The 144,179-nt window shown below is 45.1% G+C and overlaps 1 protein-coding gene and 1 long non-coding RNA gene across 2 annotated transcripts; one reads left to right on the top strand and one right to left on the bottom strand.

The window, feature by feature from the left end:
* Nucleotides 4,661-51,060, bottom strand: PSMF1 (proteasome inhibitor subunit 1). The gene is given in 7 exon segments (NM_001243340.1): nucleotides 4,661-5,002; nucleotides 5,531-5,689; nucleotides 6,755-6,808; nucleotides 32,417-32,599; nucleotides 43,032-43,114; nucleotides 44,822-44,974; nucleotides 50,780-51,060. Coding segments are annotated over 7 exon segments (813 nt in total). The 5' UTR covers nucleotides 50,909-51,060; the 3' UTR covers nucleotides 4,661-4,950.
* LOC102164496 lies at nucleotides 51,138-91,655 on the top strand. The gene is made up of 3 exons (XR_001302079.2): nucleotides 51,138-51,313; nucleotides 72,755-72,930; nucleotides 89,438-91,655. It is a non-coding gene; the product is annotated as an uncharacterized LOC102164496 (long non-coding RNA).

Genomic DNA, 144,179 nt, shown 5'->3' on the forward strand with positions numbered 1-144,179 from the left:
GAAGGAAAAATATATAAAGTTTGTACACCAGAGAGTTTCAAACTGAAAAGTGCACATCAATCACCTGGGCAACTTGTTACAATGAAGAATCTCACTTAATAAGCCTGGCTGGGGCCTGAGATTATGCATTTCTAACAAGTTTCCAGGTGATGCTCCTGGTGCTGCTGGTTTGAGTAGCAAAGATGAACTCTTGCCTTCCCTTCTCAGGAATTCTCAGATTGGCCTGGTCACATGAATCAACTGATGAACTTGTAAAAAATGGACTTTAAGGCCCTTCCCTAGTGATTTCAATTTAGGTCTGGGTTGGAATCCAGGATCTACTATGTACTTTGAGCAAGCATCTCAGGAGATGGCAGGTCTGGGCAAGCTGGAGAAGCATGGCTGTGGTACGCATCTACATCACAGCCCATGCAGTAGACAGACACACGGGACCTCTGTCCCAAATGTGCCTTCCTGAAGGGAGAGGCAGGAAAAGGGAACAAGAACATTTTCCCAGGCTCCCTTGCAGCATTAGTTTGAGAGGTGATATGGATTCCAACTCTCAGATGCATGCAAGTCAGGCTTGCACTTGAACTGAGCTGAGTGGGGGTCAGGGTGGCAGTATGAGGGGCACTGACTTCCTGCTGCAGATCTAGGTGGTTGCTGTGTGGCTCTGGAATTTCTGACCTCCAGATCAAGGCAATGACGATGTGATCTTGCTGATGTCTATATCCAAACCTTGTTTCAAAAAGCTGAAGAAGTTTGTTTGCTCTCTTCTCTCTCAGAACTCCTGTCACACTCACAACACTTACTTACTTACCTTCTGTGGCTCGAATGGAACATGGCCTGTCCCATGGTCACCTAGTCTCCTCTATTAGACAGCACTATCAGCCTAGGCAGAGACTGGGCCTTCCACTTTGCACCTCCCACCAGGCCCTGCCACTAATGAGGTGTTCAAACCTCATGTCACTGCAGCTGTCTGCATTCTAGGGTCTATCCTTGGTCACCCTGCTATTGCCACTCTTCTGCCTGCTATCCTCACTGCCTGCCACTCCTTCTTGTGATCCACTCTCTGGGTCAGATTCAGGGACCAGCACAGCTGGAGTAAATGAGGGTGTGCCTTGTGGTATCCCAAGGACAAACAAGGGCTGGGGACTTGGATGCCTGCCTTTGAATCTTTTGGTGCAAAAAAGTCAACAGTGGCTCACAAGCATGTTAAGTTTCATAATAGAGAAAGAAGAGAATGTGCATGTGTGGGGTCTTTCCTCTCCTTGGTGGTGGGATCTGTCTCACTGGGACTGTACCAATGTAGACAAGATTAGGTGACAGATACGAACTGCTCCACAGATTCTGTTTTTTATTTTCTATGAGGAGGCATGGATCACCAACAGAACAGAATGTCATTAATGAGAATAGAAAGGGAGGTCATGAAAGAGGCTCGGGTCCAAAGGATGAGGTTGCTATGGGGATTGCACCTGTTTTCTAACTATATGTCATCAGGTACTGGCCTGGAAGTTGCAGAAGCGCATGACTGCGTAGATAAATGCAATGCAATGAGAAATGTAGCCAGCTCTAAGAACTGGGAATGAGGCAAGGCAAGGAAGAGAAGGTGGGGTGTGGGGACTGTCAGAGACCTGCATGTGGTCTATGGCAACTCACCAAGAGACAAAGATGTAGAACCAGACCTTTACTTTACTTGTAAGCCACTGGATCAACAAGAAATTTCAAACCAATGAAGTGATGTCATGAATCTCGCTAGACCTGGAAAGGTCATGGCAACTTCCCTACAGACAGGACTTGTCCTGTGTCACATCTAGCCCTGAACCATCCCCCAAAGTCAAACCCAACTCCTCTGTGGCTCACTAGCCATGGTCATCCCACGGTGGCTATTCCTGAAGCCACAGTCTGCTCCACAAGGGTGACTGTCTCTGGTCTCCGCCTTGCTTGGCCTGGATCAAAAATTTTTTTCTTAAAATAGAGGACAAAACCACAGTGAGTTACCACTTCACACTCACTAGGATGGCTATACACAAGAGGACTAGCAAGTATTGGTGAAAATGTGGCATAACTGGAACCCTCACATCCTGCTGGTGGGAATGTAAAAAAATGGTACTGCCACTTTGGGAAACAGTCTGGCAGCAACTCAGAAAGTTAAATATAGTTACCATAGGATCTGGCAATTCCACTCCCAAGAGAAGTGAAAACACATGACCACACAAAAACTTGTACATAAATGTTCATAACAGCCTTATTCATAATAGCCAAAAAGTGGACACAACTGTCCCTCAACTGACAAATGGATAAAGGAATAGTATTCCGCCAGAAAAAGGAATGGATTTACTGATGCATGCTACAGTAAAATGTCAAGTGAAAGAAGCCAGACATGAAAGACCACATATTGTGTGTTTCCACAGATGAGAACTGTCCCGAATAGGCAAATCTTTAGCGACAGAAAACGAACTAGTGATTACCCGGGGCTGGGAGGAGGGAATGGGGACCGGCTGTTAATGGGTATGGGGTTTCTTTTTGAGGTGATGAAAATGTTCAGCAATCAAATATGGTGATGGATGCACAACACTGTGAATATTCTAAAAACCACGGAACTGCACACATTAAAATACACGAACTTTATGGTGATGTGAATTATATCTCAATAAAGCTGTTATTTTTTAATAAAGAGGAACAGGTTATTAAGTGCTGATATTTATTGTTAAGGCTCCAATATATACCTGAATCATTCCCTTTGGCTGCTTGGTGATGATCGTGGCAAGGAGGGAAGTGGCGCAGGCATACACTGTGTGCTGACGGCTTTACCTGCAAGTTCCTAAAGACCCCATTCACCGCCCCCACCTGGCATAACTAAGACATTGTCTGTATTCCTCAGTGTCCTTGATGCAAGGAGACCCACTCAGAAAATGGCTGATTCTTGGGAGTTCCCTTGCGGTGCAAGGGTTAAGCAGCCGGGCTGCTGCTGCGGCTTGGGTTCAATCCCTAGCCCAGGAACTTCCTTTGCTGTGGGCACAGCCAAAAAAAACAAACAAAACTGATTCTGCATGTGAATCATTAAAATTTCTGTTTTTAGAAAACAGAATTATGTACAACTATCCTATCAACCTTTGCTACTTAGAAAATCTAAGTGGCAAATTTATTGTTTCAATCTTGTCTTTTCCTTGAATCGGGGTCCTCAAAAGTTACCTACCTACCTTGCTTGCCTGATGGTCTCTGATCTGATGTTCCTTTAAATGCTTTTTATAATAAAAAATGCTTTTATGAACAAACTGCCCCAAGACCTTTTGGTAGAAGGTATGATCCAATCTCAAAACAAAAACATGCCACCCATTTGCCTGCTCTTGAGGAGGGTTACTGATGACTGCATCTGTAGCTCTGCTGGACCTCTGGGTCTTTCTCCAGAGCAGAGCTGTTCTAAAAACTTCAGGGTGGTCTTTTACGAAACCAGTGCCAGAAATGCCAAGGGAGCCCGCTCATGCTAGCCTCCCCACCCAGGCCCAGCCTCCCTCTTGGAATGACCCTGGGCACATACGCCTGTTTAGTTTACCACTAACCCACTCTTGGGCAGAGCAGAGAGGCCGAGGCTACAGCATGTTGGCAGATACTACAGGAAGGCTCTGGTAGCCCTGTGCCCATGAAAGAATAATAATACATCCTAATTAAGGGGAAGGACTCCAGGGAGCCAAGAAGCCAAAGGATCCACTCACGGCCGAACTGCTAGTTGTGGGGTGAAAGTGACTAGTGCTTCGCTCTCTGGCCTCTGAGCCTGGTGTTCCATGGTGCCCTTTCCACTCTGGCACAGGAGTTCATCACTGACCACATCTGCCAGGCCTCCGGCTGAAAAGGATCCGGAGAGCACCAAAGGCCAGTTGGGCCAGAGGCTGGGGCTCCCTGGGGGCAAAATGCCTTCCCGGGTTGTTTTCTGCAGCACTAGCTCTTCCATCCGCCCTCTGCCTTGCTGGGCTCCCCACCTGCCCCAAAGTTCAGCACTATTCTGTTATGCTTGTGTCTGGGCCCCACGGGTACCACACAAAGCCCTGAACCTTCCTTCTTCTCCTTCTGCCCCAGTTCCTAGGGGTCACCATACACAGAAGCAGACATTAGACCACTTAAGAGCAGAAAGGCTCACCTCAGATTACACAGGTGGGCATCATGGCTCTGGGAAGGGAAGGGACTTGCTTAGGGTCACTCAGTAAGTTAGTGGCAAAAAAGAGATTAGCCTTCAGGTCTGTTCTCTTTATTCCTCTGTTCATAGGCTGTCACTGCTCAGGCACAGATGGACCCAGAGGACTGGCTCAGACAAGTGGAACTGGAGGATTTTGCCCTTTTCAGAATGATGCAGTCTTTCTGCAATGTGCCTGTCCTTGTAAAAGTCATCCTTGTGGCCTATGGGATTTCCAGTCACTCCTTTTCATCCATGCAGCCAGACTGGGACCCATCTCACTGGTGTCAGGAGCAAAGCAATTTATGAAGGAAGGTGCGTGAGAAGCAAGAACAGGTCCTGGGTAGAAAGAGTCACTCAGACCCTCAAAGATTCAAACTCTCGAGTCTCATAAATGGAAAGAGCCATGCAGTAAAGAAGAGTGGGAAACCGGCAACATGATTTTTGTATTGACATTTGGTTCTTAATAATAACATCCAAAATGCGTTCTGTTCTTATAGCGCTGCAACTGGGACTGCATTGGGTCGAGGGTATATGTTGCCGGAGTCTCCCCTGGGAAGTGGGGAGGAGCTGGTGGTGAGACACACTGCTTTCTCTTTGGGACCTAGATGCAGCCAGGTGAAGAGCTGCAGCATGTGCCTTGGCTCTGGTAGGGGGTGGGGAGGCAATCCCAGCAGGCCTGCAAACACATGGGCAGAGTTCCTTGCCGCCAACCCACAAGAAAAGGGTTGCTGATGGGGCCAGCAGTGGCAGCTCCAGGAGAGTGGAGGGAAGGCTGGGATGTTACATTCTTGAGGCCTTCACAGGTACATGTCATCGTAGCCCGGCGGGGGGAGATGGTCTGGGTTAGGTCTGGAATGGAAAGAGGGGCTGGTGAGTTGGGATGATGGACAGCGAGGGGCACACAGGCAGACAGGGCCCTAAATGGAGGGAGCTTGCCTCTGGAATGCTGTGGTGCTACACTGAAGAGCACGTGCTCTAGAGCCCAACAGGCTGGGTCTCAATTCTGATTCTCCCATCTTGGATAAGTTACTTCATCTTTCAGGGCCTCAATTTCTGTATCTGTGAAGTGTGGACAGCAGTATCTACCCACAAGGGCTAACATGTGGATCTAATGAGTTCCTGACACATAGACAATCTCCAGTAAGTGGAGCAACAACCCCTCCTCTGAGTCCTCCCTGAGGGGAGCTGGGGACGGGAGGCACTGAGGGATGGGGGGCTCCTGAAAGGCTCCGGGGAGGCATCAGGCAAAAGCCTCCTGGCAGAGGGGGATGGAGTTAGGGGCAACCCTCTGCGGGCTGTCAGACACCTTCATTCCTGCAATGCTGAGCTGAGTTGCCGTCAGGTCCTACTTCTCAGCATACCTGAGTGAATACCTACCCAGACGGGCTGGTCCCAATGGGTCCAAAGGGATCAAAGCGTGCTCCTGGGGGCACAGCGCCTGGAGGAAGACGGTTTGGGAGGCCTGATGATGGGTCAATAAGTGCTCTTGGAAAGCCAGATCTCAGGGGATCCACAATCATGCCACCTCTCCGACACCTGAGGCAAGAAGGAATGATGGGTAAGCAGGTGTGGCAAGCAGCTGTTGGAGAAGAAGTGAAGGTGGTGAGATGGACTAAAACGACTGCGACACCTACTCTGGATGGTTCAAGCAGAGGTATGGCTGGCTTCTAGCATGAAGCAGGCAAGAGCAAGAACCTAGAGAGCATACTCTTTCTGCAATCACGGGCTGCACTTTCAGTTGTATGGGCTCCCTGAACCCACAAAATTGAGATCCTTGCCGTGTCTTGTACTCAAGAGGACACTCCGATCAAGAACATGTGCCAGAACTTGCCAAGGGCGATGCAGAACCATCACAAGGCTCTACGGGTACTACTTCAGGTCTAAGGACTAATGGATTGAGATAATCTGTGACCGTGGGTTGCCCAAGTCTAGCTCCCGACAGCTTCTGTTCCTCATGCAGTTCCATGGACCCACCGACCTCATGACTCAAACTTGGATGAATGAGCTGATGTTCCCCAAACTTTGAGGTCACTGTTCAAGCTTCACTGCAGACTTACATGGTTTCCCCACTGTCCAAACGTGTCTGAAAATGTTCAAGTTGGGGACACTTTGCAGCAGAGGTTAAAATCTAGAAGCACTCAGGGAAGACGGTGCATAGCTCAGGCTGTAATAACTTTGTTGGGAACTTGACAAGAATGATACCAGAGTAATGGGGATCAGAACCTCCCCTTATCAAGTGAGGTAAACTCTGAAGAGCCCTGAATGCCCTGAGGCCTTGTAGCCCACTGTGTGCTCTTCCGCCTGTGCTGGATAAGCCCTGGGTGTTCTTCCATCCAAGGGACAGCTGCTGTCTTCCAAAAGGAAAAGTGGGGCCAGAGAACAACAAAGGAGCTGCTCACTGGGCTTCCTCAGCTCCTCCCCAACACTCAGAGCCCTCCTGCACTGCTCTGACCATGGCAGAGCAGAACGTGGCAGCGATTTCTCAGCCACCCGGCAACAACCCAAAGGGAGACTGATGAAAAGCTCTAAAATTAGAAGATGAGCTGAGGCTGGAAAGCCACGAGAGCAGGTTGTGTAGCTGCCACCTCCCAGCATACTCACCCAAAGGGGTCTAGGTCCTCTCCCCCGACAGCAAACGGGCCCAGGGGATCGCTCCTGAAACAAACAAGGGACAATTACTGAAAGTCCCAGAGCAGCCGGGTACCTGGGCTCCCAGAGGCCCGGACCTGATGCCTGTGGGGACACAAATGTATTCCCAGGCATGGGGGACAGAGAAAGCCCCTGCATGAGACCACATCATGCATGACCATCTCAAAATAGTCCTTGGCACGGACCAACACTGAAAATACTACAATGGTGATTACGTGAGAAGAGCTGGACACAAAGGGGAAACATGGAGCATCCTAATAATGCGGAAAGATAAAAATATGAACGACGGTAATGAGATAAATTTTATTTTATTCATACCTCTCTCAGATTCCTAAACTTTGGATAAAGAACCAAGAACATTTAGATCAGAAAAATAATACTCTAAAACCCTAAACCAAAAAGCTCAGATTTAAAAGTGTCCAAGGGTATGGAGCTCACATACAGCTCAAACTGTGCTTCTCAACTTTTGCTCATTATGGCTCCTTGATGAAATCGTCATACCACAGATCCTGCAACCCTGTTTATGCACTGCAGCCCATTAGATGGCCGCAAACCACTGTGATGTCTAAGATTTTTTTTCACTCTCCACTCAGAACCATTTTTTGCCCATATTGAGACTGAAGGAGCCAGGAACATAAATGAGCGTATGCTTTGTGAAGATCAAGTCTATGCTTTTATATATACACCTAAATATATATCTTTCAAAAGCCTTTTTATCTTTACATTCTTTGATCTGATAATTTTATGCCTAGATAGCCATCTTAAAGAATATATAATTCGAATTAAAATATCATCATAAAAACTTTAACCAAGGGAACTGGACCGGCCCTAACCTGGGTCCAGTTAGGCAGATGATGGTATTGCAACCATGGAAACAATGTTCTAAGAATGTTTTGAAATGATGTGCAAAGACACTTATGCTCTAGCATTAATTATGGAAGAAAGGGGGATTATCAATAGCCTAGGAAATTAAGTGTGAAAAATGTGTGTGTGGATAAATAAAACTAGAAAGAAGCATATCTAAAATATAAACAGTGACAGTAAACACATGGGTGCAGTTTCTTCTTTATACTTTCCTGATTTTTTTTTATAAAGGATATGGCTATGGATATAATAAAACGAAAAAGATGTGGATATAATAAAACAAAAAAGATTTGAAAAAAGGCTGTTTGGAATCTGCTTGGAGCCCTGGTGAGCAATGCAAACCTGATAGTTCTGGGGTGCAGCGGGTTCCTGTCAGACCTCAAGAAAGTGTGGTAAATGGCAGCTAATCTAAGCTTATGGGTAAGATGCTATTCATGAAGAACTTGGGGAAAAAAAAAATCCAAAAGTAGGTGCTTCTCCAGTTAGTGATACCTAGTGGGCTGGAAAGGATATTGTGATTGAGGTGGACATGGCTTTCAAGGGAAGTAATTTTTCCTGACCTAGGTTATCACTGTTCCTGAGCCATGGGAACTGGAGCTGACAATCAAACTTTCTGGTGGCCTCCAACAACCTGCCTCACTCCACAGGTCAGGTGGTGCCAGAGGGCAGCGAGCACTTTTACCCATCTCCATATACTGCCCCTATGTAGCAGCAGGCAGAAGGAGCTTCTAGAGGCTATGCAAATGCCGTGAAGAATAGAGTCTTGATGGCTCCTGAAACATGGAGCCATCTCTTTTTCCCTCTCCTGGGCCAGAGTGTGGGAGGGGAGAAGGAAAAGAGAACAATGGAGGGTCAAAGGCAGCTGCCAGGCCCACCCCAATAATCTGTGTACTGGAAACTGTCACGGCATATCCTTTAGGCTCACACTCAACACCGTGTCACTACAACACATGCACACCTCTGTGAACTCATTATGTGCCCAGAAGCTATTATAAAATAATCTCAGTCCTGGATATACTGAATGAGGCTCGAGAGATTAAAAAAAAAAAAAAAAAAAAGCTAATTTTTGTCCATGGTCTCTAAAATCAAGCCCCTAAAACTCCATGCGGGAGAGTGTTGTACACTAAACACTGTAGGCACAAGTGCCTAGTTGGGCCCAGTGGACAGGATGGCCCATCTGCAGAGGGGCCCTCTAAGGGATCTGGGGGTGACCCTGACCACACCAGTTTCTTCTCCATGTACTCTCCTCTCCTCTCAGGTAAAAATAACATGCCTCTCTTGGACACACAAATGCAGCTGATGTCCTCCAGTGGCTGAGCTGGTCTGGTGAACAGGAAAGGCCTTAGGACTGGGAGTCAGAGACTGGCTCTGGTCTGGGTAGGAGACTATCTAGCTGGTTGGCAGGGGTCTATCACAAAAGCTTTGCACCATGGTCTTTTAAGATGTAAAATCTAAGTAGTAACAGTCACAGGGTCTGCTGTTACGGTGAAATGTACTACTGGACATGAACAGATTTGTTGACAGGAAAGACCTGGAAGAATGGAATAACAGCAGCTGCCCATATTTACTGACAGCTTGCTTTGTGTAAGACACCATGCTAAATTTAGTTTAAAATTTTTTTAAATTTAATTTTCTGAATAGGTAAGCCCTTCATCGGTTTCAAATTTCAAAAGAATACAGAGATTGAAGAATACAGATTGCATTCGAAATTCAAAGGATACATAGATCCATAATCTTGCTGGATGTGTTTTGGAATTCAGAACTTTTCATATTTTAGAAAGGTCAGAGAAGTGTGCCTAACATATATTGTGTACCATGCTGTAACCCTAACATTTCTGCCAGATGAGTAAGAATTCAATGAATATCTAAGGAGCTTTATGACACTTCAGGTCAGGTTTTGATCCCAAAGGTTTGGCACGAATCTTATGAAAGAGCAAAACAAAACAAACAGAAAAAATGAATGCCACTTGGTTTTCAGAGTTGTAGACAAGAGACTGTTGACCTACAGAATAAAAACTCTCCCTCTCAGCCCTGTCCTCCAGCCTGACAGGTCTTCCCACAGACAACTAATGACCTTGCTTTCCTGTATGTCCTTCCAAAGATACTTTGCCAATGTGAACACACACGAATCTCCCCTACTTTTAATTTTCTTTATTTATTTATTGAGGCTGCACTCGTGTCGTGGAAGTTCCCAGGCCAGGGATCAAACATACGCCATGGCAGTGACCCAAGCCACAGCAGTGACAATGCTGGATCCTTAATTGCTAGGCCACCAGGGAACTCTCTCTCCAACCTATTTTTCAAACTGATGGATGTACTGAGCTCCTTATATACATTATTTTATTTTATCTTCGCAGGAGCCCTCTGAGTACATATGATTTTTATTCCTATTTTACAAAGGAGGAAACTGAGGCTCAGAGAAGCAAGTGTTCTTACCCAAAACCAGATAAGTAGTAAGTGGCCAAGAGTGAATTCATACTAGGTTCGCCCAACTTCAAAACCCATGCTCTTTTTTCACTTTTTATTTAAAATTTTTTTAATAAAGTGCGGTTGATTTACAATGTTCCTTCAATTTCTGCTGTAGAGCAAAGTGACCCAGCTATACATACACATATTCTTTTTTTTTTTTTTTTTTTTTGCTTTTTATGGCCGCACCTGCAGCATATGGAAGTTCCCAGGCTAGGGGTCCAATCGGAGATGCAGCTGCTGGCCTACGCCATACCCACAGCCACACCAGATCCATTTTTTCATCTGTATGTCTTCTTGGAAGAAATGTCTACTTAGGTCTTCTGTCCGTATTTCCATTGGGTTGGGTTTTGTTGTTGTTGTTGAGTTTATGAGTTGTTTGTATATTTTGGAGATTAAGCCCTTGTTGGTTGCATCGTTTGCAAAGATTTTCTCCTATTCCGTGAAAACCCATGCTCTTTTAACTGACTGATGTGTTGAGATTATTTTACATTTAATGTGATGTGTTTAGATTTAGATTTACCATTTTAGTATTACCTTTCCAATAATTTTCCAACTTCCTTTTTCTTTCCTGTTTTCTTTTTTAAATTCAACTTTAAATAAGTGTTTTGTTTTGTTTTCTTTCTTTCTTTTTTTTTTTTAACTATATCTCTTTGTATATTTTCCGTGGTTGCCTGAGGGATTACAATAAACATACATAACTTTTCACAGTCTACTGAGAAATAATATTTGACCATTTCAAGTAGGAGATAAAAACCTTACCAGCAGACATTGATTTCTTTCATTCACCTCCTTTTACGATAAAATTGTCATATTATATTACAGCTAACATACAATGAAATGTTCTAATTTTTGCTTTCAGTTTTAAAACATATTTTAAAGATTTCAAGAGAACAGTCTACTATATTTATCTAGATGTTTACCATTTTTATTGCTTTTCTTTTATTCCTGGTGTTCTAAATTTCTATCTGGTATCATTTCCCTTCTGTCTGAAGAACTTCCATTAGCAATTCCTTCTGAGAAGATCTGTTAACTATGAATTCTCTTAGTGTCCTTTCACTAAGAATATCTTAATATCCTTCAGAAATAAAGATGATGTAGTTGCTAGATATAGAATTATGGGTCTGACAATTCTTTTTTTCTCCATATTTTAAGAATGGTGGGCTGCTTGTTTCTTGTTTTCATGGATTCTGACGAGAAATTCACCATAATTCAAATTCTTATTCCTCTACAGGCAATGCATGTTTTTCTCTAGTTGCTTTCATGTCTCCCCCACTCCCCCCGCCCTGCTTTTTAGCAGTTTCATTATATCTGAGCATGGACTTCTTTGCATATATCCTACTTAGGGTTTGAACAGCTTTTTGAATCTGTAAGTTTATGCCTTTTGCCAAATCTGAGGAATTTTCAGCCATTATTTTCTTCAATAATTTTTTTGTATTACACTCTTTCTCCTCTCCTTCTTATGGCCCTATGTTAGACCTTTTGTAATTGTCCAAAATTGTTTACTTTTAAATTGTTTATTTTTAAAGATTTTTTTTGGTCTCTGTTGTTCAGATAGGCTAATTTCTATTGATGTATTTCAAGTACTTAATATTTCCTCTATTATCTCTATTCTGATACTGATTCTTCCAGTAGTTACTTTGACTATTGTATTTTTCAGTTTTAAAATTCCCATTTGGTTCTTGTTTTTATCTTGCTTCTTTGCTGAATTTTCTATTGTTCCGTTTGTTTCTAGACTGTTTGCTTTCACTTCTCAGAGCATTTTTAAAATAGCTGCCTAAATTGTCTGACAGTCTTTATCAGATAATTATTCCAACATTTGTATCACCTGGGAATATGGGCATCTATTGTCTTTTTGTGAGCTGGACTTCTGATGTTTTGTGTGCCTGGTAATTTTAAACATTTTATTATGAAGTTTTGGGACAATCCTGATAATTCTGTCTTAGCAGGCAATCCACCCGGGGGTTGTGGGATTCATGTTCAGGTTTCAATGTCAGTTCTGTTTTCAAAACCCTTGCAGTGCTTTTCATTCTGCCCCATATATATGGTATGTGGGCTATCCTGTAGTAGTTCTGTTCTCAAAATCTTTGGTGTGCTATTTAGAATCAGATTCATTTACGTATAGTTTTTGGATAAGGCCCAGAGTCCATAATTTTATGAGGCTGCTTTCTGAACTCCTTCCTGTTTGTGATCTATCTCCTTGGTACCTTCCAGTTCCCCTGGGCTCCCCTTTTGGCCTTCTGGCTAGAAAGCTGAGGCATTCCTTACCTTGCTCTGCCCTGTACTTCCCCTGTCAGTGCCTGTGTCATACCCGTACCAAGTGGAAAAAGGATAAAGGGAAGAAAAAAAGCGAGAGTGGTTCAGCCCCATACTCTTGAGATGAGTTTTATTGGAAAGGAAGGGTCTTCTCCCTCAGTTTCAGGTGTTTGTGGATTGCCACAGGATGGGGTGTAAAAAAAAAAAAAAAAAAAATTGGAGAAAAGGAAGAAAAAACTTGAGACTTCCCCATTCTCTCTGAGCACTAGACCTCATTCCTACTTCTTTAACCAGACTGAAGGGCTCTTGGAGTGCTCTCTGTTCACACTAAATCCAATTCCTTGTTTTGGGTTTCTTTGAGTTCAAACTGGAAGACAATGGTGAACTCACTGCCAGGGTGGTATTTAAACCTATGGTCTTTTTTGCCAATCTACCAGCTACCACTTTTCAGCATCCTCGAGTAATCCATGCATTCTGTATAGCTGCAGTCAGTGGGAAAGTCAGGATGAAGTGCGTTTATTCCAGAACCAGAATCTTCCAAACCCAGGCTCTCAACAGAACAGAACACCAATATGGCTGTTTACAACAGAGCTGCTGGTCTGCACCCTCCGGTGATCATTAGGAGTGAACACGAAGCTCTTCATCTGCATGTCAGTCTTCTCTAGGCATGCTGGTTCACAGAGCAGCCAGTAGCAATAATCTGAAAATTTCCAGACCCTGATCCCTGAGTTGGTTTTCATAGCATTTCTTGAACCACCTAGGTAAGTTCTGTTCAGACTATAATGTGCCCATCAATCAGTGGGGGGAATCTTGCTCAAAGGCAGGATTTAATTCAGAAGATCAAGGATGGGACTTGAGATCCTACATTTTCTACAAGCTCCCTGATGCTCTGACATTGTTGGTCTGTGGACCACAAATGGCAAGGCTGCTTCCCAGTGAGGGTACAAGTTCAAATTTTGGTGGTCTGGTTTATTTACCTTGTTCTGCCAAGTGTGGAAAATTAGAAGCAGGGAAGTGGGGATACAGGCAAGAATGTGTGTAGATTAACAAGCGGAGTACAGGTTATGGTGCTCTGAGCGAGCAGGGCACTACACTTAACTTTTCTCCACCCCTAGGATGTCCTATAAGTTCAAAGGTGACTTGGGGATTGAGAATGGTTGGGAAATACTCCATTTAGGCTAAGTGAACAAAGATTTTCAAAATAAAAAAAAAAAAAGAGAAGATACATACTAAAAAATTATAAAACGTCACCCATTATCTGACTCTGACACAATGACTGGTTTTGTTATTCTTTTCTAGTCTTTTTTCATAAGCATGCTTTTATACAATTATATTATCAATATAATTTCAGATCTCACTCTCCTCTTCCACTTATGTCCTACATTTCTCAAGTTGTTTTTGTTATTAACATGTTTAATGGCCAAATGATATTCACTTAAGTGAAGTAAATTTTTAAAATTTACTTAATTTCCTACTGTGTTGGTACTGCTTCTGGTATAACTGTAAATAATGCTGTAATGAACAACTTTCATGGTCATATTTCTTCCATGTTAGAAATCAATAATTGTTATCCTCTGCTCATCTGACGACTGTATCATGGAACAGGAAACTTGTTTCTGATCAAGAGATAAAAAAGGAGTTCCCGTCGTGGCGCAGTGGTTAACGAATCCGACTAGGAACCATGAGGTTGCGGGTTCGGTCCCTGCCCTTGCTCAGTGGGTTAACGATCTGGCGTTGCCGTGAGCTGTGGTGTAGGTTGCAGACGCGGCTCGGATGACACGTTGCTGTGGCTCTGGCATAGGCCGGTGGCTACAGCTCCGATTCAACCCCTAGCCTGGGAACCTCCATATGCCGCGGGAGCGGCCCAAGAAATAGCAACAACAACAACAACAAAAAAGACAAAAAGACAAAAAAAAAAAAAAAAAAAAAGAGAGAGATAAAAAGGAGCTGTACTCTGGAGCCTCAACTGTACCTGATTTATTTATTTTTTGCTTTTTAGGGCCACACCTGCGACATATGGAGGTTCCCAGGCTAGGGGTCTAATCGTAGCTGTAGCCGCCGGCCTACACCACAGCCACAGCAATGCAGGATCTGAGCCACGTCTGCGACCTACACCACAGTTCACGGCAATGCTGGATCCTTAACCCAATGAGAGAGGCCAGGGGTTGAACCTGCAACCTCATGGTTACTAGTCAGATTCGTTTCCACTTTACCACAACAGGAACTCCCAACTGCACCTGATTTAGATGATTTAGAAGGTGAGATTTGCATCCTATAAGCTGACAAGATTTAGAAAAGATTTAGGCTGAGCTGACACAGTAATGGCATAGACTATTGGGAACCCTAGGGGAGAGGAAATGTATTTTGCAGTTGGTAGATACAGCCTGCTCACTAGATTCCAGAGCCCCTAATCCCCAGAACCTGTGAGTGTGATGAGAAATCACTTCTGCAATTGTTTTATATTTTATGGCACAGCAGACCTCAAAAGGGGGGTGGGGTATCTGTGTGGCCTAGTTTAATCACATGGACCTTTAAAAGCAGAGAACTTTCTCTGGCTGATGGCAGAAGAGATGGCGCATCTGAAGCATGAGAAGAACTTGACACACCACTGTTGATTTTAAATATGGAGGTGGCCATGTAAGAAGAAATGCAAAAGGTCTTAAGGAGCTGAGAGAGAGGCCCCCACCAGGAGCCAGCAAGGAACAGGGTACCAACAAACTGAGATTGGGTTCAGTTAACTTACATACATTTTGGGGATGATGTTTTTCTAAATAATTTAAAAGAAAAAGGACTAACCCTACCAGTGAAAAGGATGGAGAAATGACATCAAAATATAGTTGGAATGCTAATTAAAACAACTGTTTAGGAGGCAACTGGGCAATATATATATCAACATCTTTAAAGAGAGGCTTAGTCTTTAATGTAGTTAATTCCACTGTCAGGAATGTATGCTAAGGAAACATTCAGATTTGTGCTCTAAGCTGCATGAAAAATATGTTCACTGAAGTGTTAGCTATGGTAGCCCAAAATTAGAAATGACTTAAGCTAAAAAAAAAAAAAAAAAACCCTTTTCACCATTCTTGATTTTTCTTCCCATCACTAAGCCAAACCATAAGCAAGCCCTATCAGGTATACTTCCTAGTATATCCCAGATCATCTACGTATCTGCCACAATGATGATTTCCTGCCTGGGTGCCTGTGTCAGCCCCTTACCTGGTCTTGCTGTTTCTACTACTGTCCTTCTATAATTCATTCTCTACATAGGAGCCCGAGAAATTTAAAAGAGAGAGAGAGAGAGAAAGAAAGAAAAAAAAGAGTCAACAATATGAAATCCCTCATTTGCTAAACACACCCACCCAGTGGTTTCCCACTGTACCTGACCTTGACCTCAAGGCTCTATACAAACTGGCCTGTGCCTACCCCTACAGAGTCATCTCCCATCTTTCTACCCCACCGTGCTCCAACCATACTAGCTTTCTCTTTGTTCTTGGAATAATCCGAGCCAAGATAGTTTCTTTTGAAGCAACTGCTGTTACAGGTGTGAAACGGAGGAGATACTAAGGGATGAATCCCATATCAATGCTTATGAGCTGTGTTTCTTTGGGCAAGCTGATTAAACTCTCTGTGCCTCAGTTTTCTTTTCTATAAAATGAGGATAACATAGCACCTACCTCTCATTCTCTTGTTAATGAAGATTAAAAGAAATTATATTTGATACTTAATGTAACAGCCTGGCACTCAGTAAAGGCTCAATTTAATATTAACCATGTTAGTTGTCAGAATCTAACTGGGATATTTTGAGGAAAAAAAAAGTATATGGCTAAGTATATGGGTCCCAAATAGATCACTTTCTATCCAAAATATTTTGATGGCTCCCATTATCCCAGGATCAAACCCAGCTCCTTAGCACATAAGGTCCCTTGTGATGCGGCCCTCATTTTCACCTATTCTCCCTTCACATGCCAGAAGTGGTAATATATAACCCCCCGATCCCTCCTCTGCCTAAACACACACACACACACACACACACACACACACACACACACACACACACGGGATGATAAGATGATTTCATAGCCCCATTTGTACCCACTGTTCCCTTAGCCGCAAATGCCAATTACTCCCAATACTAGAGAATTATTATTTGTCCTTTAAATTTTAGCTCCTCAGGCATTATCTCTGTGAAGCCTTTCCTTCTATACTGTCCTAACTCAATCCTTCAGGATCATGACCCCTCTCTGAGCTTCAGCAGACCTGAGACACACTTTCACTTTTAAAAAGACTTAGGGTCTGGAATAAAAAGGGTAGTCAGCCCTAAACGACTGTGAGCTCCTTGAAGGTTGGATCGATACCTCATCACATACTTCCAATGCCTAGTACTGTATTTGACACATAAGTGACAGACCCACTTGGGGCTAAGAAATTGTACAGAAGACAAAAGCAAAGGTGCTAGAGTTAGATCCAAGTTCAGATTCTGGCTTCACCACTTAAGAGCTGTATGACCTAGGGCAAACCATGAAATCTCTAAGCCCTAGCTTTCTCCCCTTTAAAATACAGACGATAGTACCTATTTCTGGGGTTACTATAAGGATTAAATGAGAATGTTTACGAAAGCTTAACACCTGGTACATAATCAAGAGTTCAATAAACAGCATCCAATATTCTATTATTATAACACAACTTCTGCTCCTTACTGGTTGGAGTCAAGTTATTTGCTATCCATGAACTTCAGTTCATGTAAACTGTAAAATGGGGATAGCCCTTACTGATCCCATGGGGTTGAGAGGATTTAATAAAAACATGTGGGTGAAATGCTTAGCATGTGATCTGGAAGAGCTGGCACAAAACAGCCACATAAATATTACTGAACTAACTTTGCCATCCATGGGGAAAAAAATCAAAGGGATCAAGACTATCTGGCTCTAAGGAAAAGAATGAGGGCAATTATTAATGTTTCACAAGTAATGAAAAATGAAAATTATCAAGGTGGCATAGGTAGAGGATAATTCTTTTCAAAATACAGTGCTAAATCAACTAGATATCAATATAATAAAATATGCATCTATCTCACTACACAAAAATTTATTTCAAATGGATTATCCTAATATGAAAGGTAAAACAAAGCTTCTAGAAGAAAATATATGAGTAATTCTACATGACTTTGGGGTGGGACAAAAGTTTCTGAAACAGATAAAGCATCACACATAAAGAAAAAGCACTGATAAGCCAAAGTATAAAAAACATTAAGAATATTTTAATTAAAAACATCATTATTAGAGTACACCTCTTTTTAATATTATGTAATGAAATGGAATATATGCATAAAGTACTCCTGTTGCATGTAGAAATACAATGGTTGTCTCAAAGAGAAGTCCTTGTGCTGAAGCAGCCATTTTTTCATGGAAAAACATTTTTACTCAGAATGACTGATAGACAAACAAATCATGGTTACTCAAACTTGGCTACACAGTAAATACTTTCTTAAAAGCCATATGAACCTGTTACTTCAAGGAAAATAACCACCAGTATAAGTTGCCAATGATAAAATTCAAACTTAGATGTGAAAATTAGCAATTTGGAAATTCATATTCACCATTAGCTTGATGCCTTCCCCATACTGATGCTGATTGTATCGGTAATATTGATGAACGTGATTTTTAAAAATATTGTATAATAAAATGTATAATAATAAATATATAATCCCTGGGCCAGGGATTGAACCTGAGCTACAGTAGTGACACCACCAAATCCTCAATCACTAGGCCACCAGGGAACTCCTATTATTGTTATTTTTAAATAAATAAATAAATGTATATTTAAATTAAAAATTGTTTTTTGTTTTATTTTGCTTTTTAGGGCCACATCTGGAAGTTCTCAGACTAGGGGTCTAGGCGGAGCTACAGCGGCCAGCCACAGCCACAGTCACAGCAACGTGGTATCCTAGCCATGTCTGCAACGTACACCATAGCTCATGGTGATGCTGGATCCTTAACCCACTGGGCAAGGCCAGGGATCGAACTCGCATCCTCCTGGATACTAGTTGGATTCGTTTCTGCTGCACCACAATGGGAACTCCTAGAATTTACTTTTTAATTTAAAAATTTCAGCTGTAATTTATAACATGGTAAATATTAATAGATATAACTTAAACATGAGCCCTTTGAGGTCCTCAATAATTTGGGGAAGTGCGAAAGAGTTCCTGAGACAAAAACGTTTGAGATCTGCCAGCACAGGAAATACAACTCCAGGAAAGAAAAGAAAAAAGGTATATATATATAGATGCTCATAGTGTACTATTTAAAATGAAACACTGTACATGCTTGAAATACTCCATGGAGGTTAGGCAAACTACAGCATATACCGTAGAATAAAATATCAGATACGACCTACTGTAGAGCACAGGGAACTCTACCCAATATTCTGTGATAATCTATACGGGAAAAGAATCTGAACAAGAATGGATGTGTATATATGTATAACTGAATCACTTTGTTACACAACAGAAATAAACACAATGCTATAAATCAACCGTACTTCAATAAAACTTTAAAAAAATGCAAAAAAATCAGACATTAAAAAGGGTATGTTTAGCACTTTAATAAATGAATAAAAAAATTTTAAAAAGAAAATGCAGACTACAAATACTGGGAACATTTAAAAATATGTAAAGATGCAAACTGATTAGGATTAAAAATGAATTTTGAATGACATAAATAAGAGCTTTATATCTAAGGACTGATTTTTAGAAAAGTTGGTTAAGCACAGAAAAAACTGATTATTTCAAAACAGAGAACAAGATTTGGGGCATACGGTCTCTTTACTGAGGACAGATGGAGCAAAGGGAAATGGGTTAGAATTATAATGACAACAAAAAAGTTAGGTTTAGATGAAAAAACTTCCCTTACAGATGGGTTGTTTTCTGTAATTCTTCTGGAAAGAGTAGAACAGACCTACTTTTCACCCTCAATTCTCCATTGCAATGGAGTGTCCTCTCTGTCTACACCAGCATCAAACCAGCAGACCCAGTCTCCTTTGACAAGCTCTGGACGCACACGCCACCACACACTTAGTAAAGCGAGACATCCCGACTTCTCTCTGCATTTGGAAGTTTCCAGGTGTGGGATAGGCAAGGTGGTGTGGAAAGTGAGGAGTGAGACACAGAGCTGTATCCTGTGGGAAGGGACAGAGACTGCTGTTTTCTACTCAGAACAGAAGTCCAGGCTGTTCAGTGACAGGGTGATTAACATCCCACAGCAGCCAGATGGGCCCTCTGCTGTCCTGCTCCTTCTCTTCTTTCTATCCTAAGGCCCCACCCTCAAATCTGGCATTTGAAGCAAAAACAAAAAGTTGAAAAAAAAAAAAAAAAAAGAAAAGAAAGAAAAACAAAAAAGGGAGTTCTCTGTGGCACAGTGGTAGTGGGTTACAGATCCAGGGTTGTCACTGCAGTGGCTCAGGTCACTGCTGTGGTGCAGGTTCAGTTGCTGGCCCAGGAACTTCCATGTGCCATGGGCACAGTCTCCCCCCAACCCCCCCCCCAAAGGTGAACGTGTGAGTGCCTGGTTGCCCAGCAACACACTGGTGATGGGGCTCTCACAGAGAAATCGATGTCATGATAGGCATCTGTGCTGACAGAGGAAGGGGGCTGGCAATGGGTGGGGGTGGAGGGAGAAGGGGACTCCAGGGGGAAGACCTGCCAACTCACTACCGGCTGACAGAAAGCCTCCTCAGCATTCTGCCTCCTCCCCCAGCACGGTGTCCCAGTCCTGGGAGATAAGCTGGCTCGAGAAAGCCTCACCGAGGGAGGAAAGGGGTAGATTTTTCTCCGCAGCCAGTGTGCCCTCACTACCCTGAACGTGTACACAAACCGATTATGTGATCCTATGAAGGGGCAGACCCCAGTTTTCACTCTCCCAGTTAGTTAATTCTGGGAAGTTGTGCCACCTCACTTGTCCACTGTCTCACCCGGGAAAAGTAGGGATGCCACTGACTCAGATTCCTGTCTGGAATATGAGCAAATGTAAATTAAAACACCCGGTGCAGCGGTCGGCACATGGTGGACGGCCAAGAAATAGTTCCTCCTCAATAAGGGGCAGCCAGTGTGATGATAAAGGACACAGTGTCCATAAAGGTCCTGAGCCCAAATGCAGTTGCTCAGCACACCATCTGGGTTCATACTCTCATACCTAAATGGCTCCTTTACCAGGAGGAGTAGGCTAAGTATTTAAACAAATAAAAGGGTCTCTCTTCGGGGGGACCCTCCAGTCACTATAGCTTCAGTCTTGTTTTTCATGTCTGTCTGCTACCTGAAAGGAATCCATGAAGTATTTCTACTGTATTCTGAGCAATGAGCTCAACACGTGGCACCTACTGCCATATTCCGTGCTGAAAAACCTCTGACATGGGTACAATTATTCTCAAAGTACAGAGGAGAAAGCCAAGGCTAACTGTGTTCACTGAGAAGCAAGCAAAGCTACAAGGTCAGGGTTTGAACCTACCTAATCGACCTCCAAAGCCTGAGCCCCTAATGGCCATGTAATACTCCCTCCTTGACATGGAGATGGGCGAGGTGGCAGAAAGAAGGGGAACAAGTCCCATCCGCTAAGAGTGGTATGCAGAAATGACGAGGCTAGGCCTTCTGCCTGACCCCCTCCCACCCGGATCCTCATCAGAATCCTTCAATGGCTCTCAGCTGCCCATGGGGGAGATTCACATACTTGGGCCTCGCAAAATCCAGTCCACCTTTCAGAGCTGTTACATCATAGGGTTCTGAAATGAATTCTTTCTTGAGCCAAAATTCAGGGACAGTCCCTTGCTTTCAGACCTTGGTGCTCTGGCCTGCTGGTCCCACAACCTGAAACAAGCTTCCCTGGAAGGAATCTTAGGAAATAATTCAAACTCATGAACAGGAAAAAAAAGGAGTTTAGGAATACTTCTGTTCTTCCCTAAGAAGACACAGCTCAGGCAGCACCCCCCACCCCCACCCCGAGGAAGCCTGTCCCAGGCCACCTCTGAAGGGTCTCTGCACTAACCTCTGTAATGGCAGTTGTCACTCTTACTTATTCACCTGTCTCCCATGCTAAAGGGACAGCACGGGCCTTAAGAGTAGGGGCCCAGTCCCAGGGATCCCTAAACCCAGAGGGAAACATTTGCTGAATAAAGAACATATCAAAAATGTGCAAGGCATAGATCCAGGTGATGGAGATACAAAGAGGTGAAAAAGTAGGGCAAATTGCTCCACTTGAAAAAAAGCCATTAATCTTGGGATTAGACAAAAATAGCAAGTAGTAATGTCAAGGATGGGGTGAATCCCAGGGCTAGGGGGCCAAGAGTTTTAGCCAACAAAAGAATACGCAGGGTGGGATGGGCCAGGGCTGGCTGCGCCCTTGATTGACCCCAATCCCCAGCCTCTATCCCCATCTTCTGGGCCTAGGACAATGCCCACATATTCCCCACAGCTTCTCTCAGCCCAAAGATGTATAGCCTTCACAAATAAAGGTCTCCTGAACTGAGGCCCCAAACCACTCAGTGGGACGCCTGCCCTGGCCTCAGCAATCCACTCACCACCACCATGCCCCCACGGCCCCTGGCTCTAACCACACTGCCTGTCCTCCCAGGGCTTTGCAGAGGACAGACCCTCAGGCTGCAGCACCCACTCTACCCTACTCTCTGCCTGCCCTGGAGGTCAGTCCCTTCTTAGGGAAGCCTACCCTGAACACCAAGTGTGGCGTTCCCAAGTCCCCTGTTCATCCCCATGACAGGAGGTAAGAGGAGGAGCAGAGACAGTGTCGCTGGCCTTTGTGAAGCACCTGGTGCTAATAATCTGGTGCCCTACGTATAGTGAGCTCAATAAATACAGTGGGCTTAAGACCCTAAGGGACCCTTTAGCTTCTTCATTTTAAAATACTTTTTATTTTGAAATAAAGATTTGCAGGAAGGTGGAAATAGTGCAGAGAAATCCTGTGTACCCCCACCCAGTTTCCTCCAATAGTTACTCCACCACAAAGATTGCCCTCATGCTACCCCGTTTTATAATCACACCTGTCCCCACCCATAACCTCTGGCAACCACTAGTCTGTTAGTACCTCCAGAATTCTGCCATTTCAAAACACCTTATATGAGTGGACCCATACAGTATGTGACCTTCTGGAACTGTTTTTTTTTTTTTTTCACTCAGCCTGATGACCTGAGATCCACTCTGTTGTGGGTATCAACAGTTCATTCCTTTTTATTGCTGAGTAGTATTTTATGGTATGGATGGTTGTTTAACCATTCACCAACTGAGGGATGTCCAGGTTGTTGTCACAGACACGGCTTGGATCTGATGTTGCTGTGGCTGTGGTGTAGGCTGTAGCTTGGATTCGACGCCTAGCCTGGGAACCTCCATATGCCATGTGTACAGCCCTAAAAAGCAAAAACAAAACAAAACACCCCAAAACAAAACCAGAAACCAAAAACCATAAAGCTGCTTATGAACATCTTTATACAAGTTCTGTGTGGCATAATTTTTATTTCTCTGAAATAAATACCCAGGAGTGTGATTACTGGATCTTACTATTAAGTGCATGTTTATGTTTTTTTTTTTTTTTAAATGGCTATATCTGAGACATATGGAGGTTCCTGGGCCAGGGACTGAATCTGAGCCACAGCTGAGGCAACACTGGATCTTTGAACCCACTGTTTGAGGCCAGGGATCAAACCCACACCTCTGCATCGACCTGAGACATTGCAGTCGGATTCTTAACCTACTGCACCACAGTGGGGACTCCTATATATAAAAGAAACTGCCAAACAATTTTCCAGAGTAGCTATATCATTTCACATTCCACTGGCAATGAATCAGAGCTCCCTCTGTTCTCTGTACTTTCTTCAGCATTTAGTATCATTACATTACTATTTTTTAAATTTTAGCTTGTCTAATAGGTGTGAAGTATCTCATTGTGGTTTAATCTGCATTTCCTCAATGGGCAATAATGTTGAACACCTTTTCATGTGCTTATCTGCCACCTGTATATCCTTTCCAGTGTACTATCTCTACATATCTTTCGCCTATTTTCTTTTTCTTTTTCTTTTTTTTGTCTTTGTGCTATTTCTTGGGCCGCTCCCACGGCATATGGAGGTTCCCAGGCTAGGGGTCGAATCAGAGCTGTAGCCACTGGCCTACGCCAGAGCCACAGCAACGTGGGATCCAAGCCGCGTCTGCAACCTGCACCACAGCTCACAGCAACGCCAGATCCTTAACCCACTGAGCAAGGGCAGGGACCGAACCTGCAACCTCATGGTTCCTAGTCGGATTCATTAACCACTGCGCTACGACGGGAACTCCTCTTTTGCCTATTTTCTAAATGGAGTGTTTGGTTTTTTAGCCTGTTGAATTTAAGATCCATCTTTCAAGAGATGATTCCCTTGTGAGATGTATGGTTTGCAAACATTTTCTCCCAATCTGTAAATTATGTTTTCATTCTCTTAACAGGGTCTTTCTCAGAGCAAAAGTTTTTAGTTTTAAGTTTTTGATGAAGTCCAATTTACTGTTGGTTTTTTTTCCCTCTGTTATAAACTGGGCTTTCAGAGTCATATCTAAGAACTCTTCACCAAGCCTTGGATCCTTAAGATTCTCTCCTTTGAGTTCTTTTAAAAGTGTTGTAAATATTAAGTTTTACATTTAAATCTATGATCCAACTTGAGTTAACTGTATATAAGATGTGAAGGTAGGTCAAGGTCCTTATTTTGCTTGTGACTATCTAAATGCTCTACAGACTTCCTTGTGCACCCTTGTCAAAAGCCAACTGTCCATTCTTCTGTGGGCCTACTTCTAGGTTCCCTATTCTGCTCTACTGACCTGTGAGTCTGTCCATCTACTAAGATAAGTCTTGATTAATTTAGCTATAAAATAAGCTTGAATATTGGGATAGAGTGATTTCTCCCTCTTTATTCTTTTTCCAAATTTATTCCAGCTACTAACAAATCCCTTTGCCTTTCCATCTAAATTCTGGAATAATCTTGCGACATCTACAGAAATCTTTGTTGGAATTTTGATAGGGATTGTATTTAACTAATGGATCCATTTGTGGAGTATCTGACATCTTTACTACGTTGAGTCTTTCATTCATGAACATGTTTCTCCATTTACTGGGTCTTCTTTGATTTCTCTCAATAGCATTTTATAGTTTTCAGCATAAAAGTCTTTTTTTTTTTTTTTTTTTTGTCTTTTGTTGTTGTTGTTGCTATTTCTTGGGCCGCTCCCTCGGCATATGGAGGTTCCCAGGCTAGGGGTTGAATCGGAGCTGTAGCCACCGGCCTACGCCAGAGCCACAGCAACGCGGGATCCGAGCCGCGTCTGCAACCTACACCACAGCTCACGGCAACGCCGGATCGTTAACCCACTGAGCAAGGGCAGGGACCGAACCCGCAACCTCATGGTTCCTAGTCGGATTCGTTAACCACTGCACCACGACGGGAACTCCAGCATAAAAGTCTTAAACCTGTTTTGTTAGATTTATACCTAAGTATTTTTTGTAGTGATTGAAAATGGTATTATGTCAAGTTTCTGTTTCCATGTGTTTATTACAATTAACTTCTGAATTTTGAGCTGGTATCCTGCAACCTTGCTAGGCTCATAATTATTATTGGTAGATTCCTTGGGATTTTCCATGTAGACTATTATGTCATCTGTAAATATAAACTTTTATTTCTCCCTAATCTATATGCAAAACTTTCAGTACTACGGTAAATAAGACTAGTGAGAGTGGATACTCCTGCCTTGTTTCTTAGGGGGAAAGCATTAAGCAACTAATTTTATTTATTTTTTGGCCACACCTGTGGCATGTGGAAATTCCTGGGCCAGGGATGGAATCCATACCACAGCTGCGACGTGCACCAAAGCTGTGGAAACACTGGATCCTTAACCCACTACACCACGTAGACTTCCAGCAACTAATTTTATTTTTATTTATTTATTTATTTATTTATTTATTTAGGTCTTTTTTGCCATTTCTTGGGCTGCTCTTGCAGCATATGCAGGTTCCCAGGCTAGGGGTCGAATTGGAGCTGTAGCCACCCACCTATGCCAGAGCCACAGCAACTCGGGATCTGAGCCGAGTCTGCAACCTACACCACAACTCATGGCAACACTGGATCCTTAACCCACTGAGCAAGGCCAGGGATCGAACCTGCAACCTCATGGTTCCTAGTCGGAGTCGTTAACCACTGCATCACGACGGGAACGCCCAGCAGCAACTAATTTTAAATGAATTCCTTTTGCTAGTATGATGATGGGTTCATGAAATATTGTTTAGGTATTAACAAACTACTGTTTAGTTGAAGGAAAAATATAGACGTCTCAATCATGGGGGATTATTATCAATTCTCTTATAGTTTGATCCCAAAGAACCTCATTTCTATGTTATATATATATTCATGTTTCCAGTTAAGCCAAAGCTAGGACCTTTTAATTTTTTTTATAACTTTATTGGGATATTTCATGAATCATAAAATTCACTCAGTTAACATGCATAGTGCAATGGTTTTTAGATGTTCACAGAGTGTGCAATTATTCTAATTTCAGAACACTTTCTGCACCCTAAAGACATCTTGTACCTATTAGCAGTCATTCCCTAATTCATGCTCTCTAATCCTTCCACCTCGGCTCCTGGCAACAAGTAATCTACTTTGTTTTTATGGATCTGCCTATTCTGGACATTTCACATAAATGGCTATTTTCACTCAGCATAATGTTCATACACGCTATCAGTTATCTGTACTTAAATCTTTTTTATTGCTGAAATACTTCAGCCTAGGCATATATTACATTTATTTATCCATTCACTGGTTGAACAGTCAGGTTGTTTCCATTTTTTGCCCACTACTAATAAGGCTGCTATGAGCATTCACATACAAAAGCTGTACATGACTATGTGCACAAACAAGTAGTGTTCCACTGTAGTCTGCATTTCCATCCCCCTAATGACTAATGACGAGCATCTTTTCACATGTTTATGAACCACCTGTACATAGACCTTGGAGAAATGTCTATTCAAATCCTTTAACCATTTTAAAATTGGGTTGTCTTTTTATTTTTTTTGTTTTTTTGTCTTTTTGCCTTTTCTAGGGCTGCTCCCAAGGCATATGGAGATTCCCAGGCTAGGGGTCTAATCGGAGCTGTAGCCACTGGCCTACGCCACAGCCACAGCAACTCGGGATCCGAGCTGCGTCTGCAACCTACACCATAGCTCACAGCAACGCTGGATCCTTAACCCACTGAGCAAGGCCAGGGACCGAACCTGCAACTTCATGGTTCCTAGTCAGATTCCTTAACAAAAGGGAACTCCTTGGGTTGTCTTTTTAATACCGAGTTAAGAGTTCTCTGCGTATTTTGGATACAAGTCTCTCGTCAGAGAGATGATTTATAAATGATTTTCTCCTGGTCAGTGGGGTGTCTTTTCACTTTCTTGATACTGTCCTTTGATGCACAAAAGGTTTTATTTTATTTTTATTTTATTTTTTGTCTTTTTGCTATTTCTTTGGGCCGCTTCTGCGGCATATGGAGGTTCCCAGGCTAGGGGTCTAATCGGAGCTGTAGCCACCGGCCTATGCCAGAGCCACAGCAATGCGGGATCCGAGCCGCGTCTGCAACCTACACCACAGCTCACGGCAACGCCGGATCCTGAACCAACTGAGCAAGGGCAGGGACCGAACCCACAACCTCATGGTTCCTAGTTGGATTCATTAACCACTGCGCCACAACGGGAACTCCAAGTTTTATTTTTGATGAATTCAATTCACCTGTTTGTTTTGTTTTTTTTTTCTTTTGTAGCTTGTGTTTTTGGTGTTTTATCTAAGAAACTACTTCTAACATCATGAAGATTTAATCCTAAATTTTCTTCCAGGAGTTTTATAGTCCTGGCTCTTATATTTAGGCCTGTGAGCCACTGTGAGTTAATTTTTGTGTATAGTTTGAACAAGGGGTCCAACTTCATTCTTTTGCATGTGGATATCCAGTGTCCCAGCACCATTTGAAAAGACTACTGTTTTCCTAATGAACTGTCCTGGCACCCTTGTTGAAATCAACTGTCCATGAATGTATGGATTATTTCTAGACTCTCAATTCTATTCTCTTTACATTTCTATCCTCATGCCAATAGCATTCTGTCTTTTTTTTTTTTTTTTTTTTTTTTGTCTTTTGTCTTTTTGTTGTTGTTGTTGTTGTTGTTGCTATTTCTTGGGCCGCTCCCGCGGCATATGGAGGTTCCCAGGCTAGGGGTTGAATCGGAGCTGTAGCCACCGGCCTACGCCAGAGCCACAGCAACACCAGATCCAAGCCGCGTCTGCAACCTACACCACAGCTCACGGCAACGCCGGATCGTTAACCCACTGAGCAAGGGCAGGGACCAAACCCGCAACCTCATGGTTCCTAGTCAGATTCGTTAACCCACTGAGCAAGGGCAGGGACCAAACCCGCAACCTCATGGTTCCTAGTCAGATTCGTTAACCACTGCGCCACGACGGGAACTCCGCATTCTGTCTTAATTACTGTAGCTTTGTAATAAGTTTTGAAATTGGGAAATCTGAATCCTCCAACTTTGTTTAAGATTGTTTTAGCTATTCTGGTTCCCTTGCATTTCCATATGAATTTTAGGATCGGCTTGCCAATTTCCACCAGAAAACCCCACAACTCCACCCCCTCCCAAATCTCCCTCAACTTCCTGCCAAACAAACAAACAAAACTCTATACATGTCTTGGGCTTCTTTTGTTAAATTTATTCTTAAGTGTTTTAGTCCTTTGGAGGTTATTAGGAGATTATTTCCTTAATTTCATTTTGGATTGTTCACTGCTCATGTATAGAAAATGTGATGGATTTTTGTTTGTTGATCTTATAATGCTAGTTCTAAAAGGTTTTTTTAAAAGGATTCCTTAGGATTTTCTGTAAACAAGATCCTGTATCACTGACAAATAAAGATTGCTTTGGAGTTCCCACTGTGGCCCAGCAGGTTAAGAATCCAACTAGTACCCCTGAGGATGCAGGTTTGATCCCTGACCTCACTCAATGGGTGCATAGGTTGCATATGTGGCTTGGATCTGGCATTGCTGTGGCTGTGGCATAGGCTGCAGCTCAGATTTGACCCCTAGCCTGGGGAACTTCTGTATGCAGCAGGCATGGCCCTAAAAAGGGAAAAAAAAAAAAAAAAAAAAAGATTGCTTTACTTCTAACTTTCCATTTTTCCCCCCTCCTTTCTCGGCCACACTTACAACATATGGAAGTTCCTGGGCCCGGGATTAAATGTGAGTCACATCTACAACCTATGTCACAGCTGCAACAATGTCAGATCCTTAACCCACTGCATCAGGCCAGGGATCGAACCCGCAATGCCACGGAGACAAGCTGGATCATTAACCCACTGTACCACAGCAGGAACTCTCTAACTTTCTAATCTGGATACTTTTATTTCTTTTTCTCGAGTGCACCCTGGCTAAAATTGCAAGTACCATGTTGTAGAAAAGTCGCAAGAGCAGATGCCCTCTTGTTCCTGATCTTAGGAGAAAGGCATTTGGAGTTCCTGCTGTAGCTCAGTGGTAACAGGCCCGACTAGTATCTGTGAGGGTGGGGGTCCGAGCCCTGGCCTCGATCAGAGGGTTAAGGATCCAGCGTTGTGAGGTGAGCTGTGGTGTAGGTTGCAGATGTGGTTTGGATCCTGCATTGCTGTGGCTGTGGTGCAGGCCGGCAGCTGCAGCTCCAATTTGACCGCTAGCCTGGGAACCTCCATATGCTTCAGGAGCCACCCTAAAAAGAGAAAAAAAGAAAGAAAGCATTCCATCTTTCTCCATGACACAGGATGTTAGCTGTGTGTTTTTTGCAGATGATCTTTACTGGGTTGAGACAATCTCCTTCCACTGCTGAATGCTTTTATTATGAAAGGGTGTTGGGATTTTGTCAAATGCAGCTTCTCTGTCTACTGAAATGAATGGGTTTTTTTGTCTATTGTTCTATTAATATGATTATTAATGCTGATGTATTTTCAGATGTTAAACCAAACATTCCTGGAATAAATTTCATTTGGTCATGGTGTATAAGCCTTTTATATGTTGTTGGATGTTTTGCTAGTATTTTTTGAGGATTTTTACATCTATATTCATAAGGGATATTGGTTTGTCATTTTCTTGTGATGTTTTTGGTTTTGGTATCGGGGTAACATCAGCCTCACAGCTGGGAAATGTTTCCACCTTTTCTATTTTCCGGAAGTTTGTGAAAGATTGGTATTAATAAAAATCTCACAAAGACATTTTCAGATGGACCAAAAAATAGTACAACTAGCTTAATTTATGAACTCCCACATATTCTTTCATTCAGTTTTAGTAATTATCAGTATTCTACCATTCTATTTCACCACTCATTAACCCAATGTCTCACCCTTTTAGGGGGTGAAATTATCTTAAAGCAAATTCCAGACATATCATTTCACTGTTAAAGACTTCATTTAATAAAATTATACATTTGTAACAGACAAAGACTTCTTTTCTAAAAACATGACCAGAATTTAATTACTTTACCTAAAAACAAAACAAAACAGCGGCATTGTTTTGCAGCTGTGGCACAGGTTGTAGATGTGACTCAGATTTAACCCCTGGCCCAGAGTGCACATGGCACTTATAGGCAAAGACCAGAGATGCTTCACGTTCTACAATTCACAGTAGAATTCTATATAATGGAGAATGATCTGTATCCAGACAAACATTCAAATTTCCCCGAATGTCTCAAAAATAATGTTAGAATGAATTTGTCTGAATTAAGAACTGTATTTAGTTGATAAGACTTCTATTAACAGGCCCCCTTTCCCTTTTCTCCCGATGCCATTCATTTATTTGATGAAAAAACCATAATCAATTTATCCTGTAAAAATTTTTCATGTTCCAGTTCTGCCTGGAACCCATGTGTCTGTTTAACTTGTTCTTCTACCTCTCACATTTCTTTTAAACTGGGGGTTCAATTTAGATTCAGGTTGCTGTGAACCTATTATTGCATTATACTAGAAGACACAATATCTGGCTGTTCCGCTTTTAGTGTTAAGATTGATTTATGAGTTCAAGTGTTATCAGTCTGACTCATCCATTATAAAGTTGCCATTCAACCTTTCACCTAATGGTTTTAGGAACTATTAACAATTTGTGCCTAGTCACTACATCGTTTCAGTAGAAGCTGCAATATGGTGATTTTCTAATTCTTTCAGTTCTTCCAAGGCTAGCATTTTTTTACCTTCATAATTCCAGACTCAGGTCTGAAAATTTCCAATTAGGATGGCAGGGCCTCTAGGTGCCCTGGAGGTGTTTTTGTGTAAGCCCTGGGGGTGTTTCTGCTTGTTAATAGTGGTAGGAATGCATATGGCATTTATAGGCAAAGACCAGAGATGCTTCATGCTCTACAATTCACAGCAGAATTCCATATAATGAAGAATAAACTGTATCCCACACAACTTTCCAAAGTCTTTTTAGACATTTCAGAGATCTAAAGCCTATATACAAGTACCTACCATAAACTAGTTAAAGACCATCTTATATATGAACACGAAATACTTTTACATTGTTTTAATGCAAATTTTCCAAAAATGGAACTATAATGTAGTATGTGCCTGCTTTTGTTACTGTCAAATTCAAGATAATTCCACATGTAAGTAAAGTACAAATGTCTATCTTTTCCAGTGTAATCATGCTCAGGCATCTACACAGTGAAATAAACGTTATCTTACTATTAATTACTCACTTTTTCTCATTTACATTACAGTTAGGACTTTACTATACTGATCCCTTTTGAAATTGTGCATTTGGTAGATTATCTACGAATTCCATTTTGAGAGTAAAGGAGATTGCAGAGAATCCATGTTTTGAAATGGAAAGCGAATCTGAAAGAGCTGAAAATTACTATCTATGTGAGGTCTTAAAGTCTCCCCAGATTGATTGCTACCCAGGGCTTATCCCTAAATCTTGCCACCATATTCTGCTTACATCACAGCAGAGCACTGTGCTGGAGTGAGGACACCTGGACCCCTAGCCCTGGCTCTGTCTCTTTATTAGTGGCTGGTGACCTTAGGTAGGTTAGCTTACCTCCATTTTCATCTGTAAAATAAGCAGGTTAGATCAGACAAGCTGTTCTAACCTTTCAACCACCTTTTATTACATTCCGCTCTCCTCACAGACCCCAGTATTTCCAAAGATTGCAAAGAGATGTGCCAATTACTACTTATTTAGGCACGTAGACAAATTTCCCATTTATTTAACCAAAGATATTTAACTGCACAACAATAAAATAACAAGGGCAGTTAACACTTACTAAGTGCTCATTATGGCTGCACATGGGCCCTCCACTGCAACCCTGCCAAGCCCACCATTACTGTCACACTGTGGACTCCAACTTGGGAAGTGCTGTCTCACCTAGAGACTAAGGTATCCTTGGTCCTTGTCTCTCCCTCACAGCAGAAGTCTAGTCCTAAATGCTGCCATCCTAATCTGCAAAGATCTTAAATGTGACCTGCACATACCTCATACTGTTTTAGAAAAGTCAGGGGACTACAATGAAGTGAAATGAAAAGAAAGGGAACACCAAGACTCCAAATGAAGTGAAATGAAGTGAAGTGAAAAGAAAGGGAACACCAACTCCAGGAACCTCCAGTACTTCTACATCTTTGCACTTTTCCCAAAAGCCTGGTCCAGCATCCTGCACAAAGAGCTCTGCAATGAATAACTGAACTACCTGAGCAGCAACTCTACAGTACTGCACACACACCCCAGAAGCACTGACCAGTGGGCAGACTCGGAGGCTCCTCTAGAAAGGAAGCAGAGGATGCTGCATAGTTGGGGTCACTCTTAGCCGTCCAAGAACTCACTGCTCCACTAACGTCTCCACTTTCCTATAGACACCAAAATTCTGACAATTCTGTTGAAAACACACATGGCCAGGGTGGGGGGTGGTCAAAGAGCAAGATGGTCATGGTTGGAATCCTTCTGCGGAAGCGTGGGCTGCCCACCATGGGTTCTGTACTCACCAGGGAGGCTGCTGGCTGGTGTGTGGGTGGTGGGGGTGAATCCGGAGTGGGTCCACCTCTCTGGCAGTGGCAGGGGGAAACTCCCGGTGGGGACTTACACTGGCTTTGTCCCAGTGCTCATGGATAGGTGTGATGATCCCAGACACGATCCGAGACCGAAGCTCCTCACTGTTCTTGTAGGCCCTGCAGGCAGGAGGTGAGATGTCAACTGCTTGCAGCTGGTTGGCAACCCTGCGTACCCTATTTTGGCAGTGGCAGTGGCGGCAATGGCGGCGGCGGCCCTGACAACCCCTGGCGTTGCGCTTGGACTGTTTGCAAGGGTGGGAACGGGCCGCCCGGCGGACCTGGGTGAGGGGGGCAATAGCCCGGCGTTGTCTCCGAGATTTGGGCCTAAGCTTCTTAGGCATCTGAGTTGCCCCTCCTCCTTTACCACCCCATTAGAAAGAGGTGAGGGTGCAGGGGCACAGGCCTGGACTGGCTCCTCCTCTGTACCTACCCCTCCCCACCCCACCCTCAGCCTCATTGTGTGTTCATCACATGTCATGGGAAGGGTCACGGAAGGCAAACCCTCCATGGGGAGGATGAACTGGGTTGCTGGTCTAGGTAGGGAGGGCTCTGGGGGCCTCATGCCCAATTCTGTCACTAATTCAGGAGCCCTTGGAAGGCTGCTCTGGGCCTCTCTTCTCTTCCTGTGAGAGAGGAGGGATGTGAACTATAGCTGAAGCGCAGAGGCAGACAGGTGAGAGGGCGGGGCTCTACAGTGCACCTAAAAAGCTGGTCTTTTAAAAGGCGCCATATCTTGGGTCAAAAAGCAAACCTCCTAAGTGTAAGAAAACCTGCAATCATACACAGTATGTTCTCTGACCATATGGAATCATACTAAGCATCCAAACAGGAAGGAAGTCTCCAAATACGTGGAAATTCAGCAATACAATTCTAGATAATCTATGAATCAAAAAGAAGTCTTGAAAAACACAAAGTACCGAATAATAATAAAAATACAACATATTAAAACATGTGAGATTACAGCTAGAGCAATGCTATAAACTAAATGCTTATACTGAAAAAGAGGAAAGTCATCAACAATTAAAATTGTGACCTCAAGAGGAGTTCCTGTCGTAGGTCAGCAAAAACTACTATTCATGAGGATGCAGGTTCACTCCCTGGCCTCGCTCAGCGGGTTAAAGATCCAGTGTTGCCATGTGCTGTGGTGTAGGTCACAGATGTGGCTCAGATCTGGTGTTGCTGTGGCTGTAGCAGAGGCCAGCGTCTACAGTTCTGATTCCACCCCTAGCCTGGGAACATCCATATGTCGTGGGTGTGGCCTTAAGACCAAAAAAAAAAAAAAAAAAAAAAAAAAAAAAAAAAAAAAAATTGTGATCTCGAAAACCTAGAAAAAGAAGAGCAAATTAAACCCAAAGCAAGCAGAAATAAGGAAATAATAACAAATAAGTAAAAGAGAAAATGGAAAAACAACAGAGAAAATTAATAAGACGAAAAGCTGGTTCTTCCAAAAAAATGAGTAAAATTGACGAGCTGGCAAACTACAAAGAAAGAAAACACAAATCACCAATGTCAAGAATGAAATGGGATAGTACAACAGATCTGTTGCCATTGAAAGGATAAGAGAATTCTAAGAACAACTTAACTAAAACAACTTAGATTATTTCTTCAAAAACCATGAATGTAATAACTGAGCCAAAATGAAACAGATAAGCTGAATAGTTCCATTAAGCACTCCAAGAAAGAAATATCCACGTGCAGACGATTTTGGTGGAGACACCTACCAAACATTTAAAGAAGCATTAACAACAATTTAGTCACTTCTAAAAATACAAGAGGAAGGAATATTTCCCAAGTGATTTTATGAGGCCAGTATTACCCAGATATCAAAACCGGACAAAGAGAGTACAAAAAAAGTCAGCTACAGACCAGATTTCCATGAACTTGGATAGAAAAATACCCAAAAAGGTATAAACAAATTGAATTCACATATATATAAAAGAATTATACACCATAGGACTGACTGTAGGTATGAAAGGCAGGTTTAATATTTACAAATCCCAACCATGGCAATAAGCTAAGAAATAAGAAAAATCATATGATCCTGTCATTTGATACAGAAAAGGCATTTAACAAAATTCAACACAGTAAATCCATTCATGGAGTTCCCTTATGGTGCAATGGGTTAAGGATCAGGCATTGTCACTGCAGTGGCTCGAGTTCAATCCCTGGCCTGAGAATTTCCACAAATTGTAGGTGTAGCACCCCCCCACACACTCCAAAAAAAAATTCATTCAAGATAAAAACTCTAAACAAACTAGGAATAGAGTGGAACTTCCTCAACTTGATATAAAGGATCTACAAAAACAAACAAACCCCTACAGCTAACAATATACTTAAAAATGAAAACCTGAGTATTTTGCTTTTAAGACTAGGAACAAGGTAAGGATGTTCTCACAATCCTTGTTTAACATATTAGAAGTTCATTAAGAAAAGAAAAAGCACACAGATTAGAAAACAAGGAATAAAACTGCTCCTATTTGCAGATGACATACCAGTCTTCCTTGATATTCCCAAGTAATCTACCAAAAAACTTCCAAAAAAATTGAGTTCAGCTAGGTGACAGGATATAAGGCCAACACACAAAAATAAACTACACTTCTATATTCTAACAACAGACATTTGAAAATAAAAACTAAGAACACCATTTATAATCACCTCTCACACCCCAAATGAAATATTAAAAACATGTCCAGGATCTACATGCTGAATATCATAAAATGATGATGAAAGAAATAGAGTAAGACCAAAATAAATGAAGAGACATACTACATTTATAGTAAAAATGTCCATTTTCCCCGCTTTAGCTTTAATGATCTATATAGGTTTAATGCAACTCCTATCAAAATCCCAGGAAGGTTTTTTTTTTTTTAATAGGCAAAGATATGTTTATTCTAAAGTTTATACAGAAAGGCACAGACGCTGGAATAGCAAAAACTATCCTGACAAAGAAGTGAGTGGGAGGAATCATTCTACTCAATATTAAGGTCGGCTACATAGCAACAACAATAAGTATGTGCGTGACACTGGCAGAGGAGCAGACACAAAGATCTATGGAAAAAATGGAGGAGCCGGAAATAGATCCACACAAGTACAGACAACTGATTTTAACAAAGGAGCAAAAACAATTCAGTGAAGGAAGAACAACGATGTTGGAGCAACTGGACAATCATAGGCAAGAAAATGAATATCTCTCTCAACTACACATTTTATACAAAAAATAACTTAAAATAGACTACAGCCTTATATGTAAAACATAAAACTAAAAAATGTTTAGGAGTACCCCAGTGGCTCGGTGGGTTAGGGACCTGGCATTGTCACTAGTGTCAGGTCACCAGCTGGTCACCAGCTGGTGCAGGTCACCGCTATGGCACAGGTTTGATCCCTGGCCTGGGAACTTCCACATGCATGGGCACAGCCAAGAAAAATAAAAGTTTAGAAAAAAAAATTGGAGAAAATTTTTGGGATCTAGGCTAGGCAAAAAGTTCTTACATTTGACACCAAAAGCCAGATCCACTAAAAAAAGAAATTGATCAAATGGCTATCATCAAAATTAAACATGTTTGCTTTACCAAAGACCTTGTTAAATAAATGAAAAGACAAACTACGGGCTGGGAGAAAACATTTATAAACCAATATACAACAAAGGATTTGCATCTGAAATATTTAGGGACCTCTCATTAGCCATTAGGGAAATGCAAATTAAAAAAACCACAATGAAATATTACTATACAACAGAATAACTAAAATGGAAGAAGAGTGATAAACCCAAAACTGGTGCAGATCAAAAAGACTATCACTCATACACTGGTAGTGGACATGTAAAATGATACAGACACTATGGAAAACTGGTTGGCAGTTTCTTAAAAAACTAAACATACAATTCCTATTGAACTCTTGGGAGTTTATTGCAGAGCAATAAATATTATGTCCACAAAAAAGCCTGTACATGAATGTTCATAGCATTGTAATTTTTTATTTTGTAAGTATTAGCATATTTTAACCAAAATTTTTACTGAGATAATTGTAGATTTACATGATGTTATGAAGAATAATACAGAGAGGTCTAATATTTTTTTATTATTTTTCTAGCTTTTGGGGATGGAAGCTTGGATAACTGATTTTCAGCTTTTTTTTTTTTTTTTCTTATTTAAGGTTATACATTTCCCTCTCACTTTAGTAGTTTCCAGTTTCCCTCAAAGGTAATATGTGTAAACTGTGGTACAATATCAGAGTCAGCAGACTGACACTGATAAAACCTACCCAACTTACTCCAATTTCCTGTTTTATCTGCACTCGTTTTTGTGTGTTTGTCATAGCACTTTTATTTGTAATAAAAAAAATGACACAACTCGGATGTCCTTCAACTACTGAATGGTTAAACAAACTGTGAAATACCATGAATATCATACCATGAAATACTATGACACACCGGGACAAACCATGGATTCGTGCAACCACTCAGATGGATCACGAGGGTATTATGCTGAGTGAGAAAGGCCAATCCCCAAAACTACATACTGTATGATTCCATTTATAAGATTCTTCTTTTTTTTTTTTTTTCTAAGGGCCACAGGTAAGGCATATGGAAGTTTCCAGGCTAGGGGTCGAATTGGAGCTACAGCTGCCAGCCTACACCACAGCCACAGCAACCTGCGTCTGTGACCTACACCACAGCTTGGGGCAACACCAGATCCTTAACCCACTGAGCGGGGCCTGGGATCGAACCCCCATCCTCAGGGATTCTAGTCGGGTTCACTTCTGCTGAGCCACAACAGGAACTCCTCTAAAACATTTTTTGAAATGACAAAATTTTAGAAATGGTAAATAGATGATGGTTGTCAAGGGATGGGGGCAGGGAGGGAGTGGGTGTGGCTATAAAAAAGCATCAGGAAGGATTCTTGTGGTGATGGAAACGCTAAATGTCACTGTATCGATGTCAGTATCCTCACTGTAATATTTTAGATAGTTTTATACAATGTCATCATTGAGGTAAAGTGCATAAAGGATACAAAAGTCTTTCTGTATTGTATCTTAGACCAGCATGTAAGTCTACCATTATCTCAAAATAAAAAGTTTAATTAAAAATATATTTATTACATAACCGTCAAATCATTGAGATTAGACTAGATCAGTGGTTTCAGGTTTTTCTCTAGCATGGAAGGGAGCCCAGGAAGGGCGACAGAGAAAGCCAGGTGGATGGGGCACAGGGACCTCCACTTGCTGCCTCTACCCTTTCCGAGAACACTGTGCTTGAATAAAGAGTTCCATGAGTAAAGAGTGTAACATTTGCAATGGTCTGGAAGCTCTAGGGCCTATGGTCCATACATCCCTAGAGAGATGAGGCTCCTACTTAGAAGCTACAGAACTTCGGGCACCGTACTGCTTCCCCGCCGGGTCTAGAGAGTACATCTAACTCCTCCTTCCTCTCAGTCAGGGAGCTGTGTGTGACACAGTGGAAGACCTCTGACTTCCCTATGTGAGAGGTTTGCCTGTAGAATTCAGGTCTGCTTCAAAAGCTGCAAAGTTCTGAAGGAGAAGTTCTCGCATGCTTTCTAAGCCTTAGGAAAACTGCCATTTTGGTAGTAGCAAAAAGTAGCAAAAGACAGCCTGTCAGCCTAACGTAAAAGAGACAGGGCAGAAAGGAACAAGCTTATACTCCTCAGCAAATCACAGTTGGCTCAACTAAGGGCACAATTTCCTACCTAGAACAGATGTGCCATGCCACGACGACCTAACATGGAGGGCCAGATGGAGGAAGGGGGCCAAAGCAGGCAGAGAGGCAGAGGAGAGAGGGAGGGCCTTGTGATGGGGAAGCAGATCCATACCCCAGCTCTCACAGCCTCAGTTTCCATGGAGATGATTATTCCTGGGGATCAGATTTTTTTCCCTTTGCATATTAGTAAGAGCTGGGCCCAGCACTAAGCACTCTGGCTGACATCTCATTTCATTTCAGAACAATGTTCTGAGGTAGTTCTATTGCATCATTTCACAGTAATCAAATACCCACTCCTCCACCTCAACACATGCAAACTCCAACAACAAATGTTATCTTAAAAAGACAAGGTGGAGACATTGTCACCGTTTCTCTCTCAGTATTACTAAATGCTCTGAGGAGAAAGAACAGCCTGGTATATAGGCCTGAGTTCTTCCACAGGTTTTGTCCATTTCATTTCCAATGGAATTGCTGGATGAAAAAGTCAAGAGAGAAATCACACTCTAAGCACCCTTCCCTTACCCTCTTGAGTGAGATGTCACGGTGTGGGTGGCACCCAGAAAAGCGGCTCCACCCAGGCCAGGCCTGGTCTCACTTCGCACCTTCATTCCTCTGTCTTCTATGCAGAACAGACCCAGATCCTGCCCTCAAGGAGATTACAGGCTAGTAGGCAAGACCAGCTCCATGAAGTTAATCACACTCACTCATGAACTGCTTTAAAGGTGGTCTCGAAACATCAAACATAGGGGGAGCAAAGGAGGCTTCTCTGAGGAACTGACATTTGCATGGGAACAGAAGGAAGCATAGGAGTTGGCTGTGAGGAGGGTGGGGAGTGTGCCTGGCAGCGGGGAGAGCTTTGAAAAGGGAAGTGAAGCATGGCCCCACGGCTGAGGCACAGGTGGTCAGGGCCAAGTGGCACAGGATGAGGGTAGAGGGGCTGGGCCCTGGGCTTCAGACCTCATCCAAGTTTCTTCATCCTTAGAGAAATGAACATTCACTGAAGAGTTTGGGGATTATTTTTTTAAAATTTCATTTCTTTTTAGTTTACCAACTCTAACCAGTTTGCAGTGTACCATTCGGCAGTATCAAGTCTATTCAGTGCCGTGCAGTCACCACCACCACCTATCTTCAAAACTCTTCCTCTTGCAAAACTGAAACTAATTCCCTAATCTCTCTTCTTCTGGTCCTGGGCAACCACTATCGCACTGCCTCTATGAATTTGACCATTCTAGGTACCTCATATATGTGAAATCATATAGTCTTCTTGTGACTGGCTTATTGTGCTCAGCACAATGTCCTCAAGGTTTATGCATGCTGAAGCATTTGTTAGCATTTCCTTCCTTTTTAAAGCTGAGTAGTATTCCATTGCATGCAGACACTACATTTTGTTTATCCATTCATCTGTCCTAGGTACTCATGGCCGCTTATGTCACTTCCACTTTTTGGCAATTATGCTTCTATGAATATGGGTACACAAATATCTTTGAGACCCTGATTTCAATTCTACTTGGATATATGCTCAGAAGTGGAACTGCTGAATCAGACTGTAATTTAATTTCCTAAGGAACCACCTTACTGGTTTGTTTTTTTTTTTTTTTTCCATAGTGGCTACACCATATTTCCACCAATAGTGCACAAGGGTTCCAGTTTCTCCATCCTTACCAATATTTGCTATTTTCTGTTTTTCGATAATGGTCATCCTAATGTGTGTGAGGTGGCAGCACTGAGGAACTGCAAGCAGGGTTTTTAATCGTGATTTGATCTGGGTTTTTAAAAGGCTGGTCTAATTGCTGTGTGGGAAACTGACTGGAAGGTGGTGAGCAGAAGTGGAAGTTGGGATCTCCTCACATAAAGGCTGCATGGAAGAGGGATGCAGACAAAGAGGGGTGGCCGGACCGATGGAGTAGGTGGTCTGGAAGTCTGAGCAAAGTGGAGCAGGTTCAAGACAGTTATTGCTGATTAGATGCAATTATATCCAACAGGGTTTCTAGGCAGTTCTGATGACTGTGGATTTATAGTGATGCCGGCCTTCCTCCAAAACCCTGAAGAGGTCAATGAGGATGGGGATAAAGTCCCTAAAATGGGATAAAGTGGAAACAAAAAGGCCCAACTACTTAGCAAACAGATAATTTCATTATACTGATGGACAAATAGGCATTAAATCTAAGTACATTTTGAACTCAATACTCATGATATACAAGCTCAGTGGGACAAACAGAGCTGGAAAGAAATTGTATTTGCAGCTTTACTTAATAATTTGTTCTTGGTCAGTACTGATATAAAGTCCAGAAGCTAGCTCTGTGTATATTAGAATCAAACAAAAAGAGCAAATATATTGATATTGTTCTCACGAGAGAAGGGAGTTACAAGCATGGAATAAGAGAATATGAATCTTGTGGTGTTAGATTAAAAGTAAAAGTGTCTGGAGTTCCTGTCATGGCTCAGTGGTTAGAGAATCTGACTAGAATCCATGAGGATGCAGGTTCAATCCCTAGCCTGGGTTAAGGATCTGGCCTTGCCGTGAGCTGGCCTTGCCGTGAGCTGTGACTTGGTTGCAGACTCGGCTCAGATCCCCGTGTTGTTGCGGCTGTGGCGTAGGCCGGCAGCTACAGCTCCAACTGGACCTCTAGCCCGGAAACCTCCACAGGCCGTGGGTACGGCCCTAAAAGACAAAAAAAGACCAGAAAAAAAAGAAAAAAAGTAAAAGTATCAGTTTGAAATATAAGAAAAAAAAACTTTAAAGGAAAAACCCTCCTAGCTCTATCCTCTGAAAAGGCCTGGAAGCAATGTCATCCTTAGTATTAACGAGGACATTCAGGGCCCAGATTTTGAATGCTAGTCCCCATCAACATAAATCATGTTTCTTCAGAAAAATGCCTGGTTTCAAGGCAGGGGCAAGGAAAGCACGAGGTGAGGGTAGAACTCCTTACTGTGCCAGCAAGTGTGAAAACACTCACAGAATAATGGGGACATTATCAAAGGGACAAAAAAGGCAGTTTGAAGGGGTTGCTACTGGTTAACTCTGGAACAAATTGAGCATTCAAAGAATGACAGAAGTGGACTATAAAAAAGAATCTATGAGTCCATATTTACATTTAAAAAATTAAGGGGATGGAAGAATAGAAGAAAGCTTTTTTAAATAAAAAATTCTAACTAATAAATACAGAAAGAATTGTAAACACAGAAAATTACTACTTTATAACCATCACAGTAATAGCTGATTCAGGGAAGACTCATCAATAGATGCTAAAATGACTGCCTGCTAATATAATCCCACAGGTCACTTACTAAATACAAAAGAAAAGAGTTGCCTTTGTTGTAGAGAATGGTAGTAGATACTGTCATAACCAACCAATGAAATTGAACAAAATCAACAAAAAGACAGATGTCACATGCCTGACGTGAAACACGAGAACACAGGCTTATTTACACAGTCTTTTTGCTAAAAATGTTCAACCTGAACCAAATGATGAGGAAACAATCTGAACATTCTATACAACAACTGACCTCAAATCCTCAAAAACATCAATACTAAGAAAAACAAAAATCTGGCTAACTGTTCTAAACAAATTGAAAAGACATGGAAATAAATGCAGTGTGTGATATTTGGTTGGATAAGAACAAAAAATTCCTCATGTCTAAAACCCAAAAGCCTTGCTAAAAAGAACACTGCTAGGATGACTGCAGAAATCTGAACATGGACTGTATATTGTGTATTAAATGACATTAATGTATCAATGCCACATTTCCAGAGTGATAACTGTACTAAGGTCATACAGGAGGACATGCTGAAATGTTTAGGGGTTAAGGTTCCTAGAGGCTGGAAATAATTTTCAGATGATCCAAGGACGAAAAAGCATACAGGAAAACTAAGAAAATGTGGTAAAATGTTAAAAACTGATGAACATAGGTGATGGGTACATGGGTATCACCGTAATATTTTTGCAAACCATCTTTTCTGTGGGGTTGCAAATTTCAAAATAAAAAGTCAAGAGAATGGGAAGACAAGTCAAGACTAGAAGAAAATATTTACCAAACACATATATGATTAATGACTGTTACCCAAAATATACAAAGAACCCCTAAAACCCAGCCATAAGGAGATAATTCAATTAAAAAATGGGCCAAAGACCTGAACAGGTATCTCACCAAAGATCTGCAAATTAAAACAAAACTGAGATACCACTCACACCTATTAGAATGGCCAAAATCTGAAACACTGAAACACTGACAAGGATGTGGAGCAAGAGGAACTCTCATTCATTGCTGGTGGGAATGCAAAACGGTACAGCCACTTTGGAAGACAGTTTGGCAGTTTCTTACAAAAGTAAACACACTCCCACACCACCAAGAATGGAGTTTGGGTGATTATGGGTCAGCATTGATTCATCAACTGTAAAAATGTGCTACTCTGATACAGGATACGGAAGAGTGCAGGGCAGGAGGGTGTGCCTGGGAACTCTCTGCACTTATTGCTCAATTCTCCTGTGAACCTAAAACTGCTCTAAAAAGTTAAGTCTTAAAAAAAAATTAGGGAGTGAGTAGAAATCAAATTAGTGTACTTTTTCACAGGAGCTCATTCTGACCGACTCCACTGCCTGGCAGCATCTCTACCCTGTAGACTCTGGACTGCCTCATTTTATTTCCCATGGCATCTCACATGTGACCAGTCTCTTCAAATAAATTAAAAACAGATAAGAGAATTGAGAAGAGATTTTTTCCCAGCGGAGAAAGATGTTAACCTTCCTCGATTCTCTGACACTCAAGTCTATTCCTTATATCTGGCCACTGGCTCTTTTTTCTTTTTCCCAGGGAAATGCCATCACTTAGAAATACCTGTGGAAGTCAACCAGGTGTTCTGAATCGATATAATCATTCAAGTTCAGGGTCAAGTCTGACACTTGCTGTGAGCCACATTCCTAGAAAAATGAAAATAGAAAATGAGAGACTAGGGTATTTCTGGTCTAATGAGTAAGTGAGTGGGCAGGTAGGGGAAGAGCAACAATCTAATATTCAACCTAAGGAAATATACATGGACGCAAAGACACATATATGAGGAGTGTCTGTAATGGATGAAATACACTTCTAATGCTTGCTGACTTCTCTGATTTAGGAATAATGCCTTTCTGAAGCAAAGCCCAGAAAACCTACTTCCTAGGCTCTTTTGCAGCCTGGACACATGGTGTAACCGAGGTGCCAAAGAGATGCACAACTTCAATTTGGAGGTGGGCAACAAGATAAACAGGCTGGGTAAGGGGCAGACAATCTTGCTAATGAGAGTAGTAACAGGGGAGTTCCCGTCGTGGCGCAGTGGTTAACGAATCCGACTAGGAACCATGAGGTTGCGGGTTCGGTCCCTGCCCTTGCTCAGTGGGTTAAGGATCCGGCGTTGCCGTGAGCTGTGGTGTAGGTTGCAGACGCGGCTTGGATCTGGTGTTGCTGTGGCTCTGGCGTAGGCCGGTGGCTACAGCTCCGATTCAACCCCTAGCCTGGGAACCTCCATATGCCGCGGGAGCGGCCCAAGAAATAGCAACAACAACAACAACAAAAAGACCAAAAAAAAAAAAAAAAAAAAAAAAAAAAAAAGGGAGTAGTAACAGAGGCAGCAGGGGTCACAACCTCAGTGGCTCTTGAGAAAGGGTGCCAGGGTTGGTGTAAGCCAGTATCTAATGCCCTGGGGAGGTGGCAGCAGCAGTGGTTTCCATGGCACGGTTTGGAGCAATGCCCTGGAAGCCCATCCTTGAATTGTTTTTCCAGCCCTTTCAACAATTCAATGGGCTATTGGAGTTCTTTGAATAAACCCAACTATTTAAACAAGTCTGAGGGGATTTTGTTGTTTATAATTAAGAATCCTGTCTGATACAAGATCTAATGTCATCAAAAGGGAGAGGGATAAATTATGGTATTATGAAATATTGCACATTGGTTAAAATAAGGAGGATATAGTTATAGGCATTCCCATGTAAAGATCTCCAAAACATATTGAGGGGAAAAAAGCGAAGTGCAGCACAATACACACTGCATGATACTTTTACAGACAACCAGGACAAAACTTAAAAACAGAGTCACTACCCTCAGGGTGCTTACAGTCCAGTGGCAGAATACAAGTATTATAGCAAAGCAAAAATAAGTACATTATTTATAAACTGTGCTAAGCACCAGGCTGGAAAATAAAATGAAGCAGAGGCATAATTTAGATTTTTCTGGCAGAGATGACAGCAAGGTGTCAGGATTGGACTTTCTGAGTAAGTGAAAACAAGAGGGAGTTCACTCAGGCTAAAGGAAGAGTGGCGAGTGTGGATCTGAGGTGGCAATGCTGGGGAGGAAGAGCTTCCCAGCATAGGAAAACAAGAAGTGTAAAGGCTCCAAGGCAGCAGGGAACTAGGCTTATCTAAAGAACTAAAAGTAGCCCCCCGGGCTACAATGCCGGATTTTCTTCCCGGCTGTCCCTGAATGGATTTACCATAATTTACTTAACCATTCCCCTGCGAAGGAAAGCCCCTGTGAGGCAGGATCACCAGGTAAAGGCTTCATGAAATTCAGGACTCTTGATCCATACCGTTAAAGGTATGGTGATCCCAAGGTCCACGCCCATCAGCGGATCCCTCTACGTCCCACAGACTCACCAGCACGTTGATGATCATGCTGTTCTCCACGGTGACAGCCTTCACTAGGAGCTTTCTGGACCCATCCTTAGACTCATACCGGAGGACGTACAGATCTTTATTGCTGTTCCATTCAGCTGGCAGCAGTTCTGATTTCTTATCACTGGGACCCGGCTGACAAGACACCAAGAGATGAGAGGAAGATCAGGACCTCAAATCTAAAAAGGGCCCTCCAGATAATCTGACCCCCTCTCTCACTTCACAGGTGAGGACGTGGAGGTCAGAGGAAGGAAGATATCCACGGCCGTCGAGCACATTAGAGGCCTGGGGTCTCTGGACTTGTGTTCTAGCGCTCCTCTTGAATACCTGACTGCCTCTGTGGCACAGCACTGGAACCTGCCCAGCATGGGTTTAATAATCTCGTCTCCACCCCACCGCCAAGAACAAGGCCAATCATCTCGAGGGCGCTGTGAAGTCCTAAGACAGTGTTTTTCAAAGTCTGGAACATGGACCATGTGCATAGGATCACCAAAGTGCTGGCTAAAAATGCAGATTCTAATGGACCCTTCCCTGGACTACTGTAGGGGTTTAAACAAAAATTACGAACCATTTTCATACAAATGCAAAATATGGCGTATGTACAAAATAAAAAAAAGAATTACAAAATGGACACCTGTGTGTCTACAACCAGCTTAGGAAAGAGAACATGGTCAACACCGCTAAAACTTTGGGGGTGGACCCCCGGGGAATCTCCCTCCTCCTCCCTCATGGGTAATCGCTAGTCTGTACTTCAAAATATTTCTTTACTTTTCCTTAGAGTTGTGTTATTATACACAAACCCTAAAAAAAAAAAATGGTTTCAAACATTTTTAAATTTTACATAAATGGCATCGCTTTTACCACTTGCCTTTTTCATTCGATGTTGTTTTGAAATTCATCCATGTCAATACACTTAACTATAGTTCATTCACTTAGACAGTGTGAACGATACCACACCATCATATGAATATGCTGCAATTTACACACTCACTTGTGGATGGATATTCGAATGTTTCCAATTCATTCGTTTTGCTATTATAAACAATGCTGCTATGAATATTCTTGTACATATCTCCTAGCGTACATATAGATGAACTCTATTATAGAGTATATTTAGGGAAGAATTTTTAATTTATAAGATAAAGTCAAATTGTTTCCCAAAGAAGTTTGGATTTATACTCCTCATGAGCAATGTGTGGGAGTTCTTGTTCTACGTGGTCAGCAACATTGCTATGGTCCAATTTAAAAATTTTGCCAACCTCGTGGGTGCAAAAATGCATCACCGTGAGTGGCGATAATAATAACCCTATGACTTTCCTTTTACACACTAACATTTTAAAACTAGATCTCAAATTATTTCTATAATAAAAACTAAATACTGATTTCCAGGAGGGGAAAGATTTCTTAAACAAGGTCCATAGAAAAAAAGTGTTGTCTTTGACACTGCTAATAACTTAAAGCTTCAAATCAACAACAGACACTATAGGCAAAGTTAACAGGCAGCCACAGGCTAGGATGAGCGATGCGCCATGGCTACAAATGGAAAGAACGAATTACTAATACAAAAAGAGAATGCCTGGAAGATGAAAATAAAAATTGGGAACTTAGTTGAGAAACTGGCAAAAGATATGAATGAGCCAAAGATAGGAGCAGCAAACAGTGTATAAAGGGTTGTTCAACTTGACTAGCACTTGGAGAAATGTAGGTGAAATAAGAGATACCAGGATCCATTTATCAGACAACGTTACCCATTTTTCTATTTTTTTTGCCAGGTGCTTGTGTAAGTGTGGGGAGAATGGCAACCTCCAGGCACTGCTGGAGGCTGTTCACATTCAGACAACCCCTCTGGAGAACAACCTGGTGATACTTAGTGCAATCAGCTGAGCAAATACTCCATGACCCCAAACCGCCACTCTTGGAAGAAATTCTGTGCACAGAGGCAAAGACAAGGGATCTTTTGCACAACCTTGTTGGTGGCACCAAAGGGGAGGTGCATGTGGGGAGGTAAAATGCATATGCTCACAGAGGAATACTGTACATCAGTTAGAAGGAACAAACTAGATCTAATCACAGTACTACAGATCAAAGTAAACAATGACAAAGAAAAGGTGTTTTGAAAAATGAGAGTTATAGACAGGTGGCATTTATGTAAAAAAGGTTAAAACATAAAAGAAAATCTACATACTGTTTTCATGGATGTATATTCCTACTGCTAAACACAGAGCAAGTGGCCTGGGACAATCTCTATTCATGAAAATAGAGTGGGAGGGAGTGGGACCAAAGATGAACAACAACAGCAAAAGACAAAGGTCTAGCAACACAGAGCACACACCCCAAGGACAAGAGGCCAAGACTGGAGATTGCGGGCCTCTCTTCTTTGGTCACCTCTGGGGCTCAGGAATCAAATGAGGAAAGAGGTCCCAAATAAAATTCAAGACGTTGCCACTGGCATGATTTTGAATGTGGCCAAATGACAAGGAATCTCACAGGCCTGAAGCTGAGACACAGGATGACAGAAAACAAAAGTGAAACTAATCAGCCCTGTCTAAGTGAGAAAGAGAAACTATCCCTCATCCCCCAACCCTGGAACATGTTTAGTGCTGTGGATTTAAGGTTGACTTCGGAAGCCAAGAATTTGATAACATGCTTTGTCTCTGTTCTATCAAGGGTCTTTGAATTTATATTTATATCCTCCACATATAACATTTAACCCACCAGAATTTCTTCTTGGAATATAAATAATTCAGCCTGCTCACTATGCTATTCTCTCACTGCAGGGGAACCAAAGTTCCCCAGCTCAAGGGCTGCCCCGATACAGGAAAACAAGTGGAACTGAAAGGGACTGGTTTTGCTGATATCAGGCCAAACATGCATTCAACGGCCCTCTTGATCAGGACATCGAATATCAGGCCTCTCAAAAAGCTACAACTGGAAAGTAGCCAAAGTACATGGCTGTGCAGTTTAATTTGCTCAGATGAAAAAAATCCAAGGGCCAAGAGGGGCTGAGAATTGCCCAAGGTCACAGTAAGTCAGGTGCAGAACTGAGTTTGGCATTGAGAACTCCTGGCTTCCAGCCAGGTCCACCAGATGGGCCCCCCGAAAAGCAAAAAAGAGTGGTCCCCTTAGGCAAAACCCTGGGGCTGGAAGCAATCTTTAATAGTGCTCCTGGGCTAAAATGCACCCAAAGAGGGTCATTTTGGGCATTTTCTTGCTTTCGCCAGTATTCTTAGATTCCTGCAAGAACAGTCTATGGCCATCTCTATTCCCTTACCACCTCAACCACCTGCCTGACACAGCTGTAAAGCTCTTATGAGGAGCGGTGTGACTTCAAGAAAGAAATCAAAATTCAAACACTGAATTTTTATTGAAGCTGTATTGCTCTTCTAAGTCTTATGTACACAGCTCTCCTGTACCAGAGTAGACAAAACCAAAGATTAAAAGATAATTTAGCTTTCTATTTAACTGTCAATATATTAAATGATCAAGTATACCATTTTAGGACCTTCCTCTCTCTCTTATCACCCCCAGAAGGGTGGGAAGCTGAAGGTGGCTAGAGAGACAACATAAACACCCTGTGAACTTGGCAAACACTACTGGTTTCAGCTGAGTCTGCTGGCCCCAGGCTGGAAAACAAACCCTCTCTTATGTAAACAGGAAAAACGCTCCTCCAAATGGCTTCTACTCTGAATGAAAGCAGACTCAGAAGTGAGAGGACAAGTGCAACCTGAGCTCCAGCGGCACTTCAGACAAAGGGCAGAGAGAAGCAATTACACTTCATGCTCCAGTGTGCCCTACAAACGCCACCTTCCCGCCACCACCTGCCCCCCGGCCCCTCAGAGGACATAAACAGATGGACAATACCTTCCAAACCCTCATCCCCACTCTCCCTGGCCACCCCTAAGATGCCTGGAGCTGTAGGCATCTTAGGGGTAACTATCTTTTTATTGGTCAGCATGAACTCAACATGTGGCACCAAGAAGAGAGTGGAATTAGATGGATCTCTGGGATTCAGTTAAGGATCCTTTATTCACTTTGTTAGACCAGTATTAAAGTGAAATTGTGTACTTTCTGAAAACTTAGGAGCCTGGAGTGTATGGCAAGGGAATGATGCCAGTTAGGACAGGGCAATGATCTACAGGAACTGATGTCCCTAAGCTGTCCAAGTGACTGAGAGAGAACTGCTGACAGGATTTGGGAGGGGACGAGTGGTGTGAGCAGTGCTGATACATGTCTGTGTAATGGGGAGAAGGGAGTCCCTGTAACAAGTTCCTGCTCCTGGGGGGAGAGTAAACAGAGTGAGGTACATGAGAAGGGACAGCGAGCAGGGCAGACCTGTCCGATCTGAGGGGTTGGGGGGGGGGATGCTGAGAGCCGATAGGGAAGCCCCAAGGGCAGAGGCAAGTCTTACCCTCCTCTCAGTCCCACTGTCCCCGGAACCATCCTACACACCAGCTATCTAGGAGAACACCCCAGAAAAGGTGATATGAAATGCCTGGGGCAAGTGAAAGGGCTGTTAAAGACTGGAAAGCTGGAATGGAGCCAAGTGGGGAGACTATGCACTGAAAGGGGAAATTTGACTGTTTAGTGTGGGCCGCCTCTACCTGGTCCCAAATTGTGAAATGTTGAAAGGCAAGGCAAGTGAGACAAAGTGCAGGGCGATCAGAAAAGCCAAGTCTGGGGGAGGGGGGGAGCCAGAGATCCATGACAATACTTGTGTTTCTTATTCCTGTTGATCAGGGTGTGATGGTCTTGGTCAACAGTTCTAAGGGAAAAGGAATGGACAGTGAGGATGGGGTACAGAACCTGGATGTATAAACTGTGTTTGACGAGGGATCCCTAAAGCTCTGTATCAGAAGAAGAAAAACTAAGTCTCTGGATGTATGCGTGAGAAACTAAAAAGGATTAGGGAGCTTGAGAACTAAAGCAGTTAGAAATGAAAGTAAGATTAAGATCTCACTGTGAGATGGAAGGAGTGAAGCACCCTGCTCCCCAGAGCTGGTCTAGGTTCTGACAGTGAAAAGGCAGTGGTGGCTTGGCTGAGTGTGTGTACGGGAGGCTATTTTCTCAGATGGAGCGAAGGGACAGTAAGGGCTTCCCGCCCAGTTCTCAGAGGAAGTGTACAAGGATGTGGAGGGGGAGAGTCAGAGGGAAGGGGCAGGGGCAGATGGGAGAATGCTACAGCAAAGAATTAGTGAGGCTGCCTGGGCCCAGCAGTCCTAGGGCTCTGTGGGGATGACAACAAGGCCCCCAGCAGGAAGAGGCAGAACCTGAGGACAAGAGAACAGGAGGGGCTGGTCCTGTAGGACATCTTTGGGGATGCAAACCTACAGGCCCTCACACACAGGGTGCACCTCTGCATGTGTGTGGCAGGCTGTTCTTGCCCCAAAGCCTGAGCTAAAGATGACAACCAGAGAGTGGGCTGCACTGGGCCCTTCAGGAAAGGGAGAGGGTGTCTGAGCTCTCAGGGCCCTTGACTGGAGCTGAATGGGTCCAAGCTCACCCCTATACCCCTGCATGGATCCAGATACCTGCTGGGCGCTAAGTACAGTAGGAGGATAGTGCTGACAACAGCCCCACCCACCCAGCTGTATGGGAAGAAGCTTCGCGGAGTTCAGATAGGTGAAGAGGGCTCAGGGGGGCTGCACACCTGCCTCGGTGCCAGATCCACACAATCCCGGCCTGGGAGACTGCCGGGCTGTACGGGAGCGAGACTCTGTCCTTGGCTTTTCAAATCATGTTGTGCCAGCTGGGCTGGGACAGTTCAGCTAGCACCTCCCTGACCTGCAGGCCATAGGGAGCAATGGTGTCATAAGCCTCAGTGCCTGGACTTGGGGAGGAGGGAAGGCCAGGCACTAAGGACCAAGCCGACGGTCCTCTGGGTTCAGGCAGGAGACACCTTACCCCCTCCACCCTGGCCCTGGGCTGGCTCGGTTGGCGTACCTGGTCGCCGGCGCCCAAGCCGTAGTAGCCGTGCGTAACCACCTCCCAGTGTAGGAAGCAGACGAGGGCGTCCTGCGCGCAGGTGATGGTCGGCGCCGCAGACGCGAACAGGACCTCCAAGCCCGCCATGCGCGCCCCCGGCCTCTGCAGGCAGAATAAGGAAGGGAGAGAGTGCGGTGAGCCGGCTCGGCCCTCAGAGTACCGAGAACACCGCTTCGCCGATCCGCTGGTCTGAGTCACGTCCCTAACCTGCGCGGCCAAAATGGAGACGCCCCAGTGCTGGGGGCGTGGCCGCCGGAAGTGCCTGCCGGGGCCGGCGGTGCTGCGAGAGTGAGCCCGACTGGAAGCAAGAGCGCGACTCTCAAATGTTCCGCCAGGCAGCGGGCGGGCGAGGCGGATATCCTGGGGGTGAGGTCCTTCAAAGACGAAATCTTCAACTGGCCGTAGTTGGCGGAGCCACTACACGCAGGCTGTGGCGTCCTTGAGGAGGGGCTACTTTGTTCAGAGCCACAGACTTCTCATCTGCAGAATGAGGTGGGTTTATGCTGGTGGCGGAAGAGATTATGAAATAGGCCTAAAATATACTGATAATAATCGTTAGCACTTATGCAGTGCTTGTTCCGGACCACGTAATTCTAAATACTTGTATTCATTTATTTAAAACTCACAATCCAACCCCATAAAGTTTTTGTTAACTCCATTTTACAGATGGGTAAACAGGAACAAAGGGGTAAATTTGACCAAGATGAGTGAGTGGCAGAGGTGATACTGCAATCTAGTCTAGCTCCTTGGATAACATTGATTAAATGTTTATTGCTGCTAGATCCTGTGTCAAAACCTCTATATCGGGAGTTCCCGTCGTGGCGCAGTGGTTAACGAATCTGACTAGGAACCATGAGGTTCGGGTTTGATCCCTGGTCTTGCTCAGTGGGTTAAGGATCCGGCGTTGCCGTGAGCTGTGGTGTAGGTTGCAGACGCGGCTCGGATCCCGCGTTGCTGTGGCTGTGGCGTAGGCCAGTGGCTACAGCTCCGATTAGACCCCTAGCCTGGGGACCTCCATATGCCGCAGGAGCAGCCCTAGAAAAGGCAAAAAGACAAAACAAACAAACAAACAAAACAAAACCCAACCAACCAAAAACAACAAAAAACAAAAAAAACAAAAAAACAAACACCTTTATATCACCTTATCAAAAACTCTATGTGTTAAGTTTCATTATTATTCCCACTTTTCATATTTATCACCAGTTCAAAGAATGGAAGCCACTTCCCCCCAAAAACACAGCTGCTAACTCCAGAGCTGGTGCTCCTGATCTACTACCAAATTTCAGTCATTCATTTTCCTGTCTCCTTCATAATTTTTTTTTTTTCTGCCACAGCTCACAGCAATGTGGGATCCTTAACCCACTGATGGAGGCCAGGGGTGGAACCTGCATCCTCTTGGATAGTAGTTGGGTTCATTTCTTCTGAGCCACAACGGGAATTCCCTCCTTCGTAATTTTTATTATGTATTAGTTCTTCAACAAGTTTCTTGAAATCCTCTTATTGCTTTTACTCAAACAAATTTTGTTTTCCCATCTCAGTCAGCTCCCTGCTGCAAACCACCATCATCTCTCACTGGGATGTTGACACCAGCCTCTCAACTGCCCTACTCTATCTCTGTCTCCCTAAAGTCTATTCTACACTCTGCAACAAGAGATTCTGTTAGAACGTATGCCAGCTCACATCCCTCCTCTGCTCAAAACCCTCCCAGAGCTCCCATCACACTGCAGAGAAAAGTAAGTCCTTCCCATGGTCTGTAGGAACCATCTTATGGTCTGTGCTCCCCACCCCTGCCTCTCTCTAACATTATCTCCTCCAACTCTCCTCCCATCCCCTGCACTCGTCTGCAGTGATCTTGACTCCCCTCTTCTTTTATACCCACATCGGATCGAACAGCAAAGCTCGTCCACTTTACCCTCAAAGTATACTCTGAATCCGACCACTTCTTCCTACCCGCACTGGTTGGAGCCTCTGGCATTTCATACTTGGACTATAGCAGTAGCTTCCTAACCAGTCTCCCTTTTCCGCGTGTTCTGTTCTCCAGGCCTTTGCATGTATTCTTTCTGCCCGAACTGCACTTTCTCATATATCCACATGCTCTTTCATTTTAACTGACTCCTTTCCTCACATCATGTCAGCCTCAGCAGAGGGCTTCCTGACACCCCATGGAAAAGAACCTCCTATCTTTAACCTTTTATCCCGCTTTCTTACCTGCAAAGCATTTATCATAAGCTGACACTATATTACATATGTATTTGCTTAAGTATTTGACATTAATTTTGACCAAGGAGAAGGGACCATGTCCGTCTTGTGTATAGGTATACCTGAATGCCTTCCTGTCTCAGTAAATACTTACTGAATGAATGAATGAGTGAATGCAGAATGAATGAATTCTTGGCCTGAGCTCAGCCCAACTGGGCCACTCTCCCCCATTTGCTTTCCACCACTCACTTTGTTAGCTGGCCCTATACCTCTCCAATTTTTTGTTTTCGGGGTTCCCCTGGGATGCCGAGATTCTTGAATCCCATCTGCAGAGATTCTGGCTGAGCATGTCTGAGGTGGAGTGTAGGTTTATTGACTACACTCTGGGTGATGCTAAAGCCGGTGGCATGGAACTCCTGAGATGTATTGCCTGTGACATGAAGCTGTTTGCCCTTTCCACTGGGAAGCTCTTCGCTTTCAAAGCTTGAAGTGTCCTTCCCCAGTTATTGAAAATTCTCACCTATTCATTATTCACTCATTCACTAAATGTCCGTAGGATAGGTTGCCATGATAGTGATACAGGCTGTGCACTGCACAGAGGTGCCCACCCAGTAGCAGCCCCATTCCTAAGTGTCTACTATGAACACAGCCCAGATAACCAAACTGTAGTTCCTATCTCTACAGAGCTGTCTAGCGGGGGAAAAAAAAAACTGGTAACCCAGTATGAAACCTGTCATGGCAGAGGGGCATTTGGAGGACTATACAAGCCTAGAGGAGACATCTAATTCAGGCTGGGTGTCAGGGAGGTTTTCTTGGAGGAAGAGCCTCCCAGCTGCAGTAACTCTTATTTGGAGAATTGGCAGTGAATTGAGGAACAAAAGGTATTCCAGTAAAGGAGAATGGCACATGCAAAGTCATGAAGGTGGGAAAGGCAGCTGGTACTGTGTGATTAGAGGGTCAGTGTGGCATCCTGAGTGAGGCCTTCTCCCATCTCCTCAACCCACAATCAATTGCTCTCTCCTCTGTGCCGCTGGCCTCAGTGGCATGCGAAGGGGTGGGCATGGGACAGTGAGCTCTGTCAACTTTCGTGGGGAGGAAAATTTTATCGCTGAAGTTGGTTAGAAAGACTGGTTCATGGTGATAATAGAAAGTAGACTGGCTGTTGATCCATTTTATTACTGCTTTTAAGTTTGTTTGTTTTGGCTGTGGCTGCAGCATGCAGAAATTCTAGGACTAGGGATCAAACTCACATCAAAAGCAACAGCAGTGGCAACACCAGATCCTTGATTCACAGAAGCGCCAGGGAACTCCAACTGCTTTTACTTTTTTTTTTTTTTTTTGTCGTTTTAGGGCTGCACCCACACCATATGGAGGTTCCCAGGCTAGGGGTCCAATTGGCCACAGCCACAGCAACACGGGATCCAAGCCACATCTGCAACCTACACCACAGCTCATGGCAATGCCAGACGGATCCCTAACCCACTGAACAAGGCCAGGGATCGAACCCGCAACCTCATAGTTCCTAGTTGGATTCGCTAACCACTGAGCCACGACGGGAACTCCTGCATATATATATATTTTAAGGCAGTGTCCCCACCATCACCATTGCCTGGACCTGTGCAGGCAGCTCCCCTTGATTTGACCACTGCTTTGCATACAATTGGTTATAGCTCACATCTCACAGAACTTGGTTCCTCATTACACATCATCATCCCTGTTACTTGGGTTCCCCCAGAAGCCAACATGAGACAAGGACTTGAGCTGTTTATTTGGGAGCTGATTCCAGGAAATAGCAATAAGGGAGTGCACTAGAGATCCTGGAGAAGTGAGGCAGGGGGTGGAAGGCAGCCAGTGGGTGTTATGTGATCAAGCCAAGGTGCCATCTCTGGGCACCTGGAGCTCAGTCCTGCCTGGCAACTCTGGGAAGCAGCACAGGACTCGCCCCAGAGTTGTTTAAATGAAGGTAAGGGAACTGGAGTGTTTTGTTCCCTCATTCCCAACTACCACAGGTCAAGGGCAACTGGGGGCATGAAAAGCCCTCAGGCAGAGAATTGCAGAGTGTAAAGAAGGAAGCCTGTGATTCTTAGAGGTACCTGCTGGGGGGTGAGTGGGGCACCATGGAGTCTGTTCTGTACCACAGCCCCCTCCACCCTTGTCTGTGGCCTAGATGCGCTAGAGATCCAGGACTGTATTCCACCCATGCTGGACCCCAGGGTCCTCCAGGTTCCTTCATGGATGGGAGCAAGTGGGAAAATCCTCTGGGGCTGGAGATTGTCTATGTCCACCCCCTGGCTCATCTAGCATTTTCTGCGGACTTACCGCCATCAACAGGGGTCTCAACTGTCCCTGGGAGGCCTGTGAGTGGCTGAGAAGGAGAGCAGATGGAAGGTGTCTCTCTGGCTGGGCCCCCGCTGCCTGGGCAGCGCAGAGCCCATGCCAGAGACGAGGGCCTAGGATGATGGAAAGAACATGGCAGGACGCTGCAGCCCCCAGTTCTGGGTTGCCAAGTGACAGCAATGTGGATATTCCAAGTTCCCTGGAAACCATCTCCTTGGAAACCGTGAAGACGTGAGTGGAGGATCAGTACCCAGACGGACACTGAGGTGGAATCATTCACCACTGGAATCCTGTTCCTTTGGCCTAACATCAGCCCAACAACACACCTCCTCCAAGAAGCCCTCCATGATTAACACTCCTCAATAGTATCTGGAGCCCAACATTTCCCATTCCCCTTGTCAATGAGGTGTCCAGCGTGTCTGACACCTGGAGGAGATAATTTGAATACAGCTATTAGTTTTCGAAAAGTTTCTTTTTTAATTGTGGTGAAATGCACATAAAACGTAACTATTTTCATGATTTAAAAGTGTAGAGTTCAGTGATATTAAGTATATCCATATGGCGCAATCACCAATATGCATCTTTAGAACTCCTTCCATTTTGCAAAACTGAAACTCTGTACCCATAAAACATTAATGCCCCATTCCCCCCTCCTCCCAGTCCCTGCCAACCACCCCTCTACTTTCTGTCTACGGATTTGACTATCATTTTCTCATTACATCGCCTTTACTTCTTGTGAAAGATCAGTTGACTACATTTATTTGGGTTTCTGTCTAAACTCTCTGTTATGCTCCATTGATGTATTTTCCTGTTCTTTCACCAATACCACACTGTCTTGATTACCGTAGCTTTATAGTAAGTCTCGAAGGTGGGCAATTGTTCTTTTCTTTCAAAATAGTGTTCACGACTCTGGGTTTTTTGCCTCTTCACATAAACTTTAGAATAGGTTTGCGGATATGTTCAAAATAACTTGTTGGGATTTTGATTGGGATTGCATTGAATCTATAGATCAAGTTTGAAAGACTGGACATCTTAACAAGATTCAGCTTTCCTGTCTATGAACACAAACTATCTTTCTATTTGCTTCGTTCTTCTTTGATTTATTTTATCAGGGTTTCATAGTTTGCTTCATATAGGGTTTTTGTCATGTAAGTCTTGAATTGTTTTCTTTTCTTTTCTTTTGGTGGAGTTTTAAGGTTCTCTATATAGTAATATGAAATGTACAATTTGCAAATATCTTTCTCTCATTCTGTAGACTTCTTGTTTACTCTTTTTTTTCCTTCTTCTCCCCTCCCCATAGTGTCAACATGCAGAAATTCCTGGGCCAAGGATCAAACCTGTGCCCCAGAACTGTTCCCCTACGGAGCCATTGGGGAACTCCCTTTTTACTCTGTTGATAGTATCTTTGAATGTACAAAAGTTTTAAATTTTCGTGAAGTACAGTTTGTTTATTTTTTTTCTTTTGTTGCTTGTGCTTTTGTATCAGATCCAGGAAATCATTGAAGTTTTTACCCTGTTGTCTTCTAGGAGTTTTATACGTTTAGGCCTTACTTTCAAGACTTTGGTCCAGTTTGAGTTCATTTTTTGTGTATGGTATGAGATGGAGTCCATCTTCATCCTTCAGCATGTAGATATCCAGTTTTCCCAGCACCATTTGTCGTAAAGACTGTCCTTTCCCTGTAAACGGTCTCGATACCCTTGTCAAAAATCATTTGGCCGCATATGCAAGGGCTTATTTCTGGGCTCTCTATTCCGTTTCTTTGGTCTATATGTCTGTCTTTATGACAGTACTACACTCTCTTCATTACGTAACTTGGTAGTAATTTTTGAACTCGGGAAGTATGCGTCTTCCAGTGGAGCACTGCCCCCGTGCATCCGACAAAACTGTTTTAGGTAACAATCAAGTGATAATCAGTAAACATTTTCCCAACTCATTCTTTTTATTATGAAACAATACTTACGCACAATACAAATCCTCCTTTTTGGTGTCTAGTTCTATGTTTTGACAAACATACACAGTCCTGTAATGACCATACATGCTAGCTATTTTTAGAAAGCAGAGTTTTTTTTTTTTTTGAAAGATCATCTTTGTTGAAGTATAATTTGGGTACAATAAAATCACCAATTTAATTGTCCACTTGAGCGAATTTTGACGAATGTATACACCGGTGTAACCGCCATGACGCTGAAGTATGGAACATTTCCGTGACTCCAAAAAGTTTCCCCACATGCCTTCTGCTGTCGCGCTCTCGAACATCTGGCCCAGGCAACCACTGATCTGCTTTCTGTCTCTACAGATCATTTGGCTCCTCTTAAAATTTCATAAAAAGGAATGTCAGTTAGGGGCCCTGGGAAGCACATGTCAGAATGTGGTTAGCAATGCTAGAGATTTATTGCAGATAAGGCTTGTGAAAGAAAAGGGAGCAGGAACAGTGGTAGGCGTGGAAGATTTCCAGACCATGATGCAGCTCTGAGATCCATGAAAGAAGGAGAGGAAGACATGAGGATGGGACAGGAGGAGCCATAGGCTTGGTGCAGTTCTGAGAAAATCTCAGCTGGCCCCAAATAAGATCCCTGTAGAGTCCCATGTTGGGCAGAAACAGCCAGGCATCCTTCTGGGACCTGTCACTGGGTGAGCTGCTGTGAAGCGTGTTGCACCTCAGCTTTATCCCAAGGTGTTGCCACTGTAGGCTTTTGGAGAACATCGATCCTCATAGCTGGATGGCAACTTCTTTCTTTTTTTTCCTCTTATGTTTTTAGGGCTGCATCCTCAGTCTATGGAGGTTCCCAGGCTAGGGAATTGGAGCTGTAGCCACTGGCCTATGCTACAGCCACTGCAATGCCAGATCCAAGCTGCATCTGTGAGCTTCCATACAGCTCACGCAATGCCAGATCCTTAACCTACTGAGTGAGGCCAGGGACTGAACCCACATCCTCATGGATACTAGCCAGATGTGTTTCCACTGAGCCACAACTGGAACTCCTCAACTTCTTTCTTTTTTTTTTTTTTTTCTGTCTTTTTGCTATTTCTTGGGCCACTCCCACGGCATATGGAGGTTCCCAGGCTAGGGGTCGAATTGGAGCTATAGTCTCCAGCCTATGCCAGAGCCACAGCAACGCAGGATCCAAGCCGCGTCTGCAACCTACACCACAGCTCACGGCAACGCCGGATTGTTAACCCACTGAGCAAGAGCAGGGACCGAACCCGCAACCTCATGGTTCGTAGTCGGATTCGTTAACCACTGTGCCACGACGGGAACTCCCCCAACTTCTTCCTTGAAGAGAGACTAGCACCCCTCCATGGGTGACACATAAAATACACACTCTTGTATCCAGCTCTTTTCACTCATCACTGTGTCTGAGGTTCACCCATATTGTTCTGTGTATCAGTTTCTTTTTATTTCTGAGTAATATTCCACTATGGGACTGTACCATGCTTTATCTTGTTGATGGACATTTGGGTTATTTCCAGTTTGGGGTAATAATGAATAATGCTACTATTAACATTCACGTAAGGTCTTCGTGTGGACATATGTTTTCATTAGTCTTGGGTACGTTCCTAGAGGGGGAATGCCAAGTCACATGGTAGTAGTGTATATTTATAAGAAATTGCCAAATGGGGAAGTTCCCATGGGGCAGGATCCAGCATTGCCATGAGCTGTGGCATGGGCTGACAGCTATAGCTCCAATTCGACCCCTAGCTTGGGAACTTCCATATGCTGCGAGTGCGGCCCTAAAAAGAAAAGAAAGAAAGAAAGAAAGAAAAAGAAACTGTCAAGTGGATTTCTAAGGTGGTTGTACCATATTACACTTCCACAAGCAATGAATGAGAGCCCTAGTTGCTCCACATACAGCAGGAATGGATTTAAAATGAAAAACTGGGGCCTTATAAAAACGATTGGGTGAGTTGGAATGTAAAAACTAGACTGGAAGCAGCTTTCAAAGAGTCTGGAATTTGCAGGAACAGCGGGAAACTACTAGCAATGACCATAGCTACCTTTGTCCTGAGGCTGTGTTCAGGGAAAAGCCTGTAGAGGGTCTGAAAAGCTGAATCCCCAAACTCCAGATGCTGCTGCTGCTGTTGGAAACAGAATAATGTGCCTTGCTGCCTCCCATTGGTTGAATCTAACTTTGAACCCTGGGGGCAAGTACGGCTTCAGGCCCCTGCAATATAGGAGAGAGGTATAGTGTGTGTGTGTGTGTGTGTGTGTGTGTGTGTGTGTGTGTGTGTGTGTGTGTGTAGAACAGGAATGGCATTGAGCCTTTGACAGATAAATTGGCCAAGGAGTACTATGTCATTTAATTCCCATAGCTCTTTAAGGTCAAAACTGTTATGACCTTCGTTTTTAAAATGAGAAAAGGCACAGCAAATTTGTACAACTGATGATCCTAAGTGACAGACACAGACAGGATTTGAATCAGATGCTACTCCTGTGTGCTACACTACTGTAAGGATGCACCTGCTGATACCATTGCAAGGGCTTGTAGGCACCCAAGTTTTGTGTTCCAAGGTCTACACAGGAAAAGGTGAGAAAACTGTGACTAAGTTCTTCAAGCCTCAACTGGAGCCAGGAAAGGCTGAGAATAGGGAAAAAGGTCCAGGCTGGGAACAAAGGAATGGTCTGGGCATGGGCAGCCCCTCCAACCACGGGGACTTGCGGAAGGTCCATGCACAGACAAGGGAAGCCACAAGAGGGCGCCTGGACCCACCCAAATGTCCATCCAGGGCAGCCTGCAGGGTGAGGTGTATATAATCGCCTTCATCCTGATTCTTTCTACCTGGAGGTTCAGGGGAGCCCTAGATTGGGGGGCTGCATAGCAGGCTCTGTCCATGGGGTCTCCGTGCAAGGAAATACCTGCTTTGAGCTCTGGGCATGTTGACCTCGGAGACAGTCCTCAGGGAATCCAGGTCCCGGGGACACTGAGGCTCTGCCCTGCTGTTTCTGTGGCCCTTCCCAACTTCCCTCAGCAGACACCTTCGCATTCATCCCTGCATAGCTTTCGCTCTGATTCTTTCCCCTGCCTGCTACCCTAGCCATATATAGCTCCAACCCCAAAGTCATCGGGTAGTTGCCCCACCTTGATCAAGCAGATGTGATGAGTGACCAGCCTCAACTTGAAAGGCCAGGAGGTTTTGTTGATGCTCCTATAACTAGAACTTTGGTTTTGTGAGCACAGGGATTTGTGTCTGTTTGGTTCACTGCTATACCTCTAGCTCCTAGGCGGTGGCTTATTTACAGAGAAGATGCCCAGTAAATATTTGTTGAATTGAATGAACTAATGAATCCATAGCATGGAAGAGTGTCTAGGTCTTAGAGTCAGGCAACCTGGTTTATATCTCAACCTCATTGCTTGCTCTCTGTGTAACTTTGGGCAAATGACTTATCAAATTGTCAAATAGGGATTATAATGGTATCTCCCTAAGGGCTGCTGGGAGGATTCCTGGAGATGATGTCACCAAAGCACTTCCCATAGTGCCTGACACATGCCAGGAGCTCCTAAGTGGTGGCTCATTATTTGAGATAATGAGGCCTTGGGAAATAGCACTATTTATTGAGGGTTTACCATGTGTCTGGCGTTTGGCTTATGTTGTCTAACTCAATTATCTTAACTACTTCAGGAGAAGTTAAGCAGCTCTGAAAGGTTAAATGATTTGCCCAGGGTTACAAACTGTTGAGAAGAACAGCTTGGGGTTTAAGCCCAGGTCTTGAAGACTGTAGCATGCAAGGTCAGACTTCCTGGGTTCAAGTCCAGGCTGCAACACTTACAAACAGTTTGACCTTGGAAAAGTTTCTCAGTAGAGAGGTGTGGGAAGGGGCAGAGTGAGCCACCACACAGGCCTGGACTGGGTCTTCAGGATTTGCAGGGTCAAAGGCATGGCCAACTGTAATGCTGCAGCCTCACTCCCTTCAGATTGAGCTTCTTGCCAAGGCCTCTGGAAGCTGCTGTTAACCACAGCATCACCCAGCCTCCATCACACACCAGACCATTTCCAAATCTGTCTTTTGGACTCTACTTGGAGCTAGATTCACATTCTAGTCAAGGAAGCTGGAGACACACACACACACACACACACACACACACACACACACACACACACGGAGTTCCAGAAGGAGAAACACTGGCTTTAGCTGCATAAACTTAGCTAAGAACTAAGCTAAGAACTTAGCTAAGTTTCTTAGCCTCCCTGAGCCCTAATATCCTCATCTGTAAACTGAAAGGTAATCAGTAGCATCTAGAATTGTCTAGAAAATACACATGAATGGGCTGAGTCTTGAGCTCTGGGTGTGAACAAGGGAGAACGTGAGAGTCGATTTCCAAGATCATTGCCATACAGATCAGGCATTGATTTCCAAGGTTTGTTAAAAGATAACCTTCAGAAAAAAGTAGAATCTTGACTCTCATGCAAATCTAAAAGTGATACGTTTTAAAGGTTTTATTTTACTCGTTAAATGATGAGAGAACAAGATAGAAGTTATAACTAGCTCAACAGAAAAGTTAAAAAAGCGTGAATTTATATGGAGTCAAGGAAATGAATTACAAACAGAGGAAAAGCTAGTTTTTCCACAAAGGGGAGGGAAGTCAGTTCTACCGGACAAGACAGAGCTTGCACATCCATCAGCTACCTGGAGTTTACAAAGGTGCAAAACAGCTCAGAGACAATATCCAGGGCTAATAGAATCAGGCAGCAAGAGTGTGTTGTGGTTTCCTCAATAGGCCATGTTGGCAGGGAGAGTCCAGGCTTCTTACCCTGGGGAAGCGCAGCACTTCTCAACTTTTTGGGGTTTCAGTTTCCTCCTCTTTATTTTTCTATTTTTTGGCCACCCCACAGCATGGGGAGTTCCTGCGCCAGGGATCATATCTGAGCTGCAGTCGCAACCTAAGCTGCACCTGTGGCAACACCAGATCCTTAACCCACTGTACCAGGCTGGGGATGGAACCTGTGTCCCCATGCTCCCAAGACACCGCTGATCCTGCTGCACCACCATGGGAACTCCAATTTCCTCATCTTTAAAAGGGGTTGCTAATTGTCTTACTTCGCGGGGTTGTTGTGAGGGTGAGAAGAGCTAGGGGAGTAGAGCGCTTAGAATAGGGCCTCACATGGAGCAGGTCATCAGCTCTTTTTAGGGCTCCAGAGCCATTCTTAGGAGGACTCACCACCTGCCGAGGGACCGTGCAGGTCAAGCCCCTTGCAGTTTGTGTGTGCTGCCTAATGGCACCCTGCTCACAACCCAATACAAGAGAGACTGTTTTAAGCTTTGTTTAGGGAATGGAGGCTCACAGAGGGGATGGCACTTGCCCAAAGCCACTCTGAAATTAAGTGAAGACTGGGTTAAAATCCAGGTTGGGGGAGTTCCCATCGTGGCTCAGTGGTTAACGAATTCGACTAATATCCATGAGGATGCGGGTTCAATCCCTGTCCTCGCTCAATGGGTTAAGGATCCGGCATTGCTGTGAGCTGTGGTGTAGGTCACAGACACAGCTGGGATTCTGTGTTGCTATGACTGTGGCATAGGTTAGTGGCTACAGCTGCCATTCGACCCCTAGCCTGGGAACCTCCATATGCCATGGGTGTGGCCCTCAAAAGACAAAAGACAAACAAACAAAAACCCAACCCAGGTTGGTCTGGTCTAGCCAGCCCTGGGATTTTGTTGACTGTCTGTGTGACCCAGGGCGGGTGTCCTTTCTCATTGGCCTCAGTCTCCCCGCCTCTCCAGGGGGGCTGCTCAGCTGACCTCAACGTGACATCTTCTCACATTCCCTCCACTCTGTGGGGTGCACCATGGCTGCTGAGATGGCCAGGCTAGGGCAACTCTGGGAATGGCCTGGTGGGCAGGTGGCATGGGTGTGGTGGGTCAGGGAGACTGGCTGCCAGGGTCATGGCAGGGATGAGGTCCAGCCTCCAGCCGCAAGCATCAGCCTGTCCAGAACTTCCATAGTTTCCACCTTGCTCATGAGGCCTGGTGGAAAGGGCTGGCTCTGGGTGGACATTAACAAGGAAAAAAGAAAAGATATTTCCCAATCACCGGGTTAGACCCCAGGTTGGCAAGAATGGGAAAGATGGGCACAGGCCAGCTCCATCTGAATAAGTGTTTTCCCTCTCCCTATCCATGTGTGTCATCCCGCACACATCTGCCATTCTTAGAGCATCCTGTGCCAAGTGCAGCCACAAGGCAGGTTGTCCTGCTCCATGTCATGGCCTCTAAGCACCCAAATCTATGCCAAGTCCTTTTTTTTTTTTTTAATGGCTATACTTGTGGCATGTGGAACTTCCCAGGCAAGGGGTCAAATTGGAGCTACAGCTGCCAGCTTACACCACAGCCACAGCAACACCAGATCCAAGCCACATCTGTGACATACACCATGAGTTCATGGCAATGCTGGATACTTAATCTACCGAGGGAGGCCAGGGATTGAACCTGTATCCTCATGGATACTAGTCGAGTTCTTAACCTGCTGAGCCATAATGAGGACTCCCTATGCCAAGTCCTTTTGTAGGGCTAAGGGAGGGGCCTTTGTCTTTGGACAATGATTCAGCTGTCAAGTCTTCATCAAGGGCTGTAATGCTTAGAAATGCTTAGTTTGCAAAGGAAGGAAAACTCAAATTCGTGTAGCAAAAAAAAAAAGAAAAAAAAAGCAATTTCTTGGCTTATGTAACAAATGGTCCGTTCTAAGGAAAAAAGTAAAATGTGGAAGGAAAGTGGGGCTAAGAGTAAGGTAGGAATATTTAAACTAGAGAGGACAGGGAAGGTCTCAGAGACAATGGACATTTGAGCACAGTCCTGAGGGAGGTGAGGAAGTGAGCCAGGTGGATGTCCCAGACAGATGGAACAGCAAGCACAAAGGCCCTGAGGTGGGAGTGTGCCTAGAGCTCAGGGAGGGAGGGGGGAGGTGGGAGATGAGGTCAGAGATGTCACCTAAAGTCAAATATTGGGGAAAGACTTGGAAATTTTTTAGGAAAGAAAGTTCTTTATCCCATGGCCTAACATAAGGATCAGGTTCCTATAAGCTCTGGTGGGAAATGCAGTTGAGGTAGGGAAGAAAATGGGGGCGAAGAAAATGAAGCAAGGACCACCCCTTCCACGCTTGGCCCTCCTTGGCCTTGGGAGAACCAGACCAGGTACTAGAAGGGAAATCAGTGGCCTGAACTCCATGGCACAGTGTATAAGGGACTCTATCATTAGTGACAACCCCAGAAGGCAAAAACCTCCTCTGGAGTCACCTAAAGCCCCTGGGGAAACTAGGTTGGGCCAGAGAAGTCTGTGACAGCTGTCACCCACTCTCTATACAGGAGCATCCAGGCCTGCCCCCAATTCAGAGGTCATAACTTCATGTGAGGGTGTCTGGTGGGCTCTCCAGGCTGGGGGAACACTCAAAATCTTGAGAGAGACTAGGGGATAATCAGCTAATTGCTTCATTTCTATATGGTGAAACTGAGGTACACAGAGAGAAACTGATGCACCCGAAGGTCGCACAATGGAATAGAGGCAAAGCTGGGACTTGAATTCAGAATTCTTGACTCTACAGAGTCAGTGTTCCTTCTCAATCCTGGGGGGACAAAAGAGCCTGGTGAGCCATCCAGCCCCAGAGTTAACTTCTGCATTTGAATCCTGGAGCCACCAGTTGTCTATGTGGCCTAGGTTAGTCACTGTATCTCTCTGTGTCTCAGATTCCTCATTTGTAAAATGTAGGTAATGATAATAATACCTGCCTCATGGGATTGTGGAAAAAAAAGGTGATATCTGCAAATGTTTTAGAAAAACGAAAATGGTAGAATAGGACTTTCACAAATTTTCTTCTTTAAAAGCAGTGACAAAATGGGAAAAGTTGTCAGAATCATTTTTTTCCCCAGAATTCTTGAAACTTCTTGTAGCAATCAAAGAAGAATTTATTCAAGAAAAAGGGCTAAACCTTGGTAAGAACATTTGTGGCATTTTAACCTGCCCTATTCCCACCCACAACTCTATGGCAGACTTGAAGTCCAGCAGCCCAGCAGCCACCAGAGGGAACTGAATAAGGTTGGACCACTTTCAAAACTTTTCTTCCCGACTACTGCCATTAGCTGGCCTGTCTGGTGTTTCCCTGGAAGGCTCTACTTCAAGACTGTCTTTATTCGAACTGAGTAGGAGTTCATCCAGCACAAAAAGCCTTTTTCTTGGAGGCATTTGTGAAAACACACAGAGGCAATTGTTTAGCTTTGGGGCTACCTGCAGTGGTGGATAATATTTGGGGGAAAACAATCAGCTAACCAAAAGTCTTTAAAGGAAAAGCTAGGGAATGAGGTGCCCAGAATGGCTGTGAAAAGCTCCAACATAGTCCTGGGAATCTAAAAGGCTATGTGCATGTGTAGCACTGTGTGTATCCCCAGAGCTATACAAATGGAAAGATCTGAGAAGCGCCTAAGCTTTTATCTCTTTTAAGGCTAACCTTAAGGCTCTGCATGAGCAGGAAGAGAAGGCTAAGGCAGAGTTAGCCTGACTGAGTGTTGAGTGTCCCAACGTGCACAGAGCACCTCTACAAAGACTGGGAGACTTACCAGTTCCAGGAATTTAAGGAAATCTCTGTCCAACCATTTGCTGACAAGTAAAGTAACTTAACAGAGATTTCAGTGCCACACAAAGAAGAACATAGATTTTGTAGAACTAGTTTAGAAAAGTTATCAAATAACAACAAAAGCAGCAACAATAACAAACCCTGGAGATGAGGAAGAATCTGATTTCCAGAGTCACTACATGATATTATGTAAAATGTCCATTTTCAACAGCAAAAATTATGAGTCATGAAAAGAAAGAAGAAACTATGCTCCCTGCATAAGAGAAAAGCAATCCATAGAAACTGTCCCTGAGGAATCCAGGATGTTAGACTTGGAAGAAAAAGACTTTAAGTATGTCATTTTAAATACATTCAAAGAACTAAAGGAAGCCATGTCTAAAGAAGGAAAAGAAAGTGAGAATGATGTCTTACCAAACAGAGAATTACAATAGAGACAGAAATTATATAAAAGGAACCAAATGGAAATTTTGGAGTTGAAAAGTACAATAGCTAAAATGAAAAATTCACTAGAGTGACTCAGCAAATTGCATCAAGCAGGAAAAAATCAGTGAATTTAGAGTTAGGTCAACCAGTATTAAAAGAAGAAATGGAAGAAAAATGAATAGAGCTTCAAAGATTTGTGGGACACCATCAACCATAACATTGTACCCATAATGAGAGTCCAAGAAAGAAAGGATAGAGTCAGAGGATTTGAAGAAATAATGTCTGATGAAAAACATTAATCTACATACCCAAGGAGCTAAACGAACTCCAAGTAGGACAAACTCCAAGAGCCACACCTAGACACACCATAATGAAACTATTGAAAGTCAAAGACAAAGAAAGAATCTTGAAAACAGCAAGAGAGAAGTGCCTCCGCCAGTACAAGTGATTCTTAATAAGATAAATAGCTGCTTTCTCATTAGAAACCACAGGCTGGGAGTTCCCACTGTGGCTCAGTGGGTTACAAACCAGACTAGTATCCATAAGGATGAAGGTTCGATCCTTGGCCTTGCTCAGTGGGTTAAGGATCTGGCGTTGCCATGAGCTGTGATGTAGGTTGCAGACATGGTTCAGATCCCACGTTGCTGTGGCTGTGCTGTAGGTTGGCAGCTGCAGCAGATTAGACCCCTAGTCTGGGAACTTCCATATGCCACAGGTGCGGCCCTTAAAAATAAAAAAAGAAAAGAAAGAAAGAAACCACAAGGCCAGAAGGCTGTGAGATGACATATTCAAAGCACTTAAAAAAAGAAAGAAAAATTACAACATTTTCAGAAAAATAAAAACTGAGATTATTTGTTGTTAGCAAACTTGCCCTTCAAGAAATAGTTGTACACTGAAAACTATAAGAAAGAAATTAAAGAAGATCTAAATAAATGGAAAGATATCCTGTGTTCATATATTATAAGATAGGGTGATATTGGCAATACTGACCAAACTGATCCACAGACTAGTTACAATCCCCTTTCAAAATTCTAGCTGCTAATTTTGAAGATATTGATAAATCGATCCTAAATTTCGTTTGGAAATGCCAGGGACCCCAAATAGTCAAGACAATCTTAAAAAGAAGGCTAATATTGGAGGACCCATACTTCCCTTTTTCAAAATTTACTACAGTTCTACAACAATTAACATTAGCATTGGATAGATGTATACATCACCAGAATAGAACTGGGAGTCCAAAAATAAATCCGCACAGGTATGGACAATTGATTTTCATTTTTTAAAGTTTTATTGAAGTATAGTTTGTTTACAACATTGTGATAATTTCTGCTGTACATCAAAGTGATTCAGTTATACATGGACACACACCTATTCTTTTTTTTTTTTTTTTTTGTCTTTTTGCCCTTTCTAGGGCCGCTTCTGGCATTGGGGTTCCCGTCGTGGCACAGCAGAAATGAATCTGACTAGGAACCACGAGGCTGTGGTTCAATCCCTGACCTTGCTTAGTGGGTTAAGGATCCGGCGTTGCCATGAGCTGTGGTGTAGGTTGCAGATGTGGCTGAGATCTGGTGTTGCTGTGGCTCTGGTGTAAGCTTGTGGCTACAGCTCCAATTAGACCCCTAGCTTGGGGACCTCCACATGCCACAGGAGTGGCCCTAGAAAAGGCAAAAAGACAAAAAAAAAAAAAGTGCAAAGGATTTGAATAGACATTTTTCAATAGAAGATACACAAACGGCCCATAAAGCCAGGAAAAGATGCTCAATGCCATTAAGCATTAGGGCACTGCAAATCAAAACCACCGTGGGCTAGTGCTTCGCATCCCCTACGATGGGTAAGATAAAGAAAAGGTGGACAATCCTAACCATTGGCAAGAATGTGGAGAAACTGGAAATCTCCTATGTTGCTGGTGGAAATGCACAGCGATGCAGCTCCTTTGGAAAATGATTTGACAGTTCTTCAAAAAGTTCAGTGTAGAGTTCTCATAAATCCCATGAATTCCTGGATATATTCTCAAGATAACTGAAAACATATTGCACTGATAACTTGAATGTGAATGTCCACAGCAGTATCGTTCATAATAACCCAAATATCCATCTACTGATAAATGGATAAACAAATGTGTTGGATTCATACCCTAGTATATTATTCAGTCACCCGAGAATGAAATACGGACACATGTGCTACAACATGGATGAACCTACCTTGAGAACGCTGGGCCAAGTGAAAGGAGCCAGTTTGAAAAGGCCACTTATTGTGTGATTCTATTTATATGAAATGCCCAGAATAGTCAAGTCCTTGGAAACAGAAAGTAAATTTGTGGTTGCCAGGGGCTGGGAAGAGAGGGACTGGAGAATGACTGCTAATGGGGTTTCTTTTCCTTTTTTTGAAAGAGACTGTATTTTTAGAGCAATTTTAGGTTTATAGCAAAATTAAACAGAAGGTACAGACATTTCCCACGTACCCTATTCCGCTACAAACGCACAGCCCTCCCCCTGCATCACTAACATCCACGCAAATATTACAGTTAAAGAACCTACACTGACACTTCATTATCACCCAAAGGCCATAGCTTACATGAGGGTCACCCTTGGTGGACAGTTGCTTTTCCTTCTTCTTCTTTTTTTTTTTTTTTTTTTGTCTTTTAGGGCCGCACCCACGGCATATGGAAGGAAGTTCCCAGGCTAGGGGTTGAATCAGAGCTGTAGCTGCCAGCCTCCGCCACGGCCACAGCAACACCAGATCTGAGCTGCATCTGTGACCCACACTGCACAGTTCACAGCAATGGTGGATCCTCCACACGTGAGCAAGACCAGGGGTGGAACCCGCATCCTCATGAATAATAGTTGGGTTCATTACCGCTGAGCCACAACGGGAACTCTAGAGGGTTTCTTTTTGGGGTGATTAAAATATTCTGGAATTAGATAGTGGCAGTGATTATTACAAACCACTGGATTGTATACGTTAGAACAGGTGAATTTTATGGTACGGGAAGTATCTCTCAATAAAAAGAAGGTTTAGAATAGTGCCAGATACAGGATAAGATCCTTAAATATTAACAGTTATTATCAAAAGTTTTTTTTTTTTACCAGGCTTAGTGGGGTGGGGGAATAAATTAACTATAATTTGTCTTATATTGACCTCTACTTATTAGAGAAGAAAAAGCAGGGGGAAAAGAAGCAGAATAAGAATGACTCTCAAGTCTATGCAGCCCTTTTATCTTTTTTTTGCCTTTTCTAGGGCCGCTCCTGCGGCATATGGAGGTTCCCAGGCTAGGGGTTCAATCAGAGCTGTAGCCACCGGCCTACGCCAGGGTCACAGCAACGCCAGATCCGAACTGCATCTTCGACCCACACTACAGCTCATGGTAACGCCGGATCGTCAACCCACTGAGCAAGGCCAGGGATTGAACCCGCAACCTCATCGTTCCTAGTCGGATTCGCCAACCACTGCGCCACAACGGGAACTCCCATGCAGCCCTTTTAGTTTACAAAGCATTCGCAAATCTTTTTCCCGAGAAGGTGTTCCACCCATGACAAGGCACTTAGGAAGCTTGGCCATCACTGTGATTATTTATTCATCATTTCACTATTTTTGTCTCTTTTGTCTCTTCCTAGGTGAGCAGATATTTTGTCTAATTCATCTGGTACTTCCCATTTATGCAGTAGGTACTCAATACCTATTTGGTGAGTGAATGGCTAAATGGCTGAATGAATGAATGGATGAATGAATGCCCCCATGGTCTCACTTGAACTCAAAACACTGTAAGGATAGACTAGATTTTTTAGCTCCACAGAGTTAGGAAACAGAGGCCCAGTGAGGACAGGTGATAAGCCTGAAACAGCTCTGCTCTGCCAAGGTATAGGGACATGTAAATTCCCCTCCCTCTGCCCTCAGGGGTCCTTCCTCTGGCCAAGGAGGTTTCTTTTCCAACTGATGGAGTGTGAGACAACACTTGCCAAGTTCTCAGCCCCTCCAGGGATCCCAACGGAGTTATTCCTGATAATGTGTCCCCTTGGGGGCTTGTGACTGTCCTGTCCTCCATTACTGACCTGAAATTCCATTTTCTCATCTCTAAAATAGGTAATTACATGTTCATGTTTGTTCAGTATTGCAATGATGTCAGTTCTCCCTGATTTGATCTACAAATTCAATGCAATCTTAAAATCTCAAGAATTTTCTTTCTTTTCTTCTTCCTTCTTTCTTCCTTTCTTTCTCTCTTTCCTTCCTCCCTCCCTTCTTTCCATTCTCTCTCTTTCTTTTTCTTTCTTTTATTTATGAAAAAAGTCAAGGTGATTCTAAAATTTACATGAAAATCCAAAATATCTGAGAGTTACCACTAAAATCTTGAGGAAGAAAGTTAGGAAAATTTGCTCTGACAGATATCAGGACATATTATTAAATGAGTAATTAAGGTAATGTAGTGTTAGCAAAAGACACCCATGGAATGGATGGAGAGGCTGGAATTAGACCCAAATGTTTGTGATACTTGATTTAGGACAAAACTGATAGTATAGTACAGTGAGGAAAGGATACACTTTCCCCTAAACGGTGTTGGGACAACTGGAGGTCCAGTTGGGGGAAAAGTGATTTTTTTTTTTTTTTTTTTGGTCTGTTTGCCTTTTCTAGGGCCGCTCCCATGGCACATGGCGGTTCCCAGGCTAGGGGTCTAATCAGAGCTGCAGCTGCTGGCCTACACCAGAGCCACATCCAACTCGGGATCTGAGCCGCGTCTGTGACCTACACCATGGCTCACAGCAATGCCAGATCCTTAACCCACTGAGCAAGGCCAGGGATCAAACCTGCAACTTCATGGTTCCTGGTCAGATTCCTTAACCACTGTGCCACAATGGGAACTCCGTGAATCTTTAATTCTCTACCTCACATACGCAAAGAAGAAAATCCAGGTGCTTATGAAATTAAATCTGAAAGTTAAATGTGAAAATGAAAAAATAAATGTGAAAATTAAAACTAAATAAGACAATAGGTAGGGAGTTCCCGCTATGGTGCAGCAGAAACAAATCCAACTACTATCCATGAGGATGTGGGTTTGATCCCTGGCCTTGCTCAGTGGGTTGGGGATCTGGTGTTGTGGTGAATTGTGTAGGTCACAGATGTGGCTCAGATAACCATGTTGCTGTAGCTGTGGCTTAGGCCAGCAGCTGTAGCTCCAACTGGACACCTAGCCTACTTCCATATGCCGTGGGTGCGGCCCTTAAAAAAAAAGGAAAAAAAAAAAACCCCAATAGGTAAATATCTTCATGACCTTGGGTTAGGCAAAGATTCCTTAAATTGCGCAGAAAAACACTAACCATAAAGGAAAAGAATTGAATTTATTAAAATTCATAATGTCTGTTCATCCAAAGACACGACTGATGTAGTAAAAAGGTAAGCCGCAGAGGAAAAGAAAGTATTTGTTGTATGAACAACCCATAAAGGACTTGTTAACCAGAACATGTGAAGAGTGCCTCCATGCATTAAGATCTATACAACCCAACGTAAAAAATGACAACACACACAGACAAGCATTTCACAAGAGAATATTCAAGTGGTGAATAAGGCATAAGAAAAGATACTCAAGCTCACTGGTTATCAGGGAAATGAATTTTTCAGTCTCAATGAGATACACACTCATTAGAATGGCTGAAAAGGAAATGTCTGACATTACCAAGTACAGGCATGGATGTAGAGCAACTGAAATTTTTATGCATCTTGGAAAACCGATAGCGCCCAGTAAGCCAAATGTGTGCACCCTCTATGGCCAGCAATTCCACTCCCAGGTTTATACCCAATAGAAGTTTATTCAAAGAAGCACCAGAAGAGACATAAAAAGTATTCATGGAAGTATTATCTGTAGTAGCCCCAAACTGGAAATAATTTAAATGTCCATTGCCTGAGGAATGAATGAGTAAAGTAGGGTATATTATATTTATATAGTAGAAAAACAAAGAACTATAAAAATAGTTTTTACTTCATGAGACAAGATGGATGAATCGCACAATCATAATTTTGAGTGAAAGAAGACAGACACAATAGATGCATACTGCATATTTCCAGGCACGTCAGATCCCAAACCAGACAACGCTAATCCATGGTGTTAGCAGTTATGCTGAGGGATACTCTTTGGAGCAGGAAAAGGGACACGGCTGCGACAGAGCATGGGGGATGACAGTTATGTGGTGTGTTCACTTTGTATGTGTCACACTGCTGGGTGTTTTTGAATACAATGGTTTATTTTCAAAAGTGGCTGTAGTGATAGGAGTCCCTGATATTGTAAAGAAAAAAAATAATATTATTAACAATAACAATTGAACGAGACTATTGAGCTCTATTTAAGTCAGGCGGCTGAATAAATGGCTTGTGGAAATCTAACAAGAATTAAAATACTGAAATATTTCCCCTTTCCCTTTCCTTATATGGAAGCTCCCACCGGCAGCCAGAGGCATCCATTTGCCTTCCTGGGATCAGGATTGTTACAGCAGGAGCTCAAGGGAAAAAGCTGATGTCCAGCCTCAGACCTTCAGATCCGAAGTTGATGTCCAGCCTCAGGATTTCTGAGTCCTTCTCAAGGAAATGGTCATGAAAACCTGAGTTATTTAGTGAGTAACAAGTTTTCTCAATTCCTAGGGTCTCATTAATACATGAAGAGCCTGATCTTGACCTGATGGGCAGGAAGATGGGTCTTGACCATTAGCCACAGGTAGAAAAACATCTGAGTCAAGGTGTTTAGGGATGTCCCTTTTGCCCAGGAAGAATGACTGGGGAAGGGAGAGAGAAGTCAGTGAGAAGGAGGTAGAGAGAGGAAGCAAGTTTCCTGGGAGCTTCCTTTATTCACACACACACACACACACACACACACACACACACTGTGCACAGCAAGGTGGGCTGCTATCAAATGTCCAGAGAGACAAGGAGATCAGTTAGAGAAAGGACTCCATCGTTGCCATGGTAAAGTCTAACCACACGCACGCACACTCTTGCTTCATCCTCATATTGAGCTTGTTAGGTAGACACTATTATCAACCCATTGATCACACGTGGAAACCAAGGTAGAGGGAACAATGTGCTTACCTGAGGTCGGGACTACGGAACGTCGCTCTTGTGTGTGATGCTGCACTGTTCCTAAAACACTGAATGTAGCACCTTATATGTTAAAAGGAATTATTGTTGCCGTCTTCCCAGTGCTTCTTCCCAAATAAATTGTAGAGGATGGTACAATTAGTAAGAAGACATGGTACGTATACACAGTGAAACACTACTCAGCCATAAAAAAGAATGAAATAATGCCATTTGCAGCAACATGGATGCAACCAGAGATTCTCATACTAAGTGAAGTAAGTCAGAGAGAAAAAGACAAATACCATATGATATCACTTATGTGTGGAATCTAAAATATGGCACAAATGAACCTACCTGTAGAATAGAAAGAGACTCACGGCCATAGAGAACAAACGTGGGGTTGCCGAGAGGGTCGAGGGAAGAAGTGGAATGGATGGGGAGTTTGGGGTTGGTAAATGCAAACTATTGCATTTAGAATGGATAAGCAGTGAGGTCCTACTGACAGGGAACTATGTCCAGTCTCTTGGGAAAGACCATGATGGAAGATAATATGAGAAAAAGAATGTATACATGTGTATTTATGACTGGGTCACTATACTGTATAGCAGAAATTGACTCAACACTGTAAATCAACTATACTCTAATAAAAAGTAAATTTAATTAAAAAAAGAAATCAGGGGAGTTCACATTGTAGCTCAGTGGTAATGATCCTGACTAGTATCCATGAGGATGCAGGTTTGATCCCTGGCCTTGCTCAGCGGGTTAAGGACCCAGCATTGCTCTGAGCTGTGGTGTCGTTTGCAGACACGGCTCAGATCCTGTGTTGCTGTGGCTGTGGCTGTGGCCCACAGCTGCAGCTCTGATTCGACCCCTAGCCCGGGAACTTCCCTATGCTGCAGGTGTGGCCCTAAAATGCCCAAAAAAAAAAAAAAAAAAAAGAGAGAGAGAGAGACAGAAAGAAAGAAAAGATAAAAGGAAATCAGGGGATTCTCCAAAAAGACCTAATTCTGCCACCAGTTAATTAAAAGCCCTTCAGTGAAGGGACAACCCCTCTGCTGGTCACCCAGCCCTTCCTGCCCACTCTCCTGTCTGCTCCTTGCATGAAGCTTGCAGATATGGTGGATTAGGGGGTGTCAGCCCCACCCTGCCTTGGAGAAAAGGAAACTGGGAGACTCAAGCTGCTTGCCACAGGGTGCTTAGCAGGCTCAGTAAGTAGGTGTGTGAGTATATAAAGTCAGTAAGAAGGTGTGAGATACAGTCACGGCTCCTCTCTGGGCCCAATGTCTTCAGCTGTAAAATGGACAGAAAGGCACTTAGGTTGGACTTACTCTTAAGTCCAACTCTTACACCTGGCTTGATGTTTCTGGAGTGCGAGAGAGAAAGAGAAAGAGAAGAGGGAAAGAAAGGGAGAGGAAGAAAGGAGGACGAGCTCCAGAGTGTTAAAGGGGTAGCTTAGATTTCAGCTTTTATTTTTGTAGGTTGTAATGAGAAAAGATTCAAACCAGATGTTGTCCTGGTGACTTGCAGTAGCTGAGCGTGGGGCTGGGCTGTGATAATACCGCATGAGCTTGAAGCAATCTATCCATTAGCCGCCCCAATCAGAGTGAAGCAGTTAGCATTTGCAAGGAACCGTGTCCCCCACCCTTGAGTTCAGTGTTTGGAAAGATCCTCGGACCCCAACGGGGCGTCTTCACTCTTCTGGGAAGGGCCTATTCTTCAGAGATTGTCCAGCCCCTTCTCCCACTCACACCTCTGGGGAGAGCCTCACTCATGAGGCCAGGCTGGGACCCAGTGGCTCCCCTGGCAGCACATTCGAGGCAGGACGGGGAGGCAAGAGGAGCAGCGCAGAAGAGCCAGGCTCTGCGGGGGCCCATGGAGACCGGCCCAACAGCCCACAGGATCACAGGCCACATGGTTATTACTTTTTAATTAAAATGGCGTCTTTCCCCCTTATTACAAAAGCCATGTCTGTTTATTTTAGCAAAATTAGACAGGCCAGACCAGGAAAAAGGAAAAATTAAAAACGACCCATGACCCAGAGAGAGACATTATTAATGCCCTGGTATATGCAGGGGTCACAAACCAAAGGCACAGGGGGCCAGGCCTGTAAATGTGAATTGGATGGTATTAAAATTCATAAATATGTGTGCATCAAATGGTATTAAAATTCATAAAAATGTGTGAGGATGATGAATTAATTTACATGAAAATTAATATAAATATGTGAATTGTGATATTAAAGGTGTCAGGAATGTTTGAATCTGTGCAATAATTGAGAGTATGCAGTGGTATATAAAGATATGCAAATGCTGAAGAGATTTTTATTTTATTTTATTTTATTATTTTTATTTTTATTTTTTATCTTTTTGCCATTTCTTGGGCTGCTCCCACGGCATTTGGAGGTTCCCAGGCTAGGGGTCGAATCGGAGTTGTAGCCGCCGGCCTACGCCAGAGCCACAGCAACATGGGATCCGAGCCGAGTCTGTGACCTACATCACATCTCACGGCAACACCGGATCCTTAACCCACTGAGCAAGGCTAGGGATCGAACCGACACCTTCATGGTTCCTACGTGGATTTGTTAACCACTGAGCCATGAAAGGAACTCCTGAAGAGATTTTAAATATTGACTGAGACTCTGGGGGGTGGGGGGTCACCGGTTTGAAACCCTGCTATGTATCTTTCTAGATTTCTCTCTCTCTGTCTCAAATACATATATATGTATATGAAAATATACACATAGACACATACATACATGCACACAGAAAAATACACATACCTCCATATACATCCAGCAGGATTTCATATGGATGCTCAAGATAATATTCAGACAAAATTGGAAGCCCTTGGGTTGAAGGATGATTAAGGGCTGCTACTTCCACCCTTTTTGCCACCTTCTCACCCCAACAGTAGCTCCTAAATTACTCTGGGCAACACAGGGATCTGGTTTGAAAACCAGTCACCTAATCCAGTGGTTCTTAGTCTTCAGCTTTTCATGGGCCAGTAAGTTTCACCTTCCACATTAGGAGGGACTAGTCTTAGGTTGTCAACTTTCTTTCCACCACGTGTGGCAGGCATGGTTAAGCTGCCTTCTCAACAGCCATTTCCTATCATCCTAGGAAATGGCTTGGTTTTGTTTAGGGGGCTTTGTACCCTGACCTGGGAAATTAATCATCATTAGTAAACCTGACATGGAAATTCCACTTCCTTTTGCCAGATGCTTGATGTCTTAGACCCCCTTGCAGCTAAGGGTGGTCTTGTGACGTAATGTAGCCAGTGAAACATAGAAGTTGGTCTGCGGAGTTCCCATAGTGGCTCAGCAGAAACAAATCTGATTAATATCCATGAGGACGCAGGTTCGATCCCTGGCCTTGCTCAGTGGGTTAAGGATCTGGGATTGCTGTGAGCTGTGGTATAGGTCGCAGATGCGGCTCAGGTCTGGCATTGCCGTGGCTATGGCATAGGCCAGCGGCTATAGCTCTGATTTTTCCTGCCACTGGAAGGCCTTTTCCCTCTTTCTAGCTAACTGGCACTCATCTTTCAAAATTCAGCTCGCACATCGCTGCTACCAGGAAGCCTCCTTGACTGCCTCTGCTTGGACCAAGGACTATGCTTGCCCCCGCCCTCCACCCCAATACTTTCTCCCTATAATGTCCTGGTCACACACTGTAGCAACAGCCTGTCCACTTGTCTTAGTTCCCATCAGATGGTTGGGTCCTTAGAGGAAGAGAGAGCCAGAGAGAGACAACCCCCTTTGGTGGGGAGCTCTGTCCTCCTCCTGCTCTCTGTGCAGAGAAACTCTGCCCTCCCTTCAATCCTTGCTCAAAGACCTTGACAACCCTGCCCGCCTATCCGTCTTCCTAAGTGGCCTCAGAACCCCACTGGCCCCTGGGTACCTGGCTCATTTGACCTGCTCCTGTGGAGACAGTTGCCAGAGAGCAAGACCTAGAATCATGCCTGGGTTTTATCACTGTCTCAGTCCACTCAGGCTGCTGAAAAAAAACACCATAAATTGGGGAGTTCCCGTCGTGGCACAGTGGTTAACAAATCCAACTAGGAACCATGAGGTTGCCAGTTCGATCCCTGGCCTTGCTCAGTGGGTTAAGGATCCAGCAATGCCGTGAGCTGTGGTGTAGGTCAAAGATGCAGCTCAGATCCTGCGTTGTTGTGGCTCTGGCATAGGTCGGCGGCTACAGCTCCGATTAGACCCCTAGCCTGGGAACCTCCATATGCTGCGGCAATGGCCCTAGAAAAGGCAAGAAGACAAAACAAAAACCAAAAACCAAACAAACAAAAAAAACACCATAAGCTGGGTGGCTTACAAACAACAGTTATTTCTCACAGTTCTAGAAGTCCAAGATCAAGGTACTGGCAGATCTGGTGTCTGGTGAAGTCCCTTTTCTTTGTTTGTGGACAGATGCCTTCTTGCTGTTCCCTCACATGGCTGGGCAGGGGTGTGCCTCTGGTCTCTGCCTTTTCTTATTATTCCCCCTATGGGGGTTCCGCCAACTTGACCTCCTCCAAACCTAACTACCATCCAAAGGCCCCACCTCCAAATATTATCCTCTAGGGATTAGGGCTTCAACACGTAAATTTTGGAGGGAAATAAACATTCAGTGCGTGTGCTGTTGAGCTGTGTGACCACAGGCACAGCCTTCTCCTCTAGGAGTCTGATCGCCCCTTTTGTGCAAGGAAGCGATTAGAAAGGAATTTTTCAATCAGCCAGGAAACTCTAATGAAAGATTTATGATTTTTGACTCTATCCTGCTTTAACCCTAAACATTCTCCTTTCTTCTGGTACACGCCCCGGTTTCATCTTTTTCCAGTCCTGGAGGGCTGGGGATAGGGCATGGGACTCAAGCCAGTCTGACCGAGGCAGGCCCTGGGCACAGCGATTGGTAATGGTAATGCATGAGGACATGTGACCTGAGAGCCAGTTAGAGTGGATCTCAAAACTGCCGCTGGGGAGTTCCTGTTGTGGTGCAGCGGAAACGAATCCCACTAAGAACCATGAGGTTGCGGGTTCAATCCCTGGTCTCGCCCAGTGGGTTAAGGATCTGGCGTTGCCGTGAGCTGTGGTGTAGGTTGCAGACGCAGCTCGGATCTGGTGTTGCTGTGGCTCTGGCGTAGGCCTGCAACTACAGCTCTGATTTGACCCCTAGCCTGGGAACCTCCATAGGCTGCAGGTATGGCCCTAAACAAACAAACAAACAAAAAACTGCTTCTGGGGTTGCTGGAGGACTGTCACTGTTTTTGCAGCTTTAGAATCCAAAGCTGGAGCTGCCTAGGTTGCTAGAGAATGGGAATCACATAGATGGATTGAGAGAGGCAAGATTCTGATGACATCGCTCGAACCTTTGTATCCAGCCTCATGGATTATTTGATTCTCTCTTCTCTCCCGCCCCCCCACCTTTCTCCCTTCCCTTCTTTATTTCTCTGCCCTCTGTCTCTCCTCCCCCACCTCCCCAGGTCCTGTGCCCCTTGCTCCCACTGCAGCCCCATATATGTCCATATATGCAGAGGTTTCAGGCTCAGGTCTGTCCCAGGTTGTGCAGTGGCCCAGCTGCAACCTGACCCCAGTAGGGTGGGAACTGGGTCCCCAGAGGGCTGTGAGGCACAGACTGCAGAGGGCACATGGGGAAGGGGCAGAGAAACTGGGCAGTGTGTTCCTAGCACCATCCAGAGGGAGTTCCTCTGTTCTGGGCTCAAGCCTCAGCCTTGTTAGGAGCTTGCCCCATGCCAGCTTTGTGTACTTTTCACAGCATTGAGGGAGGGAGAAGCCTTCCTCCTTATCCTTATTCTTGGGACAGTTCAAGGTCAGCGCTAGACAGTGCAGGGAGAATGAAAGGGAATGGTCTCCATTATGTCTTTAGTATCTTTCTTAAGATCTTGATTGGCAAGAACAGAAAGCATCTATGCCATCACCTGGGTCTGTACATCTCCTCACCCAGCCTGGGCTCTCTTCCTGGGACCATTGCCCCTGGGTGCTTGTGCTGTCAGCAGCTTCTATTCTGGCCTGCAAATCACCAGCAGTGTGCTCTGTCTAAAGCACGAGGTACTCAGGTCACCCCACAAATTCAGGGAAGGGATTAGTTATATAATGCAAATCACAGAACAAAATGGCTTAAAGGACAGATTTGCATACTATGGTCCTCGAGATAAATCTGACCCACTGCTTTGTTTGGTAAATAAAGTTTTATCGGAACATAGCCATACCCATTCATTTATGTATGATCTATGGCCAATTTTTCAGAGTTGAATAGCTTTAATAGAGACTAGATGGTCCACATAGACTGAAATATTTACCACTTGGCCCTTTATTGAAAAGGTTTGTGGATCCTTGAATTGATACAACAATAATCATCATTGTCTCTCATGGTTCCTTTAGGTCAGGAGTTTGGGAGAAGTTTAGCCAGACAGTTTTGGCTTAGGGTCTTTCATGAGGTTCCAGTTAGGTATTGACAGAGGCTGCACACATCTGAAGGCTTGACAGGAGCTGAAGGATTCCCATTCAAGAAGACTCACTCACGTGGCTGGCCATTTGGTGCTGGCTATAGGCTGGGGGCCTCAGTTCCTCTTCCCAGGGGTCCCAACGTAGGATAGCTTGAGTATCCTCATAGTATGTCTGCTGTCCCCAGAAGGAGTGATTCAAGGGAACAAGGTAGAATCTCAATGCCTTTATGAGCTAGATTCAGAAGCCACGCCCTGGCACTTCTGCCATATTCTACCGTCACGCTGGCCAGCCCTGATTCAACATAGTAATGATGTCAGGAGATTAAATATCAGGAGGTGGGATCATTGGGACCAACTTAGAAGCTGGCTATCACATGGAGGAGCAAAGTCATGCGCACATGAGTATTTTGATCTATAGATGTATTATCTTAGGCTTGCGCCGTGCTTTATGCCAATATTTTTTAATTTGGGGATTCCAAAAATATCTAAATTATTCCACATATACTACAATAGGATGGCAGTGAACAATAGCTGCCCTTTTAGCATGGGACATAATTCTTTCTAGTTTATGGCATTCCCACCATTCTTTATTGATCCCTGACAGGGAAACAATTTTAGGGAATTTTTTTTTTTTTTTTTTTTTTTTTTGTCTTTTTAAGACCGCAGGTGCAGCATATGGAAATTCCCAGGTTAGGGGTTGAATTGGAACTGCAGCTGCTGGCCTACACCACAGGATCAGCAATGCCAGATCCGAGCTGTGTCTGTGAATGAACATCACAGCTCACGGCAACATGGGATCCTTAACTCACTGAGGAAGGCCAGGGATCGAACCCGAATTCTCATGGATACTAGTCAGGTTCCTTACCACTGAGCCACAATGGGAACTCCTTAGTGATTGTTAATAATTACCCTTGGGCTGTTTCCTTACTGGAAAGAAATACTTCTCTTCAACCTCATCTATATTGAAGGATGGCAAAGGAAAGATGCATTGAGAGGACTTCCCAGTTTAAGAATTAGAGGGACCACATTTCTTATTAGGAGAGAAGACTATTCCTGCATATTTATTTATTTAGTTAGTTAGTTTTGTCTTTTTGCCAGTTCTAGGGCTGCTCCTGCGGCATATGGAGATTCCCAGGCTAGGGGTCTAATCAGAGCTGTAGCCACCGGCTTACGCCAGAGCCACAGCAACGAGGGATCCGAGCCACGTCTGCAACCTACACCACAGCTCACGGCAACGCCAGATCCTTAACCCACTGAGCAAGGCTAGGGATTGAACCTGCAACCTCATGGTTCCTAGTCGGATTCGTTAACCCCTGAGTCACGATGGGAACTCCTATTCCTGTATATTTAATGTACCATAATATATATACATTTGTTTGTTTGTTTTTGGCTGCATCTGCAGCATGTGGAAGTTCCTGGGCCAGGGATCGAACTTGAGCCACAGCAGTGACCACATTGGATCATTAATTCACTGAGCCACCAGAGAACTCCTGTATATGTATTTTAAACGAGTACAGCCACACCACACCTTGTAAATATTACTCCCTGGCCAGTGAAGCCAATCTCTTTTGGCCTTGAGGATCTTTTGTAATCTGGCCCCTCCCTAAACTAAAGACAATATGCAGAGAGATTAAGAATTCAGACATTGGGATCAGACCACGTGGGTTCAAATACCAGCTCTACCACTCATCAGTTGTATCCTCTATTTTCTCATCTCAAACATAGAGGCAATAATACCCATCAAATAGAGCTTTTTTTCTTTTTTAATCATTTATTTATACATATATTTTTTTCTACTGTACAGCATGGTGACCCAGTTACACATACATATATACATTCTTTTTTCTCACATTAAGTGTTCCATCATAAGTGACTAGACAGAGTTCCCAGTGCTACCCAGCTAATCCCCCATTGCTAATCATCCCGAAGGCTACATTCTGCATCTGTTTACCCCAAGCTGCCAGTCCCTCCCACTCCCTCCCCTTCCCCCTTGGCAACCACAAGTCTATTCTCCAAGTCCATGATTTTCTTTTCTTTGGAAAGGTTCTTTTGTGCCATATATTAGATTCCAGATATAAGTGATATCATATGGTAAAACCTTCACATAGAGTTTTGTGACTACCTTTCCAGTTCTATTCCAGCCCTACCAGTCCTCTAGCTACCTAAACACTCCAGACTCTTTTAGGTCTCTCTGCCTTTGCACATTCTTCTCCCTCCATCTACAATTCTCACGTCCTGCTTCTCTGCCACAAGGCTCCGTCCACAGTCACCTGCTGAGGTTGTCCTTAGCTTTGTTCACCAAGCTTGTGTGGTTCTCCTGGCTATGTGGTAGGATAGTATTTCATAGTCCCCTTGTGGTTGAGTTGGGACCACGTGACAATATCTGGTCAGTGGGTTGTGGGTACAAGTAACACATGTCTCTTCCAGGCTAGAGCACTTAAAGGCAGGTTCAAGACTCTCCAGAATTCTCTCTTCCCTCTGCCACAGCAACTGGGTCTGGAGTCAGGATGATGGTGTGAGCAGAGCCACAGCCAAGCCAGGCTAGAATTATTGAGAAAAAAACCCACCTTTGTGGTTTAAGACTCCAGGTTGTTACAAGAGCTGTGCCTAGTGTGTATTAACTCCTTTCCTAAGAAAGCTTTCCTCAAAGAGAGCTGATCTGAATGTGGCCCGTGGGTTTCCATGGCAACCAGTAGACGCCTCTATTAATCCCTCATCTCCTACAGCCCTGTATTAAATAACTGGCTTATATGTATCTTGCTGCCTCCCAGTACTGCTCTCAATATTGCTCTGCCTTCCCTAACTCCCCATTGTAAAAACACCCCTTCTGCTCTTTGCTGAAGGAACCTGATTTAGTTCTTGGTATTTTATTCTCAAAAGGAATTACTTTTATTTATGGACTTGTTTATTTGTGCCTCTTTCACGAAACAATAAGCTTATAGCCGCGGGGCCTGGCTCAGTGTCTGACACAGAGATGCTACAAATGAAGGAATGATTGATGAAACCTGCATACCCAGGGCTTAGCACCGTGCCCAGCACAGACATCTGTGAACCTGAATGAATGAACCAATGAATGAACGCCCCCTCAGCCACTTATCCACCCTTGACCATGCTCGCTGGTGTCCTCTCTCAGGCCACAGCGAGACTTGAGAGGCAGACAAGAAGGCCCCGGGAAGGGGCTCTTGTTGCTGCCTTCTTGTTTATCCCCCTTGCTGCAAAATCTCCTGTGACCATTTAAAGCCAGGAAGCCAAATCAAAGGGCCTTGGATTCAAAGGACACTAATTACCTTTCAAAGAGTTCCCCTTGGCTTTAGCCACACAATTCCCGTCAGAGGCTGTGGGAGTTTGTGGTTCCTGTGCTGGGCTTTGAAACTGGGAGGGATTAATGGGGCTTGATTAAACCACAAATGTCAGGAAGCACGGAGGGCAGCTCAAAATGCCGGCCATCTCCATCCTGGGAGAGGGACAGTCACTGACCTCCCCTCCCCTCTCACTAGGGGCTGCTGAAGAAGGGGTTGAGGGGGTCGGCATCTTCTTCGCCTTACACTCAGGGCACCACTTTCGCGCTTAGGATGATGCTCGTTTACATGGAAATGACCAATGTGCTAATAAGAATTTCGTTCTGCGTTTCATTAAGGCCGTTCTCAAAGGAGGTGTACTAAGAATCCTGCCTACTAATTTTCTCTGGCCTGATGTCTGAACAGCATTGTCTTCAACGCCACAGCAGTAGGATTGTGCTAAAATAATTGATAAGAGTGACAATAGCCACCAGTTCAGCGAGCACCTACCTTAGTAACAGGCATGGAGCTCGTTGCTTTATGTTGTTAATCTCATTTTATCCCTGTACCTCCCTGAGGGGAGACAGGGGCTCTTATTAGCTCCATGCCACAGATGAAGAAACGGATGCTCAGAGAGGTGCAGCCACTTGCCCAATGTCACACAGCATGGAAGTGACAGACCAGAAGTTAGCCCTGGGTCTCTCCTGCCTCAGAACCCAAACTGCTTTACCCTGTTGGCTGTGGTAAATTCCAAGGGCCCATTCTTCGCATATCGAAGAGGAATGATTTTGTGGAAAACAAAGACAGTAAAATAAGAGAAGAGGAAGGTATGTTGGAGAAATCCTGTCAGCCCAGAGCCTCATTTAGTTTGAAAACCCACCCTGGGCCTGACGTCTGCCACCTACTGTGCCACTTCCTGTGAGGAAGTTTTTCAGCTGTGAGCAGCTAGAACTCAGCTCAGCAAGGAAGACACTGCTGATTTCTCGCCTCACATCATTCCCAAGCCTTCTCTTCCTGTCTTCATCATAGAGGTTGGAAAACCCAAATACCCACTTTCCCAGGCTCCCTTGCTGCCAAAGGTGCCCACATGGCCAATTCTGCCCAATCGAGACATCCATGGAAGCCTCCTGGGGCTTCTGGGAAGCCTCCACTTTTCCCTAAAAGAGAGACATGCTTGCAGCAGCCTTCCCCACTTCTTCCTTCTGCCTGGAATATGATGCGACACTCGATCTGTGGCAGCCTTCTTGTGTCAGAGGGAAACGCTAAGAGATTCACAGACATTGCAGAGCCATCAAGCCAAAGCTAGACACTGCTTAGCTCTAGTTTTTTTTTTTTTTTTTTTTTTTTTTTTTTTTTTTTTTTTTTTTGCCATGCCTGCGGCATGTGGAAGTTCCTGGACCAGAGATCAAACCTGTACCACCACAATGACCCGAGCCACTGCAGTGACAATGACAGATCCCTAATATGCTGCAATGCAAGGAAACTCCAGCTCTCGATTTTTTGAAAGTGAGAATAAAATCCCTATTTATTTATGCTCCTGTTAGCTGTATTTTCCACAGTTTGAAACCCAAAGCATCTTAATGGGTAGAGCCTTTCATCCTATGTCTTTTATTAAGAATGAGAAAATTTCCCAGAAGCCCCCTCTCTGCAGATTTGCCTCACATCTCCAGAATTTCATCCAGCATCTCCTCCTCCACTAATTGCTGGTCAGGGGAAAGGAACCAAAGTAGTCAGCATGGACTGGTGATTCTTAAACTTGAAGTCATCAGTATCTTACTAAGAGGGCTTGTTAAAACCCAGACAGCTGGGTCTTATCCCCATAGTTTTTGATTCAGATCCAAGTGGGTGTCTGAGAATTTAAATCTCAGGGACATGTTCTGCTCCACTCTCTTTCTTTTTTTTTTTTTTTTTGTCTTTTTGTTCTTTTAGGGCCACAGCAGCACCATATGGAGGTTCCCAGGCTAGGGGTCTAATTGGAGCTGTAGCCACCGGCCTACCCCAGAGCCACAGCAGCACCAGATCCAAGCCGTGTCTGTGACTTACACCACAGTTCATGGCAACGCTGGATCCTTAACCCACTGAACGAGGCCAGGGATCAAACCCGCAACCTCATGGTTCCTAGTTGGATTCGTTTCCACTGCACCATAATGGGAACTCCCACTCTTTATTTTCATAAAGTCAGAGAGAGGAGTAGTCAAGGAAGGCTTCTTGGAGGAGAGGTCATGAGCTAAGCCTCAAAGAAGGCTTAAGGATGAAGAAGAGATATAAAGATGGTAGCAGGAAGGAAGCCCTGAGTGAGAAAGGAATGGAGAGGCCTGGATTCGGTGGATCTGGCAGCATCAACCATTAGCTCCAGAGCCAGGAGGTGATTTTGGAGGCAAGAGGAAGTGAGGTGGGCGAAGAGCTCAGTCTTGTTTCCAGACTTGGATTCAAGCCCTAGCTCCACCCTTTTTTGGCCATGGTTTTTTTCGAACAAGTCAGTTTGCCTCTCTGTGCCTTCATTGTCTCAGCAGTAAAATGGGGGTAATGTCGTTGCTCTCAAATAGGTTATTATAATGTGTAAGTGATATGATATATGTAAAGCGAAAGAGGAAAAGTATCATTTTAAGAAAAACCTGTGACCCAAACTCTCATGATATGTTAAGAGACAGGCTAAGGGTTCTGGCATCAAATGATTTGGAGAAACAAATCAATGCAGTTTTCCTTAGCGCAAGGCTTTGCAGTCTCTCTCTCTCTTTTATTTTTATTTTTTATTTTTTTTTGCATTTTAGGGCTTCACCTGCAGTATATGAAAGTTCCCAGGCTAGTGATCGAATTGGAGCTGTACCTGCCGGCCTACACCACAGCCACAGCAGCACAGGATCCAAGCCGTATCTGTGAACTACACCACAGCTCATGGCAACACCAGATCCTTAACCCACTGAGCAAGGCCAGGGATCGAACCGACATCCTCATGGATACTAGTTGGGTTTGTAACCACTGCGACACAATGGGAACTCCCTACTTTGCAGTCTCAATATCCTAAAATAAGGCATGGATTTCATCATGGGAGACAGTGGCCTACAATATTTCCTCAAATGTCTTGAAAAATATAAATCCTTGTAAATATTTGAGGGAATGTTTTTGTTTGTTAGAATTTCTGATGAGAAACCAGTGTAAAGCATCCACATACTACTTATAAAAAGATGCCATTTATATTCTAATAAAGGACAAACATTTTTGTCAATTCATTAGTTAGATTTCTGCATCAGTCAACTTCTCGAAGTTATGCTGAGGTAACAAACATAAAATCTCACTAGTTTATGACAGCAAAGGTTTATTTCTTGCTCATCCTACACCCAGGTTGGCTGCATCTCTGTCTACAGTAACCCCTTCCTTCTAGGACCCAGCTGGACCCAGAGACCCTATTTGGGATGGGCAGCTCTGGTGGAAGGGGGTGGACCACGGTGGAGACATGCGATGACTCTTCAAGCCTCTGCTCAGAAGAGGCATTAATTTCATCACTCAAGCTCACAAATCTTTGTCCAAAGAAAGTGACAAGGCCAGGCCTGATGTCAACAGCACAGGAAGTACAGTCCTCTTACAGGAGAGAGAGAGCAAGAGCTTTGTGAACAAGAAAACTGTGCACTCTGTCCTTTTGAAAGGAGCCACCCTCTTTTAAAATACGGATTAATTTAGATTGTTCACTAACCCCAAAAGGACTTTTACAATGGGGTGCGTAACAATGAATCTGTATTTGTTATTTCATGGTTTCTTAACTATAACCTTAGAGTGAGTGGGTCTTGTTGTCTTGTAGGTTGAGTCCTCCTTTTTTAGGCTTTGTAATTCTATTATTTATTTTCCAACATAAACTGTAGGAATAAGTTGTCCAGTTCAGTGAAAAAGCCTACTGGGATTTTGACCAGAATTGTATTATATTTGTAAATTAAATTTGGGGAACAATTGCCATATTTCCCATATTGTGCCTTCCCCCTCTCTGAACTTGCTGTCTTTCACCAATTACTTAGGCCTTCTTTCATGTCCTTCAAGCACAGACTTAGAGGTTCCTCCACAGAGGTTTCGCACATCTCCCATTAGATTTATTCTGGAGAACTTACAGATTTTGTGGCTAAGGTGAACAAGGTGCTTAAGAAAGTTTTTTAAAATTTGTCATTGCTGGAATACAGAAATGCTACTGGTTTCTGACTGTTGATCCTCTATCCAATAACTTTGCTGAGCTCTCTTAAGAGTTCTAATGTTACACCTACAGGTTGAAATTTCTGTGAGGATAATTATATTATTTGGAAATAGCAATAATTAAAAAATTACATAGGATTTTTTATTACTCAATTACATTTACAGTTGTACAATAATCATCACAACCAAATTTTATAGCATTTCCATCCCAAATCCTCATGCATCCCCTCACCCCCCAAAACTGTCTCATTTGGAAACCATAAGTTTTTCAAAGTCTGTGAGTCAGAATCTGTTCTGCAAAGAAGTTCATTGTGTCCTTTTTTTAGATTCCACCTGTAAGTGATAGCATTTGATGTTGGTGTCTCATTGTCTGACTGACTTCCCTTAGCATAATCATTTCTAGGTTCATCCATGTTGCTGCAAACCCTGTTATTTCTTTCCTTTTAATGGCTGAGTAATATTCCATTGTGTATATATACCACATCTTCTTGATCTACTCCTCTGTCGATGGACATTTAGGTTGTTTCCATGTCTTGGCTATTGTACAGAGTGCTGCAATGAACATTGGAGTACGTGTATCTTTTCGAGTCATGGTTTTATCTGGATAGATGCCCAGGAGTGGGATTGCTGGATCAAATGGTAATTCTATTTTTAGTTTTCTGAGGAATCTCCATACTGTTTTCTGCAGCGGTTGCACCAATTTACATTCCCACCATCAGTGTACTAGGGTTCCCTTTTCTCTACACCCTCTCCAGCATTTATTGTTTGTAGACTTTTTGATGATGTCCATACTGGCCGGTATAAAGTGGTATCTCATAGTGGTTTTGATTTGCATTTCTCTAATAACTAGTGACATTGAACATCCTTTCACATGTTTTTTGGCCATCTGTATGTCTTCTTTGGAGATTTATCTGTTTAGATCTTCTGCCCATTTTTTTGATGGGTTGTTTGTTTTAAAAATGGCAGTAATCTTTATTCTTTCCCATTATAACTTGCTTTTTACCTTTCTCTTCTTTTCTTTCTTTTTCACAACTTTATAGTTTGTGAAGTATGTTTAAATCTCCAGAAAGTGTTATTTTGATTATTCCCATTTTACAGATGCAGAAACTGAGGTTCAGAGAGGACCCAAATCTGTCTTACTCCCACATCTGTGTGTCATGGCTTCTTTAGTTATGAGTGAAAGAAAAGCAAGTCAGAGTGGCTGACAATTGAGAGGCCAAGCCACGGCTGAACCAGGCGGCTCTCACTGGTGTCACTGGGGCCATCACCCCCCTCTACCTCTCAGTCCAGTTGTCCTCTCTGCTGGCTTCTTTCTCAAGCAGCACTCCCCAGATGAGAGTAAACAGTTGCCAGAGTCTCCAGGTTTCTATGGTCCTCACTGTTACCAACCCAGAAAAATCACTGAGATTCTCTCTCCCTTAGCACCCATGTTAATCCTTGAGAAGGATTCTAATTGGTCAGCCTGGCCTGGTGCCCACCCCCATAGGACCACATGATTGGCAGCACCACTAGAACATCCTTTGGAAGGAGAGGTAGGAGGGAGAGATCCCAGAGGGGAAAGGGGCTAAAGGGGAATGATGCTGGGTAGCCAGAATGGCCTATGTCCACTGTATTATGCAGTTCCCACTGCCCCTGACTAGGGTATGGAGTCAGGAAGACGGTATTCTGGTTTTGGCTTTGCTACTAGTATTTTTGGCTTATTATAATTTCCAGGACTCTTTGCTTATATGGCAAATGGGGAGCCTAACCACATGGGTGGGAATCAAATGAGCAAATGCATGGAAAAACAATCTGCAAAATAAAACACTTTGTAAGGAATTGCTTGCATCATCACTAGGCTTAATTAGTAGAGTCGAGTCACCCCTCAGCTCAAGAATTTTGAATGGCATCCTGCCATTCAAATTGAGAATTCTTCATGGGGTTTGCAAGACTCTTCATAGTCTGGCCCTATCTGGCCCACCTCATTCTTCCTGAACCCACATGTTCCACTCTAAGCAGGCTGGTCGTCTCTTGTCCTGCACTCCTGTGCTGCAGAATCAATCTCATGGTTCCCCCTGGTATGAACCCACTTACTTGCCTTGGTGACCCTGGGCAAGTTGTGGACTTTCTGTGACACTTGGTTTGCTCATCTCTTAAACAGAAACAACTGCTTCACAGAGTCATTGGGAGTATTACAGGTAAGAGCAGATGTAAAGCAACCAGCACAACGCTTGGCAGGAAGTCCATGCTCACGCCTCCGCTGCAGGACCCCAGGGGATTGCCTTTGAGAAGATGATCCATAAGGAAGGTATTTCCCCTTTGGGAGTACTTGGGCCCACAAGAGGCGCTTAAGTCAAAGGCACTAAAGTTAGAAAAAGGGTGGGATAAGCCTTTCAAGTCCAAGGACTTAAAGATCCTCCTAGAGAGGGAGAGACAGGGGGGAAACGATTGGGTCCATGGTGAAGTGGGTGACTTGGCTGTGCTGAGGATGCATTCTGGGGTCAGCAGTGGCTTGATGGGCCCGAGTCTGTGGACAGGGGAAAGGGTGATCTTGGCCAGGAACCATCATGGGGCCTGGATTAGGGTCTGGACCAGCAGTCTCCTGTGGCTGTCTGTTGCAGGGGAGACCCACCCAGGCAGGCACCCCTCTATGCTTGGCTCCTCAGTCGTAGCTATGCTTGGGGCAGTCACTACTAGTCTTCACTTCACTATATAAGCTGGATCTTTATTCACCTCTGCCCTTTGGTGATGCTGCTGGCAATGTTCTAGCCAAATCCAGCCTGCAGACCTATTTTGCAAGACTTTGACCTCCTCTCACCAAGAGGTGGGGGTCTATGTACCCCTTTCCTGGAATCCAGGTGGATCTGTGGCTGCTTTCACCACTAGAGCATTTTGGAAGTCCCGCTAGGGGACTAGAGACTAGATCACACAAGGCCATGCAGCTTCCACCTGGCTCTCTTGCAGTCCTCACTCTCTGGATACTCTGTCTCGGAACCCAGCCACATGCTGTGAGAAGCTCAAGCCACATGGAGAAGCCACGTGTAAGCGCTCCAGTGGACAGTCCCAGCCTTTGAGTCATCCCAGTCCAGGCACCAGCAGAGAAGCCTCCAGATGACTCTAGCCCCAGCCATTTGAATCTTCCCAGCTGAAGCCCCAGACATCATGGAGCAGAGTCAAGCTGTCCCCACAGTGCCCTGTCCAGACTTTTGACACAAGGAATCTGTGGACATAATGAAATGGTTGCTTTACGTCACTAAATTTGGAGTCACTGTTAGGTGGAAATACTCACTAGAAAATTGTGCTTTAAAATTTTTTGATTCTGTTGCCAGCTTTTAAAATTGGGAGATTTCACATACAAATTTGGGGTTTGGGCAAAAGAGAAATCAGAAAATCTGGCCATGTTGGCATCCCTCATTGGCAAAAACTGGTCAGAACTGCCCTTTTGAGAAGGTATACGGGTCTCCTATCTACCATGGCCTCCACATGGCTAGATCTGCTTGTTTAGGTCACCTGTCTGGTCCTAATGGGCATATGGGTGTGGTGGCCCTGGGACTGGACCATCCTATCCCCTTGTGAGGTGCCCCACACCTAAGGATTTTTCCTTCCTCATGATGGCTGGTGTATCCCTGACTTCTATGGGTACCCCATTTTTGTTCCATGAACCCACCAGACCAGGCAGGGTTCTACCCTTTTGTCCGCTCAGAAAACTGTTTATGTGAAATAAAAACCAGGCAGGGGCTGGGGGTGGTGATGGCTGTGTCTGGAGTTTGCTTGTCCTGTAAACAATTTCCTGGTGATAATCTTTCCAATTATCCTCCAAGCTGGAACTTCTACGTGAAATCAAGCTGGGTGCCCTTGGCTTATCCTGTACATCTTGGAGTGATTAAGATCTGGCTTTATATTTCAGGGTGAGGCCAGAATTTCCAAGATCCTTGACACAGACATAAAGAATCAGGGTAATATAGAATCTTAGAAACAAATACAGGGCAGATTATAGACTCGTACAACCAACAAGGCTCTTAAAAGTCAATCTATCTTTGCACAAAGCATAGTTGAGCCGGGTAAAAATTCCAGGAACTATAACTTTATTTTTCGTGGCCCAAACTTAATTTATTAGCTCCTGCTAATACAGGGAGCAAAGACAATTAATTAATTAATTCAACAAAAGTTTATCAAGGGCCTCTATGTACTAGGTATTTTCTTTTTTTTTAGAGGGGGTAGGAATCTAACCATGATGTGTCAGATAAAAACTTCTGCCACCATGAAGTTTAATGTACATTCCAATGGAAGGCACAGATGAAAATAAAAAAACAAACAAACAAAAAATACCCCATGATAGGATGTCATAAGTGGTGATAAGTGCTTTGATTAAAAAAAAACAAAAAAACAAAAAAAAAACCAGCAGAGGGAAGGAATAGGTATTGATGAAGAAGGAGTGTTATTTTGTTTTTGTTTGTTTGTTTTTGTCTTTTTTAGGGCCAAACCCGCGGCATATGGAGGTTCCCCAGCTAGGGGTCGAATCGGAGCTATAGCCACTGGCCTACGCCAGAGCCACAGCAACACAGGATCTGAGCCACATCTGTGACCTACACCACAGCTCACGGCAATGCCGGATCCTTAACCCACTGAGCAAGGCCAGGGATCGAACCTGAAACCTCATAGTTCCTAGTCGGATTCATTAACCACTGAGCCACGAAGGGAGCTCCAAAGAATGTTATTTTGTATAGGGTGGTCAGAGAACATGTCCTGGGAGAGACCTGGAAGATGTGAGGGAGGAAGGCCATGAAGATCAGAGAAGAGGGTCCATCTGGATGAGGGAAGGGAAAGTGCAAAGGCCCTGCGGCTGGGCTGGGGTGGGCTTGGCCCATCCTGGGAGAAGCAGTGGGAAGAACTGGATGGCTGGGCAGAGATGGGAGAAGGGAGGAGGAGTAGAGATTGAGGTTGAAATCTCAGTTTAATCTTCTTCCCTGCTGGGTTATGTCTAAATCCTGAGGCCATCACACAATCCCAGGACGGAGGAAGAATCTGGTCCTATATATCTTGCCTCTAGTCCTGCAGCCATGCCAGTTGCTCCTGCCGTGCCCTCCTCATTCTGATCTTCAGCCGGGCCTGCTGGCTCTGGATGCCTCACCTGTGTCACCATCTGGCTCCCCTTAATTCTCTGACCTGCAGAAATCGGAAGGGGGCTACTCAGAGCTGTCTGCCTAGGCTCTTCCTGCAGAATGTTTCAGCTCCTGAACTAGGCCAAGAAGGATCTGGCTGGGACTCCATTCATGGCTGCTTTTTTTTCACCTTGGCATTTTCTCGAAGGGATAGAGGGCAAAGGTGGAGGGCGGAAGCAGGACAAGATCTCGTTTTTGTGACGTCTAAAGCTTATACCATTACAGATGACCCTCTTTAAGAAGAAGAAAAGGAAATTATGAGCTTGCATTTAGGTAGGAATGTGAACATTTATTTAGAATGAGAGAAGAAAATGAAAATAAAACACAAATTTTTATTTTTATTCTTTCTTTCTTTATTGTCTTTCTGGAGCCACACCTGCAGCATATGGAGGTCCTCAGCCTAGGGGTCAAACCGGAGCTGTAGCTGCCAGCCTAGACCACAGCCACACAAGGCTGGATCCCAGCCACGTCTGCGACCTATACCACAGCTCACGGCAATGCCAGATCCTTAACCCACTGAGCGAGGCCAGGGATCGAACCTCTTGGATACTAGTCATGTTCGTTTCCACTGAGCCACGATGGGAACTCCATAAACTACAAGTTTTTAAAAGCTGTAATAATTTTTAAAAATACTGTAAGTAATACAAGATTCAGAGAAATACCACACTGTTTTTATTGACTATCCAACACCCCCCATAACACTTTTTCCTACATTTTTGGCTGCAGATTTTACATTGGAAGCCATGAAGAGGAGAGGGAAGTGGGACAACATATCTAAGATGCTGAAAGAAAAGAGCATCAACCTAGAATTCTGTATCTAGTGAAAATACCCTTCAGGAATGAAGGTGGAATAGTCATTCTTAAGTGAAAGAAAACTAAGAGAATTCATAGCCAGCGACCTACTCTAAGATAATTGCTAAAGGAGATTTTCCAAACAGAAGGAAATAGAAGAAAATTTGGAAGATCAGAAACAAAGAAAGAGCAACATAGGAGTTTCCTGCTAGCCTGGTAGCTAAGGATCCCATGTTGTCACTGCTGTGACTCAGGTTCAATCCCTGGCCCAGGGAAGGAAAAAAAAAAGGCAACATAAATGGTAATAATGGGTCACAAAATGTATGCATCTGAGTAAAAATAGTTATAAGTGAAAATATGTCTGAATATTGCCTGATGAAAATTTCAGTGTACGTAGATATAAGACAACTGTAACATAAAGAGGATGGTAAACAGACTTATGCTAGTAAGGTCTACACTCCACTTGAAGTCATAAAATATTAGCTCTAAATGACTATGACAGGTATATCGTCTACACAATCTATAGAACAGCCTTTAAAAATAACTATTTGAAGAGCTATATATATATATTTTTTTGTCTTTTTGCTATTTCTTTGGGCGCTCCCGCGGCATATGGAGGTTCCCAGGCTAGGGGTCGAATCGGAGCTGTGGCCACCGGCCTACACCAGAGCCACAGCAACGCTGGATCCGAGCCGCGTCTACAACCTACACCACAGCTCACGGCAACGCCGGATCGTTAACCCACTGAGCAAGGGCAGGGATCAAACCCGCAACCTCATGGTTCCTAGTCGAATTCGTTAACCACTGCTCCATGACGGGAACTCCTGAAGAGCTATATTAAAAACCACAAGTGGATCTATTCACTAAAAAGACAAAACAGGAGTTCCCATTGTAGCTCGGGGAGTTAAGAACCTGACTAGTATCCATGAGGATGTAGGTTCAACCCCTGGCCTTGCTCAGTGGGTTAAGAATCCAGCATTGCCTTGAGCTGGGGTGTAGGCTGCAGATTTCCCTGGGATCAGGCATGGCTGTGGCATGTGTGAGCAGCTCCAGCCCCAATTCGACCCCTAGCTTGAGAATTTCCATATGTTGCACGTGTGGCCCTAGGAAGGAAGGAAGGAAGGAAGGAAGGAAGGAAGGAAATCCTAAAGTGTGTATGCATATGTCCAGAAAAAGAAAAAAAAGGACCCTGAAAGGTGAAATAGTCAAACCCACAATTATTACTGAAGACTTTAATACAGCTCTCTCAGTCATCAGTAGAATTAGTAGACATGAAATAAGCAAGGTTATAGAATGAACAACACCATTAAATAACAATATTTAACTGAATGTACTTTACCCAACAACAGCAGAATACATTTTCCTTTCAAGTGCACATGGAACTTTCACTAAAATAGACTTTATCCCGCATGAAGAAACAGGACAAGGGGTATAAAAAGTGCAGGGGGAAATTTTTTCAGTTAATATTTTAAGATGTGCTAGCATATAGTCTTTGAATCTTGGAAGCAAATCAGAGAACCTTAGAAATACAAACACAGACTCCTTGGAACTGAAGTTTCATTGACTAGTTTTCAAGTCCTAGAACTCTAAAACAAACAAAAAATACTAGAATTTTGAATATTTTAAAAGCATAGAGTCATAGAATAATCGTTTAATAGATTTGTAGACTCTTGGATAAATGGAATGTTAGAAATGTAAAGAAGAGCTAATCCAGTGGTTTCAAAATTGAAATTCCAGGAGATAGCACTATTTCAAAAAACTTAAAAGGTATTGGACCTTAACAGAGCCAGTTTACTTAAGACATAAAATTCTTCCAGAATTTAGACCTGTAGAGAAAAAAAAAAAAAAAAGAATCCCTGAGGGTGAAAAGGCTGAAAACCTGATAACTATAGTCCCATGCCATTTTCTTACAAATGACAAAATTAGTATAAAAAAGTAATGCAAGCAATTACATTATTGTGGGAAACTGCATTATTGGTGCCAGTTTTTCAGCTCCCCCTGTACCTATGCCCTTTGCAGTTCCTCCCATGAAAGAGGTGACCAGGAGTTCCCATTGTGGCGAGTGGAAAAGAATCTGATAGTATCTGTGAGGATGCGGATTCAATCCCTGGACTTGTTCAGTGGGTCGGGATCCAGCGTTGCCGTGAGCTGTGGTGTAGGTTGCAGATTCTGCTCAGATCCTGTGTTGCTGTGGCTGTGGCCTAGGCCGGCAGCTGCAGCTTCAGTTCGACCCCTGGCCTGGGAACTTACATATGCTGCAAATGCAGCCCTAAGGTGCAAAAAAAAAAAAAAAAAAAAAAAAATGTTGACTCTACAGTAAGCCATGTAACTTGTTTTGGCCAATAAAATGAAGTAGAAGCGAGAATGTGCCTAGGTCTTCTGAAGCTGCTCATGTTTCCACCTGCTGTCTTGTTTGTTTGCCAAAACCATGAGAAGAATGAGTTCTTGCCACGGGAGGAACATGAGAAACACTGAGCAGAGCTGCTCCAGCTCATGTGCCCTGGCCACGCCCAGTCTTGAGCAACCTCCCAACCAACCCACAGTCACATGATCAAGCCCAGCCAAAATGAGCAGAGTTCCAGCTGACCCACCGATGCATGCGACACAGTAATAAACGGTTCAAGTAACTGAGCTTTGGGGTGGTTGTTATATGTCAACTGCTGACTGATACAGGGAAGTGAGTTCATGGCATCAGGGAATTCTTCCTCTAGTTCTTTTCCTACTGTTGTCAGTGTTTCCCCACGTGCGCATGGAGCGCCATGGGTGAGCCCAGGGTAACCTAGGCAGGGCTCAGGCAGGACTCTGAAAAGCACACAGGGGGAGTGTTATTCCATTTCTAAGCCTTCATTAGTCCTTCTAATATCTTTAAGAAGGAAGTCCCAGGAGATGTCTTCAACATCTGACACTTGCCTATCACTTTTTAACAAAGGGAGAACATGCCACAGGTGCAAATTTTTCAGGCAGGAAAGAGTATCTAGCAAGCACTTAACAACATAGTTCTAAAGTATTTCCTTTATAGATACTTCTGGTCATAGCAAGGGATCGATGCTGCTTTTCCACTTAGAGTTGGGATATGATTTTTTAAACAATTTTAAGTACATCAACTTGAATACATTTAAAGATATTTGCTTACATAAAGACAAAAAGAAATCTAAAGACAAATATGGAATCAATGAAAGTGCAGATGTTGGTGGATCTGGCCAAAACCATACCATGGGGATACAGTACCTCAGATAGCATCCCATTGCGGCAGAGGGCACATATGGGCAGTTCAGCTGGATGATAAACTTGAGGAAACAGGGATGGTTTGAAACAAACATCACCAAGGTCTCAGGTCTGTCCAGGATGGCCCTGCCAAAGCTCTCTTCTAGAGTTCATACTTTGAGGCTGATTCATATTATGTGATGCCTCTGGACTGTGACTTGGATGCAGGAGGGGTCCAGCATTCCTCCTCTTTCTGAGTGACCTTGGCTGGATCCTTTGCCCTTTCTGGGTTTGATTCATTGGGCTGTATCGAAGAAAACCAAGTGACGTGAGGTGCATTTGTAGTGTGGGCTTAGTTTCATAGGAAAAGAAAGCTATCCATGCCTGCCGGCGCCTCCTCCCTTGTCAATTCCATTTGCAGATCTCTCCCCATCTGGTTTTGAAACAGGCCAATCAGGGGCCCTCCAAACAACCTTGGAGAAACACAGACAGGACAACCGCTCTCCATAGGAGCATGTTTCCCTGCAAAGGTCAGAGAGACATGGGCTTTAGTTTGAATTTTTCTGGGGCCTCTAGGGACCTTGGGGTCCATGGATTTTCTCCCAGAGAGCAAGTGGAGGAACCCAGTCTTGTAGGTGGAAGTGTATCTACCCCCAAATTCACAGGTTGAAGTCTTAACCCTAAATACTTCAGAATATGGCTTTATTTAGAAACAGGGTCATTGTAGATGCAATTAGTCAAGTTAGGGTGAGGTGGGCCCTTCTTCAGTATGACCAGTGTCCTTCTTTATGAATATGGCAATTTGGACACAGGTAAAACACGCCAAGTGAAGATGGAATTTGCTGCCACAAGCCAAGGGACTACCAGAATATAGGACAGAAGACTGGAACAGACACTTCCCTAGCACTTTCAAGGGGAGCATGACCCTGCTGACACCTTGCTTTCAGATTTCTGGCCACCAGAATGTGAGACAATAAATTCTATTGTTCTCAGCCATCCAGTTTATGGTACTTTGTTACAAGCAGCTGCAAGAAATTCATATACCCTCTGAATGGGTCAGCACCGTGCCCTCCAGACCACTGTGGACATGTTGAAATGTAGGCCTGGAGTTCCTGTGTGGCTCAGCGGAAATGAATCTGACTAATATCCATGAGGACGCAGGTTCGATCCTGGCCTCACTCAGCGGGTTAAGGATCCGGCATGCCATGAGCTGTGGTGTAGTTCGCAGACGCGGCTCGGATCTGGTGTTGCTCTGGCTGTGGTGTAGACCGGAGGCTACAGTTCCGATTAGACCCCTAGCCTGGGAACCTCCACATGCTTCAGGTGCAGCCCTAAAAAGACAAAAAAAAAAAAAAAAAAAAAAGAAAAAAAAAAAAAAGAAAAAAGAAATGTAGGCCCAGTGTTACAGTTTTTCTAGAGAAGTCAGAAATCTGAGGTGTCCTTAAAAACCTGCTATTGTTAAATGTTGACAACTCCTTGAGAATATTTAAAATTCTGTACTTAAAAACAATAGTGACAACAGCAGCCGCCGCAGCACTGCCACTTCCACCTCCACGGCCTGTTTTTGTGGTTTACCTTAGAGCTTAGCGTGAAAGATCCAGCTTTGAATTTGAACCCCATCTACACTGAATGTTCCTGGGAAAATTGTGGACGATGGCAGCAGTGATAGAAGCGCAGTTCATCTTTGGATCTTCCTAAACCCCGACATGAAAACCGTCAGCGCAGAGAGAGAGCAAGCTGAAACCCGTGGCCAACATTCGCAGCTCAGCTAAGTAACAAAGTGTTCCTTTTAACTCGAACTATCAGCACACTGTGCGGAAACCATCTCAGTCATTAAATTGGTGGCTATCGAGTCTGTGCCAGAGGAAGCCAAGTTAGGCGACCTGTGTCTAACCTGCCTGAAGAGAGGAGAAACCCAGAGCCAACAGGTATTTGAAACTGAGCGGGGGACAGAGATGATTTTGAGATGAAGGAAAAGCAAGGCCCTGAATGAAGTAGGAGAGGACAACAGAGCCGGAATAGCTTAAAAAGCACACATGTTTCGGGACATTAAAAACAACAAAAAAGGATTTAGAAAAGCTTACCTAGACTCTTGGTTTATTCTAAATGGCCTCCTTCTAAATGTTCAGGTAAACTAATTTTACATAAAAATGAGCCTCAGAAAAGCATCGAGGTCAAATCGCGACGTTATTATTTTTTTTTAAATTTAAAATATTAAAAATAAAAAGGAATATGGACAATAATATCCATACGATAAGGAAAGCATTCCAAAGAAACGTATGTAGAAACCAGAGGAGAACCACAATATGCTATTTCCAAATGAACTATTTTATTTAGGAATTAGCAAACACTCAAATTATATTTGGAAATAAAAGAAACACTACTGAAAAAATAAAGCGAGAAGAAACAGAGTGGATCAACATAATAAATAATACTTTAAGAAAGAGAGAAAGTGAAAAGGGAGAAGTTCCTAAAACAATCAAAAAGAAATGAAGAAAACTAAGCAGTTCCCACTGCAGATCATCGGAAATGAACCCGACTAGAATACATGAGGATGTGGGTTTGATCCCTGGCGCCTCTCAGTGGGTTAAAGATCTGGTGTGGATTGCAGATGTGGCTCAGATCTGGCATTGTTATGGCTGTGGCATAGGCCAGCAGCTGTAGCTCCATATGCCACACCTGTGGCCCTAAAAACCAAAAATAAAATAAAATAAAATTAAATTTAATTTAATTTAAAAAAATTCAAGAGAAAGCATATATTAACAGGCAAAGAAGATAATCTTAATAATAATAGGAGTACCTAAGAGAAAATCAAACAGAAAATCCCCAAAGAGAATAAATACTAAAAACTACAATTCAAGAAAACTTTCTTGAAGCAAAAAACAAATGTGAAATTACATATTGAGAGAGAACACAACATACTTGACAATAAAGACCTCAACTGAATATATTCCGGTAAAATTCTTAGACTTTGAGGAAAAATAAAGAAAAGTTTAGCATCTAGGCAAAAAGAGTCCTTACATAAAGAAAGAACATTGGGTTTTCACCATAATTTTTGAGTACCACTTTATGGTAGAATAAACCAGAGCAACATATTTAAGATACTGAAGGAAATAAAACAATAATTAAGGATTTTGTATCCATCAAAATTGATAACAGTTTGTACTCTTTGTATTAAAAATTAAAAATACAAAGGGTACAAACTGTTATCAACACATAGGAACTTGGGGAATATCGTTTCCAAGAGTCTTTCCTGAACAATCTATTACAAAACGAGCTTCAGACCACAAAAATGAACATGGTAGACAGATGTCAAAATAAGGATTGATGGTGAGAAGTAATATATATTTCCTTGTAGAACTAAGATTAGGTGATTGTTGAAAAGAAGTGAATAGGGAGTTCGGTCGTGGTGCAGTGGAAACGAATCCGACTAGGAACCATGAGGTCCGATTAGACCCCTAGCCTGGGAGCCTCCATATGGTGTGGGTGTAGCCCTGAAAAAACAAAAAAAGAAGTGAATACACTGTGAAAAGATTTATTATCTGTTCATATAAACAAAAGGGGGGAAGTGAATGGGATAGCATATGCAAAAATTTAAACTCTTTTCTCGGGAATTATAATGAATGGCAATAGTATATATAGCATGGGATCAAGAAAACAACAAATTGTGGCCCATTGCTACCATCCTCTGTGACATTAAGACCTAGAATTCGCAGTGCATAACAAAAAAGACACAAATATGTTATAAGGAGGTCAAGCAGCCTGAGTTCTATGTTATGATTGAAAGTGCTGGTATGAACCCATGAGCTATTGGACATACATATATTGTAGCTCTATCCACTCCTGGGTCCAGAAATAATGACCAGCCCAGAAGCAATGAGCATTCCTAGCATTCAGACTGTGGTCTTGAAACACCATTTCTCATGAGAAGGAACCAGGACTCCTCAGAGAAATGGCTGTTCTGGGTCTGAGTTAGGAAATGAAGACAAGAAAAGCCTGGAATATTTTGTTATGCTATGTATAAAACTAATGGAGACATATCAAAAAGGTTCAGGAGCCAAATTGAAGAGGTTCCTACTGGCCAAAAATGAGACAATCTGAGGACCAATTAGGACCAATGGATTGAAAATCATAAACCATATTTAAATCTGTGCTTTAAGTATACATCATAAGTGCAAAGGCCCTGTGGCAGGAGCATATTTAGTGAATTTCAAATAATCCCCATGAGTTTCTTAGAGGCACCCTGCGGACCTCACTGGATATGGTATCTTGAGTCCCAGTGCCTCATTTGGTTCTGATTTTGATGATTTGTAGCACCTGGTGCTGGGGCAGGGCTGCCTCTGGAGTTGTTAACACCTTATAAATCTGTCCCTTTTAAGCAGCACCATGTGCATATGCTTTAGTACAGCTATAGTCGCGGTTTTGGTTTTAATTAGAGGAAGCCCCCTGGGGGATTAACTCTGTGCTGGCAAAGGCATGTAGACCACTTGCTGAAGAGTGCTCAGGAAGGATATGCCCAGGGACTAGGGGCAGGCTGGTCCACTGGGGTCATCTGGGAAGTTTAGGGCTACAGATGCAGCCAAGGCAGCTGAGGACTGAAAAGTGGCTGCCCGTGTCCCTTTCCTCCAGGATGGATTCCTTAGGTTCTCAGCAGCCCCATGAAAGAGGATATCAGAATTGCTTGCCCCATTTAATGGGGAAACCAAGACAAGACTGTCTTAGCATTCCTTCAGGTAAACACCCTTTAAATCATTCTTGGAACATGTATTGGACACCCACTCAGGGTCAGAGTCTATGCACACATCAGCACTCCAATGAAAAGTATAAATAAGCTATGGTCACTGCTCTCTAGGAACTTACAGGTGTTTTCACATTTTGGCTCTGCTGCCTGCACATTCTCTCCTTCTATTGAAAGCCGTTCTGAGTTATCAAGTTGGAGACTTGAGATCTAATCTCTGATCTGAACCATCTCTTTGGTGGAGGCAGCGTAGTGGATAATTCATGGACTTGGAGAACGGCCAGACCTTCCTTTCTCCTTCCTCCCATTTCTCTCTCTCTCTGATCTCCCTTTTCCCCCACCCCTCCCCTTTCCCCAAATATTTTTTGAGCACCCACTAAGTCTCATTCCCTCTTTTGGGCCCTGAGTCTCTAGCCTTGAATAAGACAGACATGGTTCCTGCCCTCAAGGAGCTCATAGTCTAGTTCAAAAGACAATGAACCAGTAAATTTATTATTTTTTATTTTTTATTTTTTGTCTTTTCTAGGGCCCCACCCGCAGCATATGGAGGTTCCCAGGCTAGGGGTCTAATCAGAGCTGCAGCCACCAGCCTCCGCCAGAGCCACAGCAATGCGGGATATGAGCCGTGTCTGTGACCTACACCACAGCTCACGGCAATGCTGGATCCTTAACCCACTGAGGAAGACCAGGGATCGAACCCGCAATCTCATGGTTCCTAGTCGGATTCATTAACCACTGAGCCACGACGGGAATTCTGAACCAGTAAATTTAAAAGTCAAATAATTGCAGACTCATAGGGGTCGAGAAGGATATAAAGTGTAATGAAAAGGAGTAACAAGTGAGAAAGGTGTGGCCAAGGTTTTAGTAGGAAGACCCTGAGCTCACCATCTCCAACAGTGCACCAATATTACAACTATTTACAGGGCAACTGAGCAACTACCAATGAGAATGACCTGCTCATCTAGAAGATGAGATTTCCCACAACTAAAGACCTAAGGAAGGAAGCACAAAAAGACAGGTAGGAGAGGCAGAGATGTGGTAGAGTATAGACCTACAATGCTGGGTAGGCAGCTCAAAAATGGGAGGTTAATCACAATCACAGGGGTTTTCTCCAAGGAGCACCCCTCCATCAGGCTCCCTAGCTTGAGGGTCCTGCACTGGGAAGTTGAGCTTGGTTTTTCAGGGGTTCCTTCCCTCTACACCTTAGTTTGGGTCACCCTGACACCCCTAGTGGTCTCCCTGTGACCCCCAGCATCCCTTCAAAGGAGTGACCCCCGAGTAAAACAGCGCTCAGAGCTGAGGCTGATCCTGAAGGCCCATGGAAGGCAGAGAACCTCAGTGTCAGCCCCATCAGGGTGGGCCGCTCTGATGGAGATCATGCCTTCCTGGGGCAGCCTGCATCTGGTGAATGAGCAGGAGGGGATAAGCCCTCCAGATACCTAGGCCTTGTGGGAGACAGTTTGAAGGGCAATTCTTATCCCCAACTTCCTTGCCAAGTTGCCCAAGACTCCACCAGGCCTGATGCTCAGCCCTGATTCCTCCCCTTTCCTTCCGAAGATGTTGATACCCCCAAAACAAACACCTTCCACTCCAAACTCAGTTTCTCCCTGTGTAGACTCCCCTTTTGAAGCACTAGTTCTGATTCCTAGAGGTCAGGTGTTGGCTCTTCCATCTCTCCTTCCCATAAGATCCAGGTCTCCTTACATGAGCAAGTCCCCCAGTATGAGTTCAATTAACCCAGAAGTGGGGGGAAGGGTGACCTTGGTGAGGCCACACAATCATCCACTGCACTAACCCCCAGGAAACGGTGCCAACTTGCCTGGCATCTACACACCTAGTGCAGTCTAAGGCACCTCATCATTCCTTCCTAGTCAGAGTGATGGGGGGGGGGTGGATTCCGTCACCTCATTATACATTTTACATATTTGCTCTAAGTCTATTTGGTCCACTAGTTGGAGAGTTCCCTCTTTCTTTGAGGCTAAGGAATATCTTACTCGCTTCTGTAGTCCAGAAACTGTCTTGGGGAAGGCTAATGAATGTGTACTGAATGAATGCCTACGAGTCTTGCTGCTTCCCCTGGACTGTGAAATCCTTGAGGGTGGAAATCATGTTTTATTTTTTTCTTGGCACCCTAAGTCCTGCTAAAAGTGCTAATTAGTGATGGGTAGATGGTTACATGCCGTGAAGACTGGCCACTCAAGAGCACAGGCAGACTGTACATGCCCCATGTGGCACCACCAGAGAAGAAAGGACAACTTCAACTGGGTTGTGTGGAGAGCTTCCAGTGGAGGAAGATACGAGCTGCACTAAAATGAGTACAGAGGAGTTCCCGTCGTGGCGCAGTGGTTAACGAATCCGACTAGGAACCATGAGGTTGCCAGTTCGATCCCTGGCCTTGCTCAGTGGGTTAAAGATCCAGCATTGCCGTGAGCTGTGGTGTAGGTCACAGATGCGGCTCGGATCCTGCATCTGTGGCTGTGGCATAGACCGGTGGCTACAGCTCCGATTAGACCCCTAGTGTGGGAACCTCCATAGGCCACGGGAAGCGGCCCTAGAAAAGGCAAAAAGACCAAAAAAAAAAAAAAAAAAAAAAGAGTACAGAGTGCTAGGGTGTGAGATGCTTCAGACAGAAGGGACAGTGTGAGCGTGGAACCCAGCTGTCAATTCTGCCCTCCTAGCATTCAGGATTCTTCTGGGAAACATCTAACAGGTCCCTCTCTGAGCGGCAACCCCCATTCTCAGTCCAGGTGCAGCTGACCCCTTCGGACACGAGGGTAGGTAGCACAGGACTCAAGCCTGCTATGTGGTTAGTTTACCCAGGGCCATCAATGCCAGTGAAGCACCGTTTCAGGACATTTTCTAGAACATTTAGGAAAGAGAACAAAATGTTAGGATTCCTTCAGCTGCGGTTACCAATAACAAAACAGCTGAATATGCTTAAAAAGAGAACACGCATTATTTCACATAATGCCAGGGCACCTTCAGGAATGGTTACTTTAGCCATTCACCAATATGATCAGTGGCCTAGGGTCTGTCTCCTGTTTGACCATCTGAAGCACATCGACCTTGTCCTACAGCCACAAGATGGCTGCTGCAGATCCGGACATCACACCCAGCCACAATAAAGACCAAAGATGGAAAAGAGACTGTGTCCTTTATTGGTGTTCACATCTAACATCTACATTGGCCCCACCTGCCCATGTTCTAACCAGTCACAGCCAGGACAATATCTCCCCTAATGGCGTGAACATTTCTTTAGCGGGGGTGATGAAAAGCATCTTAGATATTACAATGGTGTGTGGCTCTCCAAAGGGCCATAGTACATAAAAAGTTGTATGGTGTATCTGTGGTATTAAAATCTCAAGGGGGCACAATTAGGAGAAAGAATATCTAAAAAGGCTCCTTAAGGAAATAATGAAAGAAAAGGTTGGGAAACACTGCCTCATGAGTCTGGAGCCCACCTTCCCTGAAACATGGGCATCTGGGGAGGAAGCTGAAGACAGGACAAAACCAAGCCCCACCATCAAGAGGCTGTGGTCCTGGCAGTCACCTGCTGCCTCCGATGGAGCTCTCCTTCCCCAGGGGTTGCTGGGGGTGGGAGGCTGGGAGTGTGGAACTGCTAAGATGGAGAGAGAATGGCATTTAATTAGCAGCAGTTACTAATGAACATCTAAACCTACACTCTTTGTCCTTTGTTTAAACCAGCTTGAGGTAGACACCTGCCACTCATCACTGAACAATGAAGGGCTTATATAATAATCAGAAGTTGTTCTCTTGCATGATAAGGGGTCCAGAGGTTTATTGTGAGGAGTTAGTGGTAACCTAGGCGTCCAACCCCAGGGATTAGGCAGGTAAAGCGTGGAGGATGCCCACTTGATAAACTATTCAGGAATTAGAAGCGATGGCTGCACATACACAGAGGCTGGATCTCAAAACAGTGTTGAGTGAAAACGGTAAGAAATGATATTAATGGCATTTATGTAAATTAAAAACACGCACAAGAAGCAACACTGCATATTCTCCAAGGGCATGGGCAGATTAAAGACATACACCAGACTTGTTAGAGGGGATGCCCAAGTGGAGAAAGGATGGGAGCAGGACTGGGGGGTGAAAGGGACAAATAATAAAACAAGGGAGGGTCTTACGCTGACCAGTAACAAAGTGTGGCTGGAGCGAGGGCATGTGCTTAACTCTCTGCACCTGCCTTCTGATGCGGGGGGCCGGGGGGGGGAGGAAGTGGAGGTCTTATTTGGGGACCCAGGGCAGCTGCGTGTGGAGGGAAAAGGGTGGGAGGAAAGGAGAGGAAGCTGCACCTTGAACCCTCTATGGCCTCTATCCTGGAGGGCTCTGAGGCCGAGGGTTTGCACTATGTTTTGTGGACAGTGGGGAGCTTTGAAAACTTTCAGAGCTGGAGAATCACACCATCTGAGTTAAGCTTTTGGAAAGTGACTCTGAGCTGTGAACAGTTGGATCACAGCAGGGAAGGAGGTAGAGGGACGCTCTTAAAGTTGCACCTAGAGAAAAGTGACAGATGGCAGGTTTTAAAATGGCTCTTCAGAAGTTCCCGTCGTGGCTCAGTGGTTAACGAATCTGACTAGGAACCATGAGGTTGTGGGTTCGATCCCTGGCCTCGCTCAGTGGGTTGAGGATCTGGCGTTGCTGTGAGCTGTGGTGTAGGTTGCAGAGGAGGCTCAGATCTGGTGTTACTGTGGCTCTGGCGTAGGCCGGTGGCTACAGCTCCAATTAGACTCCTAGCCTGGGAAGCTCCATGTGCTGCAAGTGCAGCCCTAGAAAAGACCAAAAGACAAAAAAAAAAAAAAAAAAAATAATAATAAAATGGCTCTTCAAGGGTGTTCCCTGCCTAGTGGTTGAGGACTGACAAGCTCACTTCTGCGGCTCAGGTTTGATCCCTGGTCTAGGGAATCTCTGCACACCACGGGCACAGCCGAAAAAACGGCTCTTCATTGGGAAGTGTCGACTGGAGGCCTCTGGGTCTCTTGACCCTTTCTCCATATGATTATCTCAGAATCCACAGCAGTGGGGTCCGCCTAGTAACTTTGGACGTACTGAACACTGAGATGCTCTGTGCCGAGTGTGTCGTGTGCATTTCTCATCCGGTGCTCACAGCACCCAGGGGGTGGCTGCTAGGAACTCCATTTCAGAGACGTGGGAAAGAAGGCTCAGAGCCCACCCCCTTCTCTGAGAAAACAGGCTAACACTCAACCCACCTCCCTCCCTATTTATTTTATGTCTTCCAGTTTAATTTTGGGCATATTTTTTCTATTTAAAGTTATTTGCTGGCAATAGAATGCAGCACTCAAAAAGACAAAAACACCCAGTCTCCTTAATGAAGAACAGGGGACACTCCCTAAGGGACAAAGGGAAGAAACAGCTCCAGGCAGGCACAGCAAGGAATGGGGAGCGGGACTGGGGCTGAGAGTGCGAAAGACTCTTGCACTGAAGGAAGAGATTGCTGCTCATGCCACTCAAACAGGAGAGTCCTCATGACCCCTCCTTAGGGACCTCAGACTTCCTCAGAAGATGGAGACAAAGTGGAGCAGGAGACTTGTTTCCAACAGTTCTCAGCAACTGCCCTGTCAGCTAAATGCCCAAGACGCCTAGGTCCCAGCCCAGAGATGCTGGGTTCCCGGGACTGGGGCCACCCTGGGTACCATATTTATTTTCAAGCACCTTAGATCTTTCAGGTGTGTGCAGCAGGGTTAAGCTGACATGCCAGGGTTCTAGAAAGTGATGAAACATTGTATCCTCCTTTATTTATTTTATTTATTTTTCTTTTGTTGCTTTTTAGGGCCACACCCAGGGCATATGGAGGTTCCTAGGCTAGGGGTCGAATCAGAGCTGTAGCAACGTGGGATCAGAGACGTGTCTGTGACCTACATCACAGCTCATGGCAACGCTGGAGCCTCAACACACTGGGCGAGGCCAGGGATCAAACCCGCAACCTCATGGATACTAGTCAGATTCATTTCTGCTACACAACAACAGGAACTCCCTCTTCCTTTAAAAAATAAATTTCATCTATTACAAGTGAACTTATTTACAAAACAGAAGCAGACTCACAGACATAGAAAACAAACTTATGGTTACCAAAGGGGAAGGAGGTAGGGATAAATTAGGAGTGTGGCATGAACTGATACTCCTATGTACAAAATAGATAAAAGAATAAGAATTTACTGTCTAGCACAGGGAACGATATTCTTTTTTTTTTTTTTTTTTTGTCTTTTGTCTTTTTGTTGTTGTTGTTGTTGTTATTGTTGTTGCTATTTCTTGGGCCGCTCCCGTGGCATATGGAGGCTCCCAGGCTAGGGGTTGAATCGGAGCTGTAGCCACCGGCCTACGCCAGAGCCACAGCAACGCAGGATCCGAGCCGAGTCTGCAACCTACACCACAGCTCACGGCAACGCCGGATCGTTAACCCACTGAGCAAGGGCAGGGACCGAACCCGCAACCTCATGGTTCCTAGTCAGATTCGTTAACCACTGCGCCACGACGGGAACTCCGGGAACTATATTCTTTATCTTGTAATAAACTATAATGAGACAGAATCTGAAAAAGTATATATGTCTAACTGAACCACTTTGCCATACACCTGAAACTAACATGATATTGTAAATCAACTATACTTCAATAAAAATTAATTTTTAAATGCAAAATCAAAGATAAGCAAATACATTTTATCCTCCCCTGCAACCCACCGTCTTGATTACTTGAGTACAAACACATTTCCTTGATTCTAAGACACCTTCCCCCATAGACTTTTAACTTTTCTAAAATTGGGAGAGACTTAGGACTCCATGTGATAGGATTTCCCATTTACCTCTGAAAAAAGTACTGTTACGTCTCTGGGGCATTTCATAGTTCATATTGCTATAGAATTAGGGAAACATGGTATGCTAGTCTTCAGAATGGGAGTTTGGGGGGGAAATCACAAAGATGACAACAAGGTCTCCCAGAGGGATCTATTGCCAGCATTTTGTAATGTTTCTTTCTAGTCTCTTGTTTTTGTTGTTCCACGTCTTCCTTTCACCATCAATGAGTAATTTTCAAGCATCTGTTCTACACACTCCCCTCCACTTAGGGGCTTAGGAGTATGTAAAATAAGATTTCTAGAGTTCCTGCTGTGGCACAGTGGGATAAGAATCCGACCACAGTGGCTCAGGTCACTGTGGAGGTGCAGGTTTGATCCTTAGCCCAGTGCAGTAGGTTAAAGGACCCTGTGTTGCTGCAGCTGCATCATAGGTTGCAGCTGCAGCCTGGATTTAATCCCTGGTCTGGGAGCTTCCCGTATGCTGTGGATGCAGCCATTAAAGGTGAAGGAAAAGAAAAGGGAAGGGAAGGGAAGGGAAGGGAAGGGAAGGGGAGGGGAGGGGAGGGGAGGGGAGGGGAGAGGAGAGGAGAGGAGAGGAGAGAAGAGAAGAGAAGAGAAGAGAAGAGAAGAGAAGAGAAGAGAAGAGAAGAGAAGAGAAGAGAAGAGAAGAGAAGAGAAAAGAGAAAAAAGAAAAAAGAAAGAATTCTAGCTACTCTGGGCTAGCACTTTAGGTATGTGACTGCTTCATTCCATAGATAGCCCTAAGGTAGGGGGTAGTATTTCCACTGAACATAGGGGGAAATAGAAGCTGAGGAGGTAAAGGACGTGTCCCCAGTTGTCACAGTTAGTGGCGGCTGAGCTGGGCTTTGAGCCCAAGCAGCTGGACATGACTCTGCCTCTCAGGGCAGAGGCCAGTCTGGTCTAAGGATGGAGGCTTCGTGGAATGCAGATCAGGGCTGTGGGAAGGGGTTTTCTTAGTGGGGCCAGGGGTCTCCTAGAGAAGCATATGGATACCACATTAACATAAACATGGCTGGTGTTCCCGCTGTGGCTCAGCGGGTTAAGAACCTGACTGGTATCCAAGAGGATGAAGGTTTGATCCTGGCCTCCCTCATTAGGTTAAGGATTCAGGATTGCTGCAAACTGCAGCATAGGTCCCAGATGTGGCTTGGATCTGGTGCTGCCATGGCTGTGGTGTAGACCGGCAGCTGCAACTCCGATTTGACCCCTAGCCCAGGAACTTCCGTATGCTGCAGGTGTGGCCCTAAAAACCAAAACCAAAACGAAAAACATGGCTCTGCAGCTTGGGTTCAAACCCAGTTCACGGTTCTTACAGATCATTTAACCACTTTGAGCCTCAATTTTCACATCTATAAAATGGAGATAAATGATGCCTCCCTCAAAGGGCTGTAAAAAGGATGAGAAATTATCATACATGCAAAGTGCCTGGCTCACAAAGACTACTTATTATAAACTAAAACCCCTGGGGTTTGGATCCAGAGTGAAGAGGAAGCATTAGAAGTCCTTAGAACATATCAATATTCTAAAAAGGGGGTGGGTATTTTACCCACACTCTATTCGGGATATTTTGGTTAAATTCTAGGGGATATATCAGGAGCTTCTATTATGAACTGACTCGCATCTTTTGTAAAGAAAAAAATTAGTTTGTAACAAAAATAAATCAAGCAAAAACAAAAATAATCTTCAAGTTTGAGGTCTGGAAAAGTAACGTATCTCCTTCTGGCTTGGAATTTCACATTCAGTTTCGGTTCAACCCAGAACCTCTATCTCTTTGATCCTGGGGATGGGGCACTGGTGCCCCAGGTGACTCTAATGATCAGTCACAGTGGCGCTGGGCCCGCCGGAGTCAGCCCTGCATGGGCCATGGGCCCCCCCCCCCACCTTCCTGATGCCCACAGCCTAGCAATGAGGGGGTGGGGATAGTGAGGGCTGAACACAGCAGAGCTGCCAATTCCTGGTGCCCAGGTTCAAGGCTAAGAGAGAAGGAAAGATCGGAGTTCCAGCCGTGGAGCAGTGGAAACGAATCCGAATGGGATCTGTGAGGATTCGGGTTCCACCCCTGGCCTCGCTCAGTGGGTCAGGGATCCGGCATTGTCATGAGCTGTGTTGGAGTTGTCGACGCGGCTCGGATCCCACATGGCTATGGCTGTGGCCTAGGCTGGCAGCTGTAACTCCAATTAGACCCTTAGCCTGGGAACTTTCATATGCCGGGTGTGGCCCTATAAAGAAAAAAAGAGAGCGAGAGAGAAGGAAAGACCAGGGTAATGCTGGGTGGGAGGGAGGCAAGCACTGGTGAAGCACAACTAGAGGGCCTGGACCAGAATGGGTCCTGAAGATGTAGAGACTGCGGTCAGGAAGCTTAGGTTGGAATCCCAGCTCCTCCACTTCCCTGCTGCTTGTCCTATAGAGATTCCCAATTGCTCAGGCCCACTGTTCTCCATAAAGAGGGCTGAGGTGCAGATTAAATGAGGCAGGTGGGGGGCATGGCTCAGTGCCTGGCAGGCAGCAGGGTTCACTGGATTCTGTTCATGGTGTTCCTGACTTCTCATCACAACACTGAATAGATGGTGCGATTATTTCTGCCATTTTGCAGTTGAGCAACCTGAGGCTCAGAGAGGTTAAGTGGCTGGCTCTGGGTTGCACAGCTGGCCAATGACTGAACTGGAGTTTGAATTCAGATCTGTCTGCTCTAGAATTCATGCCTTTTCCTCCTCTGGGCTGGGGTTGGACAAAGCAGACCCAGCAAAACTATAAGTGATAATGATGGGATTTGCACCAGGATCAGTCCAGCCCTGAGGGCTATGTCTGTTGAGGCCGTAAGAGAACCTCTCTCCTTTATTTCTGATTCAGGCCACACCAGCCAGACAGGATCCCAAGGGGACAGGGCTGTGGAGGCTCCAAGACTGAGGGATTTTGACAACTGGGTCTTGTTTGGTGTAAGTTATTTTGGAAAAGCAGAGGGGAGCATAGGAGGAATGGTCTTAGTCCCAAGCATATGGGAGCCGGCTGTCAGTTAATATGGAAAATGATTAAGACCGCTTAATTTTTAAATTTTTATATGTACTAATAATGAAGCGGGAGGAATTTGGAGGAGGCGGTCTACGAGGAGAAGGGAAAGCATTACAGATGTTGGAGTCACGCATGGGGGATGGCTCTGGCCCCGGTGGGACTGCAGCCCCTGTAGCAAGGAGGGGTGGCAGAAGGGCGAACCTGACCATGGGGCCCTCAGCAATGTGGAAAATCTGTGCGGTCTGTCTCAGGCCAAGCGTGTGTCTGGCTTGGGGTTGGAGGTGGGCAGGGAGTCAGGGGTTCCCCTCTGGTTCTGGTCCTCAAGTCCTGGCATGACACATTTGCTTGGCAGGAGGGCTGGGGGAACAAGGTAAGTGTTTGCTCAACAGGAAGGGCGAGGCAGGTGAGAGGTGGGCTCAGAAGGTCAGCGGGGAACTTGGCCTGGGGTGGCTAAGATCCCAGAGCCAGAGGGCCACCGATGGATGCCACGAAGTTCAGGAGCGCTTCCTGGAGTCGGTGTAAACGGGGCTGGCAGGACGGAGAGGCAAGGAGGGGTGAGAAGGATCAGCATTTAATTGAGCACTTGCTGTGTGTTAAGCTTGGAACGAAAAACTAGAACAGAAATGCATTCGCTTAACAAATATTTATTGAGTACCTACTATGTGCAGGGCACTGTTCTAAGCTCTGGGGATAAAGCAGTGAATAAAAGAGAATCCTCGTCCTCATGGTGCTCACATTCTGGTGGAGGACAGGGACAACCATCCTGGAGGCAGATACATAGCACGCTGGATGGTGATACATGACATAGAGTAAGAGAAAGTAAAGAAAGGGCCCTACCATTACTGAGCATCTATTGTGTGCCAAGCCCACACACTGGTCAAGGACTCTGCAGCTGTTGGTACAACTTTATAACTAGCTCACCTTACCCGGCACTGTTTCAAGTGCTTAAACATGTGATCCTGCCAAAACCATACAACAGAGATACGGTTATGGTCATCCTTGTTTTATAGATGAAGAAATGAGGTTGAAAGAACCCATTGAGAGTCATGGATTTGAAGCCATCAGCAACCCTGGCTGGGTGGTCAGCCTGTCATCCCTATCTGACTTCTCCTTGGGGCCTGGGCTTCCTCACAATGTAGAGACTGGGTTCCAAGGATGCATCCCAAGACAGAGCCAGGGGGAAGCTCTATCACCTTTTCTCAGCCAGCCTTGGAAACCACACAGTGTCACCTCTGCTGCGTTCTTTTCATGGGCAGTTCCAAGTTCTGCCCAGGTTCTGGGGGAGGTGAAATAGACTCTACTCTTGATGAAAGAGTGGCAAGCTTCTTGAGCATGTGGGAGTGGAAATATGGTCATGGCCATTTTTTGAAAAGACAATCTACCAAACTCAGCCCCTCGCCAGATGGGGAGGTCACGCATGGACCCACCCCAGGGGTCATGCCTCCCAGTCTGGGGTACAGGAGTCTGGCCTGCCCCACCTGGCCCTGCCAGCTGAGCCTCTCCCCACTTGGCTGGTGGCAATTCTAGCTGTGTGAAGGGGGTTGACTCCATTTGCAGCTATAATCTCCCTCTCCCAGTGGGGCAGGTGGATGGCCCTGGGAGAGCTCAGTCTTCTGTTTCTAGGCCCATGTCCCTGAGTTCTCTGTCAGGAAGAGTCCTGGACCTGGTCCCATTCCCACTTCAGCCTCACCTCTGACAGCCAGGATGATCTGATTGACTGAGCCCCAATCAGGAGCCCATTGCTGGTCCATTCAGCAACAGAGGGGGTGCCAAGTGGTGAACTAAGCAGGGTTCCCACTGGTGGGAATTTCTCAGGGGGAGGCAGTTGTGAGGTGGGAAGAGACCCCCCCAATTAATATTTATTGGCTCCTGCACTAGATTTTGTTTGGATTATTTCGTTTCTCTCATCCTCCACAACCAACCCATCAGCAAGCCCTCCAAAATATACCCTGAATCAACTCACTTCACTCCCTATTACCCCAGCCTCATGCAGGCCACCGTCACCTCCTGCCAGGATGACTGCACCAGCCCCTCCTGATCCCAAATCCACTTCTGTCTCCTCCAGCTCATTTCTACACAGCAGCCAGAGGGAATTTTTCAAAATGCAAATCAGTTTATATTTCTCTCCCACTTATGACCCAACCTACAGTGGCCTCACTTAAAGTCTGGACTACTGATTGAGGCCCTGCCTGCATGTTTCACCTCTCGTGCCATTTATTCTGACTGCCCCATTATTCTTCCTATTTCTCAAAAATGCCAAGCTCAGTCCTGCCTTCAGGCTTTTTCACTTTTGATATCCTCTGCCTGTGATGCCCAAACCCAGCTCATCACATGTGTTTCAGGTCTCAGTTCAAACATCATGGTATGCCTTAGTTGGAACAAAAAGGCCCTGGAATATGCAATGGATCAAGCACACCAGAGGTGTGTCTCTCACTTACGTAATGGATGTGCCAATGCAGTAGATGGCTCTCCTCCACACTATGATGCAGGGATCCAGGCCCTTCCATTCTTAGGCCTTGCTATTGCTTGTACTCTGCCAGGGGAAAAGGAAAGAGCATGGAGGAAGCTCACCCACTTCTGAAAGCCTACATTTAAAAGTGGCACTCATCAATTCTGCTCCCATCCCATAGGCAAGAGCTGGGACATGTGGCCACACCTGGACAATGACCAGAGAGGGCTGGGAAACATTGCCCTTGCCTGGGCAGCCACTTGTCAGCTCCAGCCATATACCAGCAAAGGGGACCATGGATTTGATGGACAATTGATTACTTTGGCCACATCACCTTCTTGGAGAGGCACTCCCACCCTGGTTATCCCATCCAAAGAGTGACACTTCTATTATCATCATCTCATATACCTATTGATTTTCTTCATAGTACATTGTATTTATCTGCTAGTTTATTGTCTCCATCCCCTTTTAGAAGGTAAGCTCTGTGAGGGTGGAAACCTCGTTTAGCTAGTTAAGGCCATATTCCTAGTTCCTAGATTAGTGCTTGGCCCACAGTAGATATTCAATAAATAGGTGTCGAATCAATGAAAGGACAAATAATTTCCATTTTACCAGTGGGGACACAGAGACCAGTGGCTTCATGGACAGAAAATGCTTGGCCCAAGAGCTTAGCATATGGGGTAGCCCCATTCATCCTAATTTGCTTTCTTTCTCTGATGTCATTCAGGGAAAGGCTGGGCCATGGTCTGAGTCAGGGGGCCTGGCTTTGAGTCTGGCTCTGTGCTGACTTCTCTGTGTGCCCCTCTTCTCTCCTGCATGGGCCTTGGTTTCCCAGCCTGCAAGATGGGGGTGGAGCAGCTGGGGTCAGGCCAAGCTCCACATTCCCCGGGGCTCAAGCCTAGACGACCACCCCCAGCGTACATCTGTACCTTCTTTTTCCAGCAGCTGACCTTCGGGAGAAAGGTCTCCTCCCCTTCTTCTTCCCCCTCTGTGGGTTTAATAAGGCTTAATAAGGGGCCTGGGTGGGCTCAGCCCCTCAGTGGCCACCAGTTCATACTTTCACCCAAGGGCAGGGTAGGGGAGCGTGGCTAATGACAGGGTCCTGGTGGGGGGTGAGCTTTCAGCCTCAGCTGGCCTTTCTGGGCCTCTATTAACAAACCACACAGGGAAATGTCTTCCCAGGGCCCATGATTTTCAATTTTCCACTGGAAAAGGCAGCTGGGAGGAGGTAGCCAGGAGGCCAGAGACACTGGCTTGTGCCTCTGTCAGCATTATTCTATTTGTCCTCCTGTCTAGCGACCTACCCGTCCTTCCATCTGTCCTTCCACTTATCCACCCGAGAATTCAAGGCTCTTTCCACCTATTCCACGTCTATCCTTCCACCTAGCCAGCTGCCAATTTACTCTTCCACCCAGCCAATAATCCAGCATCCATGCAACCTTCCACCTTACCTTCCATCCTTCTCCCCGCCCCAGTCATCTGCTCCTCATCCATCCACCCCTCTGCCCGTCTATCCCCTCATCCATCTACACACATACCCAACTATATGCCCTTCCAACGCAGGGTAATCTAAGATCTATCTGGTACTAATTCTGTGCTTTCGACTAACACAGAGATGAGCAAACGATTCATTCCATTCCCTCCCAGCCTTTATGTCATACGATGAAAAACACACAGTGAAAAGTATTACTCTGCTGGCTTTCAGACTTGGGATTGAATCTGAGCTTTGCTTTTATTAACTTAGCGACCTTAGACAATTTCATGCCACTATTATCTTCATTTTTGAGCACCTGCTATACATAGGTCACATGCTAAACACTGTAATGTTGGCTTGTCAAATCTTCAAGCAGCTCTTTGAGGCAGCCCCCCCATTTACATTTTAGACACAGACATCTTGCTGCCTGCCGCTCCCCTGCATAAGGTTGGGAAGGTTGCAAACCACACGGCTCTTGGAGGGATCTTTTACATCATAATCTGTGGAAGCAGTATCGGAATTGGATTCAGATCTGGCTGGCTCCAAAGTCAGCAACTTTTCTAGAATACATCTATCCTTTGGTACCTAACTAGACTTTCCCCTGGTCACTAGGGTATGTTCCCATGAGCCTAAATATAGGATGACCCTTGTCTAAACTCTGGACTTTGAGTAGAGAGAGGGCAGGAAAGCAAGGCAATAGAAAGTGCTGGTGCCACATGGTAGAAACTGAGTCTGAGAGGTGGTGAGAGCTGCACGGGGGGAACTGAGTCCTGGAGAAATCCACAGAATCCAAGGCTTAGAGATCTTCTGATAAAAATGACAAACATCGACACTTAGCACTTCCTCCGAGCTGAGGCCACACGGGGCCTCAGTTTCTGTAATTCAACAATGGGAATCAATAACAGCACCAACCTCAGAGAGTTGCTCTAAAGATCAAAGACGTTCGGACATGCAAAGGACCTAGAATTGTGCCGTCCATAAAGAAAGTGCTCAATGAATGTTCCTTACCATCATTTAGGATAAGCTCATGGAGCTGGGTGAGGATGGAGCCTTTTCTTCTTCCGGGCCTGGCTAGTCTGAGGTCATACACACGGGCCCTGGCTGCCGCCTCCCAGCTCTTCTGTCCCCCCAGATAGTCCCAGATGGGTTTGCTCTGGGTGTGGTTTTAATTAAAGCCAAGTCTGCCAAGTGTCAGGAAGTCTGAGAGGGTGTCTAGGAAATCCTCCTGGGAATATCGTCCTCCTCCTAATTACCCTGCACCAAGCCCAAGGTTTAGCAGATGCTGCCTCGAAAGCAGGATGCTGGGGCACTTGAGAGTTTGGGGCTCTGGTGCCAGATGGAAGCCTGTCATTGCCCCTTCGGAACTGTGAGCATGACTTTGCCTCCCTGAGGCTGTTCCCTCATCTACAAACAGCAAAACACACCATACAGTCAACATTGGTTACTTACCTTCCCAGTATCCATTCCCCCTTCTTCCAATTTCCTTTGGAGGAACCCCTTCCTGCTCTTTGATTGGTGTAATGGGGGAGGGCACCCCCCAGGCCTTAGCCAATCAGGGCGTTGTCTTCCTTGGCCACAGCAATTGATTCAGGATGTGTGTCCAAACTGGTCAAAGCGGACACTCCTAAATGCTGTTCTGCCTCCATAGGGATCTCGGCATGAAGCCAACTCTGAAGGATGCTGAGCAGAAAATAGAGAGAAACTCATCCTAATGACATCATTGGCGCCCCTAGACCCTGTCCACCTGCAGCTCCAGCCTGGCCTTTGCAGTCCAACAGATCTTCTTTCTGCATGAGCCTGCGTGCCGGCCACCAAACGTGTCAACAAATACAGGCACAGACACGAGGGCGACATGTCCCTCACACAGGCAGCATGCCTTTTCTCCTGGGCCTCAGTTGCTTTTGTGCTGCACACGCAGACAAGCCGGGTTCCCAGGACTAAGGGCTCTATGGGGTCCAAACTCTTTTACTTTGGAGAGGCTTTGTTCTGATGGTAACTTTTAATCCAGGCTTTTGCAAGCCCTTCTGTGAAGAGCTCTGCTTTCTGCTCCCACAGAGGTGTTCCTGTCTTCAATGATCCGAACTCCAAGCTCTGATTTCTTTTTTTCTTGTTATAGCCACACCTGCAGCATATGGAAGTTCCAGGCTACGGGTCTAATTGGAGCTGCATGCAGCTGCAGCCTACACCACAGACACACACGCCAGATCCAAGCCACATCTGTGACCTATGCTGCAGCTTGTGGCAATGCCAGATTCCTAACCCACTAAGAAAGCGAGGCCAGGGATAGAACCTGAATCCTCACAGAGACAACATCTGGGCCCTAATCCACCGAGCCACAGCGGGAACTCCCAAGCTCTGCTTTCTGCCTTCACATGCTGCCTCCAGAGGGCTAATAAGCAGGTGATAGGGGAGCTGAGAGATCCCACTGTGCTGGGGATGAGGCTCCAAGTTCAGCCCATTCCACTCCTTTCCAGGGGTGGTCAGTAGTTCCCTATGGGCTGGGCATTCTGGGATTTGAACACAGTCCTCCCCAAAGGGAAGGTTAAACTGTGAGGGGAACAGGGAAGAGTGGCCGCAGGGTAACCAAGGGGTCAGGAAGCCTTTTCAGAGGAAGCGGAGCCAGGGCTGCTGAGGAAAATGGGCAGAACTTGGGGATGCAGAGGGAACAAAAAGGGATCCAGCACCGTGCAGGGCATGGAGACAGGAATGGGGCGGGATCTTGAGAGATGGTGCAGATAGGGGCTCAAGGTCACAGAATCCTGGCTCTCTTGTTGCCCCACCCCTGGGTTTTGTGCAGGGCGAGGCCCCTCTCTCTCTCACCGGGACAGTTGTTCTGTGCCACGCTGGTCTCCCTGCCCCTGTCTGATCTCCCAGTCCACACTCTGTTGGCGGCCATCTAACCATTCACGCACTCGTTCGCTCTGCAAGTATCCGGGCAGAGACTGTGTCATGTAGGGCCCTGGGCTTGGAGCCTTTCCCCCTGGCTGAGCTGCCTCTCTTCCTCGGCTTCCTGGGCAGAAGCTCCCCATCCCCTACCTTGAGGTCATTTCTCATCACAGCACAGGACATGCCAGATGTCTGGACTGTAAGAGCTCCTCAAAGGCAGAAACTTTTTTTTTTTTGTCTTTTCTACAGCCGCTTCCCTCGAAACTTTGATTTCAGAGACTAAGGGCTGAGTTGGATTAAAGGAAGAAGTTCTTTCTCTTTCTTTTTCTCTTTCTTTCTCTCTCTTTTTCTTTTGGCCTCACCCACAGCATGTGGAAGTTCCCAGGCCAGGGATTCAATCTGTGCCACAGCAGTAACCAGCACCACAGCAGTGACAATGCTGAATCCTTAACCCACTGAGCCACCAGGGAACTCCAGGAAGGCGTTCTTATAAGGGACAAAAGTAGGATCCTGAGGTTCCACAGCTTGGGTTAGAGTCCCAGCTGCAGCATTCGCCAGTCGTATTAACTCCCGACAAGCTCTTCATCTTACTGAGCCTCAGTTTCCACATCTCTAAAGTGGGGATAAAAATGTCCCCCTTCAAGAATGAAATGAGGGAATCCACAAGACACAGGCAACCAGGCTCCCGAAAGGCAGACAGTGCCTGGCCAGTGGGAGCCCTGTATCACTTTGTTAGATAAGATGGCAGGTGGAGTGGATGCTGGGGGCTCTGCCCGGCTCCCCAGACCCCTCAGCCACCCAGTCTGGCTGATGGGAATATGGCGCTCAGTGGCTCCCAGTTGGGAGCCACCCCACACATCCTTCCCCGGGGGCAGCCCCTGGTGGTGTATGTATAACACAAAATTCTCGACTCTGCCTCCTCAGCTAAGGACAACTCTGAAGGGCCACCCCAGGTCCAGAGCTCCTTGTGAGGTCAGCTGAGATCTTCATTGCCACTCCACCATGTGTCAGCTTTTCTGTCGCCCTGGTCCTGCCTTCCCCATGGTCTCCCAGGTATTATCCTGCGCCCTGTCCCGCATAAACCCCTGAACACAGCTCCATCTCAGGAACCAGTGGAAGAGCGCCGTGTGGCAGGAGTTCCAGGGCAGAACCGGGCAGGGTGGGAGGTGGGAAGGAAGGCCAGAAGAGGGAGGTGGGGCCCCAGCCTGGGTCTCTGGAACATTCCAGGCTTCTTCCTGCCCTTGTCCTCGTGGCCCCTCCTCGTTCCTTGGTGAATCACAGTGGTTGGGGGTGCTGGCTTTGGGGCCCTCCTTTGAGTTGCAGTTGGAGTCCCAATTCTGTTTCTGACCCTCTATGGGCCCTTGGACAAGTCACATCATTGGGCCGCAGTGATGCCAACTGTATAATGGGACTGGGGACAATCAACAAGGGGTGCTACAGAGCTCCTAGCTCAGGGCCCGGGGCTGGGGAGCATAAGGACCGTGTCCTCTGCATCTCTCCGCAGGCAATTTACAAATCAATCTGCTTGCAAAGGGTCACCACATCCACATTTCCCCACTAAGGCTTTCTTCTCTGCAACCTCCATAATGGAAGACGTTTCCAAGACTTTCCAGAAATCATAGGAGGTTAGTCCCCTGGGAAACTTTCTTTCTGCGCCCTTTTGTTCCATAACGGCTGATAGAATATCAATGAGAATGGGCCCTCGGAACCGAGGTGTTACTGTGCCAGGCAGGGGTCTAAGCGCTCGGTAGGAATTGAACTTTCCCAGTAACCTTGATACTATTTGAAAGGATAAGGAAACTGAGGCTCCGAGAGGTCAGGCGATGCAGCAAGTGGAGTATGGCCATGCTGGGCAATGGTGAAGACGCAGGACGGACTAGACTGGATTAGAATCCACCTCTGGCTCCATCTTTATTAGCAGAGTGCTCTTGGTAAATTAATGGCTAACTTTGCTGTGCCCTAGTTTCTTGATTCATAAAATGGGGGTAGGATAACCCCTATTTCACTGACCACTGAGATTAAATAATACATTATTTAATGTATTAGTTAATAGTGTATTAGTTAATAATACATTAAATAATATTAGTTAATAATACATTAAATGTTATTAAAATACATTAATGATTAAATATTACATTAATAATTAAGTAATACATTAATTAAGTGCCTGGTGCCTATCACACATATATTATTTTTCTTCACCCTACCCATATGCTAAGCACTTACCGTGTGCTGGGTATCATTCTAGGTGCTGAGGGCAGAGCGGTGAATAAACACATGCAGTTCCAGACATCCCGGAAGTAAAGGCTATAACTGGAATAACAGCCATCTGAATTTTAGCTGATATTATTAGCTATTTGGCCCCTCAGAGAGGCCTCCCTTATCCCCTTCTCCTGCAATATTTTCACCCTACCTCTTATCACCTCCCATATAATATGGATATAGGTTGTGAATTTTTTGTTGTTTTGGTTTTGGATTGGTTTTTGGTTGGTTTGTTTGTTTTCTTTTCTTTTTATGGCTGCACCCGCAGCATATGGAGGTTCCCCGGCTAGGGTCAAATCAGAGCTGCAGCTGCCAGCCTGTGCCACAGCCACAGCAACGTGGGATCAGAACCACATCTGAGACCTACACTGCAGCTTGCGGCAACGCCAGATTCCTAACCCACTGAGTGAGGCCAGGGATTGAACCCACGTCCTCATGGACCTTATGCCAGGTTCTTTACAATGCTGAGCCACAACAGGAGCTTGTTTTGTTTTGTTTTTTTCTTTTTAGGGCCACAGCACCATATGGAGGTTCCCAGGCTAGGGGTTGAATTGGAGCTGTAGCCTCCAGCCTACGCCAGAGCCACAGCAATGTGGGATCTGAAGCACGTCTGTGACCTACACCACAGCCCACGGCAACACTGGATCCTTAACCCACTGAGTGAGGCCAGGGATCGAACCTGCAACCTCATAGTCACCAGTTGGATTCGTTTCTACTGCTCCACAACGGGAACTCCCGTTTCGTTGTTTTTCCTTGGTTGAGTCTCTTCCACAGAATGTAAGCACTTCTCGGGCCTTCACTTACCTCTAAAATGGGACAATGACATCTAGATATTTCTATAAGGTAATGTTTTCACATCAGAGCAGGTGACAAGGGTTGTTGTCCTAATAAAAGAACACCCAGAGCAAGGAGTGATTGCTTCTGACCCAGGGAGAGTTAGCCAAGGGCTTTAGGAGGCAGGGCTGTATGAACGGAGCCCTGACAGTGAATGAAATATGAATCACTGGAGAAAGATAGGAAGGCATTCCAGGCAGGGGGACCTGCCTTAGCAAAAGCCTAGAGGTTTGTTTTCAAGTCCCAACTCATCCAGGTTCTAGCTGACTTCAGGCAGGCCCACCTCTCTCTCCTCCGGCTTGCTTAATGCCGAGGGGCAAACACATAACAATAATTAACACACACCGTCCAGCCTCCGTTACTGATGGTTCCAGTAATCTTCCTGGTGAGTGCCAGAGCATCAGCGGGCAACTGCTTTCACCACTTATTTCCTCAATTTGTTCATTTGCCCATTCATAATGAACTTATTTGCTCAACAAATAGGTCCCAAGGGCCTCCTCCATGCCGGGTGCTGGGTCAGGTGCCGGGACCCAGCATCAGGACAGGCTCATGGGGAGAACAGCTGAGAGCCGTCCATGCCAACAAATAAAGGTAAAACAGAGGGTGATGACATCTGGAAGGGAGCAAACTAGAGGGTGAGAGGTGATGTTAGAGAAAGCTTTTGTCTTTGGTAGTCAGGGAGGGCTCCTGGAAGAAGCGACATGCAAACTGAGGAGGATGAAGGAACAGCCGCGAGGAAGAGTGAAGAGAAGGGTGTTCCAGGCAGAGGGAACATCATCTGCAAAGCCCTGAGATGCAAAAGAGGTGGCATGTCTGGGTCTGGAAAGAGGCCAGGGTGCTGACAATGGAGCCAGCTAGGGGCTACGAGTGGGAGATGGGGCCGGGGCACACAGAGCCTTGCAGGCCATGGAGAAAAGGTTGGTTTTCGCTCAGTGTGATGGCAAACTATTGGGACATGCCAAGTGGGAAAAAAAGAAGCTCCCTTCGCTGCCGGCGGTGATGGGGCAACAGGAGACCAAAGGGGAAGCTGCTGTAGGCATCTGGGCAAGAGATGCTGGGCACTTGCCCCCTTCCCCATGCCTGACTCTATAATCACTTTGTTTGTGCACACCTTGCAATGGAAAAGCAGTACCTTGGAACTCAATCTCTTTCACTGGTGGGTAGTTTGAGCTGAAGGAGCATGTTCCCTTTGATCAGTGGTCCTCAAATGTTTTGCTCTTCAGATGCCTTTATACTCTTAAAAACTGAAGACCCCAAAGAGCTTCTGTTCATGTGGATTATATCTAGAGCCAGGACCAAGGAGAGTTAAATGTGCATAAAATTTAAGGAGTGCCAAAAATCTCAATCACCGCAATAAAGATTTTAATGCAATATTTCAAAAAACCCATATTGGAGTCTGAGGCAGAAGGAAAAATCAATAATATTGATCTTTATTGAAAATGAAATCTTATTCATAATTTTTTTTTTTTTTATGGCCACACCTGTAGCCTACGGAAGTTCCCAGGCTAGGGATCGAATCAGGGCTGCAGCCGCAGGTCTACACCACAGCCATGGCAACGCAGGATCTGAGCTGCATCTGCAAACTACGCCGCAACTTGCAGCAATGCTGGAGCCTTAACCCACTGAGTGATGCCAGGGATCCAGCCCACATCCTCATGGTTAGTATGTCGGGTTCTTAGCCTGCTGAGCCACAATGGGAACTCTTCTCTTGATTTTTTTTTTGTTTTTAGGGCCGAACCTGCGGCATTTGGAGGTTCTCGGGCTAGGGGTTGGATCCGAGCTGTAACTGCCGGCCTACACCACAGCCACAGCACCGCCAGATCCCACCCGTGTCTGCAACCTACACCACAACTCACGGCAACGCCGGATCCTTAACACACTGAGTGAGGCCTGAGGGATCAAACCTGAGTCCTCACGGATACTAGTTGGGTTTGTTAACCACCGAGCCATGACAGAAACTCCTCGTGATTTTTTTTTGCACTAATTTTTTTCATTGTTTTAGAAGTGATGGTGCTATCACATGTCATATCAACTTTGGAAAATTCCACTGAGGGTGAAAAGGGCAAGTAATATCTCAGTGTTGTAAGTATAGTTTGGCCCTCCTGGACCTCCCGGTCTCGGGACCCCAGAGATTCCAGACTGTACTTTGGGAACCATTGCTTTTTTTTTTTTTTTTTTTTGTCTTTTTGCCTTTCCTTGGGCTGCTCCTATGGCATATGGAGGTTCCCAGGGTAGGGGTCAAATTGAAGCTGTAGCCACTGGCCTACGGCGGAGCCACAGCAACTCGGGATCCAAGCCACGTCTGCGACTTACACCACAGCTCACAGCAACGCCGGATCCTTAACCCAGCAAGCAAGGCCAGGGATGGAACCCACAACCTCGTGGTTCCTAGTCGGATTTGTTAACCACTGCGCCATGACGGGAACTCCAGGAACCATTGCTTTTGATGGAACCCAAATCTTCTCCAGAGGGTTTCCACCCTCTGATCTTAGGTCTGGCCCCAAGAACTCCACCCGTCTCTCATCTGCCTTCAAAGGGGGCAGCACCTGGGAGGCTAAGCTTCAGAATTCAGGCTTCCTCCGCATCTACTCCAAGCTAAAGACCGCCCCCACCACCGCCGCATAGGTTTCCCACCCATCTCTCCCCATCCCTTCAGTGAGCAAGACCCATTTGAACCATGTCCTTGAAAGACTGTCCAGTTAGGACCCATGTTCCCAGGTGTGGCCTGAGCAGCACACAGCCTGTGGGGGCCTGTCACCTCCTGTCGGGGGACACTCCATTTCCATTCCTGCCCCGGGGTCTGTCCATGGCTCCCTGCCACCTGCCCCATGGTTCCTGTCCCTGCTCCATCTCAGGTTGCTGATCCGAGAATTCAGAATCTCGATGGGCTCCCTCCGGATTTCTGGAGAGCAGGCACCCCACCGAGACATGGCCAGCAAAGAAAGCCTCCAGTGTATTAATCTGGCTTCTAGGAGGCCAATCTCTGAAAATTCAATTTGTTAGCAGTATAAACAGGATATCGAGCCTGGCGAAGGTGGCCTCTGAGGCAATCATCTGATGGGGAAGAAAGGAGGCAGCAGCCTGCAGGATGATGGTACCGTGGGCACATTCCTGGGCAGCACTGAAACCCACGGCTAATCACAAAGAGATCCCTGTGCCCAGGGCCTTGCTTCGTTCACTCCAATTCCTCTCTCTAAACACCAACACCCAGTCTGCCTCTCTCGGACACCTCCCTTCCCTTCTGGGGGCCTCAGTGTCCCCTCCTGTCATGTGAGAGGGTGGGCAACCCAAGGTCCTTTCGGTCAGTCCCATATCCCAGAATCCAAACTACTCTGACTCAAAGCCCCAAAGAACCTAGAATTCTAGGGACCTAAAAGGCCCGCATTTGCTGACTTTCCGCATTTGCAGAATTTGACAAGTCAAAGATGACAGAGTCACAGACTTTGAAAACGAACCTAAGGTTACCAAAGGGGACAGGTGGGGTGGGGGGCGATGGACTGGGGGTTTGCGGTTGGCACATGCACACCACTGGCCAAAGGGGACCTGCTGAATAGCCCCGAGAACTCTACCCAGTATTCTGTGATGGCCTGTATGGGAAAAGAATCCGAAAAAGAATGGATGTGTGTTTATGCGTAACCGAATCTCTATGTTGTACGGAAGAAATTATCACAACATTGTAAATCAACTATACTTCCATAAAACTTTTTTTTAAAAAAAGAAAATGCTATAATTTTAGATTTAGTGGCTTGAAGATTCTGCTCATGAGCGTGTCTATGATTCTTAAAACCTGAGATTCGGAGTCTCAATGATTCTAAGCACCTGAGGCAGGGCAGTGGGCTCTAGAGCCAGATGACATGGGTTCATCTAGGGCCAGCCCCTCCCCCCACTAACCAGATGACCTTGAGCAAATTACATGACCTTCTGGTGCTTCCGTTTCCACATCTGTCAAGAAAGGGGCCCTGTAGTTACTACCTCCTGAAGTGGTTGTGAGGATGAAGTGAATTTTATTTGCAAAAAGTGCCTGGAGCACAGTGAGTATCCGTGTTTCGCTCCTGCCCTTTTTCTGGACTGGAAAATTTCTATAGCTCCGGAGTCTGAGATGAGTGTGTCTGGGTCTCCAAGAGTCCATGTTGGAAAGTTTCAAAGCATCCATTGTTCAAAGATTCAATGATGCCCTGATTCTGCAGACTGGCTGGGGATGTATGCGTTTTGGTGTTCCTGCCCCAGGAGCATGGGGTTGATCAGGACAAGCCGAGGAGCCTGGCTGGTTGGCTTGATCCTGGCACTCCCAGCCACCAGCCCAAAGAGCATGACGAACTTGGGACCTGCAAACTCGGAGACGAGCTCGCTTCCGCCCTCACCAAGCACATGGCCCTGGAGATAACTTGACCTCTGGCCAAAGGTTCATTGACCTTGACTAATTCCTAGGATCCATGGGCCACAGAAAGGCAGTTCCCCTCCCCCCGTAACTTGGAACTTCTTTTCTCCAAAACCTGGCGCTCCCCAGCAAATGTCTAATCAAGTCCTCTATCTCAGCCTGGCTTTTGGAGTCCCCTTCTACCTGGTTGACTTCAAGGTAAGTTGAGGTCATCCGGAACGAGGGAGGGAGAGCTGGGGTTGTTCTTTCAGAAGTGCCTTCTAGGTCCATTTACCTTCATTCATTTGTGCACTCCGCAATATTTATGAACCATTTACTATATGCCAAGCTCTGTTCTAGGCCCTGGGAACACAAAATGAATAAAACAAATAAGGTCTCTTGGGAGCTGACAAAACTTCTTTCCCGCCCCTCCCACTGCAGAGCACTAAGCTCTGGGGGAACGAGCCAAGGCCATTTCCTGACTGCAGAACTTTGGACCAACACTCTGAACCACATTTGTAAAATGGGCCAATAACACCACCTACCATATAAGACTTTTTTTTTTCCTTTTTTGGCCACCTCATGGCATATGGAGTTCCCAGGCCAGGGATCAGACGAGCTAGAGTTGGGATCTATACCGCAGCTGCGGCAATGCCACAGTGCCAGGCCAGGGACTGAACCTGAGTCTTTGCTGCTGCAGAGATGCCACTGATCCTGTTGAGCCATAGCGGGAACTCCCACCATGTCACACTGCTGTAAAGACTGACAAAGACAGTGACAGTGACAGTGAAGCACTCAGCACACCGCCTGGCTTGGAGCACGCCCACCATCCATGGAAGCTGCTACTGTTGCTATTTGATTTCTACCCAGCTCCCTTCAGAGCATTTAATGTGTGGGTTAAAAACCAGATAGGATGGAGTTTAAGTCCTAAGATGTAAAAAAGGGATAATCACAGTGCCGGCTTCCCAGGGCTAGCGGCTCAGTATGTTGTGTATACCCAGCCGGGGTGCGGATCATAACAGGCACGTGTTCTCACCTCCCTCCGGCTCTCACCAAGAACTCAGCCCAACCAGCCTCGCTACCTGCAGCCGCTCTCACATGCACACACCTGACAACTTTCCCTTCCACGTCCCGTGTCCTCTGTGTAGGGTTTGCAGAACATCAGCTCTAAGAATAGGCTGAGACTTCTGGGCATGATACCAAGGGCAATAGGGAGCCACGGCTGGCTATGGAGAGAGGGCGTCTCCAGATGAAGGGTGTCCCCTGTCTTCCAGGGGCTCCTCTGTACCCTTTATGTCTTCTCCTCCCGGCTGCCAGGGGCTCCTGCCAACCGCCATGAGTCCCTGCTGTGTTTTGGGGTTAGGCTATTTTTTCATTAAGTTTGCAATTATTAAAAAAATGCAAGTCAAATTGTGACGGGCTGAGCTGAGCAGGCTGAAGGTTAAAGCTTTTTCCCTGCCTGCGGCCCGCCCGGCCCCCACCCTGTTCTGGGTAAAGGGGGACATTTTCGGGAAAATAAACAAGGAGGCCTTGATCCTTTGGGGACTTTATGAACTTGCCCTTACCCCCCACTCCATACCCCACCCCATTAGCAGGCTTGGTCGGTCTCCCTGTTAATTAAAGAGGAAACTAGTTTCCAGGGCAATTTTAGCTCTGGCCAGGCCTGTGCCCACATCCTTGAGAGGGAGGCCATGGTGTTGGGCCGGCTGGGTGGCTGGTGGCCTCGGAGGTAACAATTTGTCTCTAGATGGAATCCACTCTCCTGAATAAAGAGACTTTGTGTTCTTTCTCATAGTCCCCTGACCTCCAGGGAGGGAGTTATTAGAGAAGAAGCAGCTATGGCTCCCAAAGAACAGAGGCCACCATGGTGGGCAGCCCAAGACCCACGGCTGGGGCCCCAAGACTCTCTCATGGCTCCCTGGCCTCTGTCTGTGTCCTCAGAGCTTCTGTCTTCTCACAGAAACCTGAACTCATGCAGCCACCTGTTCATTTGTTCATTCAGTGGCTCTTTGTTGGAGTGCCCGTCGTGGCTCAGTGGAAACGAATCTGACTAGGAACCATGAGGTTGCGGGTTTGATCCCTGGCCTCGCTCAGTGGGTTAAGGATCTGGCATTGCCATGAGCTGTGGTGTAGGTCGCAGATGCGGCTGGGATCCATGTTGCTACAGCTGTGGTGTAGGCTGGCAGCTGCAGCTCTGATTCAGTCCCTATCCTGGGAACCTCCATATGCTGCAGGTGCGGCCCTAAAAAGAAAACACAAAAACAAACAAACCAACCAACCAACAACAGCTCTTTGTTGAGCATCTACTACTATACCAGGCACTGTGCTAGGCTCTGGGCATACTAAGCGCAAATTCCTGGCATCATGGAGCTCACATTCTAGCAGAGCAGACACATTAAGGTGAATATGTCAATATTTAATCCATTGCTGGGCAGTCACGTGAGGACAAAACAAGCAGAGGTGGGCAGAGGTAGGCAGAGCTGGTAGAAGAAAATGATGGGTGGGCAGAAGTTCTCTTTGAGGGAATGTGAATGTCTCAGCAGAGACCTGCTGGTAGGGAGGGGTGAGCTGTGGGGACAGTGGCACTTCTGCCTCAGCAGGGACACACTGGCCTCACACCTCCATCCCTTTTTCCACCCTTTGCCAAGACTTCCTGGACTGCTCTTCTCTCCGCCCTCTGCCTGGCCAATAATAAGTTTTACGTATTTTCCTTAATATATAATTTGCTATTTTATTAACTGTATCAAGTGCATTTGTAAAACCAGTGCAAGAAGCCGTCTGGGCTCTAAGACAGGCTGTCCAGTGAGAGTCATGAACCCCACCTTGCTGATGCTCAGTATAATGGTGCATTTAATTTTAAAAACTCTAATGAGAGTTCCCGTTGTGGCTCAGCAGGTTAAGGACATTGTTTCTGTGAGGATGTGGGCCTCTGTGATCCCTGGCCTCACTCAGTGGTTTAAGGATCTGGTGTTGCTGTGGCTGCAGTGTACGTTGCTGTGGCTGTGGCGTAGGCCAGCAGCTGCAGCTCTGTTTCGACCTCTAGCCTGGGAACTTCCATATGCCGCAGGTACGGCTGCAAAAAGAAAAGAAAAAACTCTAATGCAATGGCATTTTAAGATAATAAACGGAAGGCATTTCTATTCCTCTTCTCTTGTTAAAAGGTCTCCCCAGGACAAGAACAATAAACAGGAACACAAAACTCTGTCTTTGAGAAAACTGGGAGACGTTGAAACCCTGAACCACCATATACTTCCCAGAGAAGGGAAGTGGATGAAGAAATGGCCAGGGACCTAGCAGAGAGGCAGAAAGTCAGGCCAATTGCCTGGGCTGGATGGTTGCTATGTGGGTGGACGGCCGGTTTCCCTGAAATGCTCCAAAATTGGAGATGCCCGGTATCCCAGAAGGTGCTAGTGAGATGGGGATTGAAAGCGGGGCGGCAGTGGTTTGGAGTCTGTTCAAGGACCACTGAGCCCCTGCATCCCTGACCCCCACCCTGCCCAGCCAACCAATCTCCCTTCTAGCATCTGGCCCAGCACAGGTAGTTTTATTATTTGGAGAAAAGAACCCAAGAGGTTCTAAAAATGAGACCACCAGGCCCAGAGAGGATGAATCCTCAGCACCATTCATCCGTCTAGTTCCAGAATGTCACTGGTAGGCTTATGTCTTCTCCTCAGTCCCTGGACAGAAAATTATCTGGAACCACGTCTAAGGCAAAAACCTACAGGTATGACAATTTGGGGGGAGGAGGAGAAGCCCACCAATGCACCATCTCCACCCACACAGCTTCCAATCAGATTGGGTTGTTTTTTTTTTCTTTTCCTGTCTTTTCTAGGACCACACCCACGGCATACAGAGGTTCCCAGGCTAGGAGTCTAATCGGAGCTGTTGCCACCACCTTATGCCACAGCCACAGTAACGCTGGACCCGAGCCACGTCTGCGACCTACATCACAGCTCAAGGCAACGCCCACTGAGTGAGGCCAGGGATTGAACCCGCAACCTCATGGTTCCTAGTCGGATTCGTCTCCGCTGCGCCACAGTGGGAAACCCACAATCAGATTGTCAATATGAATGGACAGCTAAGGATCATGACATATTTAAAGGAACTTCCAACATCAAAGCAAACCAGGTGGGGGGTGGAGGAAAAGCACTTAAAAGAGAGACAAAACAGAGAACAGGAGGAAACTTAAATCCTAAAGCAATGCCCTTTGAGAAATGAAGATGTCACATCCATAAAACATAAACAGGAAGCTATTAAAGAGGAACAGAGTAAGAAGGGAGACTTTGAACAAGGTAGCAGTCTGTGCAACCGGCCACAAGCTCCTTCCAGTCCAGAACACCTGCTCCCTTGTGCTGTAGGAGATGGAGTCGGTTCTGGTTGTATTGCTGTGTAACAAACTACCCCTTGAACTGGTGGGCTAATTCTGTGGGTTAGAAATTCAGAAAGGGTTGGGCTGGGTGATGATTCTTTTCTACCTGGTGCTGACAGAGGTCACTCAATGGTTTTCAGCTGGTGGACAGGCTGGTCTGGGGGTTCAGGATGGTGCCCCATGCCTGGGGCCTTTGGAGGGAATGGCTGGAAAGCAGGGCTTGATGGGCATGATTGACTAGAATGGCTAGATGTGGCCTTTCTAGCAAGGTGGTTGCAGGTAACTGGGCATCTGGTGGGGGTTAGCTTCCCAACAGAGTGTGTTTCAGGAGAACCAGATAGAAACTTCATGGTCGTTTCTGACCCAGCCTCGGAAATTATGGAACATTCTCTCTCTCTCTCTCTCTCTCTCTCTCTCTCTCTCTCTCTCTCTCTCTTCTTTTTACAGCTGCACCTGTAGCACATGGAAGTTCCCAGGCCAGGAGGTGAACTGGAAGAGCAGCTGCAGGCCTACACCACAGTCAGGGCAACAACGGACCCATCACAGCTTGCAGCAACACCAGATCTTTAACCCACTGAGCGAGGTCAGGGATGGAACCTCCATCTTCACAGAGACAACATCAGGTCCTTAACCCACTGAGCCACAACCGCAACTCCTGGAGCATCTCTTTTGTGGCATTACTAAAGCTGGTCCAGACTCAAGCAGGGGGGGTGTGTGTGTGTCCTAAATCCCATCTCCTGATGGGACAGATATCAAATCATCTGTGGACATATTTTAAAACTGCCATGCTACTGGAGGAAGTGCTGCACCAAAAAGAGGGCCTTGGAGTTCCCATCATGGCTCCGCGGTAACAAATTTGACTAGTATCCATGAGGACACAGGTTCAATCCCTGGCCTTGCTCAGTGGGTTAAGGATCCAGCATTGCCATGAGCTGTGGTGTGGGTCGCAGATGCGGCTGGGATCCCAGTTTGCTGTGGCTGTGGTGTAGGCCAGCAGCTGCAGCTCTGATTCATCCCCTAGCCTGGGAATCTCCATATGCCATGGGTGCAGCCCTAAAAAAAGACGAAGAAAAAAAAAAAGAGGGCCTAAGCCATGAAAGAGGAAAACATGTATCCGTTAGCTTTTCCCAGGGAGCAAACTGCCTCCAAGTTTAGTGGCTTAAAGTAGTCACAATTGATTTGCTCGTGACCCTATGATTCAATAGTAGGGACTGGGTCCCCTCATACATGTGCAGTCAGCTGGAGGTCAATATTGGCAGACATCAGCTGGGGTAATAGAAATATTTAGCCATGGGTCTCTCCTCTTCCAGCAAACCAGCCTGGTGGTGCCACAGTACTCCCCAGAGCTGCAAGAAGGTCAAGTCCCAAAAGTACATGTACTTTTGGCGCCTCTGTTTGTGTCATGTTGGCTATTATTCTATTGGCCAAAGCAAGTCACATGATGAAGCCCAGTGTCCGTGTGGGTGGAGCTTGAGCCAGGATTCAGATGAAGGAGGAAGTTGTGGGTTTTATGTGATAAATCTCTTCGACATGATGAGATATAAGAGACTGAGGAGAGAGGCAAGAGAATTCCTCGTGAGTAACTGCTGCCCTGGGTCTCGAGCAAAATGAATCCAGATGGGCGCGAAAGGTCAGAAAGCCCAGAAAAAAAGACGGCAGCATTACAACGGGGGTTGTCTTTGAAGAAGTCACATTGAGGGGTGTTTACAGAGCTGTTTCAGGGTGTGGCAAGATTTGAGTCAAATGCTCAGAGAAAACTAAACAGATAAAAGTAAGTCATTGTTAATGCAAGGCAAAAGTGCTAGGAGTTTAAGAGAAAGGAAATACCATCACAATATGGTAGCTACTCAGTGGGAAACAATATTTTCATAGCCCTAATAATGAAAACGCTGACCCGAAATCAACAGAAAATGGATATTGGGAAGAGATGAGAGGAGAAACAGGTGTAATTGAACTACAATTCCTCCTCTTTTATAAGAGGAAGCCAACATATAATGTCTCAAATGAGTTCATCAAGAGGTAGCTCCATATTTGTAAGATTGAGAGACAGGGAAGTCAATATCAGACCACATGGCCAGAAGATATTAAGATGCATGTGATGACACGGCTAGAAGATATTAAGATGTATCTGGGATCGCGTGAGGTAATGGTTACATCCCCGAACAGAGGGGCAGGAAACTTAAAATTTCACCACATAACTCAAGGGTGATAAAGATGTTGGGCTCCTGGTTGTGCCACTGTGTATGGAACACTCATACTTTTCAAGCCACTTGAAGGGCAGGTGCTAGAGACAGTTCCTTGATCCCTGTCCAGTGGAGTTAAGGGCATGCCCTGGGCTCCCAATGCTGCCCCCCCCATGGTTTTCTGGGGGACAATTGCATCCCCATCACTGTATTTTGAGGTCCATCTGAACTGAGTTGAAACTAGTGTCCCTCAATTTTACACAAGGGGACTGGAGTTCTGAGAGGGCATTTGATCAAGGGCACAGTGAAGCCCAAGGGTGGGGACAGTCCTTCCTTTGCTGCTTTCTTGGCTGTGTAGCCCTGAACCCTCTAACCTCTTTGAGACTCAGTTTCCTCATCTGTGACATGGGGCGATAGAGCTGGCCCTTGTGGGTATTGTGAGGGTTAAGGACACCCAGTAGGTCTTCAGAGGCCTTGGCCTCTCATTCTTTTTTTTTTTTTTTTTTTTTTTTTTTTTGTCTTTTTGCCTTTTTGCCTTTTCTAGGGCTGCTCCCGTGGCACATGGAAGTGTCCAGGCTAGAGGTCTAATCAGAGCTGTAGCCACCAGCCTCACCACAGCCACCAGCCTCGCCACAGCCACAGCAACACAGGATCCAACCCGAGTCTGCGACCCACACCACAGCTCACGGCAATGCCAGATCCTCAACCCACCGAGCAAGTCCAGGAATCGAACCTGCACCCTCATGGTTCCCAGTCAGATTCGTTAACCACTGAGCCATGACAGGAACTCCTGGTCTCTCATTCTTATCAGTGAACATTCACCCCAATATATTTTATATATTTACAAAGTAAAAACATATATCACTGTGCTAATATACCATTACCTTTATGATATACACAAAAATGGAAGTGTTTAAAAATGAGATTGAAATATGCAGATAGGGAGTTCCCGTTGTGGTGCAGCAGAAACGAATCTGACTAGTGTCCATGAGGATGGAGGTTGGATCCCTGGCCTCGTTCAGAGGGTTAAGGATCTGACATTGCTGTGAGCTGTGGTGTAGGCTGCAGCCATGGCTTGGATCTGGTGTTGCTGTGGTTGTGGCGTAGGTCAGCAACTACAGCTCCAATTTGACCCCTAGCCTGGGAACTTCCTAAAAAGTGGGAAAAAATAATGCAGATAAAATTACTACTTGTTTTCCTGATCTTGGACATAGCAGGTACTTATTAAATGGAAATAGTTCCAATGTGATTACTTAAATTATACACACGCGCACACACACACACATATAATTATTATTGTTAGAGAAAACCCTTGCTCTTAAAGAAAATCTTACACTAGACTATAAGCTCAGTGGAAGTTAACACCGGACAAGGTTTCCCTGAGGTGTACACAATAGGAGCTCAATAAATGCGTATGGATGGCTATGCCCAGAGGTGAGAGAAATGTAGAGGAAAGCCCCCTGTAATCACCATGCAAATGAGGCACCACACCCCTCAGAGCTCACAGGGGAAAAGGATGGATTCACTCCTTCATTCAATTTACCCATTCACTTCTTCCCTCATCTATCCAACAGCTATTTTTTTTTTTTTTGAAACCCTTACCTCAAGGGGCCTCTTAATTTAATGTAGCCAAATGCATCAATCTTTTCTTTTATAATAGTGCCCTATTCTTGGAGCTGGGGAGACAATGGTGGACCAGGCAGCCTCCTGGAGCTAATGGTCAAAGAGGAGAGACCTCAGTCTCATCAATAACGTGCAATTTGGGGGGAACACCAGAGGGCACAGGGTAGAGACAGAAAAAAACAGATGATCCTGATTTATTTGGGAAGATGTGAGACAGTGGCTCACTATGGGCCCTGGCATTCTTTCTTTTTTTTAATCCAACTGTACCAAATATTCTAAAATGTACCTACATTAAATATATTTTTAGTCATAACATTATTTGAAAAAGTTTTAAAATTTTTCCTAAGGATTGTCTATGAGTAATTTATTTCATCAACAATTGTCTAGACGTTATGGCAACCGAATGCTTGCTTGCAAAGCTAAACAGTTAGAACCTATACAAAGGGTTTTCAACTCTACCTGGAGATGCTGAATGATCTGGAGGCTTGAATAGGATTTTATCTAAGCAGCGAATCTGTGGCTGAACCGCCTTGGAAACTTTCCTCCCCTTGGGAAGATTTCCATTCCATGTACCAGGAAAGGTGCTATGAGACAGTCTGGAGTAACAGGGGCACCACGGGGACCCTGAGGCCAGAATGACATTGGTGAGGGCCCCCGATTCTGGAGCAAAGTTCAGCATCCAAAGACTGCAATGGATAGAGGGACCTCCCCCGGGATGGACCACACCTCATGGCAACACTGGTTCCTTAACTCAGTGGGTTAAGGAGTGAGGCTGGGGATCAAACCTGCATTCTCATGGATACTAGTCGGGTTCTTAACTGCTGAGCCACAACAGGAACTCCCAAGGTCAGCTATTTAATAACGATATTAATAAAGTATATCCCTAACAGTTAATTACAAAAGGAAAACTAATACCTTGATAGTGGAGAAATGACACCACCTTAACTAAGAGATCAGAGTTAACACAAATTAAGGGAAAAACTGACATTTGCCTCCTGATGTAATACACTGGGAAGGACAGAGCATCTGCCAAAAAGGCACAACCTGAGTCTAATCGTGAGGAGCAGCACACAAACCCAAACTGAGGAATGTGACATTCTATAAAACAATTTATTTATATTCTTAAAAAATGTCAAAGTCATAAAAGACAAAGAAAAGTCAGAAACTGTTCCAGATTAAAGGAGACTAAAAAGACACAGCACGTAATGCAAAATGTGATCCTGGACTGCCTCCTACGCTGGAAAAAAAAATTCTATAACGGACATGATTGGGACAGTTGACAAAACTGGGATACAGACTACAGATCAGATGAAAAGTACTGGGTGACTGGCTGGTGGGGAACAGACATTCTGCTGCACTGGTTGGAGGGTCAGGCCATTTGGGAACGTTTACCAGGTTACAAACATAAATCCCCTTGGCTGCACTGGCTCCACTTCTAGGAGTTTATTCCGCGCATACTCATATTTGCAAAATGACATGTGCAGAAGGACAGACATTGCAGCCTTGTGGTGACAGCAAAAGGCAGGAAGAGCCTAAGCATCCATCAATAGGGTACCGATTAAATAAGTGATGCACATCTAAACCATGGAATTCACGCAGCTGTGAGATAGAAAGAGGCAGCTCTCCAAGTGTGGATAGAGAATGCCGGCCAGGGTGTGCTGCAGCAAGCCAAGTGCTGGACACGGCAAACTATGGCAGCACTTGGTAAAGAAAAAAGGCAGGGAGAGAATGTATGTGCATATATGCGCCTAAATGCAAGAACCACTTCTGAAAGGAATCACAGGAAAGAAACTGAAAACAGTTGCTGCCAATCCATAGTAATACAGATCCTTGAGAGGATAAGAAGCAGGGGTGCTGGCAATACTCTCTTTATCTGAGTGCTAGTTAGAGGGTGATATAGAGTTTGCGAAATTTTATCAACTCTCACCCCCATCTGTGCCCATTTTAAATGTATTTTACACTTAAACAAAAGCTTTTTTCTTTTTCTTTTTTTGCTTTTTAGGGCTGCACCAGCGGCATATGGAAGTTCCCAGCCTAGGGGTTGAATCAGTGCTACAGCTGCTGACCTGTACCACGGCCACACCAGATCTGAGCCTCATTTGCAACCTACACCACAGGCTCACCACAATGCCAGTTCCCGACCCACTGGGCAAGTCCAGGGATTGAACCTGTATCCTCAAGGAAACTAGTAGGATTTGTTTCCACTGCGCCACAATAGGAACTCCAGTTTTTAAATTTAAAATAAATTTAAATTTAAAAAATAAATTTAAATATTTACATAAATAAAATTTTAAATTTAAAATAAAATTTTAAAGTAAAAAGAGCCCTGTGCACAGCTCCCCATTTTTGTTTGATTCTTTATTCCAGGAGCTACCACTGAGAGCAGTTTGGTATTTCCCTCCAAGGTAGTTTTTATTTGTTTATATCGATAGGTTGGTCAATGATAAATGGACGGATGGATGAAGAGATATATAGATACATAAAGGATAAACAGACGGAAAGAGTTTTTGTTTTTCCCATAGATATTACCTACTGTTGTTCTGTGACTGGCTATTTCCTTTCAGTAATATGTCTTAGAGACCAGAGTACTTGAGTATCATAGATCTGTTCTTATTCTTTGTAAGCAGTACACACAGCATTCCATAGTGAGGCTACATCATAACTTGCTTGATCAGTGCCTTGCTCTTGGGCATTTAGGTTATTCCCAACTTCTGCCCTTGAAACAATGCCACAAGGAATATTCTTCCACCCGTATCTTTGAGAATTTGTATGTTTCTCTTGAGCAGAAGGCTAAAGAAGGAATTTCTGAGTCAGTGAATGAGTCTTTACAATTTGAATGGATGCTGCCAGATCACCTACCAAAAAAATGTCACACCAGTTGACATGCTGTCCACTCACTCATGTCACTCACTCACTCATGCCCTTGCTAAATACTTATTGAGCCTCTACTCTGTGCTGGGTATATTGTTTTAGGTGCTGGGGGATTAACAGTGAAAAGGAGATAGTTCTTATTCTCACGGAACTCACAGACTGGTCAGGAAAACAGCCCCCCACAAAAAAACACATAAATATATAATATGTCAGGTGATGAGAAGCACTGAAAGCAAATAGAGGTGTCTGAGCATGCTCAGCTTCTCCATACCTTCACCAACACTAGTGTTTCCCATTCTTTTGATTTTTTTTTTCTGATTTGATGGCTATTTCTTCTGTTGTGAATTCTATTGTGAATTGTGTCTTTATTCCCCTTTGTCCATTGTATGATGATGTGTTTTGTCTTTTTCTCACTGACTTGTAAGAAATCTTGATTTATTATGGATTTTAATCCTTTGCCTTCCATATGTTGCACCTACTTTCTCCAGCCTGTTACTTGTCTTTTATCTTTCCTCATGGTGTTTCACAAAGTCTTTAGGATGGAGACCCACAGGAAATTTATTTTGGACTTTTATTCCAGGAAAAGTTGGATTTCTTCTCAGGAACTGGTTTGGTTTTTTTTTTTTTTTTTTCTCCCTATGAAACCATGTAACCATATTTCTTTTTCCTTGCTTTGGCTGTAAGGAAGCTCAGAACAAACTTCTCTAGTCACCTCAAACATCCACTCAGAATGTCGCAGCAAGCATTCAGGAAGCTGATCTCATCCTTGTTTCCTATTCTCTGGCTTTATAAAATCTGTCAGCTGCTTCAAATCATTTTTTGCAACAAGACAAGGCATAAATAAATGATCTTATTTCCTGCTCGTAGCAGCCCATTTCACAGATGATGAAACTGAGGGCCGGAGAGGGGCATCGACTTGCGCCAGGACTGCAGTGGGTCAGCAGAAAACTTTAGACCTTCACTCAGCCGCTCCATGTCTGGGGTGCTCCATCCTTGCTCTGGCTGTTTCTAAAGAGGAAGCGTATCTTGATTTGCCAACTGTATTCATCCGAATTGTTTCAGTTGCCTATGACAGAAATTCTGTTAAACAAGGGGAATTTATTGATCCACAGAGAGGTCACATCCCATGGGCTGCAGGTATGGTGTGATCCAGATACATGGACAATATTGGAAGGCCACTTCCCCTACACTTAGCTTTGCTTCTCTCTGTATGTCTCCACTGGATAGCATCATCCTTTTCTGCTTTAGACGAACCCCACTCCAGGTGATGTAAATATGACCCCACAGCCCCAAGACAACTTGAAGTGGGAGAGCCTCCCCTCTAGCCCCAGCAGAAAGATTCTAAGTGGCCCCAGTTCTTTTCCAACTGGAAAGCTCTCCTCTTGTAGCCAGAATGACAGGCATCTTGATTGACAGCTCCATCCAGACTCCTGGAATCAAGGAGGAGTTCCCGGGAGACAGAGAAAAGGAGCAAAGAAAGTGTGATGGGCAAACTCTGCGCTGACTAATGCCTGTTTTCCCAGAGAAACTGAGAACTCCCCAGCTGGGGAGGGGAGATGCTCACCTTAAGAACAAATCAGCCAACAAAGCCCTTTAGTCTTTCTTTAATGGAAACTCACTTTCCCCTCCTGCTCTTGAGTTCTCAGTGGCTTTCATGGTATTCTACCCTCATCACTTTCAATCAAGGAATCTCTCAGTGGGGTCCTGCCTCCACGCACTGGCTTTTGCTGTTTGCACCTCCCGAATGCCCCCTTCCTACCCTCTAACCAAATCCTAGCACTCCTTTTCTAGAGATCCTTGCTTGAAGAGCTCAAGCCAGGTGTCTCCCTCTTCTGAACAGCCCATCCCATCCAAAGATATATTTTTCAGCCATGACTCTGTGCTTGGCTCAGTGGGGGACGATAAAGACGTGCAATGCAAGAAGGTGAATCTATGTGACCAGAGATGCCATTTCAGAAGGGTGACTGAATGTTTCCGAAGGGCTATATAGTTCATGCTGGAGAAAGCCAACAACACACCTTTCACCGTCTCCAGGGTTGTTTCAGAGACTAAGTGAGAAGAGAAATGGGAAGAGAAGACAGTGAATATGTGCTGGAAACTTTCTTCTGTGTACGATCTTGGTTTATGTGTGCGCTCTCCCCAAGTCTCCGCTACGTAACTCTTACTTTACAGACAAGGGAACTGGTGCTCAGAGAGGTGAAGTGGCTCACCCCAGATCACACAGCCAGTGAGGGACTCAGAGAACTTGGATTTGAATTGTCCAACTGTCCGGTCCTCTTCCCGCCCATTTCCTAATAAACTCCCCCCATTATTAAGGGATGACTCACACTACAGAAACGTCTCCTAATTAAATTTGAAAATAGGAAAAGCATTTGGAATGTCCTCTGAGGAGGCTAGCTTTAGCAGAATTATTTCCATACCAAGAATTTGTTCCCCAGCTATGCAGCAGCTGGATTTTTTTGTATTCCTTGATGAGCGGGATGTCAGAAGCATAGAAGATGCCCAGTTTCCACCCTTCACTTTTTCCCTAAGCTGCCCTTTGTACAACAGGGACGTAGAAATCAATTGATCCATCAACAAAGAAACCTACCAATGAGTTCCCACTTCTACCAGATATGCTCATTTGGGGGAGTTAATGAGCCAGTGTGGACACAGCAAAGTCCTAGGCTCTATTCTCCCATACACAGTGACAAACAGTGGGGAAAATCGGTTTGTTTTACAGCCAACAGTCAGAGAACACATCTGCTGTCAAGCTCCAAGTCAAGTGACTAAAATTGTGGAGGAAAATATGGACTCTTTCCCTTTCCTACCACGCAGAGTTGTAGTAAAATAAGCTGAGTGTTATGATGCTGGCTTCCTCCTCCCTACGCTGTGTGCCCTGCAGGACAGACCTTCATGGAGCCTCTTGTTTCCCAGCAGGAGAATGGTGGGTTGTACCAGATGATTCTAAAGTTTGCCTCCAGAACTGGCCATGAATCTACAAGTGTCTCTTATGCTGAGCCCAGCACCTAGCAGGGACTCAAACAAGGAATTTTTGGAAAGACTTAATTGAGTAGAGTGAAAAGGTAGCATATGGGTGAATCTGGTGCCACCTCCTGGCCATGTGACCTCCAGCACGCTCCTGACCTCTCTAAGCCTCGACTTCCTCTTCTGTACAATGGATTCAGTGATGCCGGCTTTAGCAAGCCATGCAGATGGAACAGGTTAAGGGATGTGAACAGGGCTTAGGAATGGCTGACCCCTCCCCTTCTTTGCCCAGTGAAGGACAGACTTGCCTCCTGTGGAAGCCGATGTACAGAGCTCAGCCTCCTAGGCCCCCATCTCTGGCACCAACTTCAATGGCAGTTGTGAAAGACTCTGACTGGGTGGGCTGGTTGAAGGAGGGATCAGAAAGAACCAATGTCCCCAGCTCCGTGGTCCCTTCCCTGGCAGATGAGGAATCATTTTACTATTGGGGAGATTCCACAGGCTAACTCACCTGAAACAAAATTCATTTAAAGGCATCCTCCACTTTTTTTTTTTTTCCTGCTTTTTAAAAGGGCTGCACCCACAGCATATGGAGGCTCCCAGGCTAGGGGTCAATTCAGAGCTACAACTAGAGCCACAGCCACAGCCACAGCAATGCCAGATCCAAGCCACACCTGTGACCTACACCACAGCTCAGGGCAATGCCGTATCCCCGACCCACTGAGCAAGGCCAGGGATTGAACCTGCATTCTCATGGATACTAGTCAGGTTCGTTTCTGCTGTGCCACAATGGGAACTCCCATCCTCAAGTTCGCTCTGTGCCACTCTGCTCTTAGGAAACATCCACATGAGCGCCTGTTTTCTAACAGAAAGAAAAACAAAGAGAATTTTCAATTGCACCCCCCAAAAGTCAAAAAAAGACAGAAAATAGCATTCAACATTTGCTTTGCAGTGAACCCCTATAGAGGTAGTGCCCCCACCCCCCGCCCCACCCCGCTGCCCCCAGGCAGTGAGAGTGGCCCCACCCAGCTCCTTCCCTCAGAATGACAATAGCCTCTCAGCATCAGGGCTCCAGAGCTCTGACCTGTGTCTGTGAGCATCTGTATTTTATCTCCATTTATTCTGTGCATCCGTTAGCAAGATGTGTCCTAAGGGAACTGTTCCTTTACACCATTCTGGCCGACAAAAGTTTTCCCAGGAACCCTCTACTCTCAGGTATCGGGGCAAACCTGTGTTCGTGGTGACCAACGAGGGCTGACAGCATCTAGTCCAGGCTGGCCTCTTCATCTCCTATGTCGCCCTCCCTCATCTGCTCCATCCACACCAGCCTCCCTGCGGATCCTCAGGCCCATTAAGCTCGTCCCCATTCACACATCTGCACCGTTGTCAGAAGGGCCCACTTCCTCGCCTCCTTCAGGCTTCCGCTCACGTGTCCCCTTGCCAGAGAGGACGTCCCCAACCACCGTTGGGCCTAAGTTACTCCCAACCTTGCTTCCCTGCTTCACTTGTCTTTGGAGCTTATGCCTCACGTACAGGGTGTATTTCTTTGTTTGTAGTCTGGCTCCCACAACGAGATCGTGAGCTCCAAGAAGGCAGGACTTTGTCTAGCTCAAAGTCAACCTCGAACAGTGGTGATGGTAGGCTCTCAGGGACTGTGGAATCAGTGGCTGGGTGGACAGGAGGGTGGGAGTGTAGGAAGGTAGGTGATTGTAGGTTGGTGGATGGGTCGATGAAAGGGAGGGTGGTTGGGAGGATGGGCTGACTGGGTGTTGGGTGGACAGGTCAAAGGCTGGATGAGAGGAGAGGAGGATGAGCTGATGATTCAATGGGTGGAGTGCAAAGAGCACTGGGTTTGGAATTGCACAGACTTGGGGTTTTGTCCCAGTCCTCCCGCCACTCCCTGTGTTACCTTAGCTGAGTTATTCATGCTCTCTGACCTTCTATTTCCATATCTACAAATATATGAAACAAATTCTGCCTCATGGGGTCATCCTTTGAACCTCTCGCTTTTAAGAGGATGGTCAGAGGAGAGCTGAGGATAGATTGGGTACATAAAATCGAGGAATATTAGCAGAAAGTATTGTCTCTTCTGACTTCATTTCCAGGTGGGAGACCAGATGGCCCAAGATAAGACTGAACTACAGGGCTGAAACGAGTAGAGATGGATGGCAAAAATACTGGGAAGGAAGGATGGGTCGGACAAGTGACTCCCTTGATAAAAAGGGTCTGTAGAGAGAGTGGGACCATGTTCCCAGCAAAAAGAGCTCTAGATCAAATCAAAATGGGGAGTTCCCACCGTGACTCGGTGGTTAACGAACCGGACTAGGATCCACGAGGATGAGGGTTTGATCCCTGGCCTCACTCAGTGGGTTAAGGATCCGTTGTTGCTGCGAGCTGTGGTGTAGGTCACAGACGTAGCTTGGATCCCACATTGCTGTGGCTGTGGCGTAGGCTGGCAGCTACAGCTCCTAGCTTGGGAACCTCCATATGCCACGGGCGTGGCTCTAAAAAGACAAAGGAAAAAAAATGATCCTGGGCCCCCCAGTCACAAATTCTCCTCTGGAACTCTATGCTGATTCAGAGAGGCAGCCCCGTAGTTAGGAACACGGAGCTAGGACTCGATCTCAGGTCTTGGCAGCCAGAGAGACCTGAGATTGAGTCCTAGCTCTGTTCCTAACTTGGGCAACTGCTTCTGCTCTCTGAACTCTGGTTTCCTCATCTGAAAAATGTAGATAATGATCCCTTTTGTCCCTTAAGGAGGTTGTGGGGATTAAATGAGACTGTGTGTAACGTGCTGAGCATGGAATCCCTGCTTCCCTGGGGAGATAAGCTGCCATGTTGTGAGGAAACTCAAACAGCCCCATGGAAGGGCCCACGTGGAGGGAGACAGATTCCTCCACCGTCAGCCAGTGTCAGCTTGCTGGATGTTGTGAGTGAACTCCCTGGAGTCAGATATCCTGGGCTCAGCCAAACCTTTGCGTACGTGCAGTACCACCCGACATCTGGACAGCAACCTCCTGAAAGATCCTGAACAGGAGCCACCCAGCTAAGCCATTTGCAAACTCCTGGCCCTTCGAAACCGGGTGAAATAATAAACGATTATTGGTGTTTTAAGGCAGGGGTCAGTGAACTTTTTCTGTCCAGAGAGTAAACATTTTAGTCTTTGTGGGCCATGTGGTCACTGTCACAACCACTCTGCCACTGGAGAGCAAAATCAACTATAGGAAATCCATAAGTAAATCTATGTGTTCCAGTAAAGCTTTAGTTATAATAACAAGTGATGGGTCGGTTCCAGTCTCTGGCCCATAGTTGGCCAACTCCTGTGACAAGCCACTAAAATCAGTGCTTCACGTATTTCTCACAGTTTCTAAAAATGGTCCCTTTCTTCTGGGAGCAGATGATCTTGCCTGGAAGGCCATCTCCTGAACATCCTCTCCAACAGATTTTTCAGACCTCGAGGGAGGGTCTATGTTAATTCACTTCCATGTCTCAGTTCTCCTAACTCTCAGAGAAAGTGCTAACCTAACTATTTGTCGGAGAAACAAACCAACTCAAGACACTGTCTGTGCCACAAGTGCAAACACTCAAGGATGAGTGTGATCTGCCAGGCTTCCTGGAGGAGGTAATTTGAGCTGAACCTTTTTTTTTTTTTTCTTTTTTCCTTTTTTTGGTTGTGGTATGCAGCAGCTCGATGTGCGATCTCACTTTCATCCTTGGGTCACAGGAGTGAAAGCACCAAATCCTAACCATTAAACCAGCAGGGACTCCCTTGAGCTGAATCTTAAAGGAAGGTATATAACCCATTAAGTAAAAGGACAATCATTTCAGACCAGAGGGAAAAGCACGAGCAAAGCATGGAAAAGCAGACGCATGGATTAGTGCATGGAGTGCCCTGAAGGCCAGGTAAGGGGCTTGGGTGTCATCCTAGAGACCAGAGCTTCTCAAATAGAGGCTAAATAGATGGGTTCGGGAGAAAGGCTGTGACTTTCATAAAATTCTGTGACCCAAAGACAATGAATCCACTGGAACAAGCCACTAAAGCCACGGAAGATTTGTGCTTTATTTTAAACTGAAGAGGGTGGCATCTTGTTTTGGGTTGTGAAGCAGACACAGAGATGAGGAATTGGCTAGATGTCAAGAGAGGGAAGTGAGGCCTGGAAGGAAAAGCAACCAAAAAAATCCAGTGTAATCAAGCAAGTTGCTAATATGAGTGATGAGAGCTCAACCTCAACTGGTCCTCAACTGGACCTCTGGGAGACAGTGAAAGACACGACAGTGAAAGAGTATCCCAGCTGAGGGTGGGGAGCTGGGTATTTACCCATCAACTCCCATTGGTCATTGGCCAAAGGTGCCTAGGACTCTTCATTCCCCAGCACCTCCATCCTAGGCAGAGCTGCAGGTGCAAAGGAAGGCTCCCTGGTCACGGAGAGGTGAGTACCAAGGGGATACAGGCAGGACAGTCACAGCGTGTGCTATAGGTGAGGTGACACACACACAAAATACTGTGTTAGAAAGAGGAGTTGAGCAGCTGCAGGAGGCTAGTGGGCACAGATAAGTGAAGACAGCAGAGACTGAGACCCAGGACGTGACCACAGCAGACACTGAGGCAAGACCCTGCTGGGGCGAGGGGTGGAGGAGAGGGGACTGAGGACCAGACCTGGCTCCAGAGACACAGTGAGCCCAGGAGGGGTTAGAGATGCCCAGAGGACCTCGAGTGGAGCTGTCCAGCCAGGTGGGTGAAGCCCCACTTCGGAGCTGGGGAAGGGGTTTGGGAGAGCTGCAGAGATGGAGAGAGAACAGAACTGAAAACCGACTTGGGAAAGCAGCAAGGTGAAGGAAGAGTAAGAGGAGTTAGCAAAGAAGAAGAAAAGGG

Source organism: Sus scrofa, chromosome 17 (assembly GCF_000003025.6).
Source record: "Sus scrofa isolate TJ Tabasco breed Duroc chromosome 17, Sscrofa11.1, whole genome shotgun sequence".
Taxonomy (NCBI): domain Eukaryota; kingdom Metazoa; phylum Chordata; class Mammalia; order Artiodactyla; family Suidae; genus Sus; species Sus scrofa.